The sequence below is a fragment of the Meleagris gallopavo genome, chromosome 25, assembly GCF_905368555.1.
Source record: "Meleagris gallopavo chromosome 25, MGAL_WU_HG_1.1, whole genome shotgun sequence".
NCBI classification, from domain to species: Eukaryota; Metazoa; Chordata; class Aves; order Galliformes; family Phasianidae; genus Meleagris; species Meleagris gallopavo.
In genome coordinates this window covers 3,704,545-3,843,782 of record NC_139428.1, presented here as the reverse complement: position 1 = coordinate 3,843,782, position 139,238 = coordinate 3,704,545, and the positions used below count along the sequence as shown (strand labels likewise).

Below are 139,238 nucleotides of genomic sequence, written 5' to 3'. Positions count from 1 at the left end.
CCCCTTGAAATATATATATATTTCCAGGCTTCTAGTTTGTGCTCTCCTCTCTCTTGCCCTCCTCATCCTCCTAACCATGAGCAGGAGGGGGATGGTTCACACTGAGGACAGCGCTGTTGGGGCATCATCACATTCCAGCCATCCTCTTGACACAGGAGAAGCAGAGAAGCCCTTGAGTGTGGCTGGAGGAGCATGGGGCTGCATGGGGCCGATCCCAGCTCCCTGCCAGCTCCACTGCACACTACTCAGCAGCAAAAGGCAAGCAGGAGATGAATGAGAAGGATGCACGACTTGGAAAGAAGATGAAATCATCTTTAATGAAGCACTTCAAAAATAGCTTTGTCACTTTTACCCGCCAAGGAGGTTATTGTGATGAAATGGCATTATCATCTCGTGCTGGTTTTTAAAACCAAGCTGCACCTCCTGAGGGGAATGCAGCTCTCAAAAGATCTTCGTTTTATCAAGGAGAAGAAAAAAAAAAAAAGGCAGGGAGATGTGTGTGCTCAGTCAATGGGTCTCATAACTCATGGATCAGAGGAGTTTGGAACCAGCATCAAGCTGAAGGCATTAATAGCCTCTGCTTTCAAGTCAATGGGATTGATCAGCAAATTCGGTTCATTTCTGAGTGATTATTGTAGAAAAGTGGAAAGCAAACCAATATTTAAAGATGTCCCCGCGAGCAATAATACATGATTGCAGGCTTTGGCAAGCTGGGCAGCAGCAAAAGGGCCGAATGACATAACAGATCATTCATAATTGTCACCAAATTGCATAGCTGGTATCGAGCTTAAAAAACAAAAACACAAGAAGCATTTCTTATTGATTTCTGTTTCGTTACAGACAATACGAGGCTGCCTTAAAGAGCTGGGAGCGGGCTGCGATTGATTCTCTTTTCCTTTTGAGTTAATTCCAGTAGAATTGGAGATTTGATTTGAATTTTGAATTTTATGAATGCTTTTTCCTTTCCCCTACACTTCTGTTATCACAGAAGAGGCAGGAGAGCATAAACATGGGAAAGTTTATGACAAAGGTCATGAACTCCCTCAGTACAGGATGCTCCCCATCTTCTCTGGAGTGTAACACCTAAGTATACAAGTTCAGAGCTCAATAGGAATGGCAGAGGTTGGGTACCACTCGCTTGGGTCTCCCAACCCCACTCATTTCTGCTCCTCCCACTCACTGCCCCTGCTCTGTGCCTCTTGCTGTGAGCAGAGCCTGGGGACTGAACTCTGTGCTCATCCCTCACCCCATCCCCATGCTCAGTAATCACATCTCCTCCTTCCCAGCTCTCTGATGCCATCAGAAAGTCCCATGCCATCTCCTAAGCTGCCCCATTGGCTCCCTGCCCCTCCGTCACACAGCCCCTCAGCCATGAAGGAGATGTGCCCGTTCTCCCACCCCAAAGCTGTAAGACCTGCTGTTATTTAAGGCCCTCCTTACACGGGAAGGAGACGTAATCACCCTTCACGGGTGAGATATTCCGTGGGGATTTGTTTCACATTACTCGACATTAAAGCGGTTCACTTCATATTTTAGTGCTTCACTTAAAAGCAGGGCAGTGCTCACGGAGTGCTGTGATCCCTCCCTTCTGTCTGGAGGTGTTCCTTTGGGAAAGCGAAGCCTGCAGCAGTTTTGCAGCCTGAGGTTAACCCATCGCTGGTGCAGTCTGTGTGTGGGACGGATGGTTGGAGCAGGGCCGGGGGTCTGCATGCACTGGGAGCTCTGCATGGGTGCAGCCCCCACGTTGTTCGGCGCTGCTGCTTTATGCTGTGTTAGCAGAGCTGCAGCATAACTGCGGGATCACCTTGCAAATATTGCAGGGCCCAAAGCTGGATAGGTCTGCATACATCACAGGGCTGAGTAGCTGAGCTCCTGCCCAAACAACCCCTGATGTTCCACAGCCCTGACATTCCTGCATGGGGTACATTCTTGCATGTTTTGCCCTTGGCTTGTGCTACACTGCTGTATTTCACAAGAAGCTTTTGCTGAAACGTTCTCCTTTCAGCACCATAACTTTAACACATGCATTTTATAGGGCGTTCTTCTGTGTGTCAATAAAAGGCAGCGCTGGTGTCACACGAGGCTGTGAGACGCAGAGTGACAGCAGCTGCCATGGGCTGCGCAGAGCAGAACCGCACTCTTCAGCCCTGCTGCTCTTCAGTGGGGAGATGCTGACATGTCAAGAAGAAAAATACGTTTTTTCCCATTGTCTATGCCATGCTGGGCTGCGGGAAGGACACGTGGCACAGCCTGGGTGCATGTTGGGTTGCAGCCATAGCACAGCAGTGCTCGGTCCACGTGCACATCTGCGTGCACTGCTGCTCTGCAGCCGTTGCTGAGGTGGAGCTGGAGATGGGCACAAAGCATGAGCACAGAAATCTATTAGCATAAATTACTGATGGAGTCACCCAAAAAGCTGCGTTCCAACCCCACGCTTAAAAACAGTAACAGCACTTCAAAGGGGCAATAGGCCTGATCTGTTCTCAAGATAATGTGGATAACTTCAAGCACCAACCCATCTTGCTTGCGCTCCCTCTCTTGGTGTTCTGCATAATCTGCTGTGTCCAGCTAAGATTAGATAAAAGCAGAAGCAGTTTGTTTTTCACTTTCCAGCATTAACCATTTGCTTCTCCTTCCCCAGAGGCGAGGGCTCAGAGCTCAGTGCTCCCATGGCTCTGGGCTTCACCCAGACTCGGTCTGGGATGTGGCGCAGTGTGATGGTTCATCTGCTTATCTGTTTGCTCTTTCCCTCTCTTTTTAGAGGATCTTTTCGGGATTTTGAGGATCTTTTTAGATCCAACCTTTAGCTTAAACCCTTACATACAGCAGCTGGGGGGATGCTCTCAGCCAAGTCTGAGCATCCCCGTCACTTACCACGTGCAGTGCCACGCATTGCTGTGTGGGGAGGCTCGATGCTGTGCACCAAACAAAGCCTCTGCACCACTGCTGCGCTATCGACAGCTCTGCTGCTGCTCCGTGGCTGTGCTTCGTTTGTGGAAAGTGCTGTAATTATCCCCTGGTAGTCATTTTGGGGAACGGCATACAACTCCTGAAAAGAAATCCAAATGGGTACACCTGATTGCAAAGAAAAAGCTTTAAATATTGAACAGTTTTTCTTAAGGTCTGAGTTCTCTGTTTGCCTCAGCACTTAGCTTTTGTGCAGCCATTTTTTTCCGCCTCCAACAATGGCTGGTTTACGCCCAGATCCCTTTTTTTTTTTTTTTTTTTGCTGTTTTGCACTTCTCCTTCCAATGAAACCCTTAAAGCTGTCTCTTCCCCCACTACCCATGCAGACTTCCCCACTCAACTGTCAGGCTGTTCAAGCCAACTGCACGCTTGATCTGGTTCCTTGGATGAGCTTTTTGTGTTCAGCAACTGAACGAACCAGTCTCCTGTTTACAACATTTACATCAAAATAAAGTTTCTGGAGAGAAAATGCAGCTTAGAGTGCAAAGTCGCTGGAGAACTAATTCTTATGCATTTCAGCAATAACAATATTGAAGGAGCCAAAGCCAGGCTGGCTTGGCGATGCAGAGGTGCAGTAGGAATGTGGTACTCTCCATTATCCAGGATTATTGATGCACTGGGCTCACAGCATGCTGGCAATGGGAAGGGAGAGCCATGCACTGCTCCCCAGCTCCCACAGCTCTGTGGCCCATGGGTCTCCATGCGGTCCCATGATTGGGAACATGGAACCATCCTGCTCCACTCCCTGCCTTCCTCACTGCCCGCCTGCTTGGTACACACGCCCTGACTCATTGAGAAAAAGCAATTTAGGAGCTGACAAAAACTGAAGGAAACTGCTACAGTTAATTAATAGCCCACCACCTCGTGCGGTTGGTTCCAGTGGAAGGCTCCAGCATCGTCACTAATTGGGAAGTCAGGAAGTCAGAACGTGCTCGTGTTGATGATCAGTGATCTCCGTACTCGGGGGCAGTTATTTATTTCATTTGCAGTAGTTTGTTTTGATGGATGAGTTAAGTATTCTTGAAGTATCAAAACAATCTTTGTAGCTGTGTAACAGGAGTGGGAGGATGTCATTAAAAATGAACCCAGCTCGATCTGGATGCTTGGCAAAACAACTTCAAACGTACCCCGGTTATTTTGGGGGAGAGGAGCTGTGTTCTCCCAGGATGAAAGAATCCAATTGAGAATAGTTTAAAGGAAGGGTTGGTGGCAGGAGCAGGAAGGCTACCTGGGGATCCTCCTGAAAACAAACAGATGAAAATCCATCTGCAGGTGTTACAGAGCTGCACAGAGCTTCTGGGTGCAGCCCCTGAGCTCACCCAACCCTGAGCCTGCTTTGAGAAAGGAAAGCAGTGAGCAGTGATACTTAATGCAGGGCTCTCCCAGTGCAGAGTTGAATGCATTGACCTCTTGCAGAGGCATCGTTGGGCGGCTGCTGTGGCACAAAGGGAGATGGCTGTGCATGGAGCTCTGCTGCAGAGCTGGGATGCAGGGGTGGCACACAGCAGTGCTGGGGCTCTGGTCTAGCTCTGTGTTTGTTCTGTCCTTAAGTAAAGTCGCACAATTTACGCTAATTATTAGATAAGGGATTCCAGTTGGGAGCGCTGCATCACACCCAGGTGGGATCTACATTGCATCATCCAAGCCCAGGCTCCTGGTCTGGAGGTTGGTGACCCTGCACATAGCAGGGGGTTTGAAATTAAATGATCATTATGGTCTTTTTCAACCCAGGCCATTCTGTGATTCCATGATTCTATGATTATTTGGGCTTGAAAGAGCAACAGCCTCACAGCATTGCAGCTCAGCCCCATCAGCTGTACAGACAGCCCCTATTGCCAATGTCAGAGCAGCAGAGCAGGCTGGGATGGGGGTTTTTTAGCTGAACACTGCCCACACTGAAGAAGATTTGAAGTCCTGTGGGTCTGAATAAAGCAGTGCAGAATATTTGCTTCCCACCTGGTTTTTTTTTCTTGCCACTGATAATCCATTTGCATCAGTGCTGCACAGTGGTGCAGTTTTCCGAGAAAGTTGCTGTGCAGTGAACGTGCCAGCTGCACAATTTGTGCATATCTTTAAGCAAAAAAAAAAAAAAAGAAGAAGAAAAGGTGATATTTTCCTCTTTGCATGCAGTTTTTAAGAAGCAGAGAGCAAAGAGCCATAAAATCTCCCTTTATAGAGGTAGCAAGCAGCAGCAGAGTGTGCTAAAGTGAGCGAGGAAAACCCAAGGTGACATTTAATTTTAGCGATAATAAGCTATGGCAAAAGTCCTCTTATTAAAGACCTGAGGCAAAAGTGTTCAGCTGGAGGAAGATGGAGCAGAGACACCATGGGCAGATGTGGGCTGAGATGCATCAAACACAACTCGGAGCCCGGCGTTAATTTTAGGGAGGGAGAATGGAAGCATTGGGTTCCTTCTGCTCTCTGTCTGTTCTGGGTTGGGTAGAGGGGAGGGGAGACCTGCTGGGAAATGGTGTCAGGGGAAAGGGCTTGGGAAGTGTCCAGTGTATGGGGATGTGCTGATGTGACCCGCATGGTGAGCGTGGGATGTGGGGGGAGGTGTGGGTGCTGCCTTGGGATGTGTCATGGGATGCACCCAGTCGTGGCAGCTCTCTCCATAGTGAGCTCTGTCCTAACAGAGACCAACCAGCTGGATGTGTGTTGGGACATGCTGTGCTCAGCTCCCAGCTGCTGTGCAGTGTCACCTGGAGGGGGATGCAGCATTGTGACCCACCCCTGGGTGCACACTTTGTCCGGCAGAGTACCCAGCCAGGTCTTTGTGGAAGGGCTGAGAACAGCACAGAAGGCAGCAATAGGAAGCAGGCTGACCGGCAACTTGTCAATTCATTGCTGCCTGAAGAGCCAGACCTCTGTGCCTGCATGCATGTGGGTATAAATAGATGCTCAGAGCCACAGCAATGAGCGGGTTGTGCGACGGCCCTCAGAGCTCACAGCAGCCAAAAATACCCTCAGAACAGCGGGCAGTCAGAGTGACGTTTGCAGAATGCTGCTAATGGCACAAACCCACAGCGGGTGAGTCAGCGTTGGGCCGCTCTGCCTGCTGCTCCTGGTGGCACTGGGTTGTGTGGGGTGGGAGCAATGCAGGGCCGTGCCCCAGCCCATGGCTTAGCCCTGGGGTGGGCTTTATTTTCCTCTTCCATTTTGCAGAATGACAGGAGAAGCGATCGTGTTCACCTTGGCAAGAAAGCAGATCCTTCTATTGTCGGGGGATAATAAGGAACAATAATTCTTGAAGAGATAGCAAGAGGCAGAGCTTCTGTGAAACGCTCCCGTTCTGTGTATAAACCTATCTCTATTTTTCAGTCCTAAATGGGCCGTGCATTGAAAGCCCGGTATGTGAACTGTCTCCATTCATTGTGAAAGCTGCAAAGAAATAGAAACTGTCCGGAATTGCTCAGCCCCCGGGGAGAGGCAATGCTTTCCCTGTGGATGTCTTGTTGCAATGCTGTGATGATTCTATGGCTTTGTGATCGGGTGAAGGATGTTGAGGCTGATCACTGGCCCCGTGTATTTGGCTGGGCTGTGGCACATGGAGCATCACGACAAGGTGTTTGGTGCACACCTGGTGAGCTGCTGGGGTGTAGCATGGGGTGGTCTGGGGGTGCCATGCAGGGAAAGGCTCTCTCATTTGGGAAGTATAGGGGGCTGAAGGGATTGGCTGCATTCCCAAACGTTGGGCTCTCAGCTGCCCCAGTGACCACAGAGCAGGGGTGTCTGAGCACTGTGCTCATACTGTTGCCTTTCTGATTATCCCGGCGTGCTCTGAGCTAAGGGCTGGAAATCAATCACACTGTATTTGAGCAGAATGAGCAGCACTAGGGACGTGGTCAAGATGTGCTTTTGCAATTTCCATTGTCTGCAGCGTCTGGGGATGTGGATGTTTCATCAGAATGATGGGGAACAAATTACTTTACGCTCATCCCATCAGAATGGCGTAAATCCTCTTCAACTGGGATGTGTGTTGTGTTGGAGGGGAAGGATAAGGATGGTGGTGCTGATCACAGCAGCTGGCATTGGGCTAAAAGAGATTTCCAGACATCTCCATTGTTTGCTGGCTGTATGTTCTCCAAAAGCTGTACAGAAGTCCATCTTGCAGGGTGGCTGTGCCTCCAGAGACGCAGTGCTGCCCTGTGGTGGGGATGCTCACAGAGCAGTGGATCCACTCTCCATTTCAGGCTCCTCACAGCAGGACACGGCAAGGTTTCCCTGCTGCCTCCAAGGCTGGGCTGCACTACACATACATCAGCTCTTGCGTGACTCAATTGTATTAATTGTTGCACTAAATTATATGGTATTATTCAAGAAGAATGTTAATTTAATTTCCCTACAACTGTGTTCAGCTTAATTTTTAATCAAATCTGACAGCAGAAATTTAATTCAGGTGCTGCATCGTGGCTGTAAGAGGACCAAGTCTATAACAAATGTTCTAAACTCGGCGAGACAGTTTGCAACATTAATACACGTTAAAAAGAGGCGAGCTGCTGAGCTGTGGGCTTTAATTATTCATCCTCTGCCACCAAGCTGAGCGCCATGGGAAGAACTGAGCTGAGCTGTGCGGGATGGAGGTGCTGGGGCTGCTCCTGGTCCTAACGAGTGCCACCAATGAAGCAGGCAGAAAGCAAAGCTGGGTTAGAACACAGGGCTCAATCTTTGCAATTTAGCTGGTAATGCAGGGAGAGGACCAAAGGCAGTTTGCAGAGGCAGAGTGAGCAAGTAGCTGCATCTTAAGCTGGGAGCAAGCAGGAACATTTTCCAGGTGACTGCGATGTTTCTGAATTTCACCAAATGAAAGAGCATCTCCCACAGTAGGGCAGGGATGGATCTGCACTCAGGAGAGCAGGTCATGGAGATAAAGGGCTGTTCATTAGCTAATTAAAGACAAACTAAAGCACTAACCCTGCAACAAGCTGCTGGTCTCTTACCCTCAGTGATGCCATGAGCTCACTCTGGGGAGCCCTGGCAGTTCCCAAAAATCCTGGTGGAAACATTGCACTTTGTTGCAAGCATAGCATCTGCAGTGCCTCCATGCAGCGGTATTGCTGTGTGTCCCTGCCAGGAAATACAGGGGCTGCACACATCCACAACAGTCACAGTGATCATTCTGCTCTATGAGAAGCTGCAATTAATAAGGGGTGTCAGAAACAATGAGTTTTATTGTAGTGATATTCATTGCATGCGATACAAAGAGAGAAAGCACGGTGCAGCCAACGCGGGGAGTTCTGCGTGTTGCAAGGAGTGGGGCCAAGTGGAAATAAATGAAGCATGATGTGGTTTAGGACGTTCTGTATTCTGTAGCAGTAGTTTAAAAAAATAAAAAATAAAAAAATAAAAAATAAGCTGTTCAAAAACGTTGATAAAGAAAAGACTTCCAAGGTGCAAACAGCTGAAAACACAGAAAATGGGAAATACATTGAATTCTGTGCTCGAACACATTGCTGTACGGGTAGGGGAGGGCTGCAGAAAGCAAATACTCCTTCTGTTCTGGAAATCTGCAGCACTGGGATAATTGCTACCTGTGGTTGCTGTGGGAACCATAACTTTTCAATTCCAGATTTTGAGCGCTTAAATTCCCAGCCAAAATGCGCCACATTAATGTGACTTGTGTCATATTATGGGAAATCAGCCAATTTGTGGTTAATATAAACAGGGTGGGGAGGGGGGAGTTTGGGGCGAGTAGGGGATGAGTTCTTCTCCATGGTCACAGGAGTCTGCAGGAGGGATCCTGGCAAAGGAGGAAAAGGGGAGAGGAAAAACAGGGGAAATGAAAAGCTTGGCAGGTGAATAAGGAGGACCCCAAAGGAGGACCCCATAGAGGTGAGATTCCCCCCCCCAGGAGCGTGTTGGATCCCACTGTGCTGTGAGCATCCCACCCTCATTTCCACCCCTCGGGGAGCACTGCTGTGCCCTGCACTTGGCTGAACGACCTTTAAGGTCCAGGAGCTTTATAGGGCCATTATTTCATTAGCTTAATAAAAGGTAACTGTCCTACCCAAATTTACTGCTGCTGTGCAAAGGGCTGGGAATGGTTGGGGGCTGGGGGTGGGCTTTGCACATCCATGCCCTGCTGGAAGGGGCGGGCAATGCGTTGGTTTTGCACTCTCTGTTGAAGGAAGGGGAAACTCAAGTTCCTGCTGGTGCTTCGTGCTGGATCTGATTTTTTTTCTGGTGATTGTTGCTGAGCTCGTATACCAGCTTCTGCCATGTGCTCTCAGGTGCCCGTGCTGCCCTGCTGCACCCCTGACCAACCCACAGGGCATTGCAGTGTGCACCCTCCCTCCTTCCCCAGTTTCACAGCAGGGACAGCAGCAGTGTGGCAGATGAGGGGCTGTGCCATCGTGTTTCCTCACTGGGGAGCACAGGGAGGTTTGGGCTGAGGATGGGATGGTAGGGAAGAGCGGGGTGATGCTGGCTGCATGACAGCCTTGGGCTCACATCAGCTGTGACGCACCTGAAGTGGGCCCGAGGCCAGAGAGCGTGTTATTTAGGATATTGCTGGCAGAAAGCAATAGGAATAAACTGGTCCATCACTCAGCCCTGGTGCCAGGTGTGTTTCCATGGCACATGGCTGGCTGACGCCCAGCAGAGCCCCCTGCAGTGGGCAGAGTGATGCAGCACAGGTTGGGGAGCCAGAAGCATCACCACAGCCAGAAAACCACAGCAGAGATACTGCTGAACCACAAAGCCAAGGCAAAGGGGCTGCAGCACAGGTACATCTGCAGTGATGTTTTATGGATGACGTGAGGCCTTTGAGCCCATAAAGAAGGATTTGGGTTTGTTCCAGTGGATGTCATTGTTTCCAGCTGCTGTGTTGCACAGCAAGGTCCTTCTGCTGCCTCTTCTGCGGCACTGAGAGGTGACAGCATGGGAATACGGGGCTGGGCATTGAAAGCAGGATGCTGGAGCTCTCTCCATACTTTCCAGGTCCTGGAGAAGACTCAGGTCACCACCCGGCTCCCAGCAGGGCACTCTCCTGAATCCCATTGCAGTTGGAGCCTTGCGTTCTGTTTGTTGCTTAACAAGGACTCTAATTAGTTCTCCGAGCTATTGTTTTAGAGTCTGGTTAGGAACTCAGTGCACACATGTAAGGCTCACGTTAGATCGAATGGGAGAGATTTCAAGCTTTGCAAGTTCATAAACAGATGATGCAGATTCCCAGCGTAGCAGCAGCATATCGCTGTTTGCATAAATAGCAGGAGCTGTTCCAGGAGAAAAAAAAACAGAATTCTTTCCTCAGCATCACTCTGGGCAGAGGGTGCTCTACCTACTTGGAATGAATGTCCTCATTTAAAAAGGAAATAAGTCGGTGAATTCTGTGACTGCTTATGAAAGATGTTTGCAGTGCAATTAAAATACCGGTTTCTACATGAGAAGCCATGCAATGTTTGTTAAAGAAAGGAAACGATGGTGCAGCCAGGTGCTCCTGAATGGGCATTCCCACCTCCAGGCTGCTGGGAGCAGCGCTGCCCTCCTTGAGCTGGAAGCAGAAATGTCGGTGTTCAGAACTGGGATGGAGGTTTCTGCTGGAACATTTGGGCTGGAGGTGTTGGATCCAAATGCCTTTTTCACTTGGAACATCTCTGCTCCAGAATTTTAAGGAGCTCCAACTTGATGTTTGATTTAACACTTTATTGAGTGTTTCTTCAGAAGGGGTTTGGGGCCGGCAAGCAGCTAGGGGTGGGGAATCTGGTTTGGGATTTAAACCTGTGATCATACAACTCTTTCCAAATTCCAATTAACTTGGCGTTTTTCATAGTGTTTTTTCCTCCATAAGCCTCTGTTCTCTATGCATTTTTAATTAGCTTTATCCTGGGAAAACATGAGAGCTCTAACTGCAAGTGAGGAGAATAAAGGCAGCTGCTGCACCGCTCGGAAAATCTGTTAAGTACGGGGAAGAGCGTAGTAAAAAGCAAAGCAATGAAGAAACGTTAGCTCTGCTCTAACACAAAACTGTGAATGGAGATAGGCAAAGGTTTTTGCACAAACCATGGCTGGTTGGAGCAGGATGCAGAGTTACAGCCCTGGTGAACCTGTGGCTGCGTGTTGCAGATTGGCAGCAGATCATCCCCATGTCCTTCTCTCCCTAATGGTTCTCTGCTGAGTTTTGGGGTTGGTTCCTCCTGGTGTAGGAGGGGAGCGTGTGCTGGAAAAACAGCAATAGCAAAAGCACGACAGCAAATAAACCTGGACCCTTATGGAGAATTTAGTCATGCAGATGATCTTTCCAGAATGCATATTTTTGTTGTTATACTTTAAGGAGTTCTGGCAGTGGAGAGGTGTCAGCTACCCCCATGGATAAGGCTTTGTGGGGTGCTGCCCTCATCCTGTGCTCTCCATGCCTGCCTCGTTGTGTTTGGGAATAGTCTAGAATACCATTTATGTGTTAAGTGTAACAAAACACACTTCTGGTTCAGGGCTGGGCAATGTTAACATCACGCTGCAGCCTGCAGAGCCGGAGTGAAGTGCTCAGTGTTGGCATCTGTCAGCACCGGCGGTTGCTTACCTGCACACACGAGCAGTGACACAATTCCAAAACCTTCCCACAAATTGCATCCATCAGTTTCCTACCGCTCCCCTTTGGGTTCTGCTCTTCCCCAGGACCCATTGCTGCAGCACGGTGCCACCTGGGGATGGGGGTGGGCTGCAGCCATCCCCTTCTCCGTCAGCATTGATCAGCATCACGGGAGCTAATGGGGAGCACAAAACCTATTTAAGAGCTACATTTACCACTTGGCTGATTCCATTACACGGTGTAATATCCAGGTGTCACATTTCCTCTCCCAGTGCCTGCCTTAACGCTTTCCCAGCCCTCTCTGCTGTGCTGGGTGCTGCTGTCCTCCTGCGCCCATCACCTTGGGATGTGCCTGAGGTGGGGAGGGTTGTGCTGGAACCACAGACCCGGTGCTGCTTGGGGCCATGCTGGGTGCCACCAGGTCCTTGCAGCTTTCCCAAAGGGTTTCTGCCTAAGGGCTCTCTGCTAGGAAGCAGCCACAAGGTCCCCTGCCCAGGGACACCAAGTGTCTGCAATCTCCAGGAACAACGAGCACCCTCCCTGCAGTAATTCTGGGTTTAGAGCAGTTATTTTTCAAGGATTCAGGCACTCTGTGCAAAGCAAACAGTGTAGAGCTCTGCCGTGAGCACAGCAGCACAGAATGCCCCGCGGGGCTGCTCCACGAAGGGCTCAGCCGTCACCACGTGCTGCTGAGAGCAACCCTAAGAACTCACTGGTACTAACGCTGTGCTGAGCATCCCCCGAACAAAAAAAGTCTTTTGTCAGCAGAAGACATGCTATACGCACAGCTCTTTGAGTCCCATCTTGTCCCCGTGCTTCTGAGGCTGCAGTTCCTCGTTGGGTTTTCCTTTCCTTTTGTCTTCCTTCTGTGGATCCGTGGCTGTGTCACTTAACGTACCCACAGCTGCAGGAAAGCCCATCTCCAGGCCTTGCTGCTGTTTGCTGTTCTTGGTACACAAGTGCCAGAAGACGTCTTGCAAGCGTGCACCTCGTGTTCAGCTGTCACAGAGGATCTGAAGTTTTCAGAAGTCCTGAAGTTCCTTTTGTAGGTGTCACAAATCCGACATCAAAGATCGCGTATCAGTTTTGCTCTTTTGTTTTGTGTTGATGCTATAGTATACATTGCCCGTGGTGGTTTTATCTGTAGCTACAGTTTTAGAGAACAAGATTAAGGATGTAATTGCTTCCTTTGATTCTTAACGAGATCAAACAGGACGACAGAACTATCAGTGGAAGGTTCCAGGAGATGCGTTTTGGAGCAGATGCGTGCGTCTGTTTCTTGCACTTAAAAGCAGTGTGGATTGCAGGGTGGTGCTCTGCAGGATCAGGCTGCACCTCCAGAACTGATGCTGATAAAGATACGTGGACAGAGGGGCTTATTTCTGAGCCTAATTGCATGGGGCTGTGTGAGGCAGCTTGGGCTGAGGGAGCAGTGGTTGTGTGCAGTGGGCTGAGTGCATCTCTGCAGTGTTACCCTGTGCTGCCTGCACACATGGAATGCTATCGTGCTGTTGTGTAGTGCAGCTCCATGGAGCTCTGTGCTGACCTGCAAGGCAGGAGGGGCTTGCAGGGAGCCTGGCTTGCAGGGCAGCCCTGCAGTGCAGCAATGGCATTGCTGTATCTTTCCCCTCCAGCCCAATGTTGTGCTCTCCACGGGGCAGCATGCAGAATGAGGTTTTTGCTGTGAGAGATGAAGTTCTCAGGCTCAGCATGGTCTGCTGGGCTGGTTGGCAAGAAAAGTAGGCAGGAACAGAACGGGTGAAAAAAGAAAAGCTGAAAAATGCCCCGAACTTAACATCCAGGTGCTGAAAAATAGCATTAAAATGCAACAAAGGTTTCTTATATGATACACCTTAAGCACAAAAAATTCCAATAAATAGAAAAGCTGAACAGGTACCGAAGGAGGCAGCTCTAAGTACAGGTGCAGAATGAACAGAAGGTGCAGAGTTTTGTTTTCCTCCCCTGAAATGCCCCCAGCTCCTCTGAGAACCCAATGCGATAAGTCTCTGAGAAAGGAAAACGTTCTTCTTCGTGACCTTATGGATTTAAGACCTATTTCTAAGCCAAATTTTCATAAAAAAACCTGCCACACACAATCTCCAGATTAAACCTCGTTTTATTTTCAGGCAGAGATGACCTTTCCCAGCTCTGGATATTAAATATCACAAAACCCGCTGCAATTTAAGCTGAGGATTTTACATTTGAATAAATGTAACTGAAAAGCAAAGCTAACTCCCCTGCAGAGCGCCTGGCGGGGGGGTGAGGGAGTCCCCACGTCCCTGCTGGGTCACAGCAGTGATGCTCACACACTGGTGTCACCCTGCAGGCAGTGTCCATTGGTGTCCATCAGTGCTGGACTCAGGAGGCAGAGTGTTGGCTCTTCCATCACCAAGCAGCTCGCACTGATGGAGGGCAGCTGTGCATGAGAGCAGAGCCTGGATGGACAGACAGACAGTGGCAATGGGTTTTGCAAAGGTAGGAGGGAAGTGATGGTGCCTGGTGTGGGGATGCTGGTTTCAATGTGCTCACATTCACAGCAGTGCACATCATGAGAGGTGGCATCTATCAGTCTCTGGGCTTCTCTCCATTGGGAAATGTGCACTCGGTTGTAAAGCAGTTTGTTAAATTTGTCAGAACTTTAAACTTGGGCAGGGTTTTTTCACCTTTTTCAGCTGGAAATGCCTTTTGGTTAACAAATGCTTTGCGACAACAAATCAATGTTCTTCTGTGTAACAGAATTAACTCAGCTTGCACTGCTGCAGACCTGCTCGGCACTTATTGTCGATAACGAATCTTTTCATGGGTGAAATGAAGGACCTCAGCTCATTAGCACGTGCGTTTCTGAGTGTAATTTGTCAATAGGAAGAAGTTAAAACTGTCAAAAGATGTAAAGGCAGTTTGGGTGAAGGAGAATGTTAAAGAAGAAAAGCATTGCTGGGCAAGGCCAGGACAAAGTGAATAGCTTGGTTGGAAGTGGAAGGGAAGCTCTGCATGGTATCCCAGTGCCAAGCAGGGGCTGGAGGTGAAGCCATGGCAATGGCAGAGGTGTGTCAGGGGTTGGTCCGGCTGCAGTGTGGGATGAGAGCAGTGAGTGAGATCTGAGAAGCGCAGCATCCATCAGGGCACTTCCACCCAAGTGTGTCTGCACGTGGCTGGTGCTGTGGGGCGAGGGAACCTGAATTCCTGACCTCCTCAATTCAGGCCACGGTGCAAGTTGCCATGGTGACTCACCGATGATGGAGGCTCGCTGCCAGAGGCATCTCTTCATCTGATTCCTATCAATTTTTAAAGAAGGTACAGCGGTGGTATCTCCTGCTCCTCTCTTGAAAAAGGCATTTACACTTTATGGACAGCACAGGCTTTGGTGACTTTGCAAATGAAGCTCAACAAAGAGGCAGCAGTGGATGCTGTGCTGAGCAGGGCAGTGTTCTGCATGGAGCACTGCTGCCTTTGAGTGTTGCCTCTGCTCCTGTGGGGTGCAGAACACAGATGGGCTCAGCATAATGGACCCAATGGGATCGTGCCTTGGTCCTCATGTTCACAGAATCACAGAATCACAGAATCACAGAATCACCAAGGTTGGAAAAGACCTTCAAGATCACCCAGTCCAACCATGCACTCATCACCAATAGCTCTCACTAAACCATGTCCCTCAACGCAAAATCCAACTGTTCCTTGAACCTCCAGGGTTGGTGACTCCACCACCTCCCTGGGCAGCCCATTCCAGTGCCTGACCACTCTTTCAGAAAAGTAGTATTTCCTAACGTCCAGCCTAAATGGCTTGAAGCCATTCCTTCTAGTTCAATCACTAGTTACACGAGAGAAGAGGCCAACCCCCATATCAAGGCATGAGAGGACACCCAATCAGAGGCACGTGGAGCATGCAGGAACACTTTGCAGCCTTTACACAACTATTGCAGGAGCACATAAACACAGATATCAGCAGCAGTGTTCTGAGGAAGAAGTGGTTATTGGTGGTTACTTCTTTATGTTTATTTAGCTAAGTGCCATACGGGTCTCAACAACGGGTCTCCACTTCTAAGTAGACAGAAGCACCTCTTTGTCTGAGTGAATCACAGCCGATTCCACTGAGGCAATTGTAAGTCACAATAAAAATGACAGACAGAGCCATGCAGGATGCCAGCCAGGAACAGAATGGGTGGAAAAAAAAAAAAAAAAAAAGGAAAATTATGGCCCTTATCGCTCACTCCTGAGAACAGCAGCCCCAAACACCTCGCTGCAATGGGTTGGAAGGGATAAGGTGCTGGTTCTGTTCCCACACCATAGCGGCTTTCAGCATCACGGTGATGCTTGAAGATATTTGTTAGGCTCTGATAAACAGTACAAACATGCACTGAACAGCTGGCCTCACTGGGAAGGCTGGTGTTGTGAGTGGTGCACCTGATGGCAGGAGGTGATAGGACTGGGGGGTGAGACCACAGTGAGGCCATCCCATCAGTGTTGGGTGGCACAGCGTTGTCTCCTGGCTGTGACCCCATACCACGCCAAGCCCAGTGCTACCCCATAGCAACCTCATAGCACAGGGGTGGTCCCAGGGTGACCCCAAGGCATCCCGGATCCACGGCCTGCTGCTGCACTCTGTGCTGCCAAAGCCCCGCAGAATTCACTCCTGGCACATGAAATGCAGAAATATGAGAGCTGTTTGCCGGAGTATTATCTAATCGTGGAGCTAAAGTGATGCGTGTGATGATATGGGCACATCTTTTACATGAGTAATCTGCGAGGAAGATGCTCTACATAAATGTCGCCTGATTTTGTTCCGATTTAATCCCCTTTATTTATTATGCTCTTGTACCTGTTTATTATTTCCAATTTTTCTTCCCTTCGCTGCACCTGCCACTTCCGATCCTGTCACACCCTCCTTATGAGGACGATGAGGCACACTCGTGTCGTTCCTTGCTTTCATATGGAAGTAAGAGAGAGAGCGAAAAGAAAATAGACACTGTGAAACCTGCACATGTCTTCTAAAAATAGTGCTGGAGATCATGGTGATGGATGGGCAGTGGTGGGATCCCCCAGATCCCCACGTCCCTATGACTGCAGCCCTGGGGACAAAGACCTGCTGCCACCACACTGTTTCTGTGTCCCTGGGATGTGCCAGAAGGGATTTCTGCACTGTGTTCTGCTCTGGGGCTGCTGGAGGTGATAGCGGTGGCATGGGGACATGGGATGAAGATGCTCCTCTGAGCCATGGAGGTGGCTGTGTTCTGAGCAATCAATCAGACGTAATTATGCCAATTAGCTATGTGACCTGGCGATGTATCCACTATGTGCAGAGGAGCACAGAGCTGTTCCTGTCCTTACTGCACACCAGTCAGGCTGGGGGATACGGTCACAACTTAGTGCATAACCCGGTAGTTTGGTGATAAATGCTTCATTTTGTTGCTGTTTTAGCCGCCCTGCTTTGCGGGACTGATATCAATCCTCATTCCAATCAAAGTCCTTCTCAAACATGCTCCAGTGAAGTGGAATTTTCTGCAAAATAAGGTGTTATTAACCCAGCTCTCCTCCTCCCAGCGAGAAACGAAACCATTCTTCACCAATGAACCCTGCTTAAATAGCGATTAGTGGCGTTCCAGCAGCAAGACAAATGCAAAACCTGTGACCTTCCATGCTCCGAGCTGCTGGGACTGTGGGAAGGAGGAGAAGCCCCCTTTTTCTCCACCAGGATTTCAGGCACGAGGTGATTTTTGCAGTGCATGCAGCCCTTCTGCTCCCTGTGCCGTCTGCTCAGTGCCCTCCCCTGCATGCGGCTGCTCTGGGGGTGCCCCATATGGGTGCAGATTGGGATGGCCCAACGTTGTGCAGCTCTGTGTGCAGAAGGAGCAGCTTGCTGCAGCTTGGCAGCGCTGGCAAACAGAAGTGTTACAGCATGGGGAAAACATTTGTAATTTAAAAATTGTCCCTGTTTCAGAGAGTTAAAAAAGAAACGGCGCCTTTATTTCAGGATTTGTCAGGATTTTGTTGATGACAATTTCCCTCTGTTGCCACAGCCTCACATGAAGTAAATAATTGCTTTCTCCTGCTCTGCAACGTCTAAATTTGAAGAGAGAAAAGAAGACGTGATGGGGAGCTCCTTTTTCTCTTTGTAGCGTTATTCATTGCAGTGTGTCCTTTCAACAGCAAAAGGAGGGGAAATGAGGGGAGAAAACACACATCCCAGATTATTTTTCTTCCCAAACTCCCAATGTGAAAGACAATGTGAATTTCTGCCCCAGCTCCCAGCTGTTGCTGCACAGAGGTTTGCTGTTGCTGTGCAGCTTTGCCCAGGGCAGGATGCTGCTCCCTATGGCTGTGCCATGAGCTCCCAGGCATCCCGAGCTGCTCTGACCCATGCTTTGCTCCTGGGTTGGGCAACAGGAGATGCTGCACTGCTTCCCAACCCACATCGCAGCCGTCAGCTCCAAGGATTGGTTCCTAAAATGATCAAATCTGAAAACGACTGAAAGGAAAAGAAACTTTCAGCTTCAAAGCAAAACTCTGCCTTGTGGATATCGGCGCAATCATCGGCGTTGTCATAAGCAAGGATGTGATAATTAGGGATTTTTTAAAGGGACAGAATTATTTTATTTGCTTCCCTGCCGGTTTTCACGAGGCCATCAGTCATTGCTTCACACAGATAAGATTTCTTATGAGCAGTGACAGGATAAATTATATGGTTCTCATCCAGCAAATCAACATTACAGTGCAACATTATCTCTTGCGGAGCGATGTCTGAACAAATCATAAATTCTATCCAGCTTTATTAGATCTGCCTTTAACTCAAATATTTATTTTATTACAAGCTGAGGTGTGTTTCTTTTTTGTTTGTTTGTTTGTTTTTCCCCTAATTGTTAATCATATTAATAGGATGGGAGACAGAAACTCTGTGGTGATGCTGGGTGCTGGTGGGCATTTTGTTGGAGGGTGCCATGCAGTCCAACCACGCAGCATTGGAGCTGTCAGCACCACGATGGGCTCAGGGATTTATTGAGATGTGACACATTAATTATTGGCTTCCACAGCCTCCCAGCGGATCTCCCTGACAGATCCCCAAAGATGGGCTTTGCTATGGAGGAGATGGGGAGCTTCTGTTTGCTGTTCCCTATGGACCCTTCGTTCCTTCATGGAGCAAAGCCATAAATCCTGGAGTTGGGTGTCCAGGACCACAGCAATAAGCGAGTATGTGGTGGAGAGGGCATGGCAGCATCTTTCATATGGCTCATATACGAGCCATTTGGGGTAATTCCACATCCCTTTATTCACTCAGGCTCATCCAGAGCTCCAAGAAATGAGGCTGGGTGTGTGGGATGGGCCGAGCAAGGCTGAGTTATTGTTGAAGTTATTGACTGAAGAGTGGGAGAAGTAGCATTAAAGCCTGGTTCTCTTTTGTTCTGCTAGAGAGAGGAAACATTTTCTTAAATTATGTGTCAATAAATAATTGTTGGTAGGGTTTTTTGCTGTTCTAATACTGGCATTAGGTAGCTCTGAGGCACATTTCAGAGAAGTGCAGCTTGCTTGGCCTGTGGGAGGTACAGAGCTTTTGGCATCAGCAGCATGCTTGGCTAAGGAAGGGAAGCTGGGATGGTTCTGAGGAAAGAAAATTGTTTCAAAAGCACTCAGGATGGAAGCAACAGGGCCTCTGCTATGTGGGTACCTGAGTTCTGGCTCAGCAGTGCTCTGCAGATGTCTGTGCAGAATCTGATTCCTTCCTTCCGTTGTGTTACACAGGCAGCAGGAGCAGTCTGCACCTGAGTTGGATGCTCACAGGTTTTTGCCTTTTACTGACGCTTGCAGTTGTAGAGCTGGGCTCTGGGTCTGGCAGTCCACACGCCGTGAGGCTTTTTTTCCCATCATTGCTTTCTGACATTTCTAAGGAAGTCGTGCTTCTGCCAGCGCATCTCATTTTGTAATTAGATTAAACTTCTTCTTTGTGCCCCAAATTTTGCTGTTCAAGAACAGAAGTCGGGTAAGAAGTGAATTCTCTTATTTCATCTGCTCCCAGAAAGTGAACAGTAGAGCCACTTACTGTGATTAAATTAATCACTGAGCAGAAATGTGCTTGTAATGATCTGCCACCAAACCGCCTCTGAGGATTTTGAACATTTTACCATCAGGGTCAGCAGCTTCTCACCCCTTTGGACTGCAATGAAAAGAGGGGCAGCTCCTCACAGCGATGTCGCTCTCATTAAATTAGAAGAGGGTATATTGGGCTGTCAGGGCTGAAACAGGTCAGAACATCTTAAAAGCAGGAGGGGGCCCAGGGGACCGTGCAGGATGCACACTGCAAAGGGGCTCTGCATGCTGCACAGAGCTGGCCATGCACTGTGCTGTGGGGCATCCCTGCTGCTGTGCATCCTTTGGTCCTGCAGACCCCTCAGCCCCAGCAGGATGTTCTGTTTGGCTCAGCAGCCGAAGCTGCTGCTCTTTGCTTTGTCACAGGAGCAGAGCTGTGGGACAGGAGCCACGCATGGCACTGCGTTGTGCTGGAAGGTGCTGCTCCAGGTGCTGCACCCTTTGTCAGGGAGAGATGTTCTCCTGCTGCTTCTTGTTGGCGTGGTCAGAGATAAAACTGTTTCCCAGAAACAGGCACGAGATCTGAACTGACGTGCCATGAGAAAATGAATTCGGCAGCTAATTTCCCCATGCACAGGTGGAGCTGAATGGGAAATGAATGAGCACTGCTGGCTGGAGCAGCGCCCAGCTCCTCTCCCAGCCCCAGCACCAGTTGCTGCCACCACCAATTCCTTGGTGGGGAAGGAGGGCGAGAGACTGCAAATGCAGCCCATGCACAGTGCAACACATCTGTGCATCTTCTGCCTCGTGAAGGTCATTGCATGAAGCACAGGAATAGAAAGTCTCATGTTGTGTTGTTCCCCAGGCTTTGTTTACATCGTGATTACCTGCAGTGTATTCTGTTGTTGCCAAAGCCTAATCTCTTGATGCTTCATTATTTTGCTAGATTTGTAAGAGCGATGATAAAAACAATTATTTTAAAGTAAGTAGCCAATCATCAAACCTCTGGATGCTGATACTGAAGAATTAGCTCAGCATTAATGCGAATGCAATAAGCCATTAATGTGGGCACAAAAGTGCACGGTGCAAGTCACTAAATAAGGAATGAGGGATTAGTGGGGAGGATTTACATAGCACTAACAGCTCCATATTAGCACATCTTACATATGGCAATACTTCATTAACAACTGAACTCTGTGTGAAGAACAGAGGCACTTGCCACAGCCCCAGCACCAATGTGATGCTGTTTCCAGCACATTCCAGCACATTCTGGATGATCATAGAGGTGTTTTCCAACTTTAATGATTCTATGGTTCTCCAGGGATGTGGTTCAGTGGGCATGATGGGGAGGTGTCGGTGATTGGACTTGATGGTCTTGGAGTTCTCTTCCAACCAAAGCAATGCAATGATCTCATGATTCCCCCTGCAGAACCTTCCTGTCCTGGCTGGACCCGGGGTTGGTGTGAAAGGGAGCAGCACAGAGCAGATCCTGATGCAACTGTTCTGTGGCAAAGCCCCACTCCTGCCTATAAATGCACGATAGGCTATGGCTTAAGGGAGGAGATGGCTTCTGTGAACTGCCTTCTGGTTTCTGCGAGGAAACGCTGTGTTCCCACCCCATAATTCTCTGCCTGCTGCAGTCCCTCCACCAGCACGTACTCCTCGTTGTGCTGGTGCACAATCCCTCTCTGAAAGGGCTCAGATGAAGCTGATCGAAGATGGATGGGGAGTGTTTTTCTCCCTTGACAATAGGCGTTGTTAAGGCTTTTGTGTGCAGCTCCTCAGCTTCTGAGAAATGAGCATGTAATCTCCATTCTAACATGCAAAGGAAATCGAAAATCCATACAGGCCACTTTAAAACCTATAGATTTCAAAAGCTTTGTTCCCTGGGGTGCTGAGCACAATGCTGGGCACCTGCTGCAAGCAGGGCTTGGGGGCTGCCTGCAGTGGGGACATCACTGTGCTGTGCTCTCAGCTGATGGAGTTGCCCTTCCTCTGGAGCAATATAGTGACCCAGACCCATCACAGAACATCTAATTTTACAGTCTCCCAAGCTAGTAAAAACCAGTCCAGAATCCTTTGAAATGGTCCTTTCAGGGACCTTTCTCTTGGCACAGCATTAAGCCTGCAGAGGTGACGTATCAGCCTGTCTGCTTTCTCTCCCATTCATATTTGCGTTGGCCATTTGTATTTGTTTGTTTGAAGACTGCGAGGACGTTTCATCACTTGAAGTTCAGGGCACTTTATAGACTGCTTCAGCTAAATCAATGAGGTCCCACTGCTCCAACGCTGCCCCTGACTTCATGGCATGCTGCAAAATCACAGAATCATTGAGGTTGGAAAAGTCCTCTCAGATCTTCAACTCCAAACCCAACCCACCCCCAGTGCCCACTGACCACGTCCCCAAGTGCCACATGCCCACCACTCCTTGGGCAGCCTGTGTCAATGCATCATCACTCTTTTGGAGAAGAAATTCCTTCTAATATCCAACCTGAACCTCCTCTGGTGCAACTTAAGGCCTCTTTTCCTGTGCTACATAACATATTGTGGGATGGGATGGGATGGGATGGGATGGGATGGGTTGGGATGGAATGGTATAGGATGGGATGGGGTGGGACGGGAGCTTTCTTCTTACCTCCAGAGTCTATCAGAAGCTCCACATGCATGTTCTTGTTGGATTTCAGTTTTGGAATAAGCTGCTAAGCGGCGTGCTTCACTGGCCTGTTTAGGCAATGGGTACATTGAATGGAATTTAGGTCTCTATTTGAATAAAACTCTAGCAAAATATTCAAAACTAAGCAAAAATAAGAAAATGTTCAGCATTTCGGTCATGATGATGGTAGGTGCTTAATAACAATTGGAAAATAAAGTACAAGGATCGATTCTGACGACTTGGAAATGCTTTAGATAAGTAACACGGAGTTTTCTTTCCTTTCTGCTTATATTTAGATCAACCTCACGCACAGAGGTAAAATCATTTGGGTTAATTTTAGAACCCCCATAATTTCTTCATTACTGTACTGCATTTCCAACCAGCTCCGGGGCCTTCAAGCCCAAGACAGTTGATTAAAGACAAATTAGAGTTTGTGCTTCCTTTGTCTGCTTTAATGAGTGGCTGCCATTACCTTTGAGATGCGCCCAGGACTGTGAGCTCTTAAATGCCTGTTTCCAATAAGAAAGATATAATTTCAGTTCTTAATGTTTGAAGATTAATTACATAGCAGCCCCTCTGCAGCTCCTCAGCTTCCTTCCCCTTCTTTGTACGTGGGTGAGGGGTCTGAATGCGGGGGCAGCTCGGGGTGCTGCAAGGCTGCGCTTGGGGTTCACATTCCCTTCTCTGGCCGTTCCTTTTCCTGCAGAGCAGAGCTGGGATGGTGATGCCCATCTGCGTGCAGTGAGGACGAAGTTTGCACATCAATTTTCAGAGGTGATTTTCAGACCCGAGTGCTCAGTGTTCTCCTTCCCTGCTTCTGCACTCAGCCCAACTGCACGAAGAACCACTGCAGTGTGAGAGTGAGGTTGTATGGCTTTCAGAAGGCAAACACCCCATAACAAAAAATGGCCGTGGAAGCAATTGTAATGCTTAAAGTGGTGCATTTTTTTTAATGCTTCTTTTAAAAATAATAATGCTTTGCATTTGGCAGCCTTTAAGCTTCTCCTGGATACACACATTTGCCACTGGTTGATTGCTTTCAGCAATTCTGCTATTACAGCAGAACTGGGACGTTCGTGGTCATATATTCCTTGCTTGTTTGTCTCATGAAAAAAACAACAACAACAGCAACAATTTGGATGAAAATTATTTTTTAAGTGTTCCTTCATGACCAGCTGCCGAGAAATGTTTTATATCAAAATCGTGAGGTTCTGTATGTGGGTTTGGTAAGCAGCAGTCAGGCATTCCCTGTGGCCGTGCTCTCTCCACTTGTCAGCACTCAGAGCACCTCTCCTCCTGCATTCACCTCTGAATTCACTCCCAGACAGGTGTGAGGACGTGGGCTCCAGCCTGGCCTGGGGAGCAGCAGAGCTCTGTTGCTTCTCTGAATGAAAACACTCTGTGCAGTGCAGGAGGCTGAAAATAGGCCAAGTTTCCCCATCTGCACCATTTGCATTAAGCACAGAGGAAGAAACGAAGCATGACAGAGCTGGGAGTGGGACAAGGAGGAGAAGGGGAGAAGAAGCCCCAGGTCTGGCCTAAGGAATGGGGACAGTGGGGGCTGGGGCTGGTCCTTGTACTCGTGTGGGATGATGTGTTCTGAGGGCATCATCCCAGTGCCACAACCTCAACATCTCAAGGACCTGTGTCTCTTGCAGTGCCTCCTATTTCCATGTTCCCCTGAAGTCCTCTGTGGAGGTGAGGCTCCAAGAAGTGCTGAAGGAGCTGGGCATGAAGGAGGGCAATGGATGGGATTGATTTTGTGAATGATAGGCAGGAGCCCTCATTTCCATGGGTGGAACTCTGTGGTCATGCACTAGAACAGGTTGCTCAAGGAGGCTGTGGATGCCCCATCCCTGGGGGCATTCAAGGTCAGGCTGGATGTGGCTCTGGGCAGCCTGGGCTGCTGGTTGGTGACCCTGCACACAGCAGGGGGTTGAAACTGGATGATCACTGTGATCCTTTTCAACCCAGGCCATTCTATGATTCTGTGATTCTACGTGCCAATTCCTGGCAAATAAATCTACATTTTGTATACAACTTGATTTCAACTTCCTAGCTCCGATGTATGTTTACTCCAGGGAGCAAGCACTGTTTGTAGTTTCCAGTACAGTACAGCTCATAATTTTTTCACACCTCTCAGAGCAGGTGACAGCTCACTCACAAAGCCCCATTTATTTTCACACTGTGCACAAAGCGGTGCTTTTAATGTATGCACAAATAACATCAGAATGAGCCCGCAGACAGAACGCTGTCCCCATCCCATGGCAGTGATGAGCACCAAGCCCTGCACCATCCTGATGCCAGCAGGAAGCAAGACTTCTCTCTATAATTTCCTCTTGGACAGAGCTCTTTTGTACTTAATTGCAGGAAGGATTGTTATGCTAATTGCTATTTTGCAGCGAGTTAATCCCGTGGTGTTGGACATCTAAATTAAGCTGTGTGCCAAAGCAGGCACTGCTCCCATCCATGTGTCACCCCACGGCCCCACCGTGTTCTGTGCAGTCATTGTGCTTCGTTAAGTTATGGGTGTGTTGTGTTGGCACTCACCATTAATAACAACGCGGCGGCTGCTTAAGAGATGATTCATCATCAGTGGGAGCAGAAAGTCCGGGGGCAAAGTTTTATTTCTGACGTGCAGTGATTTCTCCCAGGAGGGTGTTCTGTCTTTTCCCTCTCAGGTGGGTGTTGGTTACGTCCCATCCACAAACAGCAGCAATGGGAATCAGCCATGCCCCGTTCTGCACATCCCTGTCTGCATTCCCTGCGTTGGTTTGTGCTCACCGTTAACAATGAATGCCTTCTGATCGGGTTGCAGCTCGTGCATTACTTCTGCACAATGCAAGGTGTGTTAAAATGTACCATACTTCTAAAAATTAGATTTAATTTTGGGATAAGCCATTCAGCTGTAAATGCATTTCAGTCACACTGAGAAGATGAAAGAGCCAGAGCCGCTGTATTACTTTAAGTAATCAGGCTCAGGGCTCCGGGCAGCCTTCCTCCCAGCTGACAAATAGAAGGGATAAATAACCTGGACACTAAAAGTTGCATTAGGCAAATAAAGATATCCCCAGGAATCATGTGTGACGTCCGATGGGAGGCAAATAAACCCTGACTTATGGACGGCCATCCAACCTCCTGGAGAATTGAATAACAGGAATCATTACGGCGCATCTGACGCCGCTGTTAATGCCTGTCTGTCCTTGCAAGCCACTGCTGTAAATACAACTTTGTGTGGCACAGAGCTGCCTGCAGCTGGCACCTGGCTCACAGTGTGGGGAGGAGCTCTGCTCTGTGTGAAATGAAGGGCCGTGAGGAGGCATGGTGGGATGGGTTGGGCTGGGACGTGGTGACATTAGGGGTGTTTTCTGACCTCAGCGTGTCTATCATTTGATGAAGTGCCTTTTGGAGATGGGAGGGCCACCTCCTCCCTGCTGCTCTCTGTGTCCCTGTGTTTTGGGGTGGATGTGTTTGCAGGATGCATGCTGGGAGACAGTGATGCTGGGCAGTGAAACCAGTGCAGAGGGTGCTCTGATGCTCCCAGCCATTTCCTTCCCTGCTGCATGACACTAACATCAAACCTCTTCAATCTTTGCAGTTTTAATGCATCTTTAAGAGCTGATTGCCATCTGAAGGCACTTGATCTTTTTGGAAGAGCAGGAGAAGGTGAAGGATGCAGGGGAACTGGGGTCAGGTGGCTTTGGTGTGCACTGGAAGGTGGAGCAGTGATGCTGTACCCAATGGCACAGCTGCAGTCAGACCCTGCAGCCCCCCGACTCATCGCTCCCATCTCTTTGCTTCGCAATAAAACATCACGTTTCTTAATTCCAGTGATAAGAATGTGATGAAATAACTTAAAGATGATGGCAACATCCCACTAAGTGAGCCCCCCCAGGAGGGCAGGCATGGCACAAAGTCACGTTAATGTTCGGTTTTAGCCACAAACATTACGGTTTTCAATTTAGCAGATGATGCTTCTGGTTAGCTATGTATCATATGTGCTGTACCTCTCTCTCTGGGTGGTTTCTCTCATCAACAGCAGTAGTATTTTGCCAGTTATAAAAAGGCCATTTTTCTCTGAGAGCACTTTCTATTTACTGATCCACTGAAGCAGCGTTGGGATCAAAATCATGCTCTGAAAAGTAATTGATATAATCAGCTGCACGAAGCTTGCTGCTCATGATAAGTTTTCTCTGGCAAGCTGTAGGATGCAGCAAAGTGGCGTTGGGTTAACTGGTGCCATCAGCACCATGCTGCCATTCTGAAACCCTCTGCAGTAGGATGCCCTGCAAATCTGCCAGATCAGGATGCTCAGATGGAGGCAGAGCTAACTTTGCTGGTGCAAAACCCAAGCAGAAAATGAGGGCAGCCCCAGGCTGTGCAGCAGAAATTCCCACTGTGTGCAGCATCCCCAGTGGCACGCCGCATCCCCATCGTGTGCAGCATCCCCATGGTACCCAGTGCCCAGGGAGGTGGGACCAAGGGGTTCTGGCAGTGAGGATGGAGCAGTGTGCTTGTTGGAAACGTTATGAGAGGAGATACAAAGGAGCAATTTTTCCTGGAAAGTGCTGCGGAGAGATAACACAGGCTCCAGCTGTGACCTTCGCACTCGCCTCTCATCTGGCTGAGTTGTGCCTGCAAGGAAAGAGCCATCGCTCTCCAAAACACGCTCGTGAAAGGGCAAAGGCTGCAGTGAGCGTATTGCAAATGCTCTCTGTTTGGAGCTGCTGCACGGAGCGAGGGGGGTTGGAGCAGAGCTGCAGAGCAGAGAAGCGGCTGCTTCTCCATGCTGTCCCCATGCTCCATTGGTTGCACCTCTGCTTGTCCCCTGGGCTGAGGATGTGGGCCAGCAGCTGCTGGCTGCTCGTGATCCTCACACATGGAGCACCACAAAGCTCCGCTCCGGAGATCGCCTTAAATTAATCAATTAGGAAAAATGAGCTGTGCACTGCGAAACGTCCTTGCTCCATAGAAGTCTTTTGAACTATTAGTTCTCTCGAGGAGATTAATTACGAGCGCGCAGCGCTAATGCCCTTTTAATGGAATCAGTTATTCAATTTTAAGGAGTCCCCAGTACTGGCTGCGCCAGCATTAGGTATTCACTGTGAGTTCCAGATCAAACAAGAGAGGATAACGCTGATCGGGGCCGGGCTCTTTATTCTCCAGGATCTCCTGCTTTCGTTGTCTGCTCTCTGTGTAATTCCACAAACTAGCTTTTAACCTGCAGTAAAAAGGTTGTTTACAAAGTGCATACATTTGCATCTCAGCTCTCTCCTCAGCTTAATGAAAGTGGAGATGTGTGCATGGCTTCTCAGTGCCGCTGGGTTGAAGGCAGACCCCCCTGCATCCTTGCTTTGGTTTCTCTTCCTTTGCCCATCTTTAGTGCCCATGTTTTTGGGTGCCCATCCTCAGGCCTGAGGTCAGGCAGCTCCCGTCAGCTTCGTTAGCAATTGGGGTAATTAAGGATGTGATGCGCAGATGTTCCAGCTCTGAGCACCACGAACAAATGCACTTTTTCAGCAGCAGATTGCAAATGGGAAGTTGAAGGAAACGATCCCTGAAATAATTATGATAGGAACCTGATTAAAATGCAACCTTTATCGAATGGATTTAACCCAGAAAGCCAGCTTGCATCCTGGCCCCAAACACGAGCTCCACATCATACCTTGCTTGTAGGGCAGGCTACTTGGGTCCACCTGTAACAGAGGGAACTGCTGGCACAGCCTTTCCTCCATGCACACAGATCTGCCTCCAGTGTTACTCTTTTCCCATGGTGGAAACAAAACATTTGCTAAACTGAAGAACATTCATTAGCACGCTATGGAAATGACCCAGTATTTTGGTTTCCCACTTGCCTAATTAGTTTTTGTAGATTAGCAAGTAGAACAGCTGAACAATCAATTGGACATATTAATCAGGCCTATTTTGGAAGCTTGAGATAGAGAATATGTTTCGTCTCTTCTTTCATTTAGGATATAATGGCTCATAAATGGACGCATACAACATAAATTACATCCTTTAACAAGATGAGAAGAGAAAATGGTGAGGTCTAAATAAGGAAGGCTGAAGTACTTATCAGAAATTCATTGGGCTTCAGCTTGGCTCTGCATGGTGTCGCCTGACTGGATGCCCTGTGCCCCACCTGGGAGCTTCATCTCCATCTCAGGGGACACATGGAGTGGGGGGGATGAGGCCCTGCAGAGCACCAGGGTTCCTGTTGGGGTGGGGGGAGGTGTGGGTGTCTCACCATCAGCACATCCTCGTGGAAACATCCAGGTCTCTGCTGTTAGCACAAAGGGTCTCGAGCTCTGCAGCACTTTCTGTGGGGCTGTTCCCAGCTCGAGCTGCTTCCAGTTGCTTTCCTGGAACCTGGGGAGCACGGCTTGTGTTTCACTCACACCTTTTTGAGGAAAGCAGGTAGTATCCTAGTCAGCATCACTGACAGCTGCAGATGGAAAAAGATCTGGATCCTTTGTTCTGCATGTGGCCGTGACACCAGCAAAACCTTTTTTAGATGGCAGAACTGATGGGCAGGACTGCCTGGTGCTCACAGAGCCAAAGTTACACTTCAGAGCGAGATCCCTGGCTCAGGAAGGAGGGAATGTACTGTGAGCCTGTACTGCCAGCACCAGCAATCAGAGCAGCAAGGTCAGATGGGAGAGAGCTTTTGTAGCTGAAAACCTCCCCTAGCTCCTCCCGAACACTGCAGCTTCCTAATATCTGAGCAGTGATGCTGTGTGTAGGTGTAAGGCAGACATATATGTACGTTTGATACATTATTCCTATTTGCAAAGGTTCAATAAAAAATGTGTGGGTTGTTGCAAATTATTTCTACCATCCTTCTTGCAATGAAGTTAACAGCTGACTGCGTTCAAATACATCAGTTGTATAAATTCATAGGGCATTTTCATGTTTCAATCTAGTTATGCATTTCTAGTTGACCAAACATGCTCGAATTACCATTAACTGCAATCCTATCACTTGGTTCACTGAGCAGAAAGGCAATATCTGTGTTTTAACCATTGAAGACCTGAAACTGGAGGCAGCAGGAGGAGGGGGGCAGAGATGGTGTGGGTTCTGCACTCATCCTGGTCCAGGCCCGGTCCTGGTCTTGATCCTGTTCTGATGGTGGTGCTGATCCTGCCCTGGTCCTGGTCCTGCCCTGGTACTCGTTCTGCTCCTGGTCAGGCTTCTGTCCTGTCCTCTCCTGGTCCTGCTTTGGTCCTTGTCCTGGTCTTGCCTTGGTTCTGATCCTGCCCTGGTCCTGGTCTGATCCTGGCCCTGTGCTGGTCCTGTCCTTGTCCTTTTCCTTCTCTGGTCCTGGTCCTGTCCTGGTGCTAATCCTGCCCTGGCTCTGATCTGATCCTATCCTGATGCTGGTCCTGGTCCTGTCCTATCCTGATCCTGGTCTTACCCTCGTTCTGTCCTGCCCTGATCCTGTCCTGGTGCTGTCCCTGCCCTTTTTTTGCCCTGGTCCCACTGTGTCACAGCCATCACAGGAGCTGCTCACAGTGCCAGCAGCCTCTCAGATCACATTGGTACAGGCACAGGCGCTGCTGGCAGCCCTCCTTTGCCACGATGCTGAGCCATCCCACAGCCAGAGCCCCATGCTTCACGCTCTGCTTTTTCTCTCCCCTTTCTCAGCCAGAAGACTCGCTGTGCTCCGTATGCACCACATTTTCTCCCCACGCCTGCGATGCTCTCAACAGATCCCACTCTGCCAAATGCTGCTTGGGTGTAAACGTGCACTTGAGCAAGAAAGCAACTTTCCTGAAGAGATGAACGGAATTAGGAATGAACCCAAAAAGCCAACAAAAAGGAGAACACAGCTCTGGAAGCCTACCCCAGTGATGTGTCCACCCTCTGCCGTTCCATTGCTCTGCATTCCTCATCACTATTACGAAACTTTTATTGACACTGAATGTTTCATTCACTTGTACAGAGGTACCCTCTCATCAACACTGCAAATAAGGTTGCTGCTCACTGGTAGCCCTTTGCTGGTGTGAGGCTTTCTAGCACCACAGGATAAAAGGTGTTCATCAGGATAATTCACCTTCATCACATTCTCTTGTATCCTTGCAGGCAGTGGGCTGAGATGTGCCGTTACAGTCATTTTGGGAGGGTTTGATGTGGGTTTTTCTCCCACCCAATGCAGGCAATGTGCTCCTTCCCAGGAGACCACAGCACAGGGACCGTCAGTCCTTCATGTATTAGTAATTACCTGGGAAGAAGCTATAAATATAATGAAATGCCAATGTTTCCTAAAGGCACCGGTAGTTCTTTTCAGGGAGATTCATTATCTGTGAAAATCAGATCAAATAAATAATGTTCTCCTGCAATACGAGGACATAACTCATAATTTCAAAGAGTTTAGGGAGGACCATCAGCTCATCAGCTCATCAGCTCTCGCCTCATTTATAACACAGCCATCAAACCTCACCTCTTGCACAGTGCCTGAAGCAGAACTGGGGCTCCTCCTGCACTGAGAGCTGTCACCCCATGGCTGTGTGCCCATGCAGTGCAGGAACACCATCTGCCTTTTCCCCTCTCCTGCCCTTCCCGTGCTCTGTGTTGTTGCCTGGTTCTCCCCTTTTGAGGAAGGTTTTCTTTTAATTAGTGCCTGGTCTCTGTTGCAACTTGACGTCTTCATTTAATTTTGTTTGCAATATACACGTAGTGAGGAATGATAATGTAATATAGTAATGATCATTCCTGAGACAGTCACTTATTCAAAATATTACTCCTGTTTAATCAGTGCAGACGAGTGATTTATTGGCTTGCATACCCAATCTCCAGTGCTCCACCGTAATTAAAACAACCACATTTCCAGAGTCTGTCCATGTGCAATAAATAGCAGAACCCCACATCAGGATGGTATTTTGGTGCTGATGGGTGCACATGATGGCCAGATTTGCAGCAAGATGAGTCTGCAGCCTCAGTGCAGTGGTGGCAATGTGTGATGGATGCGGTCCGTGGTCCAGGGGTGAGCCCTAGGGTACCCGAGCCATGGCATTGCTGGGGGAAAATCCTCCCCTTGTGTCAGATTTCAACCAGCAAACTCCAAAAGTGCTCCTAAAAAAGAGAAGGGGAAAAAAAAACCAAAAAAAACCAAAAAAAAACAACACAAAACTTAGTGGGAGATGTCAGCTTGTCGCCGAGAAAAGAACAACTGTCAAAACCCAAAGGTTTTCTGCCAAAACCCACTGAAAAATGTTGGCTGGAAGCTGCAGTGAGCGAGAAGTGAGTCCAAGAGACTGCATTTGGGAGTTGTCAGCCTTTTTTTTTGTTTTTTGGACAAAGATTTTAAATATTTCAAAGGAAGGGGACGGTCCTGGGATGGTGGGTGCAGAAGCTCCATCCACAGTGTGCTCTGTCCCCATGCCTGGCCCCGCTCTGAGCACAGGGATGGCTGTGGGATGCTCCTCTTTGGGAACTCTCAGCAGATGTTCCTTTCAGTCTAATATTTGCCTTAGCAGCTGCCTCCAGCATGCAGGGGTGCAGGAGTTTGCTTTCCCCATCAGGTTGTTCTCTGAGATAAGGGAGTGGGGTGGAGAACTTTGGCCGTCCACTGTGCCAGGTTTGGAGGGAGGGGTTATATTTCTCATGTGAGTGTGGGAATGGGATGGGAACCAGGACACAGAGCTTCTCTCCTGGCCAATTAAGGGGTCCCTATGGGCAGATGTCTTTATGGGACGTCCCTGTGTGGATGGGTGCTGCAGGTAATGCTGCCAGCAGCATCCCCTAGGCACAGTCCTTGGAGCTGCTGCAAAATGGTTGCACACATGGAGTGCTCGGCATGCAGCAGTGATTTGTAATTCCTAGAGCTGATTTTCCTCACTGCTGCCATCACAGCAGGGGGACAGGACCCCATGCGACCACCAGCCCAAACGTCACAGCGTTTGCTTTTTGAAACAGAGCTTTGGCTGAGGAGCAGTGCTGCAGCAAGGAGCCTGGAGGGAGATAAGTGGTGTCAGTGCTGGGGTCACAAAGAGCTTTTGCAGAGGGACAGAGCAGAGTGCCTCTAAAAGCCTTCTGCCAGCTCCACATGTCTCGCAGTGTGGGCACAGCAATGTCACCGTGCCCCAGCCACGGCTGCAGCAGTGGGGTGGCAGCAGGACAGCAGGACTCAGCACTCCCAGCTGTGTTAGCAGGACTTGTTGGTTGGTCTGTGCCGTGCAGCCTGGCTCCAGCACCAGCACAGCCTCACTCTTTTGCACTTTCCTTTTGTTTTAATGCCTTTGTTCCCCTCAGTCATAGTGTGCCTGATAAATAACACCACGGTTCACCTCTGAGTACCTCTGTGTTTTCTCTGTGTTTTATTTGTTTGCAAGAGAGCAGCGTTTGCTGGGGAGATGTTTGGGTTTGCAAATATTTGTCAGAGAGCTGCATGGCAGATGCTGGCACAGAAACACCTCACAGGCATTGCTGCCTCTCGGTTCTCCTATTTTCAGTGCCGTGACCGTCATCTAACCATGGTGCAGGATTGGTGGTGACCCACATTTTGGCAATGCTTGTGTCTGGGGAGAGTGGCACCAGGAAAGCAATGTCTGGAGGGGATCAGCACAGCGTGGTATGAGCCTGGTTCAGGTTTTGCAGCAGTCCTGGGCTGGGAGAAAGGCTTCTGGGTGCAACACCCAGCCTGAAAAGGCTGCAGGAGGGAAGGGATCCCAGTGGGGATCTGTTCTCTGCACACTGCCCTGGGGCACTGCGTGGTCACAGCTGCTCCACACGGTGCTATTGCCACCTACAGACCCTGCGGCTGCATTTCGCCACTGCTGCAGGTGCCTGGAGCTGTGAGCTGTGTGCATGCCTGCAGCTGTGTGTGTGCCTGCAGCTGTGTGCCTGCAGCTGTGTGTGTGCCTGTGCCTGCAGCTGTGTGTGTGCCTGCAGCTGTGTGCCTGCAGCTGTGTCCGTGCCTGCAGCTGTGTGTGTGCCTGCAGCTGTGTGCCTGCAGCTGTGTCTGTGCCTGCAGCTGTGTGCTGGGCCACTGCAGGAGATGGAGCTGTGGACTGCAGCAGTGCTGGAGGCACTGGTCTGCCCAAGGATGCACTTGCTGCCTGGAACTGGGATGGGGTCAGATGGGATCTGATAGGGTCAGGTAGGTTTGAGGAGGATGGAGTGGGATAGGATGCAGTAGGAAGGAATGAATCAGTGAATCCTGCAGAAGCAAGATGAGCCTTGGGTTCCCAGCCTAGGGAAATATCAGGGTTGGTAGGAGAGAGGAGCCAGAGTGCCTGTGCCACATCCATCTGCAGGACTCTGGGGCGCAGACACCCACTGGGACCCAGAGGTGCTGCGTCCTCACTGCTGCTTATTCTGCACATTGACTTGTGCTGCTGCAGCCCTCGTTGCTCCTCTGGTGCTGGTGGTTAAAGTAGGAATGACTCGTGTGACCCAGATTGTGTCTGGATACTGCAAGTTTGCAGACAGAGCCCCGTGGCAGCCTATGGTGGGATGGAGCACCCACAGCTGGGGGGGAAATCAGGAGAATCAGAGACAATTGGGTTAACGTGCCCTGACTCTGAGTTCACAAATATTCCAAAGTATTTGGGGCACACATCAGCAGAAAAATTCTGATTCAGGTCATAAAAAGGAACAACAAATGAAAGCTGTGCTGGAGTGGAAATTACTTTCATCGTAAGGGAAAAGAGTTTATGTGGATCTCTATTGCTCCAAAGTGTTTACATTACCTTCAACCCCGCAGTCAGGCCCTTGGCACACTTTAGAGTTAGGCTTAATTGCTGTTTAATCATTCATTATATGCTGTAAAGGAAACGGAGACCCACGCGCTGAGTGCTGTGCATGCGGCTGTGCAGTGCAGTGGGAGCAGAACTGCACGCAGTGTTTGCAGCCCCACTTCTCCCCCTGTTTGTGCTGCCTGGAAACACAGCTCCTGGGCAGCCCCGTCCCCATCTGTGATTGCAAATTAGCAGCCTAATCCAACCAATCTTTTTTTTTTTTTTTTTCTCCTGGAGATGCTTGTCTCAACCTGATTTGTAATCTGTTTTTACCAGCTGCTCCTGCTGCTGCCTCTTGCAATTTCTTTTGCACGTGACTTATACTGGATTAAAAAAATATCTATCTGATTTTCCCTGGTGCCAAACATCCCTTCTGCTGGAGGCCACGTTGTGTGCGTTGCGCAATATGATGGGAGCTCCATCAGCACAGCAGTCTCTTCTTATCCATGGGATTTGTTGAGTACAGTGAGGTCTCAGCTTAACCTTCTTTCACACCATGTCCTTTCCTTACAGCCCTAAGCTCGTTGAGGCTCTGGATCGTCCAACAGCAGAGATCTGCTGCCTCATGCCCTGCTCCATCCAACTCGAGTGGCAGCACTGCACGTCCAAATCAGCGCTGTTCTATGCCCTGAATAGGCTTCGTGGAACAGAACCTCCTCCTGAAAGGCAGAAATCCTTCCAAAAGGGATTTTCAGTATTTCAGATAAACCTTACTAATGGTAAATCCGGCTATTCACTCCCTGCACTTCATACATAGGATTTGACCCTTTATTATGTTAATGCCTGTGTTCAGAGGATGCTGCTGGCAGTGCTCTCCATTTCTTCTCATTGTCTGCCATGAGCACCTGATGATGCTCCTGCTGCCTGCTCTTTCCTCACTTTGGGGGGGGATGGGGGGGTGGCCAGACCTGAGATTGTCCCTCCATCTCCACAATGAGGGCAAATCACTCTGGTCCAGGTGTTCCTGAATCAGAGAATAGAATCATAGAATGGCTCAGGTTGGAAGGGAACTCGAGCATCATCGAGTTCCAGCCCTCCTGCCACAGTCAGGGTTGCCAGCTGCTAGATCAAGTGTTCAATCAGGCAGCCCAGTGCTCCATCCAGCCTGGCCTTAAACCCCTTTGGGTGATGTTTGCACCAGCTCTGCCCTGCCCACAGCTATGACCCAGGGATGCAAACCAGGAGATGGGTAAAAAACTACACCAGGGACTTGTGAAAGAAAGAAAAGCAAGCACATAAGAAGCCTCGGAAAACATTCTGGAGGAATGTATGTTTTGGCATTCCTGGCTCCTGCCTGTCTGGGGCTTGTCAGCAGCTGACAAGAAGTAAATGGAACGGGGCGGGTGTCCTCAGCTGCTGGCAGGAGCACCAGGCCCTGTTCCTGGCATCACTCAGCCCTGCCAGCACTGATGGGGCTGCAGAGCAGATCCCAGAACCGCTCCCATCCCTCCTCCCGGATGGCCCTGAGAGCTCTGAGCACAGGCATAGCTGGGAGCTGAGCGTCTTCATCAGAGTCATCCCCAGCTGTTCAGGGGGCTCCAGAACTGCCTGATGTTGGTGAAGCCCCGCATAGAAGCACATTCATGGGCTGAAGCACAGTGATGCTGCAGCGGTGGGAGCAGATCCTACCTCCAGGTGTGCTCCTGCAGTGGTCCCCAGGGTGGGACCCCACACCCCTGGCTGCCAGCAGTGCACCCCCTGATGGCTCATCTCTCTATTCCTGCCATCCCACCCCATAGAATCAGGGGAAATGAAATTACAGCTCTATCCCCTCTTTTTATACAGCTGATGCGCTGATTACCTGTCAGTCAAGGAACTGCATTAGCATCTGACAGTGTGTGCATAACAATTACCCCCATCAAATTAAGGACACCTTTCACACTCGGAGACAGAGAGAAGGAGGAAATTCAATCAAGATAATTAGTTCAATCAGAAAAGAACTTCTTTTCATCAAGAAGGGGAATAGCTCGCAGCAGAAGCAGGATGGGAAGGGGTTCCTTCATGGGGTGGAGGGCTGCTTTCCCTCCAGCTCCCAGGTTCCAGAGTTTGTCCCTCAAATAGCAGATGGAGATGGGTGCAAGGGTAACTCTCCCAAATTCCAGCCCCTGCATTGCTCAGGGGTTTATTCTATGTGGGCTCTCTGGGCTGTCCTGCTCTTGGAAGAAGACTCCAGTGTTGGAGGTGAGGTTAAAGCAGAGGCGGGTTACTTTTCTTTTCCCCAAAATATGATCTGGAGAGAAACAAGCAAGGAAATAAAGCAGTCCTCTCTCAGCAGCCTCCCTGCCATCTGCTCACCACTACCAGCTGGCACCCACCCAGCAGTTTATATCTCCCCTTCGTTCCAGAGGATCTGAAGCATCCTGCAAACTTTGGTTAACAGCTTGGCTCTCCTTTACACCTGTGTGTATGCATCCAGAATAACTCAGAGCTGACTCTGGCCCTCCGCAAGCTGTCACTGGGGCTTTCAGCTGCCTGCAGACATCTCATGCAGCTGCCTGGGGGCTGATGGAGAGCAGGGATAACTTTGGGAAGCCCTTTCCCTGGCACCTCAAAGCCCCAGGCTGTGCCATCATGGTGGGGTTTGTGGATGTGGGGTGGGAAGAGAGGCAAATCCTGCTGATGTACCCCAAAGGGAGCCTCTGTATTTTCCTGGAAGAAGAAAGATCAAAACATATTTTTTGTCATTAGCACGCTTTTATATAGCTTCTAATGAGTGAGTCAGCGAGGAAATGCCGGGGGAGGGTGCTGAGCGTGTCATTCAGCACATGAAAGGCTGAAGGATCTCTTTGTCTGACTTACAAATTAAAGCACAAAGATGAAAGATCACTACTGGCTGCGGATCACAACGCAGCAACCCCAGACCTGGAGTGGTGCTGGGATGCACCTGAAGCTGTGCTGCTCATCTTTTCCTTCTGAGCACAGCATCCCAGGGCACGAGCAGAGGGAACATGGAAACCACCCTTGTGTGAGGCAGATCCTCCTCATCTCCCTCAGTCAGCAAGATGTTCTCCTGCACATTCTTTCCCTGTGCAGGAATTGGGGCAGTGAATGGGATGAATGGGATAAGTCCATCTAAGACCCAGCAGCAGGCACTGCAACCCAGTGGTTGAGCATTCACAATACAGGTAGCTTTAAGCCCTTTAAGAAACAAAAGGTTGTGCTCCTGCTCTGCTCAATCGCCACTCAGGTGGGCCTAAAATGCTCCCTATAAATGATTCCAAAGAGAGAAAATCACATGTGAGGGTCCCAGCTGAATGGTTGCATCCCATGCTGCATCCCACAGCAGAATGGGCTTTATTAATGCTCGAAAGATCCCTGCAACGCTGCAGCCCTGCAATGTCCCTAGGAGCAGCTCAGGGTGAGCCGTGTGTAACCCACACTGTGCTAAAAACATGGGATTTTTCTAGGAAATACTTCACATAAGTGAGATCATTGATCTCCAAGAGTGTTTCTTTTTAAAGGTATCTCTCAGGGAAATCAAGCTCTCGCTTGATTCATCCCCACTTGACAATCAAGCAGACACACATAGGCACAGATATTCTGCATATATATGTGCACACATAGACACAGACAGCTCAGAATTGGGAAGCAATCATTGCTGAGATTTATTTAACACCGCATTGCACAAGTTTGATAGCCGGGTTGGTTAATTGCTGCACTAATAACACCCTTCATCAAAGAGATTCACAGGCAAAAATAAAATAACAAGGAAAAAAACAACCAACCAACCAACCACAACCCATAAGAAATGGCAATAAAGATGAAAACAGTGTGTTTCCAAGGCAGAATAGTGGGGTCTGGGGGCTGGAATGTGAGCACAGCAATACGAGGGGGGCCTGCAGCCCTACCCCAGCTAATGGGGTGATTAATTAAAGCCTCCTCATCACAGCCCGCGGTGAAGTCGCTCCCATCCGCTGTGGACCTGTGACCACAATTCACGGCTGCTGCCCAGAGCACGGGCGGAACTCATCAGAACAGCAGTAATTTGATTAGAAATTAATTGGGCGACATCGGAGCCTGAAAAATCTAACAGATTTGCTGCTGATAAAATTAAAATGAAGAGTGGAATTGATTAGCCCGTGCCAGAGAAGGAACCAAAATGTCAAAGGCACCAGCTGTACATTTGCATTCGGTACTTAACAAAGTTCTTACCAAAGTGAGTGAGAGATGTTTGACATTTCCACGATTTCTGCATTTCTAATGTTATCTTCTATTGATATTAATTAAAAAATGCAAGGGAGCAGTGAGGTGTGCAGTGCTGCTCCCTCCCCCTGTGCTGGCTGTGATCCCCAAGGGGGAGGGTGGCCTCATCAGCGGGTATTTCTGATTTATTTGCCATGCGTCTCTATGTGCCCTGCAAGGAAGGAGTGTCAGAAAGGGAAGAGTCGCATGCACAGTTGGCACATGGTGCAGATAAAGCCTTCTCCTGTAGCTGCAGTAGTGACTGCTTGCTGGTGTGCACACGTTTGTGCATCCCTGTGTGTGCAAGGATGGAGCACGTGTTGGTGCTACCACATGCATGGCTCTGCTTGCAGCTGCTTGCACACACCTGCATGCGTGGATCTCTCAGCCCACTGGTGCACAGGTGGGATTGCAAACAAAAGATGCACGTGCCCAGGCCCGTGTCCCCGTGTTGTAGAAAGGCAAGGTGAATACCTCGCTTGATTTACTGCACTGTTCTCATTGGCTGCCCCCGTGTCATTTTTATGCTCGTTGCATTGGAAAAAAAAAAGAAAAAAAAAAAAAAAGAAGCTGAACTGAAAACCTTGGGTGAAGTTTTAATTGGGAACCGTTATTTTGAAACATTTCCTTCTGTAATTTGTTTTACTTGGGGACTTATTACTGTGGGCAAACCCTATCAGGTTTATGCAAAGGTTTCTGCCATAGTCTGTTGGGATATTTTAATTTCAGCTCCACAATGAGGCGTTCAGAAATACAGTGAATAAATAATTGTGAAGTTTCCACGTTAGAGCAATGGGACGTTATTAAAATCTGCACCAGAGGTAGCCGAGGTAGGTTAATGAATGAAGGATGAGGCTTCAAGTGGGGCTGTTCCGAGCAGAGCAGAAAAAGATTTCAGCTTTTAACAATGCTCTGAGCATCACCTCTCCCATCTCCAAGCCTGGGGGTATTTGCATTCAGCCCATGCAGGTGGTTGCAGCAAAATCTGGGGCAGAAATGCATGGATTCCAGTGGTTCAAGTTCTGTTGGGGGAATGGAGTGACATTGCCACTGGCACCCCAACTGGTCGATCCCTACAGGCTGGCGTTATAAATAAATCAGCTGAAAAGCAAAGTTCTCTCCAAGCAGAGCTGAAGGAGAGCCCATAAATTTTGCAGCCCGTGTCTGAAAATGCGAAGGACAACTTAAAATTCCCTTAAAAAAAAAAAAAAAAAATCCCTCCTGGTTTATAAATATTAACTGAGTATGTGGTGACGGGAGAGACGCGGCGCCTCTGGCTCTTATCTGGGATTGTTTGACTAATATTAGCAACAGCTTAAATGAGACAGTCATTATTTGATATGACGCTAAATTAGAAAGCTCGCTCCTCATTTTAGAGATCTTAGTGAGGGCAAGGGAAATGCAGTTCTGTGAGTCGAAGAATCATTCCCTGTTGGTTCCGTTAAGCATTGCTACCACCCTCATTCCCCATCCTGGCCCTGCGATGTCCCTTGGGAGGAGCTTTGTGCCCCCGGCGAGGAACGGAGCAGCAATGGAACAACCAAACTCCAGAGATGTGAAGGAATAAATGGAATATTTCCTCATTTCGGGATTGTTTCACTGTGAGCCACTGGGCTGTGGGGAAGCCTCTCGCAGCAGGCATCGTTACGATCCAAGCAGAGCTGGATGTCATCCTACAGTACATTAATTGGATATCACTATTACACAGTTGTATTACACGCGTTGGGAAATAGGAGGCATTAGTTCTTTTTAATGCAAATCAGTAAATCAGCTCCCGGCTCCTTGGGTGCTGGTGGCTCCCTGCGGGGCTCAGCGAGAGCAAAGCAGTGCCAGTCTGCATGGCAGCAGGGATGGGTCACCAACAGCCAGGAAAATTCTGCCCCACGGCCTCCTGCTGCAACCCAGCTGCAATTAAAGCTGAGAGCAAACGACCCCATTCAGCAGTGTGAAGCCTGTGCTGTAATGCTTCTAAAATGGCCAACTCTCACCGCACGTAGGAAATAGCCATTATCAGATGCTACTTTTATTACCATGGAAACGAAAAGATAACACAGACAGGTCCAGCCACATCTCCCCTCCGAAGGAGGAAGGTATGCATTATGGATGGGCCATGTTTATGGATGAGCAACGGGAGTGCTGCTGGCCCTGGGTGAAGCTGCAGGCAGGTGAGGAAAGCCCATGTGTCCGTCCATCCATCCATGGACACGTGGGTCTTTATCAGCAGCTCCTTGTCTTCACTTTTGACTTACTGGTGGTTAATTATTTCTTCCAAATCTTTCTTTGTAGATCCTTTTCCATGGCTATCTGTCTCGCTCCGGGTCAAGATGCCCCTAACTCTGTTCTTTAATCAGTTCTCCCTTTAGCTATTAATTCCCAATTGACTTATAACATTCATTGAGCTACTACGATTTCCTCACTTTTAGATCTGAACATTTCCTGTTTCTTCCAAGTCTCTCTACTCACTCACCCTTTGTTTCATAATCTGAGTACAGCATGGTACAGAGCAGTGAATCAATACATTGTATTGCATCATATGTATCATATATAGGCAGAGAATTGAAATGAATACAATACCTTATAGAAATATAGAATTATAGAAATATAGAAATATAGAAATGAATACAAACCTTGCGTTTTTCCTAAACTAATTACCTAGGTCCGGAACCCCTGAGGTTAGGAGGAGTCCTGGGTATTTATTGGCTGAAAGTGGTTGTGGTTGTCGGCCCTGCATATAGCAGGGGTGTTGAAACTAGATGATCACTGTGGTCCTTTTTCAACCCAGGCCATTCTATGATTCTGTGATTCTATGAAAGCTGTGTCAGGGATGGATCAGGTTGGGTACTGGGAAAAGGTTCTGCACCAGAGGGTGGTGGGCATGGAACAGGCTCCCCAGGGCAGTGGTCACAGCACCAAGATGCTGGAGCTCAAAGAGCATCTGAACACTGCTCTCGAGTACAGGATTTGATTTTAGGTGGTCCTGTGTGTAGGAAGGAGTTGGACTCGATGATCCCTATGTGTTCCTTCCAACTTAGGATACTCTAAGATTCTTTAAGTCTATGATTCTACGTGTATGAATTCACATGGAAACCCCAGCACAGAAAGGGTGGTGGCAGGGCCTGGGCAGTGCCATGTCCTCTGCACCCCAAGCACAGCCCACAGCTGGCACCTGAGTGCCAGATATGGCTCGTGTTCCTGTGCATGCTCCCCATCAATCTTGCACTCTGACAGATGCTCTCACTGTAGCCAGTTGTTCTTTTTTGCTCGATATTAAATCTTCATCTCATCAGCACTTGACTGAATTTGTAGAAACAACAGAGAAGAGGGGAAGTCAGGCATGAATTAGCAGTTTAAGATTAGAAAACAGCCCATGTAAATCCCTGATCCACCCATCCATCAAAAGGCAATTACACCAAACCCCCGGGGTGACCCATGGCCCGCTGACTGCTCGCAGTTCAACCCAAGGCTGTTCTACAGCACCTCTCTGCACTGCAGCATGCTCTTGTGAAACAAAGGACAAAGAAAATGCTCTTTTCCTTCTGGCTCCAAAGCTTAGGATTTGGGGAATTAAATGCTGTCAACTGTTCTCTCATTATCTTTTCCCTTATTTCCAAGTAGTACTGGGAATTTATGGCCTTGAGAGCAGCTCCTGGTACCAGCAGAGCTGAGCAGTGGGCATCTCTCCATTGCTGCAGGTATGTCGGTGCTTTAAGCACCCAGAAATCTCCACTGTGTCTGACAGCACCCAGAAATCCCCGCTGGGTCCAATAGCACCCAGAAATCCCCCATATCCAACAGCAGCCGTGAGTGGGCAGTGGGAAGGGCTGCCAGGGGACAGCTCTGGTGATAAACCCAGGCTGCAGGGTGTGCCAGGTAGGAATCCTGACTGACACACTTCCTATGGTATTTACATGGGGTGCTAAAAAAAAATAAAAGGGCAGCCAGGCGTAGGCTTGCGTTAAGCGGTCCTGGCCTTAAAATATCCATTAAGCTTTCACAGGGTTGAAATAGGAGCAATAAATAACAACTGAGCTTTAAAGAAATCAGAAATAAAGCAGAAGTAAGGAAATATGGCAGTGGTTGATTTGTACCCCCAGAATATACAGGGCTTTATAGCACAGAGTTATTTCCAGGCGGTTCGGAGCGCTTTGGCGACGTTAAGTATTACAGTGATGAGAAATCCTTGTAGGCACTCCTTGCTTGTGTGATTCCCTTTGTAAGCGAGTGGATGTCTGCAAATGCAGCTCAGTGTCATCATTTTGTTGCTGGGGAAGCCCCCCAACCCCAATTCCCTTTGCAGCAGGGTAGGGTGAGGGACGGACATGGATCGTTCAGGGAAAGACAAAGGAGAAAAAGCAGCTCCGTTGCTTCACAGCAATGATGGCAGCCAGAAATAATTAAAAGATAATTTGGGGGTAGTGTGAAATGAAAGCTTTCAGTGCTCTTTCCATTCAGGATTTCTTTCTTTGGTAAACAGCAGAAATAAAATCCCCAATCATTTCATTTCCAAATGAAAAATGGCACTGCTCCCTTTAGAAAATTTTGATATCTTTAACATTTAACAAAATTATATTCTTTTTTTTTTTTTTTTTGCCTGAAAATGTTTTCTGAATTTGTCATACAATAATGAATAATCTCAATCATCCTGAAGCTGCATTTTACTGAGTACTTTATTCATCAGATAAATACCACCCAGCTCTCTGCAGGCATCTTGCTTTGCATGAGCAGTTGGAGGAAAGCCCTACAGCAGCAGCACACAACGTGATTCCCCTCCTGCCCTACCCCAGGGGGCAGGGTTGGCTTCTGAAGCTCCCTGGTTGAATTAACACAGAGACATGATGATGAGGAATGCTTGATGGGATTTAGGACGGACAAACGTGGACCTTGTTTTTCAAGTCTGCGTGTCAAAAAGGACACTGTTTGGTCCAAAGGCTTGGAGCATACCCAGTGTGATGGAGGAGGAAAGGCTGGATCATCAAAATAGGGGAAAAGGAAGAAGAAAGGAGAAAGGATGGACAAGGAAGAGCCCTTGCTTTTTATTGCTATTGCGTACCTGGAAGTAGGGCTGTGCTGACGATGTCATGCTCTGAGCAGGGACACTGCCAGTGCCCTTCTTCACAGAGAAGGCTGATGGAAGAGATGCTGCCCACTACTGAGCAGAGCTCCCACATCAGCATTTTCCAGATGCTGACAGAACTCTGCATACTTTGGAAAAAATGAAAAACAAACAAACAAACAAACAAAAAAAAGCGAGCAATCCCCTATAGGGTGCAGAAGCTAAGTTAGGATAAAGTTTTATTCTTTATTCCAGAGTGCTTTGCAGCTGCATGTGTCGCTGGCTGGAGGAGATCAGCAGCTGCCTCCTCCCAGACAGAACATCAGGGAGGATGCATGTTGTATTTGCTATTGAACACACAACTCTTAAAGCTGAAACAGAGCCAGTGCACCCTCACTAATTGTTTTATGGCTAGGACATCAGCCAGCACTGAGCAATGCCACCAGCAAGAGTTATTGCCAGCAGAGCAGAGCTGGTGTCCCGCTGCCCGCGCAGCACCAGGTGCTGTTACACACATACTGCAGTGCCTGCAAAGCAAAAAAGGAATGAAATTTTAATCAGAGCTTCTACCAAGTGTGCGGAGTTGGAAAGGAGTGTGCTCCTGCACCTGTACCTTCATCCTCCTCTTCATCATCTCAGGTGCTGTTGCTTTCCATTTCCAAATCCTTTCCTTAGGATTTCAAGGCACCCAAATTCTGTCTTTTGGAGCAAGAGCCCAGCTCCATCTCTAATTTATATCTTTTAATCAGGGCACCAAAGTGTGGGAGAGCTCAAGGGACCCATGTCCCTTTTTACTACAAAGTTATTGCTTTAATAAACATGGGAAAGAGGCACTAATGGACTTGGGAGCTTCCCTTGCTTAAAAATTTAGTAATCAAGCCAGCTCTTAATGAAACTGCAGATTAGTCCTAGGGAACAGCAGTTCTCTTCTTGGAGATGCGGACGTGGGGAAATGCAGACAGCACAGCCCACCAGCATGGAGGCTCTGCATGGACTGGGGGTGCTGGGGCTGCCCTGTCCCAGTGATCCCAACTCCCTGTGGTCATGGGCAGCCCTCGCACTGGGTTGTGCACTGAACTCACCTTTACCATGAGGTTGATGCACAGGGAGGGCATGGGGAGCTGCTCAGAGCACATTGTCATCATTAACCAATTAATTAGCCATTATGCAAAGCGTAACCGAAAGCTCCATGATTAGGCCAGCACCCCAAGCTGCTCTTTCTGTGCTTCCTCCCTGCTTCTGGGCTGTGCCACCACTGCTCTGCAGCCCTAATTCTGGCAGCAGTTTGGTAATGGCTGGCAAAGACAGTTGGCCATCCCCACCCCAAAGGCAGGCTGCAGCCCTGCAGCAGCAGCAGTGGTCCCCATTCCTCCTTCTTTCTCTCCAGCAAAAGTCTATTCATTAATAATGAAGGAGTGAGACAACAATCAGCAATAAAAGTCTGAGCAGTGGTGTTGAACTCAGGTGGGATTTCCCCAATGGGTGACAGCAGGTGTTGTCCCTGGGCAGGAGGGCACACAGTGCTGCCAGGGGCACATTGAAGAACCCTGAGCACTGCCTTTGCACCCAGAGCTGCTAACAAAGCCCTGCAGTCCCTGCATCCAGAGCTTTGTAACAGCAGATGTGTGACAGAGCACAGCAATTTGCTTAATAACAATGTGAAGTTACGACCCAAAGCCTCTTCTTGAAAGTAATAGAGGCATTTGGCTAATCCTGTTCCACCCAGTGTAATTTAATTTGGAAGCAACTTGAAAGCTTTATCCCCTCTGTGTTTGCCTTCGGTCTGTGCTTCCTTGCGGGGAAGAGCGTGGAGTGGAGCCCACATGGGGGGCTCTGTGCCTATGGAGCCTCGGCAGTTGAGGAGCTCAAACAGCAGCTGGAGCTCCACGGCAAAGCGCCATAGGGGGAGGAAGGCTTTTTGCAGGGCAGAGCCACGCAAAGGCATCCGTTCAAGTAATAACATCCCTGTTAGAAACAACAACCCTCGTTAGACACAACCCTAGATAGAAATAAATAGTAAATCAGTGACCTTCCTGACCATTTCCCCTCCCAGCCTTGTGGATAATGGAGCTGTTGGCACAATAATGAGAGGGTTGGTGCCAGCCCACGGTGTGCAGCTGTGGCTCTGACACCCCCCTGTATGCACACACAGCTCTTAATTTGAATTTAGGCCAGCTTTTCATGAAGGTAACACGTTATCCATGATGGGCTGCCGCGGTGCTGCAGCTGCTCACCTGTGGGAATTCACCTTGGGCTGGAGGATGCAGGAGGATACAGGATGAAGGATGCAGAGGGATGCAGGAGGGTGCAGGGGGATGCAGAAGGAAGGATGCAGAAGGATAAAGAAAGATGCAGGAGGATACAGAAGGATGCAGAAGGACACAGGAGGCAGCAGAAGGGCTGCACTGGGCATCCTGCAGCACAGTGACCCCATTCTGCCTTTGGGGCCAATTCTGGGGCTGTGCTGCAATGCACAGAAGGGACCTCGTGTTGTCCCTACCGTGTGTCCCCAGCTTTGTGAGTTTGGGCATCGGTGATGTGGAGCATCCCACAGTACCACGTGTTTGCTGCTGTGATGTTCTGCTGTAGTGCTTTTGCACAATATATGTATTAGTCCTGCTTTGAGCAGTTTAATGAATCTGGGCCTTTAGGGAGAATTAACAGTGTATTAACACTGCATCTGAAAAATTAAAGGAATAGTCGAGCAAATTCCTTTTTATTGACTTTTAGTGAGCCATTTAATCCAAACATCTCGTTAACTGCAATATAACTATACTATATAATGGGTTTTGCAATAAGAACAATTAGCTTTGCAATTAGCATAAGAGTGAGCTCTCTGCAACCGCCTGCGATTGGCAACGGGCCTATTAACGAGGTGTCCTGCAGAGAAAAAATAATAGCATTTCAGAGGGGTGGACTGGAACCATTTGACTTTAAGCACCAATAATATTTCTCCTATCGATTGGGTGTCCCAAATGATGTAGGGGTGGGGAGGGAAGGTCGGCTGCTCGCGGCGAACTCATTTCTCCTCTGTCATTGACATGGAGTCCATCAGGGTGATTTGTGGGTGAGCTGTGGAGCCCTGCAGTAATTAGCCCATTTTGTTAATCCTTGTGCTGCTCGATCAGCTGCAATGGGGAGTGGGGGAGACGCGTGGTCCTGGGGGGCTGCACATCCAATGGCACAGTCATTGCTGTTGGGATTTCCCCTGCTGGAGGTCTGAGTGTCCCCATACACCTCTGCAGCCCTTTCCCAGCAGAGGATATGCCCATGAACTGAAGCACACGGTGAAATTGTGATCCATCTCCCGCGCAGCGATGACCTCCTCTTGCATAGCGAGCTGAAGACAACAAGGTTTGACATCTCAGGCTGTTGAATAAATAATAACCATCAAGGATGTCAGCATGCAGGCTTTATTCAAATCTCCGAGCCAACAACACTAACTTAAACTTTATGATGCACTGTTACAGCCTCTCAGAGCACTGCCTGCCAAACAATATGTTCCGTGAAAACTGATATCATCTGCTTGTTATCTCCAGCGTAGCCCTGTAGTGCTGCTTTATTGATTTGCTGCACAATCACAGCAAAAAGTTGTCTTTTTTTTTTTTTTTTTTTTTTCTCTTTTGGTATCTTTTTATGATTCCAGAGGATTTGTTTCCGCTCCTCTGTCATTTTTCACCCACTCATATTTTGGCTGTTTGGTAATGGTAAAAAAGGAAAAAAAAAAAAGAAAAAAGAAAAGATCAACCCCACAATGCGCTGCTGATTGGTTCAACCACAATAACAAAGAGAAAGTGGGGGAGTGGGGATGGTGAGCACTGCTGGGAGGAGATAGGTGGATGGATGGACAGATGGACAGGCCTACAGGTAGACAATGGATGGACAAACCTACAAGCAGGCAGACCTACAGGTGGACAGACCTACAGATGGACAGATTTTCAGGTGGACAAACCTACAGACAGACAGACAGACCTACAGATGGACAAACCTACAGGCAGACAGACCTACAGGCAGACAGACCTACAGGCAGACGGATGGACAGAAACGAGTCAGAAAAACTCGAACATTTTCCCGGTTATCAGGGACCACAAGAAGTGTTTCCCAACAGTTCTTTGAAGGCTACTGATGGATGCACTTTTTTTGCTTCTGCTCTTCCCCCGCATGTGGCACACCCCTATATTAACTATTACATCCTGGATGGCAGTTAATAGCGTTGTTATTTTCAGGAGTGAAAATCCAAGAACAGAAACTAGTTCTGACATTTTTAACTGCCAGTGTAATTACAAACAAAGCGCTCTCACTGATGGGATAAATAATTGCTGCCTGGCATCTGCTGAAGTCAGAGCAACGCAGGGGCGTGCGAGTTTTGGAGCATCATTGCTCAGGGATGCAGGTTTTGGGGGCTCAGCACAGCTGGGTGTACACATCTGGGGCAGCACGCCTTGCTGCACCCCAATTCCTGAGCCTGGCTGTTGCAGAGCTGTTCCCAAAACCTGGGGAGCAGCTACAGCCAAAGGAAGACAGAAGCACTGATGGCATCACAGAGCCCGGAGTGAGCATCCTTCACAGTATCTCCATGGCAATCAGCTGCTACCTGCGCTGCTGCTCCTCGGAGGCACGGGCAGTTCTGCAGTGGCCATGGGCATGAGACTCAGAAATCAGTGTGAAACATCAGGGAAAGTCAGCGGGAAGGAAAACCCAGCAGCAAAGTGGCCACATCAGCATGCAAAGCGTTGGCACGGTGATGCTGCGTGCTCCCGCGGGGTACACGGAGTGCACAGCCGGGTCTCAGCACAGCGCCCGCTCTTCCCTGCAACTTCATTTCAACTTTGCTTTAAAAAGAAGACAGGGATACAGAGGGGAAAAGTCTCTCTGCTTTTCTGATGCTGCGTTTCCCTTCATCACCGCTAACCGCGAGAGTGAGCTCTCACAAAGTATCAACGTGCACCAAACCCCTCATAAATCTCTGAAGCTACAGATGAGAGATGGCAGAACGGGAGATTATGAGTTTTAAGTTCCATTCATTATTTCTAATTAGCATCAAACCGCGCGGTCCCGTAGCAGAGCTCACAGAACTGCCACCGCCTGCACCAACTGCTGCCCGGATCTGAGCGGTGTTGGGCGGAGCTGGGAGGAGATGCCCATGTTGGGTCACTTTCAGAAGAGTCCCTTTTCACCCACTGGGATCTATCGCTGCTTTATTAGGCAGAATAGATTTGAGCAGTGATTTATCACCCTCTCTGGAAAGGCGTTTTGCTCTGGCGCTCCATTTAGCCTGACTCCTGGAACAGCGGCAACGTCAGAAATAATTCCTGAAACCGACTGTGAAATTTCAATTCTGTCCCTGGGGGCACTGAGATGGATCGGGTCAGAGTGGGGCCAGCAGGGAAGCGGGGCTGAGCCACCACCACAGCTGCAGGAGGGGCTGCATGGGGTGGGGTGAGGAAGGGGATGCAGACCCTGGAAAGGAGTTAATTGTGAAGGATTTAATGGCCTTAAGTTGCACCAGAGGAGGATATTAGGAGAAATTTCTTCTCCAAAGAGCGGTGATGCACTGACACAGACTGTGCAGGGAGTGGTGGGGTCACCACTGGAGGTGTTCAGGACTGTAGGGATGTGGCACTGAGGGATGTGGGCAGCGCACAGGGAGGGATGTGGCTGTGCTGCCAGGATCTGTCCTTCACACTAACGCTGCTCACTCCATTGTAACTCCGTTTCATGACCTTCTCAGGGACTTTCAGGTTTTTCACAAGTGCTGTGGAGGGAAGGATGTAAGAATAAAAGAAACAGCTCTCGGGTTTCCATTCAGTGCAGAATGACTTGGGCAGAAAAGGAAAACTCCTGAGTTACGAGAAACAGCTGAGACCTTTGCAGCACGCAGCGATGCTCAGTGCTGGGCTTTGTGTTTGCTTGATCAGGGTCACCTGCACTGCCCATATAGGGCAGTGGGCTCTGCTGAACCCAGTGCTGATGGCTGGGGATTGCCTGGCCCCTCCTCAATGCCTTCCATCAAGTCAAGCTCCAGTGAGCCAGGAACCGAGCTGGAAAAGCCATTACATCTCAGCACAGCGATACACACTGCTCTTAGCTCAGTGCTGTCTACCAGCACACAGATACACAGCTTCCCCTCTCAATCTCATTGTAATCCATTTTTCATCGCCCTGACAATGCTGGGCTCTTTTTGTAGCAGGCACTGTTTGCAGCAGGCCTTATTGCAGCAGGCTCTGGCTCTGTGCAGGGCAAGTGGATGCAGGACCAGACCTCAGCCCCCACCGCTGCCCGCCTGCATTCCCTACAGCAGCAGCACACTACCAACTCATTAATTATGCTGTGTAATTAGATAACGCATATTCATATTTCAGTAATCACTGTGCAGTTCATTCCGCACTTCGCTCCTCGTGCTGCAGTGATGCAGCCTTTACCCGTTTGCTCACTCATAATGAACAACCACTTCGAATTTTAAAAAGTGGAGGATATCTTTCTGAGTTAATTAGCTCGAAATTAGCTTAATCACAGCTCATTTAAACTTATCTAAACAACAGCACGAGGAACTTACTCAGCTTTACCCCAAAGATGCCGCTGCTGAGGATGCTCAGGTGGAGCAGGGGGATCATATTTGCAGCGTTTGTGGTGGTGAGGAGCTTGAGGTTGGGCTGTAAAACACAATCTCCACTCATAGCAGCACCCTCTGTAAGGTGCACATGGCGAGCAGCACCACAGCCCCGTGTTGCACTGACTGTATGCAACCTGTTGGCTTCAGCCCCGGTGGGAGCTGCCCTGCAATTACTGTCAGGAGTAATGAATTAATCCTGAGTTTGATCCTACATGGAGAAACATCGAGCAGGAACGAGTTTGTGTGCTTTTCAGAGCTGTTGAACTCGGTGTTAGGTTGTAATCAGTGGGATGTCTGGGCTTCCTGGAGGTGAGTGGGAGCATGCAGTACACACATTGATATTTGGAGATCAGAGATGGCTGTGAGCCCTGGAAAAATCCCAATAGCAGAGGGGTGAGAGGGAGCAGAAGGCATCAGAGCTGATGTCTGAGTCCTGCCTTGTGCTGTCCAGGCAGAGTTTGGCTGGAGGGGACACACAGCCAGACCCTTGGTGCCATAGGGGAGACATGGAATCGGGCTGGTGGTGGCTGGAGAGCTCTGAGGGCACTGCCCATGTCAGCAGCACCTGCCAGGTCCCAGGGATGGGAAGCTGGATGTCCTCGAGAGATGCCTGGGGATGCTGCTGGCACATGGGTGTCCCCTGGCTGTGCCCACTGGGATGTGCCACAGCTCCTCACCCCCTCTCTGCACCAGGGAGGGAGGCAGCAGCCCACAGTTAGGAGCCATCTCCTTTGGTTCACTGTCAGAAAGATACAAGGAAGCAGCATTCCAGGTCCCAGGAGCCACATGCTGCAGGTTTGGAGTTTGCTGGTGGGGGAGGTGGGTTCCAGTTGGCCCCCATTTGCAGCCTCACTGCGCAGGGCTGAGCTCATTCTGCAGAATGCTCAGGCAGGTATAGCTCCCTAATTGCAGGTTTGCTGCATGAACAAATTATTTCCGCCATGCCAGCACTTAACAGAAGCAGCTCCCTTCGGGGACACTCTTATTTCCCATATCATGAAAAATGTAAGTACTGTTTAGGGCCTGTTTTACCACTCCTGTGTTTGTGCAGCTCTCATTAGGAATGGTGGGAAGCGTTGTGCTGCGCTGAGGGGCAGTGACTCCAGTGCTTTGCATCAGCACAGCAATACCTCAGGGCTCCTTCAGAGGAGAAACGAGCTCAGCTTCCACCACTGCAATGAGCTCCCCAGTCCCTCCGGCTCCGTCATTTAGTCTGCAGTTAGCAACAAGGTGAATGTTAATTCCAGACCATCTTTTTCTCAGTCTTGCTGCTGTTTGTTTGTCGGCACGCTCCTTTTTCTGACAACAATGCACCATATGGTGCCTCCAGCGCTGGGACTGCAGCCATGGGGGTAACAGATGCAAAGTGGCCCCAGACAATAGATGTTGAAGTCTGTCACTTTTGGAGGAGTGAGAAAAGCCACCAAACACGACATGAAATATTCAGCAAACGAAGCACAGCTGGGGCAGATAAAGGCTATGAGCTCCTCTGGGCACCCCTTGCAGGACAGCTGGAAGGCACAGCTCCAAGAAGCAGCTCTGCAGGGCACTGGGCTGGTGGAATGTGGGAAGTGTTCTCCAGGTCTGGGAGCTCTAAGAGGGCTCCGTTGCCTGATTTGCACGGAGCTCATGCTGCTTATTAGGGAAAGCATTAAGACACGACTTACAAATGACTGCAGAGTTCCACAAATGTCACTTCAATCGAACCGTTATTAGCTTATTGATTTGTATTAAGCAAGTAGATAAATACTTAACGGCAACAGCACTCTCATCATAAAGTGAATTAGTGCTTAAAGTGTGTCTGGCTCATTAGCAGACTTAGTGCACCTTGTCACCGCTCCCAGGACTGGCAGCCAAACCTCTTAATTACTCACTCATATCAAAAGGGATCAGCTGAGCTGCCCCAACTGCAGAGCTGGGCAGAGAACAGACAAGAAATGACCATTAGTTGGTAGAGGATGTTATAATTTTGTCCCATGGGCTGTTTTGTGTGCTTCATCAGTGCCTGTAGGAAAACATCTCTGGAAGCAGAGTGGGAGCTGCAGCCACTGAGGCTCACTGTCCCCCTCTGACCACTCACCATTCATACATCAGGACAGTCAGCTCCTATTCAGCCCTAGGTTTTCAGTTTCTATCCTAGTGGATTTATTTAAAAAAGATCCCCGAGGTCATGGAGTTCTTCCAACGTTCTCCCTTCAGGAGAGAAAATCTCTTTCCAGTGTTTTCAAACGCTGTGAAATTCAAATCGATAGCTTGGAAATGAAATTGCCCTCGAGCAGATTATAAACAAAGATTACCCCAACCAGGCAGACCCACTGCAGTGGGACTGGGGCAACACAGCCCCACACTGAGTCAGGGATTCACTGTACTGAAGTGGGAGATGCTGATGGGAGGAGGTACCTGCTGGAGTACCCTCCTCAGTCTGCTCCATTGTGCAGCTTCTCCCATCCAGGATTTGGGTTTGTGGTTCTCCACTGAAGTGGACACCTCTGCTGGGGACATCCCTGCATGATGGGGCTGGCAGGCAGGCTGTGAGTGGGTTAGAAATGTAATTAAAACTTGAGACACCTTTCTTCTTGCAGGTGGGAACTCATACTGATAGTGCTCTTTCTTGGCTATTTCCCTCAGAAAAGAGACTGAACGGAATATTAAAGAAATCCATTCTCATCACCCCCTGCACTTTCCCAGGACACCTCACTCCCCCCTTCCCCTATCAGCAGCACTTGTGCCCTAATCACATCGGACAGGGCTGAGCTGGGACGGATGGGCACACACTCACCCACAGCTCCGCATCCCTGCGTGGTGCTGGGAGCAGTCTGGGCTGATTTCCCTTAGATTTGAGCAGGGAGTAAATTGGAAGACATGAATCATCTTGACGCAGATGCTGCTGAGATGGATTACCTGGCTTGGCAGCTCTCTCCTCTCTTCCCACAGCCCCGCTGGCTCGGTTCCTTTCGGTGCAAACTTCCAGCTCCCAGAGGCAGGAGGGCTCCTGCTCCCTCTGCTGCTCTGTGCTCATGTCCCCAAACAGGGACTGCAGTGATCTGCCATGCTCCCCCTTCACCCAGCACTGCCAGACCACACTGAAGCTCCAGGCTGCAGTACAACATTGCATACAGCAGGTGCAGGAGGCTCTCTGTGCCCAGACTGTGGGCAGCTCACTAAGCAGCCCAGCATTTTCTGAGTTCTTTTTCCCAGAAGCTGCCTCTTTCAGGACACAGAGCTGTGATGTGCATGAAGGAGCCTTATGCTCAGCTGCACTGCCCTCATTAACACCTGGCTTTTGCCACTGCTGTTAGTTGCCCTGTGACACCTGGGGCTGGAGGCACTGTAAATAATGCTTCTCTCTGTTTTATGAACTGTGAGCATCGATTTCTGCTGCTCTGACCAAGGGAGGGGATAAATGCATGACTTGCACACCGGTGTGGTTCTGCAAAGCAGGAAGCATAGCGTCCACTCTGAGCTGTATCGCCGGTTACATATGTCCTAAAACCTCCCCACCTTAACGAATTCAGCACTTCCCCCACAAATTATGTGTAAAATGGCCAAATAATCCCATCCCTGTTGCACGGTGATTGCAGCAATCAGAGGCCAAGGCTGGCTCGTGCCCAGGGACTGTAAATCTGGAGCTCTGCAGGCGCAGCCACAGGCTGATAGCAAGTGATTGCCCTTAATTCCAGCTCTTCCCCTGCTCCAGGAGGGTTCATCCGGAGCCCCCTGGTGCTGCTCAGCACCGCTAATCACAGCCCCGTGCATTGCCAGCTGCTAGCTGCCATCTCCATTTCCTTTCTGCCTCCACCTCTGCCGGCACTGATGTTATTGGGAGGGGGATTTTGAAGCAGGGGAAATGCAGGGCAGAGAGCAGTGCCTTGCACCGGGCTGGAAGCAGTGCAGAGTGCTGGGGCAGGTGCCAGCCTCTCCCTGCACTCACAGCTTCACTCTTCCCCATCAGTCCTCTGAAGCTGCCATTCTCACCACCATCACCTTCCCACTCCTCAGTGCTCCCACTGCAGCGGTGGGGCTCTGAAACCCAATGGGGGAAAATGAGGATGTGGATTTGTTTGCATTGTTTGTTGGAGAGGCAGTGAATTTTGAGGAGCTCCCTTGCCTTCCTTTGCCTTCCCTTGCCTTCCCTTGCCTTCCCTTGCCTTCCCTTGCCTTCCCTTGCCTTCCCTTGCCTTCCCTTGCCTTTCCTTGCCTTCCCTTCCCTTCCCTTCCCTTCCCTTCCCTTCCCTTCCCTTCCCTTCCCTTCCCTTCCCTTCCCTTCCCTTCCCTTCCCTTCCCTTCCCTTCCCTTCCCTTCCCTTCCCTTCCCTTCCCTTCCCTTCCCTTCCCTTCCCTTCCCTTCCCTTCCCTCCCTCCCCTCCCCTCCCCTCCCTCCCTCGCCTCCCCTCCTCTCCTCCTCTCCTCTCCTCTCTTCTCCTCCATCTCCCTTTGAACAAATCACTCCTTTTGCACAGCCCCGTTGTCTAATTTTGCCGAGCTCTGAGTCTCAACCTCCCGTTAATTGGTTTTGCCCATCTTTGTGCATTCCCTTCAATGCGAAAATACCGCACATAAAATTTTAATTTTGAAAGCCGCCTTGTTTGTTTTATATTGAAATCACCCACGCCGCTCCGGCCTCCAGAAACAGACGCTTTCTCATTTCATTAAAAACTCTTTGTTATGATAAAAAGCGGCAGAAAAGAGATAAAAAGTGGTGTTTCCTTCAAGGCACATGAAAGCAGCGGAGATAAATCCCATGCATTGTAGGGATCAAACCCGCGTGGGGCTGCAGCGTGGTGATACCGGGAGAAGGATGGGAGGAGGAGGCATGGAGCAGATCCATGCCTCAGCCCCACAGCCCACTGTGCTCACAGTGGGGGGCTGCGTGTCCCCAGAGCTGCCTTGTCCCCTACTGCTGTCCCCTTCTGATGTATGGGATCCTCAGGAGCTGTGCTGGGGGTGGCACTGTGAGCCTGGTGACTTCAGGTTGGGTGTGAGGCTGCGTGGGCATCGCTTGGGTCAGAGGGATGCGATGTCCAAAGCCACACTGAGGATTACTCCCTGGTTTTTCATTGCTCCCAACAAACAGGACCTGAAAATCAATGCAAATGGAGAAAAGAAAATTCCGGCTTTGCACTTGATTGCTTCACTTCTTTTTTTTTTTTTTCTTTTTTTTTTTCCCCATCCCTGAACATCAAAGTGTCTTTCTTTTTCTTCTTGATTTTCCGTATTCTTTAGCGTTGCTGAATTGCTATTCAGCTTTACTGATTTTTTTCCACCCACTGCCATTGTAAAGGTCATTTAATTATTATTACAAAGAATTACAGAAAGATAGAGAGTTGTCTAAATGCCTTAAGCTGCAACAGGTTATTATCATGGACTTTTTTTATGGCCGTGTTAAATGGATTACTGTTTGCAGCATTGCACTAAGGATAGCCCAGAAGTGTCAGGACAACACTGGGTGCGATGGGCAGCCCTGCAGGCAGCCCTGTAGCAGGAGGAGATGCTCCTCTGTGCATTCATAGACACCCAAAGGGATTCTGTGGACAATTTCAGAGCTGGTTTCCCAGACCCGTGCTGCTGGCTGTCAGAAACCAGAGATAAGCCATCCCAATGAGCACCGTGGTTGTTGTTTCTGAGTAAGGCTCTAAAAGATGATGTTAGATGCTGGCAAAATAAGAGGTCTTTTATTTTTCTTGAAGATGTAACTTTGCTAATAGAAGAGCTAGTGATGTACGAAGGGTGTCTGGCTTGTAACGCTGGGGAAGATGAGAAACGAATTGTTAGCTGGGTGGGGAGGAACGAGCACTGAAAAAAACATTAGCACTTAACTGTAAAATGTCAGAATGCAAAGAGTACAGGTGAATACCAGCCCCATGGATGGCTGTCAACCCCATGGCCATGTGTCTGCCCCATGGCTGTGTGCCTCAAGGATGGGTCTTAGCCCCATGGCCATGTGTCTGCCCATGGCTATCTGTCCCATGGGTGGCTCTCAGCCCCTCGGAAGGGCTCTGTCACCCACTGATGCTCTTTCCCAGCACACAGCTGAGCTGTGTCTTGTCAGAAGCTGCAGTGGCAGTGGAGGAGTGCAGCACCCAGCACAGCCCTCTAGGTGGGAGACTGCAAACACAAATCCACTGCTTGTGGCCTTCCCCAAAGGCTCGGACAAGGGGTGACCTTCTCCTCTGCTCCCCTCAAAGTGCCCCTGGGTCCTTCTGGGGAGTGCTGGGCTCTGTGGGTGCAGCCCGTGTGGGTGCTGGGTTTGGGGCAGCAGTCTCAGCTTGGAGCTCAGGGACCGGAGGTACCCATGCAAGAAGTTAGGGCCAACCACCATCAGGTTAATGCTGCTGATGTTTCTTAAGGAGCTGTTGCACACACCGGTTTTTCCTTCATTTCAGCAGCACATCATCATGCAGTGTCACTGCAGGGTGGCAAAGAAAGACTTGGAAAAAGCGCACGAGACTTATGCTAGCTCTAAACATCGGAAGTCGGGGGAAATTACTGTGCAGCGAGTTCAAGACTATAAATTGAAGCAAATGTTTCTATTTCTGCTCATAAGATTCAGTCAGACTAGCCCCAAAATGTTATGTGCCACTGCTCAGATGGCACGAGCTGAGCATTAGCCCATCAATAATGCACTGTCTCTTATACAGTGCATTTGCAGCCCCAGTTTTCATTGCACTTCATAACTGGGACAAAGAAGCAGAGGGTTTGGACAAACGTGTAAATGCTTCTTCAATCCTCTAGGTGGAAGACTGAGAAAAATCTGATCAGGGAGGTAACTTGTCCCAGCAAGCAAAACCACAAGTGCAGTCACTGCTTGGCCTTCTTTGTTCCATGTCAGCTGTGAATCAGGCATGTGGGCTGGGAGGATGGTGTGGGTCTGCGAGGTCTGAAATAGTCTGACAAACAGACCTCGGAGCCCACAGATGGATGTTGTGTCTCTTGACTCCTCTATTCCATATGCTGTTTTGCAATAAACACATCACTTCTTCTGTACATTGTTGTGCAAAAGTGGAAAGACAGGCTGAGCCCCAGCAGTGTGTGCTCCCACTCCTGTGCATCGGTTGGGCTGAGCAGTGTGGGGCTGGTGCAGGTCCAGCAGGGCTGTGCTGTGCCTCGCTGTAGCAACGCCGTGCTGCAGCAATACCCTCCTGCAGAAATACCCCACTACATAAATACCCCATGGCAGTGACACCCTGCTGTGGCAATACCCTGCTATAGTCACAACTGCAGCAGAAACAGCCCGCAGTGCAGGGCAGAGCCTGGCACAGCCCCACAGCACTACGGCACTCCTTGCGCCGGGGAAATCCCCAGCCAAAGGTAGCGAAAGCATAGTGTTGCCCCACGAGCCAGACTTCTTAATCCCCAGGTAAGTGGAGGGAGAGGCCAGCCTTGTTTGCACTTTTGCATAGCCCACATTGCACAACTGGGCTGCAAGCTGTGCAGAGCACTGAGCCTCTGCTCCCAAACCAGGTGGCTCGTGGCCGCCCGCCAAACATTGCTGACGAGCTTTGCCTTAGATAAGCAGGCCGATGAACTCCTTCCCTGCATGCAGCTGAAGCAGGTAGGGAAGCAGCTGCCAGACCCAAGGGCTGAGTCACATCAGGTCGGCAAGCAGAGCTCTCACTGCCACTGACATCAGAGAGCAGTGCAGCACATTCATCTCTGCCCCAGGTGACGCACATCCATCCGGTGAGAAGGCTCTGAGGCTCTGTCCCACATCGTGCTGGCAGGGTAGTCCCAGCACCATGCCTGTGCTCCTGGCCAGGATGAAGGAAATCAGAGCTTCCTGAGCCGTGCTGGATACCGCTCAAATGCTCCCAGGTACATCGGGGCACAGCAAATTATGTGCAGCTCTAACGGGAGCAGCAGGGCTGTGGTGTGAGATGCTGCTCATGTCCCCAGTGCTCACTGCAAGCCCAAAGCTCCCAAAGGAATTAACCTCTTGAGTTTTAGAAGGGCAGGACCAGGGGGTTCCTTCCCTGAGACCTGGATGCACGGAGTCCAGACGGGGGTCAGCATCATAGGCCATCCCATTCCTGCTCTCCCAGCTGCTGCCAGGTGATGTCCAGTTCTGGGGCCAGACCTGCAGCAGCAACCACGGAGCAGCATATGTGCCTTTTGCTCAGGAAGTATTGGAGATCTTTGCCACACATTTCAATCCTTCCAGAGACAAGCCCGTGGGTGACTGACAGCCCCAGCCCTAACCAGGGGAGCATGCTGGGGGCACATGGCAGTGGGTTGGCAGGATCCTGTGCCACGCTCGTGGTTTCTCAGTGCAAAACGTCCTGTTCCCAAATGGCTGTGACTCCTCCAGAAGTATTTACTCAGTGCTAGGCATAAATCCTCTGCTCTTCACTCCGCTGTGCGTGGGATCAAATCTTCCCCGACACTCTATTTAAACATCTTACGTTAATTCCACAAAATGTTTGTACAACATCCATTATTCTTTTAGCTGTGAAGTGGCAAACACTTCCAGGCACATCAGAACACAGCAAATCCACAGCTATGATGCTGCACCCAAACAATGCTCGGGCTGAGCAGGCGGGGGCGATTCTGGAGATGTTTTTGGGGAAGGGACTGCGGGTGTTTCCCAGCAGAGGAGCAGATCCTGGGAAGGGCTGAGCACACGGTCACTGGCTGCTGTCACTGCCATTGCGTAACCACCTGGGTTTCCCCACCATTGTTTGTTCTTCGTGTCTGTTGCTGTTCTCTCCTTTGGACTTCGCTGTGGTAAACATGAGGTTACCCTAATGGGGTTCAGAGCAGGGCTTCTGAAAGGAGAGTGAGTGGGAAAACTGTGGGTCTTTCCGCGGAAAACATTTGCTGGGACTCATTGCTGGCAGTTGGAAGGAATCGTCTGGATAATCAGTCACGGATGCATCCTGGGCAGGATTCGCAGTGGATATGTGGGTGAATCACTTTCTCAGGATCAGCCAAACCCTCTCCTTGCTGCCAGCACAGCCAGCAGTGGGTTTGGGAAACAGCACCACAGGGTTGTGCCAGTGCCTGGCTGTGAGCTGATTCCACCGAGCAGACCTTGAGACATGCTCAGTCTGGGGTTCCCAGTGGGGGCAAGGGGTTCATTCCGCAGCTCCTTTGCAGGATCCCTGTTTCAGCATCCCCAGATTAGACCCAGTAGTGCTGGGAGCCTCCAGGGCACCAGGGTGATATGAGGATTCTGTTGGCTCTGTCCCTTCAACTTCCAATAACAACGTGGGTTTACAGAGCCAAAAAGATCTCTGAAGGATAGCTCAGGAGAAATAAATAGCCAGGGTGTGCCCAAGCCAGCTGTCATTGAGGAAATGAGCCCATCCTCCTGGAGCTAACGCCAGCACCAGGACCAAAGGTGGGGATCAAGGCTGCTGCTCAGAGTGGCACCCAAGCCTGTGTCTATTGAACTGTGCAGGAGTCATGATGACAGCCACATAAATTCCTCCAGTGTGGTTCCTTCAGAGGGGTTTGCCCTCATCCTGAGCAGGGGAGCTCTGCAAGGAGCTGCGTGGGGAGTCAGCACCATGCAGAGAGCTCCTTAACAGCCAGGAAATCAGTTCAGGACAGAATATTTCAGAGAATGTTTTTCTGCAGCTGCAAAGGAATCCCACACTCTTGGATGAAGGCAGTTAGCAACACCATCAGTACTGTGGGCATACAGGCTCAAAACACAAGCAGTAACTTCTGCAAATCCTCGTTACGCTTCTCCATTTAGTACTCCCTCGTGCCGCTTTCCTTTTTTTGCAGAAGCCTCAAGCAACCTTTGCCCCTTTCGAGTCTCTCTGGCCAAGGCACAGAGCAGCAGGGCTGGAGCAGGGCTCTGCACCTCCACCAGTGCCCAGGCACAGCTCCAAGGGGAGCGATGCCGATCAACACTCGCTGACAGCCAGCAATGCTGCTGCCATCAGAGACGTCTTTATTGCAGCGAGTGAGAGGAGCAGATGGTCTCTCCGTCAGCATCTCCATAAATGTGAGTGCTTGTGGCTATAAAAGAAAACTGCCATAAAGAGATGTTTCTAAGCTTTCCTCTCAGTGTTATTGCTCAGCTTTCTTCATGAGCCATAGTGACCCTCTTCCAAAGAAAGAGCATAAATCATTGCTTGCTTTCCCCTTTGACTCCTGGATGTGCTGAGAACTATGTAATAAATCACACTGCTCACTTTTAGAGAAAAACCAGCTGCAGCTCTGCCAGCCTCTTGGATCTGTACATCACCAGTGATGGGAGAGCTCCATGGAACTACTGGTGATTGCTCTCACCACACAGGAACATGTGTTGATAAGCAGTGAGACCAGTGGCAGGTCACTGGTTTATTTGCAGTCCGACTCCTGGGCTCCAGCCATGGCAAGCTGGCACCTTTCTGTTCCAGGCTGAGCACCCTGGCACAGGGAGCCCATGGAATTCCATGCAGCCCATGGGCACTGAGCACATCTCCAAGTGAACAGTCAGACCTGGGGCTGCCTGCAGCTCCACGGCTTCAGGCAGAAGTTGTTTGCGTGGTCACACAGCGCAGCATTCGCTGCTGCCACTGCTGTCTGCCCTATTTCCTGCTCTGTGATAAATGGGATTTAGGACTGCGGAGCTGTCGGGAATGTACGACTTCTGGGGCAGCCCAGCTCAGCCCCATCCCTCCCAGCTGCTGTCGGATGAGCTCAGGCTCTGAGCAGATAGGGATGTGCCTTCCCCTAATTGCCCAGGGCTTGTCTACACAGGCTTTTTAAGAAAGTTAACATGAAGTAACAATCTAAAGTGGATTAAAGAGCATTAAAACTCTGCATAAAACTCTCATTCAGAATTAAAGTGGCCTTAATTTAGTTTAATTTAGTCCCAAAGACTGCTAAATAAGGCTACCTCAATTGTCCTTAATTAACATAAGTGTTCCCATATAGGCATTTGTAAATGAGGTTTAATTAGCCCATTTTAAGAAGACAGATCTGAGCGAGCTGCCTTTAGTTTCTGTAGGCAGGCAAGCCAGGTCGGCGGCCACTTTGCTGACGAGGCTCCCAGTTGAGGCCAACGAGGAGTAGCTTTGCAGTGCTGGCATCCCTTCACCAGGAACTGGCCCCAGGCTAGCTTCCTCCCCAGCAGCAGATTGTAAGATCCTCACATCCCACCTATTTTGACTGCATTAAGAATACAAGTGGGAGATGAAAGGCTTTGCCAGAAAATCGGCTCTTCCTTTAAAATTTGAGATACGGGAGTGGTAATCCCTAGAAAAATCCCTAGAAAAGTGTGATGTCAAGACTTTATGGGACATGTTTGTGAGCAAGAAACCAGACAGGAGAAGAGCAGTTCTTTGCATTGAGCCAGCAAGGAACTGGAAGGAGATGGAGCAGGAGCCCATCCCTGGGACAGGGCTACTTCAGGCTGCTTAGCCACCACTAGTGCTGTTGGCTGCTTTGGTTTCTTTTTGGCTTACTGAAAGCACCGATTCTGAAAGATAACGCTGCTGTCCACCCTGATAGCCAGGTTTGGTGGATGACGTGGTCTGGCATCATGCTCACCAGCCTTCTGCTTGACTGCTCACCAGTTCCTTATCAGGAAAGGCCACGTGCCTGTGTGCTCCGCAGAGGGGATTTCCGCACTGCTTTCCTGCAGGCGCACATCTCCAGTGACAGGGCTGAGACGTGAGCACCAGAAATAGCAGCCAGCAGTGCCAGAGGGGCTGCTCTCTGCCCTTTGACAGAAATGGGATGATGCAGTGCTCTGCCTTCTGCTCAACCCTCTGTCCTCTCCTCATTACCGTTCTGTGCTGCCGTACCAAAGCCTGCAGCCCTCCAGCTCAGACTCCTGCCCCTCTGGCACCAGCATTACCTGTCCCAGTGCCCCGTTCTGCTTCGCTAACCCGGCAGAAAGAACACTGAAATGATGTCAGACCAATGAGGATCTGACAGTGTGGGACAGACTGGCGCACAACTCAGCGTCTTTGCGGTGAGAGACCACTTCCCCAGCACAGCACGGTGCTTGTCAGCATCGAGACAAGGAAGCAGTGTGCAAGACAGAGTGCACTTCAGCAAAACTCTGTGGAAGTACTCAGGTGCCATCATGAAATCTATGCAATGGTATTAGAGTGTCTCTGATTGAGTTGATGCTATTTGGACTCCTCTGATCATGCCTTCCTTCTCCTAGACAAGTTCTCTGTTGTGCAACTCCTTCGGCATTCCCCAGCCCAGGACAAGTCACTGCTCAAAAAGTGATGTTTTGTGGGCTGCTGCTGTCAGTACCTCCTCCTCTATGCTGTGAAGCAGAGTGGGTCAGTATCTTTCCAGACCACGTCACTTAAATGAGAGGCGGATTCTATCGCGTTGGACGGGGTAGTGATGGGGGCTCTGTCCATCAGTGATCCAAGCAGTGGCTTTGTTCTGGATATCTTCATGTCCTCAGAAGCCACAGCCTCCACAAGAGTCTTTGCAATGCCAAACAGCTGCAGTAAACTTTCTCTTCAAAGCAATTTGCAAATGTGAAAAAAATCAAAAGTAACCACTGACAGTGCTGGGGTGTGGCCAGAGTCTGACCCCTTTTGACTTTTAGGGTGGAGAAGCCAACATCCCCTCTCTGCATCCAGGCTTCTTTTTCAATGAAAAAGGCAGCATATGATTGCTGTTACTGCTTTGCATAAATCAAAAGATCCAGCTTTATGGATCTTGCGTGGGGTATTTCCTATAAAAAGCACATCTGTGGCCATGCTTTTTAGTGCAATAGACTCGAGCCTGGAAGCAAAAGTACACAAACAAATGCTAAATTCAAGCTGACTGGAGAAGATTCCAAGGGAAAGAAGAGTTGGGAAAGCACCTACTTAAGTACTGACTAAGGATATTATCTCTGATCAGAATCTAGCCTCTGTGTGTGTGTGACTGTTGAGTATACAGTGCGGTTTCAGACATGGCCAGAGACAAGAAAAAATGATTGTTTCAGGGTAACCACAAGGAAGATGAATGCAAATGTATTCCTGTAACTGGGAGAGTTCCCTTGCTCCTAAGTCGGGCTCTGGTACATGGCCTCAGGGAAGCAAATTTGCAACTACCTACATTTAATTGTTTAGGAGTGATTAATCAGAAGTCAGAGTGGAACAATTTTTGTACATTGTGAAATGTTAGTTCAATTCCCGTAGTTACAAATGGTCCATCTAGTGGTTCTAACAAACAGTTGGTATCAGTCCTATTTGCTGCTGGGTGCTCTTATCTCCTTCAGAAGCCTGGTTTGATAAGCTTCTGCCGGCTGAGTCATGGCTACCTGCATCACAGCAGGGTCAAAGCAGCAGCTTGGCGCGACAAACCCATGCCAGGCAGCCCTATGTGCCTAATGTGGCATGCAGGTACTCTATGGGATGATCACCTCCAGCCAGGATGGGCCACTATGGCCAGCACCGCTGCTGCCAGCCCTGAGTAACCCTGCAGCACCTGTCCGTCAGGTGACTGCAGTGTCAACAGTGCTGTGCTCACGCCTCAGCTGCTGGAGGTGCAGCTCATAAAAAACATAAAAACACATGGAGCACCTTCGCTGATAGGCCTTGTGGCTGTACATTGTGGCTGTACAGTTTTGGGCCCTTCATTACGTGAAAGACATTGAGGCCCTGGAGCGTATCCAGAGAAGGGCAATAAAACTGTGATGAGTCTGGAGCACAGGGCTTAGGAGGAGTGGCTGAGAGAACTGGAGTGGTTCAATCTGGAGAAGAGGAGGCTCAAGGCCATCTCATCACTCCCTACAATGACCTGAAAGGAGGTTGTGGTGAGGGGGATCGGCCTCTGCTCCCAGGTAACAGCGGTAGGATGACAGGTGGTGGCCTCGAGTTGTGACTGGGGAAAAAGGTTGGATATTACAAAACATTTCTTCTCATAAGAGTGGTGATGCATTGGCACAGGCTGCCCAGGGAGTGGTGGGTCACTGTGCCTGGAGGTGTTCCAGAACTGCAGGGATGTGGCACTGAGGGATGTGGTTAGGGTGAGGATGGGTTGGGATTGGATTTGGTGATCTTAGAGGTCTTTTCCAACCCTAGTGATTCCATGATTCACACATTCCTTTTGCTTAAAGCGGGCTACAGCTTTACAACTCATCACTTTGTGCCCTCTATCCTGTTTCTTTCCCTTTCTAGTTTTGGGTTTTCTGTGAACTGAAGTGTGCTGAAGTGCTTCATGACAGTTCATAGGTCAAAGTCTGGTCTTTACTGTGCTGAGTGTCAGCAGGTGTAATGCCGTAGGTCAGGTGGGTGCTCCCTCAGCAACACCCAGCACAGGACCTGACATCTGCCTCTAACGCCACAGCTGCACCTCACCTGAGCTGGTGGGAGGAAGTAGAAAAAAAGCCAGGGCCGCAGTCATTCCGAATCACGTCTTTCAGTGGTTTTAACCTCAGAAGAGCAGCAGCCAAGAACAAGCTGGAAAGCCATCTGAAGAACCAGCAGCTCCACGCGTTTGCTGCGGGGCGTGCCGACGTGTGCTCACTCAGGGCTTGGCTCCAGGGCTCGGTGGGCCTCCTGCACCACGCACAGCCCAGCGTCAGATCACGAAATCGAGAGTAAAGGCGGCCTCTGCAGCAGAGCAGGAAGCAGATGGATGAATTTCCCTAACGAACGCACTTGTCAGGGCACATCTGCCTTTATTGCAACACGATTTGCATAAAAGCCAGGTGTTTGCAGAAGAGGACCTGTCTCTACACCCAGTGGGGTTATCCTGCGAGGAAGCACTCGGCGAGGGGGGGCTGGAAAGAGACCAAAGGGAACCGAAGGGGGCGGGGGACGCGGCGGGGGCAGGGGGCGCAGCAGGCCGCAGCGAGCCCCACGCGAGGCCGCGGGCCGGGCTGTGCGTTAGGCCGCGCGTTAGGCCGCACGTTAGGCCGCAGCAGGCCGCACCGCCTTCCCACCCCGCTCCGCCTCAGGGCTGCGGCCGGGCGTGGCACGGGGGGCGGACCGGGAAGCGGCCGCCGCTCCGCCCTCCCCCGCTCTGCCCTTCCGCGTTGGCGCAGCGCTGCCCCGGTATAAAGCGGGGCCGCCGCCCGGCCCGCTCCGGCCCCATGGAGATGCTGCGGTGGCTGCGCTGTGGGAGGCCGGTAAGGGCTGGGCTGGATTCGGGGTGGGGGTCGTGCGGCTCTGGGGAGGGCTGAAGGCCGGGGTCGGGGAGGGAGAGAGAGGCCCTAAGGGCTGTGCCATATCGCCCCTAACGCCGTCGTTTTGGCCCGCAGGTCTGGAGTGCGAGTGAAGGCCGAGAGACAGCTGAGGGCAGCCATGAGTGCGGGCAGTTTGTCCTCCCTACTGGGCTGCCCCGGCTGGCGTGAGGCATTCCCGGTGTTCAGACAGCAGTTCAGTCGGCTGGAGGAGAGGATGAGCTCCAGAGATCCATGTGAGAGTGGTTACCTCAGCCTGGGCCGGGCTCTGAGCTGTGAGGAGGGCGTTGGGCCCGCTGTGCTGGGCATGGAGCCGGTGGGGAGCCCCGCGCATGAGCCTCCTGACAGCCTTGAGATGCAGCTGAAGGTGGACTTCTTCCGCAAGCTGGGCTACTCCTCTGAGGAGATCTATGTTGTGCTCCAGAAGCTTGGCCTGAATGCTGATACCAACACTGTCCTCGGGGAGCTGGTGAAGCATGGCCCGGCTGAGCGAGAGCCCACAGAAACCCCTCAGGAGACCAAGGAGGCTCCTTTGGTCCCTCGAGGAGGAGCTGCCAACAAGACTCCTGCACCTGTGCCACCTTTGGAGGAGAAGGAGAGTGATAACCTGAAGCCTATTGTTATTGATGGAAGCAACGTGGCAATGAGGTGTGTCTGGGGTTTGAGAGTAGGTTCTTCTGGGGTAGTTTGTGCTTAATGTGACCCTTAAGTGCTCCTGTGAGGTGGTGACTTTCTCTACCTCTGTAGCTGTGAGGCATGCCATGATCTAACAGCCTGGGGTCTGAAAAACTCAGGGTTTTTCACAAAAAACTACAGCTGGATGTTCTGGTGGTGGCTGGTAATATTTTCCAATGTACATCACCAGTGTGTGTAGTTATTTCTTGAGAGTGATAGCCCAGATGGCTCCTTCTACCTGTGGTCTCTGCCAGTGCTTACTGTGGTCAGAGTACCTATTCTGACAGTAGCGGATGTGCTTCATGGGGAAACAAAGTTTCCTTCCCTCCTGTAGCTGCTGAGGAGGATAACTGAAGATACATTGTCCTCTTACCTAATAGTTTTATATAAGCTTCTGTAGCACTGAGTTGCTCAATACATAATTATGGGGTTAATTAGAAAAGGCTTTAATATGATCCCGTCTCTGGCGTTGGAGGCCAGTCTCCAGACTGGGAGTCAGGTATTTTTGGTTGCATTTTTGTGCATTGTGGGAGATGCTTGAGTTTGGAACGGGGCACTCTACTGAAGAGTGGCCAATTCTGCCACTTCTGACAGCTGTGATAGCAAGGCAGGGCTGCAGCTCATCTTCAGCATGTTGGATGTTCTGGTGTTGGTCGAGCAGGTTCTATCAGACACTACAGGAAGGCCACTGGAGTTGTCTGACAGTGATTTGGGATTATAGGAATCCTAATAGTCATGGGGCACTTAGTATCCTTGCACTGGATACTTTTCAGTTGAGTGTCCACACTGCTTCTCCTTTCATCTTTGCTTCTGGTCCCCTTATGGTGGGAATTACTTGCCACCACCCCAGCTCTAGATGTTGAATTTTCCTCAGCTGCACACAAATGGGTGCCATTAGCTTAATGCACCAGATTTTGAAGCTGGGCTCTGTGGTTAAGAAGCACTTCTTCACACTGTTCTAGTTTAATAGGTCTTGTAATGCATGTTTGTGTACACGTGCTTGCTTATTAAAAGAAGTGAGTGCACATAGCTGTTGTGTATGTCATTGTAGACTTCTTCCTAAGGTGAAAGTGCTGAATGGAGATTTGTTTGCAGGTGTGGTTTTCACTGAGCCATGGCTGGCAGTTCTAAGAATAGAAGTGAGAAAAGGTGGGGTACAATCTGCTGTGTGACCAGCTGACAGATCCTCCAAGTCCCCATGCAGATATGATTCTCCCTGACCCCACTTTGTTGTGTAGGTAGGCTTAAACAACAGCATTGGTTGCATTGATTGAATGAGGAACTTCTTACCCATAAGAGTTACCCCATAAAGTGCAGGAGAGATTACAGCAGATGTGACTCAGGCGGACCAGGCAGTAATAACAGTGGCAACAGGACAGAGTTTGACATGAGAAACACAGTCTGGCTTTTTTTTTTTTTTTAAGCAATTTGCTAGAAGGGGAATTCCATTCTGAAACTTCCTGTATTGATGGTGTGTGATGTTCCCTGCTGATTCATTTGCAGTGTGTACAGCGGCCTCCCTGAACAGCTCTTGACAAACATATGCAAATCATAGTGGAAATTAGCTCTTACTTCCTTCTAAGGGAATTTTTTCTTGGCTTCTGCCAAATCAGATCAGCCTGGCTAGCTACCTTCTGTAGACTCTAGGGTGGTAACGGGCTCATAAATGAGAAATGAGCAGAGGATGTTAACCTGTGTCTGTCTATAGTGAAAGCAATCTGATACTGGCAGAGTTCTAGATAATCTTTCCTGTGATTGTTAATGCTAACCTTTCTGTAACTTGGGATTCTTAATGAAGATAAGTGTCTCTTTAGGTGTTAGTTCTCTTGTTAAACGTGTAGTTCTTCTGGAATAGTTCTTCTGGTACAACTCTTCAGTTCTCTTAAGAGCTTCTGAGAAAGGTGGCTTGCTGGAACTAGAGCAAACAGGGTTGGCTGGGTTTGACTTTTCAAATCCTCTAGAAAACAGAAACTGTTGGATTTGGTTGCTATAGAGGTGGGTGGGGGGAAAAAACACTAACCTTATTCAGCTAGGAAGTGGCTTTTTACATATGCAAAACAAATCTGGGTTATACTTAAGAAGCCTGGTGGACTTGCTTTGATATAGTACAGCACAGTGTGATGACAGTTGGAAAATAATATTAGATTCATAATTGCTTTACAAAGACGCAGCAGTATTTACTCCTAGACCTGGGAAATCTTGAATGTTTTTAATCCATTAATAAGATAATAGGCTTATTTCTATCCAAATGCATGCAGCTTTTAGTTTTCATTCCTTTTAATATTGCTTTTAAGTATTTTCATGATGGCCTAAGAAGTTTGATGTTTCAGAAAGGGGGGAGAAGTTTAAATGTGTCAGCAAATTAGTACAGGTTAAACACTTAAGCTTGTGACTTTGAGGACTGGGCATGAGCTCAGCAATACTGCTATGTTGTATGAGGTGTTGGGGCATCTGGTTACCTTCCCTTGTCTTCTTTCCTTTCCTCTCTGGCATTGCATGAAGATGCTTCAGCCATTTCATATGACCTGTGCTTCAGCTTTGCTTGTACAGGTTTGATTTTTGGACTGTCTCACTTGTGCTCTTTAGGGATAAGTGTTCACCCACTGCCTCTCAAGTCTCCACATTTGGGGGCATCTTCCCTGGTTACAGAACACTTATCCTGCTGTAAGCTTGTGCACAACCTGCTCGACTCCATGTGCTACAGGAGGCTGCCTTGTACTACACAGTGCTTATATTCATCTTTCTCTTCCTCACTTGTGAGGCCCTGCATGCATTCAGACAACATCTAGCTGTAGTGTTTGCTCTGTGTTCTGTATAATGCACTGGGCAGTAAGTGTCTTGGAGTTGGTGTACCTCTGGAATAGACAGGATGTGTTTGATTAAGCATGCAGTTTTCAGTACTGACCCAGCTGTGCCATGGAGCTGTGGGCCTGTTTCTAAGGTGCCTTTGAATATAGAGCTTAATACAAATATCCAGAGGCACAGCAACACATCTGTGTCCTGTTCAAGTCTACACAAGACACTTTGCTTACAGAAGTGAAGATTTGCAAACATTTCTCACAGATACCCTTAATTTGCTGTTCAATCTTGTGGCCTGACACCACTTATCTGCAATATAATAAAACATGTATTGGTGTCACTACAAAATGCAGGCTTAGATCCCCAGAATGACAAATCAGGCTGCAACAGAGACATTGAAAGTCTGCCAGAACCATTATTAACAGAAAAGCTGATAACATTGTAAATAGTGGCACTGATAGAACAGGACTGGTAGTTTCCTCATAGAAGTTCTGCAAACTTACTGATATGGAGTAATGCATAATGAAGCAGCTTTTAATATTGGTAGGTGGTTTCTGACACTGTTGCTAAACTTTGTTTCCTAGCTGCCAAGTGCTCTTAGGACATCTAGCACCAATTAAGGAAAATGTTGATATTTCATGCAAATGTGCTATTTGCATGAAACATCAGCAACTGATTCTTTGGGCTGTAGTATAATGAAGAGGCATGCTGCCTCACTGCTGATGTCACTGGGGTAGGAGTGCACAAAATGGTGTGTTTTCCCTAAGTTATCAAAGTAACTTCGTAAGCAAATCACTTTGTGGAAGTGCAGTTTGCCCTGGCTGAGCCGTTGGCACATGCTAGCAGAAAAGGACAAAGGAAGTTCAAGATCACTTTGTACTCAGGGCTAAAAATAATGAGCTGAAGCAAAAGGCTCTGCTTCAAAGAAGCAGTTACAGCTGCTTTGTTCTTCCCACTGAGAAGAACTGTTTGTTGGTGTACTGAGGTGCTAAAAGCAATGGTAAAACTTGGTGCTCCTCCTTGAGATCAGCATTTAATACTGCTTCTTAATACTGATTCTTACTGCTCCAACACTAAAGGTTGTTTTAATTGCTGAATCTGTTTGCTTAATCTGTTGCCTCACTGATCTGTACATCACCTGAATACTGAAATCCTTTATTTTCTTCTTCACTGCAGCCATGGAAATAAAGAGGTGTTCTCCTGCAGAGGTATCCTTCTGGCTGTGCAGTGGTTTTGGGACAGGGGACACAAGGATATTACAGTGTTTGTGCCATCTTGGAGAAAGGAACAGCCACGACCAGATGTACTTATAACAGGTGTGGAAATATGAAAGCCAAGAGCAGCTTTTCAGGCTTACTGCTTTGTCGCTTAATGAGCTTGCAAAGTTCTGGGTAGTTAGTAATTAACTTATGAATGGAAGATCTGAGTAGTAGGAGATCCAATAAGCTGTGCTGACCAGTGAGATTTAAAGTCATTAAATTCTCCCTTAAGCAAGTTCTTGCCTGGATCAGTTGGAATAATTCAGAGAACAAAGAATGTAATACTACTCTGCTTAACTTGTCTTTCATCATTTGAATTCTCCTCTCAGGGAAACACCTTTATGCTATATTTGGCTAACGTTTGACACTAGAAAGTACAGAGTTTCTATGTGCTAAAAGTAAAACCTCAATAGGAGTACAGTCAGATTTCTTCAAATACAGGGAAGCTTGCTCTCAGCTCATGAGGAGCTGAGATTTCTAAGTAAATCTACTCAAAAGAAACTTATGCACGTAGTGTTAACTACAAAAGATGGCAATCTTAAATGCAAATCTGTACCTTGTATGCAAGATGTGGATGGGACACCCTGTGTTTCAATAGCCTCGTGTTCCTGAGTGTTCCCAGGTGGGAATCCACCTCTGATAAACTCAAAAGGTAGTATGAAAAAAGAGGTGAGGGTTGCAGAGAAACGAGTTTGCATGCATTTTGTTATTTATAATGTTACTTTATCGGTGAGAAGACCTTTGGGCTGTGCACATTTGTGTATGTGTGTTGACAGTTGTGTTTGTTCTAGATCAGTACATTCTCCGTGACCTGGAAAAGAAGAAGATTTTGGTCTTCACTCCTTCCAGACGGGTTGGGGGCAAACGTGTTGTCTGCTACGATGATCGATTCATTGTGAAACTGGCACATGAGTCTGATGGCATTGTGGTTTCTAATGATACTTATCGGGACCTGCAGAATGAACGTCCTGAGTGGAAGAAATTCATTGAGGAGCGTCTACTGATGTATTCCTTTGTTAATGACAAGTATGTTCCCAATGTTCCTTTGCTTCAAAAGTGGCTTGTGTGAGCATGCAGTCTTTTTTTAACGAAGCAAGAGCGAGCGAGGCATGAAAAAGGGAAAAGGGTGGTGGAGAATGGAAGAAAACAATCCCGTAGATACTTCCGTAGAAGGAAGAGAGAAAGGAGGAATTCCTCCCTGATTGGAGTAAGGCATGAAGAATTGGAGTCAGTAGCTGCACGTGGTTTGCAGGTAGGAGCTCTGCTCTGGAGGAGTTCTTGAGAAAGCTCTAGGGCTTGATTTCCTAACAACACTGTGATTAGTAGGCCCAGCAGCAAGTACTGCTTTTAGTCAGCAGCACAGCACAAAACCTCTTCTGTGCCTGAAGAGAAGCACTTCGTGCCAGTTTGTGCCAGGTGATGAGCTGTCTCTGCAGTGAAATGGGAAAATTTTTTTAGGGCTCGTAACTTTTAATGCTTGGTGAAATGGGAGACTTCTACAAGAAGTGAAACCCTGACCCCAGAAAGTGAGCTGTTCCTGATTAAGATTTCAATTTTTGTATTATTTATTTGTTTGGTTTAGGTTTATGCCTCCAGATGATCCATTGGGGCGGCACGGCCCGAGCCTGGATAACTTTCTGAGAAAGAAACCTGTGGTGCCAGAACACAAGAAGCAGCAGTGTCCTTATGGTAAGATTTGCCTTCTGAACATCAAAACTTCAGTTCCTATATAAGTGTAACTCATGCATTTGGTAAAATTCAGCTGTCATTCATTGCTGTCTATGCTTTTTCCTTGCAGGGAAGAAATGTACTTATGGAATTAAGTGTAAATTCTACCACCCTGAAAGGATCAATCAACCCCAGCGCTCATTAGCTGATGAACTCCGTGCCAATGCAAGATTGTCTCCTACCAGAAGTACCAGTGCTGTCAAGGAGGAAAAAAAGGGCAAAAGAGGTTCCCAGGCAGAGCTCTTGTGCTCTGGGCCTACAGAGAGTGATAAAAACTCTTTGCAGAAGATCTCTGCAGAGAGGAAAAGCTTGACACACAAAACAAAGCCCAATGATGTTCCGCTTCAGATCAAAGGCTGTGTGTCAGGCAGTGTTCCTGCTAACAGTGGGAGCCACAGGTCCTCTGAAAGGTACCAGCATCCTCATATGGACTCTCTGTCTTACATCTCTCAGGAGCATCTTGACTCAGGCATTGGGTCTCTGGAGAACCAAATGTCTGACATGTGGCCTTACAGATCTACCAGTCACTGTGATCACTCCCATGCTGAGCAGGTGACAGTCTGCTCCTGTGGTAGGCAGAGACCTGTCTACCCACACTCTCCCAGCTTAGAGCAAAACGGTCTGGTCTCTTACAAGCATGGTTCCCATAAATCTTCTGCCTCTGGTGCTAGCTTCTTGCAGTATAACCCTGAGATACCTCACTCAGGGCCACCTCACTCTTTCTCAGGCTATGGAGTACCTGTTCATCCAGCTAATGCTGGGCAGTACAGTCTCCCCAGTGAGTATAATGCCCCTTCTCTTCCTTCACTTCATTCTCGTGAGTACTGGTCTGAGCCCTACCAGATGCCTCCTCCCCAGGTGAGATCTACCAGCGTGCGAGATCCTCACTCAGTGCAGAGAGCCCCAGGGCCAACGTATGGTGATTCCTGCCAGTGGACTGTCTCGGATCAGTTTGCAGAGGAGAGGGCCAATGTTCATGTCAAGCTGTGTGGCATATTCCATCCCCATTTAGTTGATGCTGTGATGAGCCGTTTCCCTCAGCTTTTGGATCCCCAAAAGCTCGCTGCAGAGATATTAACCTACAAATCCCAGAACCCAGGTATATGAAGCAGATGCCAAGGGTAGCCAGATGCTAAGCTTGTGGGCAGTGTTTGCACTCTGTAGCTGCCATAGATGGTGTCTGCCTTTCGAGGGCTCCTCTTTGTTCCCTGCAAGTCCCAGGCTCCAGCTGGAGGCTGGATACCAGATGTGGCATGCTCACTGTGATGTCTGGTCATGACTGTGTCCCTCTTAAAGATGTGAGAGTAGGTTATGGTCCCTGTCATCCTCAAAGGATGCTGAAGAGAATCTAGGTGCAGGACAGGAGAAAAGGCTGCTGTTTCAGAGCAGATCTTTCCCATGGGATTTACATGGTGAGTTAGGCACACCCTAAATTCCTGCAGTTCAGAACTGTGTATGGCCTCATTCCTCCTGTTAGCTCAGACTTTGTTTTGGCTTGGTATGTTAGCAAGCATACGGAGGGAGGATTTTGTGGGGCTTGTGAAACAAAAACATGTATGTGAAACATACGATCTCTAGTTGTGTGAGGCTCATTTCTGAGGACTGAAATGTGTTGTCAAGGCTGTTCCTAGCTCTTCACTAAGTTATCAATCCAACATGAAGTTAGGTTTAGCTGTCTTAGATTTGACTTTATCGGTGCACTTGTTTAGTGATACCCCTCCCACTTCAGCTCACCTTCCTGAGGTGAGGCAATTCTATGATATATACCACAAGTGCTCAGCAAGCTGCTCAGCTCCTGGAAGTACTGGGAGCTAGGAATAGAATTCATCCTGAGAAAGGAAGACCTGACGCTGCTCCAAAGCTGCGCTGAGCTGTGTTTGCTGGAAAAGGCAGTTGTCAGGATGTGGATGGCCATGCTGTTGAGGCTTCTCTAAAGCATTGTCCTTGCCTGGTATCCTATCTTTGGCTATCTGTGTAACACTGACAAAGAGGATTTATGATACAGTGCCTTTTGTCTTCAGACAGCAATAGTTTTGAGCATTCAGTAAAACAGCTGCTGCCAATACTGTTCCTGAGGACTCCTTAATACTTCTCTCTGTAAAGCTGTTGCTTCGTCTTCCTTCTCACTAATACTTTCCTGTCCCCTTCAGCTTTGTCAGACTGTAACAGCATCCAAAAAATGTAGAATGACACTTACTTGGTAAGGCTGTTCCCCTTTCATTCCTTGTTCCTCTAAGAAGTTGTGTTTTTTTTTAAATTGTAGATACTGTAATAGATTTTAAATATGCAAAAAAACAATTGCTGTAGTAATTGGTTCTGGTCCTGGAATTTCACTGTGTTATGGTGCAGGGAAGCTTCCTGCACTGCAGGCCAGAAGCAGTTGATTTGTTGATGCACATTGTATCTGTGTTTTGTGTGTTGGGTTGTTTTTTTTTTTAAGTACGTCCATCTCGTGGTTAAACCAAGGCTGTCGAGTGGCAGATCATAAAGGGGGAGAGTGGAATACAGTGGAAAACTGAGGAATGGCTTTGTCTATTACCCATCTTCCCTCTGTCCAAGGAGTGACTTACCCAAACAGGCACCATGTGCCATAAAAACCACAGGGACACAGAAACCTGTATACCTGGTTAATGATGATACATTACAAATTAGTAATGTTTCATGTTAGTAAGCAAAATGCTTCTTAATTTTAAGTAACCTGATACTTCGCGTATTTGTAAATTACAGGAAAAAAAAGAAAAGGTTTTTAATGTTATTGTCCAACAACTTGATGCTTGATGCTGTTTTTCATTAGTGCTATCCTTGACTCAGCCATTGTGTTACTTGGCGTGGTGTGTTTTGTTTTCCTGGCAGAGTGCTGATATACTCCTGCAGTCAGAAGGCTAACAATTTCTGCTCCAAAGCTGACATGTTACTGAACTTTGTGTATCATTATGCAGTATATAGGTTATGTACTGAATGGAGGCAGCTGTGTGAAGCCATGGCGAAGTAAGAACTCGTGTTATATAAATAAATACTGCTGAGTTGAACTTTGGGCTCTGGTGGCTTTTTGGAAGAGATTACCCTGCCTCCTTGAGGTTCCTCTGATGCTCTCAGACCTCTTTATGGAACCTGACACCAGCAACAGTGGCTGGATGTTGTTAATTGTTAGAGGAAAGCCATCTCTTTCTCTTCCCAGTAGTGCTAGAGATAGGTGCAGAGGTAGTTAAACACCATCAAGGTTTTGCTTCCACTGTGCAGTGAAAGGAAGGGGAAGAGCCCTCCTTTGGAAGTCGGTGCAGCAGGACATCTTAACTTTCCCTTTCTTTGGAGTACTGAAGAGAAGAGGAGCACAGTGCTGTGGCAGAGGTTGGGGCAGAGCCTGCTGCATTCCCACCTTACCTCTGTGTGAAGTGCAGCCTGGTCCTGGGGGCTCTGCCTGCTGTGCCCCAGGCTCTCCTTGCTGAATTGGCCTGGGAGCTGCCCGGCTCTCTTCTGCAGGGGGATTTCCAGGATGTGGCTGGCTCAGCTCTAACATTTCAGTGCATCTTTTGTGGCAGGAATCTGACCTAAGCCTTCAGCCTGGTGCCATGGGAAAGGGGCTGCACCCTGGTGCGTGGTGCTCCTACTCATGTGGGGCAGGCTGTGCTATAAGGAAGCATTTCCAGCATGAAGGAAAGAGGGAGAAAGCAAGGCAGGAAGCAAGCAGAAGATGCCCCAGCTGCATAGAGCCTCCTGTTGTGAGATGGGAGAGAAGTGAAGTGTGGGCTGTGGGTGCTGCCTGCAGGCTCCTGCCAGTGCTCACCCTCTGGCCACGCTTCTTTACAGTGTTCCTCTGGGCCTTGTGCTCCTTAAGGCCAGGGTTTGCAAGTGACATCTTTTCCTTTAGGGAGTTGCATCAGAGTGGCAGAAAGTGCCCTGAGAGCAACATGGAGATCAGCCCTGTGGCAGCACAGAGGGGAGCAGCAGCCAGCATCATCCCACAGGGAAGCTGCAGAGCAGGAGCAAGAGGCTGCCCCTGGCTGCCTCCCCTGAAGGCCTGCATTGCACAAATGTTTTGGGGTAAACACAGTTCTGCTGAAGCAATAGGTCAGGAGGATTTGCATGGTGTAGTGGCCCCGGGGAAAGGTTTCTGCAGCCTGGGAGCAGCTCTGGCTCAGCCTGGGGGAGGAAGCAGAGGATAGCTCTGCTGTAGGGCTTCACCCATAGCTGGGGCAGGGGCACAGAGCAGGCAGTGGAGAAGGCTGTGCTGCACCCACACCTGCAGGTGCTGGCCTGGGGTGACCAAGCAGCAGTGTGTGTCTGCCCAAAGGCTGCTTAACTTGGATGCTGCTTCCTGCAGAAGTTGGCCAGTTTGTGGCTGGGTTTTGCTGCAGCAGTCCCAGGAGTGGGTAGTTCACAGGGCCCCGTTGCTTCTGGAGATCCTGAGAAGTTTGGGGCCGTCCCATCTCAAGCACGATGCAGGAGCCAGGTCAATGCAGGGTGAGTCAGGCTGCTGCTATTTGCATTGCATCAGTTCCCTGATGGTATGGGCACTGCATGGGCATGTCAAGAGGAGCAGTCCCTGCATGCTGTGCCCTGGGAAGCAGGGGCTGCAGTGGGGCACGGTGCAGGATGGGGTTGGTGGCAGCTGTTGCACAGTGACATAGGGTGAATTGACAAGCAGCAGCAAACAAGTCTGCCTGGTGCTGGCATGGAACTATGCCCACAGAAGCTGTGGGGCTGCAGGCCAGTTCTGACAAGCAGGGTCATACACACTTGGGCTGACCTTCAGCCACGTGCCAAGGCACAGTTCTGTGCTGATGCCAGGTACGAACTCCACCTCACAGCAAGCGGCAGCTGGAGAGGATGCAGAAGAAACATGGAGTTTTCTCCTGCCCTGTCCAGATAGTTGCATTCCCCTTTATCTGGCACCTGTTGGGAGCTGCTCAGAGCTGGGCATGCCTGGGTCCAGCATTGCCAAGCACAGAGGCAGCTGATAGTGGCCCTGGTGCTGTACCTACAAGGAAGGGCTGAGCATGGGGCTGGAGCTGCAGTGAGAGCAGCTGAGGAGCGGCTGGTTTGCATAGACTGCTCAGAAGGCAGGATTATCTGCAGGGCAGGAAATGCTGCTGCCACACGCTCCTTTGAGCAGCACGAGCCTATCTGCACATTCACAATAAACATTTCCGTAAGTGAATCACGGCTGCAGCACACATGCACCTGGTGCTCAGCACAGTGCTGGTTGCTGCCACATGTTGGGCTGCAGTGAGGGTCTGGGCACCAGGACCTGGTGCAGGCATCACGCTGAATAAATGAGACCTGTGGGAAGCAGCTTCCTTTATTTCGTATCAGCAGAAGAGAGGCTGAGGGCATGCAGCCCCCAGCCCCACTGTTTTGGGGGAGGTGGGTTGGTGTTGGCTGCTCCATGCTCATACTGGAACAAATCCCCACTTCCCATCCTGAGCTGTTCCCCATGATGCGTCCCTCCACCAGGGACCTGTCAGAGTTGCAACTCGTGTGGGAAGATGCTGATGGAGGGGATGTATTCATCCAAGAAGGAAGTAAATGGGGCAGCGCTTGGGTTTTGCAATCCCTCCGTTGCCACAGCTCTTCCAGCTTATGAAAGGTGATGGTGGGAACTTTCAGTGACCACAATCCTTGTTCCGGGACACTCCCGAAGCATTGCAACAGATGAGGAGGATGCTGGCTGGGTCCCCAGGGAGCAATGCTGTTGCTGTGGACACAGCAGTGACTTGCCCTGGGGCAGAGCAGGAGGCAGTGTGTGGCCTTGGGTGGTGCTTGGCTCCCAGGTTTCTGCGCTGATCATGAGGACGGCTTGTAGCACCATGTTGCAGCACAGCACTGGCTGCAGTAAGAGCAACGGCCAGGACCCCATCTCCAAGTGCATGGGGAGCTGGCTCACTGTCAGCTGCCTCCTGGCGGTTTTGTGTTTTTGGGAAATAGCTGCAGTTCTGCTAAGTGGGCTGGGCAGGGCCCGGCTGGCACCAAACGCTATGAGATGAGGCTGAGCTGGGCACATACAGGGACACGGGAACATGAGAGGACTGCACTGTCCCAGCTCTGGGCTGAGCAAGCCCCTGGTACCCAGCTCACAGTGGCACTTACTTACAGCTCCTGCCTGGCACAGAGCCCCAGGCTCCCAGAAGCTGCCTGGGCAAGGGGTGAGCTGACAGCACCGCTCTATCCAGTGGAGTCCTTTGGTAGTGTGCAGGGGCTGGCAGCCCCTTCCCCAAACACCAACTCCTTGCTCCCCTGCTGCAACTTCATGTCCCCAGCTCTACCTGCAGGATCCTCTCCCTCATTTCCATTCAGCTCCTCAGCTTCTCCCAGCAGCTCAAGGCTGTCTCTGCTGTCCCTCTGCAGGAGCTGGAACAGGTATGAGTGACTGTGCTGGGGGGGGGGGGGGGCAAGGGGAACCCTCCAGAGATCCTGAGGACCCTGCAGGGGTACCCACCCGTTGCCTCAGCTCTTGCTGCTCCCGCAGCAGCTCCAAGAACCGACTGCTCCACAGCAGTTTCTCAGCCCCCAGCTCGGTGCAGAGGAAGCGGACGTCATCCTCCAGTGCCTCCAACCTCCCCTGTGTGGCCTCGTTGGCATCACGCAGCCGCTGCAGCTCCAGCACTGCCAGGGCACCACAGCTCTGCTCCACTTGAGCTGGCACCAGAGCCTCACCTGCCCCTCATCACCCACCTGTCTGCTCAGGCTCCAGCACAGCAGCAGCGGTCCCATCTTCCTCGCCTTCCTCACTGTCACGATCCGCCCCCAGCAGCTGGAAGGCACCATGGACTGAACCCCATTGTGTGGTGCCCATGGGGACCCTTCTGCCACCCAGCACTGCGTCACCGTGAGTCCCCACTGCTGGAGAGCCCATGAGGGCACTGGGGGGGTGCGTGTGGTGGTGGGGGGCTTTACCTCTTCAGCAAACTGGAAGGCGATGTCCCAGCAGCTTGTGTAGCAGATCAGAAGGTACTGAAGGAGAGCACAGTGCAGTCAAACCCACTGAGGAGAACAGGGTTTGGAGGGGGAGCAAAGAGCCCACATCCCCAGGGCTCTTCACAACCACACAACCAACACCTCCTGCCCAATGAACCGGGTTGCAATCCCACAGCAGTGCGAAGCCCACACATGCATGCAGTGCCATAGTGAGGGAGCCCCGTAGTACCAACCCACAACAGCCTCCAGAGCCACTGCAGCCCCTGCAGAGCTGTCCTGGAAAGAGAAAGGAGCTGCCAGCACCCAGAACGCAGGAGCTGCCTCCACCACGGCCTCCCTGGGCTGTGCTGCTTCCTCATGGGGATCCTGCAGATGGGGAATGGAATGGAGATGTGCTGCAGATCCCAGGACATGCGGTGGCTGCAGGATGCACCCAGCCCTGCCAACAGGAGGGCGAGCAGCCCTCCTCCCCCACTGCTGTGCTCACTTACCTGGCAGTGCAGCCCAGCTCAACCCGGGCAGGAGGTGCAGGGAGAGCTGCTGGACAAGGCTCTGGAGGCTGCTGCTCCTCCTGCCTGCTGGTATGCCTTCAGCCCCTTGCTCAGGATTGCTAAATGCCTGCCTAATCCTCTTGCTGACGAGGCTGTGCCAGGGATTAGTGGTACTTCTGCTCTACCTTCAGTCACCATAAGGACAGTGGCTGCTGGGCCACCACCCTCTTTGCTCAGGATTCATCTTCTGCAAGCAAAGGACTTGAGGTTTATTCTATTTGGTTTTCATTGGCATTGAGGTAAAAGCCTGGGCAGCCAGGTGTAAGATCAGCTGTCCCAGCCTGGGGAGCTTTACTCCCTCCAGCTGTGTAGGAAGAGAAATAAAGGTCTCAGGAAATAAAGGGGAAGGTTCAGGCAATGCCAGCCTGGCCCCAGGCTCTGCCTCACACCCCTCGTGCAGGTGACAGTGCTGCTGTGCTCAAACTGAGCAGCTCTCCCATTACAACAGTACCTCGAGGAAGCTGATGCTGCAGCGCTGTCACTGCTGACAGCTCTTGCTCCGGGACCTGCAGTTCTGCTCCCTCTGCTGGAACAGACCCCAGTGGACACCGTGGTTTCTCAGTCTGAAAGCTGCAGCAGGACGGGGCGGTGGCTCCTTGAACAGCAAAGCATTTACCGTTGTGCTCTCTGCCCTGCTCGGCGTGCTGGGTTCCCACGGCTGCAGTGATGGGCAGCCATCTCCTCCATCAGAACAGACTGAGTCTGTTTGTCCCCTTCCCTCAGGGACAAACACTGCTGGGGAAGATTGCAGCACCCCCAGTCCATACTGCAGGGATGCAGGACACTTTGCCATAAAATCTCTGGCACGTGTGGGTCTCTGTGTGACATGAGCCCTTTGGCTGTTTCTCTGCAGGGAGACGTTCTGGCCCAAAAGGTCCAACGCTGTCCCTGAGGTCAGAGGTGCAGCATGGACCCCTTGAGGTCAGGCCTTTACTAACCTTGCTTTGGAACCAGGGAAAAAGAGCACCAGAGAAAAGCAGCTTTTGTACCAAGGTCAAGTGGTCAGAAACCATCAGCTAAGTCGTCTTTTTTTCCCACAGTTACAGCAAAGCAGGCCCTGTTAGGACTTTATGCTATTTCCTACATCTTCTATTCCTCTCTCTTTTACCTCTTAAGAGGAATAACTTTGAACACAAAAAAGTAGGGCAGCTTTGCTGTTCTCCCATTAAGTTACTCTGTCCCAGCAGCTCCCTGTGGCCGAGCAGCAGCAGCAGCACTCACTGCTGTGGGCTAAGGCAGGAGCACCAGGAGCAAACACAGAGCTGCCTCCATTCCCTAACGAGAAAAGAAGGGGGAATGGTGCTTCTACGTGTTCACCTCCACCTGCAGGTCCTGCATGATAGGGTTGCATAGGGGAGATGGTCACTGCTGCTGCCACAAGGAGCTGCAATGCAGGACCTCAGGAAAGGAGAAGTGCAGCAGAGCAGAATTCAGGCTCCACTGTAACAAGTGCACATGCAAGTACGTGGAAGGCTGTAAGGCAAGTGCTACAACTTTTTACATGGCACTGCGAACTGTTTAAGCAAACAAAAGCATTACAGCACAGGTAACTGGTTATATACCACCTTGAGAAAGGCACAGCTTATTTCAACACCGCTATCTTGACTCGGCCGCTGTGAAAAGCACCAAACATTTCATCCCTCTGTGTACTTCCCAGTGGCAATCCAAATTACTCATCCCTTATCTGCAGGCACGCCGCCAGCAGCACTGAGGACTGCCTGCTATCCAAACCCTACCTTGATGCAGGATTAGTTGAACATGGCTGGAGATTAATGCCTGGCAATCCTTTCAAGTACTCCATGTTATGTCTACCGCAGGAAAGCAAGCACAAATGATTCCTCCAAAGGGTCATGGGACGAAAGCAGCTGCTATGTGAAAGTGGAAGAAGTGCAGAAAGCTGATGGAGAATAAAAAGCACCAGGAGTCAATATTTTGACTGAGCAGAACACGGGAAGAGAGACGAATGTAACTTTTATTCTTTATGTACAAATGAGGGAAGTTTGTATTAAAAAGAGAATCTACCCAACGTCGAAGATAGCAGAGAGCAAGAAGGCTCTGAGCTCCAGCCTCCTCTGCATCTAAAAGCACTGTGCCAACTTCAGGGGATGGCATTTAAAAGAAAAGTCAGAGAAACTGGATAGCCACTTTGTTCTCTGCTTACCTACAAATCAAACCGAGCTGTTCCACAAAACCAAGAACTTTCCTCACTACAGGCATTAAAACAAACAAACCAAAAGCCCATTTATTAACGATGCACTTTGGTTTAAAAAAAAAACAAACAAACAAAGAAACAAACAAAACCACAAAGCTACGTCTCAGTAACAAAAGTAACCTAAGTCTTACAGCGTGGATGGGACACAGTGAATCACAGCCCTATTCCAGCAGAAAAGGAAATGCCTCCCCACGGTTTTACAGTGGCAGCAGTAACATCAGCCAATTGAAGGAAGTTCCTGACTGAGCTGGAAGCACAGAATAGCCAGGAATTGAGGACTACTACTACTACACCTTCATCTCCTGTCAGTCAGGTTATCTAAAAATGATGCAAAGACACGTCCAAGACTTTCTCCCCCTTGAGTTGTTTAGAGTGGATCGCTCCCTTCTGCACACACGTGGCCAGAGAGCTGCCATTGTGCTCGTTCAGATGACTGGAGTTATTCTTGGTGGGGATTCATGTAGGACCGGATCCCAGAATCTTCAGCACTGATGTGTCTAGTAGTCCTGCAGAGACAGAAGATGGGCACATTAAGACCTTTCTACTTCCACCTCTGCTGGCAGAGCTGGGATTCCTTGCCTTCTCTCATTCTACACGCCATTAGCTGAAGGCAAAAGAGAAAAGAGATTTGTTTTCAGCCCAAACCAGGAGCTTTTATTGGTGCACTTCATGACAGAACAGAAAGATGCAAAACAGCTTTTTTGTTCATAAGAAGTGCACACGGCTTAAGTGCAACCTTGCTCAGTAATGAGCCCACCTGGGCTTATTCACTATTAAATCTGGAAGACAATGCTTACACTCCATCCCTACACATTCCCCAAGCACAAAAACAACATCTTATATCACGGCAGAGGAGGCTTTCCAGGACGAGCAACAAAAACAACGACAGAGCACTGATACTTACAGCTCTCGGCTTTTTGTTTAACTTGAGATCAATCCTGTGGTTGGAAAGATAAGAGAAACGTCCATTTCAATACACGACACAAACAGTAGGTTGCAAAGAACCAGCTACTGAATATGGCACAGGCTACAACAAAGGCTATTCGGTTAATTCAATCCACATTCTCAATTGGGCTGAGCCAAATCACTGTCCCAACATTACAAGAGAACAGCAAAGAGAAGGAGAGTGGATTCTTTATTCTTTGCCACAATGCATATCCCGTTCCATTCAGAAAAAGAGTTAATAAAAATCACAGGGAAGTTATGCAGCATAAAGAAATACTGTTACATGTGCATGCTCTACGTTAATTGGTTAGATGTGTAACTATGCCATAGGGAATTATTCAGACATAGTGGCAAGGGTTATTTACTAGGAACAGAGATAGGAGCTTAAGATGGCAGGGATTACAGGAGACAAAGGTACGGAGTTGGTTATGGATGTCCAGAAGGAAACAACCAAATCTACACTGATCTCCTTCAGAAGCAAAGCCAGAAGAATCAGTTTTCAAACTACGTATTTAAGTTAAAGAGTTTATCTATTTAAAAAACGGAACAGAGAGGTAAAGGAGAGTGAAGTTAATTTAATTTTGCCGAAGTTATTAAATAAAATGTTACCTCCATCACGCTTTTCTGTTTTTTAAAAAAACTTCCCAGCCTAACCTAATATACATACCTACAATTAAACAGATAAACTATGGGTTAGAAAGGTCTCAAAAGGCACATTGGTGTCTACACACTAACAACACAGCACAAGTACTAATTCAAGTCAAACTTACTCAAAGTCATAATCAAACATGCCAGACGGGCTGAGGGGCAGCATTTGAAAGGAAGAAAGCAATAGAAATTAATACACTAACGAATTAAATAAATTAGTCGATTAGCCACCCTAGCGAGAATACTAAAAATAAACAAGTAAATAAATAAATAAAAGCCAGTGTTCAAACGCCATCAAGTTCTGAAAGGTAACTTTAAGGTTCTTTAACCGGAACGGGGCACAAAAAAAAGCACTGCGGATCTGACAGAGTCCCATTCCCAGGTGGATCTCGGGGATGGGGAGGTGTTAGGAGCGGTGTTACGCAGGGAATGCTGTGTGCTGAGGAGCTCACGGGCAGATCAAAAAACGGATTTGCTCACAAAACCCAACGGGTGGTCAGAAAGCAGCGGCTTTGGCTAGATTATTAAGCAAAGCAAAGCTTGTTCAGGCAGAGGTGGAGACAACCATGAAGCCACGTGGCCACGTACGCACTCGATGTTCCCAAAATGCACACACCACACGCCCTTACACCCACAGCCCTTTGGGAGCTCTGAAGTAATGGTGCCAAGGCTGAGTCCAACCATGGCTTGCTGCGTTCCCACCCCACCTCTCAGCACTCACACTGATGGCACTGCGCTCTGCCCCAAAGCTCACTGCTCTACTTGGCGCTTCTCAGCACTGGGTCTCTAAGAGGAAGGAGGACTGTTTTCCCCTGAAACACTTTTTAGCCATGAGAATCATCAGCTGGGCCCTTCTGCGGTCTGAGGGAACAGAGGATGGCTTCAGTAAAACACTGCCACGTGATCTCCTGCGTGAATTGTTAGAAATTAAACCAGCTATTTTCACACAAGCTCTGCTCAATCTGAATCCAACTCTCCTCATTGCCACTGGTGGCACAAGAGTGAGAAAAACTGGTGCTATGTGGAGTCAGTGCACCTTCAGAGAGTCCATTCCCAGCACCTCCCAGTCCTTCAGGAACAGGTGAGCAGAACTCAAACGTATGCTGGAAATGAAAGAGCTTCTGAATGAGCTGCACCATTAAAAAGATTGGGACTGGCTTTTGTTTGGTTCAAACCTAGATATACCTAAAGATCGTTTGGGCTCTTCTGCTGAAATTTAGGGGACAATCGTTAGCAGCAATCACAACTTCTAACAGTTTGCATTACAGACAAATTGAATTACTTTCCGCTACCTGGCCATGTTAAGCATTACACAACAACTGCAAAATCCTTTCTGTACTTTAGATGCATCTCTTAGGATGATAAGAATTGCCATACCAGATCAGACTGGGCTCCTCATGTCCAATATTCTGTCTCCAACAGTAGCCTGTACCAGCTGCTTCACAGGAAGGAATGCAGAAGAAAGCCCAAAGCAACACAAGCTTTCAGTAGGGCAGTTTCTTTCTAACTCTTGTCACTACAGTTGGGGTCATGTAATGGAGCAAAAGAGTTTATATTATTTATGGCATTTGCACCGGACCCCACTGTACTGCAGCAGATTGCTTTGTGCTCCATGTAAGTGTTCAGCAGTGCTTTGTAATCTGTTTCAAATAGCAATGTTCTTAGGCTGTACTTCAGCTGTACAGATTGTTTCTCTGAAGTGGTTTAGAGATGTGCTCTGTTACTTCTGGCCTTCCTCCCAATTATCTGCGGGCTAAAAAACACTTCTGAGCTGCTTCTGGTTCCTAGCTCAGGAAGAACCAAAAAGGACACCCAATATTTTGGGATGTGTGCCTGATTAAGGCTGCTGTGGGAAGAAAATCCTGACCTAACAATTAAAAATGCTAATGACAGAAAACCTAACTAATAAGAAGTAGTAGTTAATTAGTTTTCAGGCACTGTACCTACCTCGGTGTCTCTCAGACCGACCGTTTCCCAGCAGTCTCTGTGACATCTATCACTATTATTTAAAACATTTGCAATTGTCTGGGAAGGCTCCTCAAAGAGGAATATCCACCTGTACCCAAAGCCAAAGGGCTCAGTAACAATAACCTAATGTGCAGGTTACACTGACCCAGAGAAAGCAGCTCTGGAATTCAATGATTCCCAATTTCTGAGCCGTCAGCCCACTGTGCTGCATCGTGCCTTGAAGGCACGCCTTAAGGGGTAGAAGTGGTCACCTAAATTCAATCACAAAGAGTTCAGGAGAGCTGTTTCACATGAATTTCAGGCCAGTTTAATAATAAAAACTAGTGGTTTGTGTGATAAAGCAACTTGTATGTGCTGTAATCAAAAGACTCTGGGACATGACAACAGAAAAGGTTTGGAGTAGAAAATGTAGTAAAGATACTGAGAGTCAGCAGCCCCAAAACACTCTAAGTTGTTCTCCATCCTCCTTCTCCAGAGAAAGCAGTGACATTCCTATCTTCCTTGGCTCTGTAGAAACCAAGGAACAATCACAGGAGGCCAGGACTGTAATCTTCCTCTACTGCAGGGAAGACAGCTTTATTCTGCTTGAAAGAGAAAAGAACCGACAAGGGCTGGTCAAAAACACCACTGTCTCTGAGCTGTGAGTACCCTGTGCTGGCTGCCTGTTGAGCTGCCTCAGCATGCCTTCCCCTCCCTGACACAATGAGCGCAGCAGGAGCACAGGCCGCACACAACTTCAAAGCAAGTGATACAACCAAATGAGCTGACCAGTTTGTTATGCTCACAACTTATTAGCTCCCTTCACATAATTAAGTCCGTTCAGCAAGAACTAACCATTCCCAGTGCACTACTAGAAGGCTGCTGGTGCCACTAACCTGTGCCGATTTTTGTTCTTCCGTTTTTTGTGGCTGCTGTGGTGGCTCCCAGAAGTGGAGGAAGCGGCTTTTTGGGGTTTCACCCCCTGCACAGATCCATCCAGCTCCTCAGCATCCTCCTGGCTGGGTTCGTTCTCCTGATTGTGGAAGTCTGGAGAAGTGTCGCTTTCCGTCCCACTGCCCGGCTCACCTGGAATGGGATGAGAAGCAGAACAGCCAAATGGTTACGTCCCCACAGTTCACATCTCAGGCTGCTCCTGCAAAGCATCAGGGAGAAGAACTACACAAACTATAGAAACTGAAGTTTTTAGTGCCAAGAACTGGAAACACCAGGCAGCACCTGATCAGCACACGGCGGACCCAGAGTTATAGAATCATAGAATCACCAAGGTTGGAAAAGACCCACAGCATCACCCAGCCCAACCATGCACCATCACCAACAGTTCTCACTAAACCATGTCTCTCAACACAACGTCCAAACGTTCCTTGAACACCTCCAGGGTCGGTGACTCCACCACCCCTGGGCAGCCCATTCCAGTGCCTGATCACTCTTTCAGAAGTTATGGTGTCAGCAGAAGGAAAGGTCTAAAAGCTGAGCGCCCACAACAGACTGCAGCCTCCAGAAGTGGAGCTCTCATCTTCTCCCATAGCCACGTGCAACTGATGGAGAGACACAGGCACCGAAACGCACCACTTCAGTCCTGGTTTCTCCACTCAGAGCAGACAGCAGAGAGCCCAGCGAAGCAAAGATGGGGCCGAGCTGTGAGGAGAAGTTTAATTCTTCCCAATTCTGCCAATGGGGGGAGAAAGGAAAAGGTGACTTACGCTTCTCAATGAGCTGATCCTGAACTCCAGCTAACGCACTGACAGCCTGGAAAGACGAAATGGGCAGTTAACGACAGCAGGGACATTGCTTAACAGACGTCTGTGGGAACTCAGCCCCGTGGGGGTGTCACAGAATCACAGAACGGTTGAAAAGGAGCACAATGAGCAGCGGGTTGGAAATCGATGATACGTGCAGGGTCACCGGGGAGGGTGTGGGGGTGTCCCTGCAGCACTCACCGCAGCAGAAGTGACCGAGGATTTGCTGAAGAGCCGCTCAGCCTCCTTAAACTTGCGGTTCCTGCGGTCGTTTTTGCTGTTGGAGTTCCTGCAAAGGAGAGAGGAGGATGGAGGAGGACCGGGGGTGGGGGGGCGGTTGGGGAAGGAAGGAAAGAAGGAAGGAAGGAAGGGGGGTTGGTCCGTACTTCTGGTTGGTGAGGTAACGGTCCCATCCGCGGATGATGTTGCCGTACATCTGCGTGTCCTCCAGGTAGCTGCCTTCGAACGCGTAGATCTGCCGCTCCAGGTTGGCCAGCGTCTCCTGCCGGGCAAAGCGCTGAGCGGGCCGGGCCCCGCCGCACGGCGACGGCCGCAACCGCCGTTCACCGCCATTCACCGCCATTCACCGCCCGTCCGCCCCTCGCCGCCTCCCCTCCCCGCCCCGCGCCCAGCTCACCGCCAGCTCCTGTTTGCGCTTCACCAGCTCGGCCAGCTCCCGCCGGGTATCGGGGATCTGCGGAGGTCCGCCGGCCTTGGCGTGCAGCGCGGCCATGGCGGCTGCGGCCTGCGCTGAGCGGGCGGGGCTGCGGGGAGGAGCCGGCGGGGGGCAGCGCTGAGCTCCGCACCGCCCCGATAGGAGACGGGAACAGCGAGCGGAGCCGGAGGCCTGCGAGGTTCACAGAATGGCCCGGGTTGGAAGGGACCTGAAGGATGATGAAGTTCCAACCCCCTGCCGCACGCAGGGCCACCAACCTCCACATTTAATAGAAAGACCCATCCAACCTGGCCTTGAACACCTCCAGGGATGGACGGGGCATCCACAGCCTCTCTGGGCAGCTGTTCCAGCACCTCACCGCTCTCTCTGTAAAGAACTTCCCCCTGATGTCCAACCTCAATCTCCCCTCCCTCAATTTCAAACCATTTCCCCTCGTCCTGCTGTTATTTATCCTTTCAAAGAGTTGATTCCCCTCCTGTCTGTAGGCTCCCTTTAGGTACTGAAGGCTGCACTGAGGTCACCCCGCAGCTTCTCTTCTCCATGCTGAACAAGCCCAGCTCCCTCAGCCTGTCTTCATAGGGGAGGTGCTCCAGTCCCCTGATCATCTTGGTGGCTCCTCTGGATCCTCTCCAACATCTCCCTGCCTTTCTTGTACTGGGGGCTCCAGACCTGGACGCAGTGCTGCAGGTGGGGCCTCACAAAGCAGAGCAGAGGAGGACAATCACCTCCTTGTCCCTGCTGGCCACCCCTCTTCTCATGGAACCCAGGATCCCATTTCCTTTCTGAGCTGCAGGAGCACACTGCTGGCTCGTGTTCAGTTTTTCATCCATCAGGACCCCCAGGTCCTTCTCTGCAGGGCTGCTCTCAAGGACCGCTCCTTCCAGTCTCTATAGATGCCTGCAATTCCTCCGGCCCAGGTGCCAAACCTGGCACTTTGCTGTGTTGAACCTCATTTGGTTCACTCAGGCCCACCTTTCAAGCCTGTTGAGGTCCCTCTGAATGGCACCCCTTCCTTCCACTGTGTCAACCACACCACTCAGCTTGGTGTCATCAGCAAACTTGCTGAGGGTGCACTCGATTTGGGGCTGTGCTTGAAGCAGCGCTCGGATGGAGGCTGCAGCACGAACCAGTAGGCACAGCAAACAACAAGGCCAACCCCAAACCCAACGCTGAACCCCTCTGCCCAATCAGCAGCCCAAAGGCAGAGCTCTCAGTGCTCCTCGCTGCTCCAGAGAACCCATCCAGTTTCAGAACCTGAATAAGGAAAACTCACACAAGTGAAGGCAGTCAATGTTGAGACCTGAGATCAGATGCTGCACCGCTCCCAGGTAGAGGGTTATGTAGGTTTTGTCACCACTCAGTGCAGTGCAGTCCCACCATCAGTCTGTGCTCCCCTCCCAGGCAAATCATCAGCAGTGATACAGCAAAACAAGAGCGTGGTTGTGCTGCTATACCGCACAGTAACCCCCAGCATTCCCCCAGAGCTGAGGATTGCTGGGGTCACTTTGGTGTTTCCTTCACAGAGACACACACAGCCCAAGTTGGAAGAAATGCACTCACAGCACTGCAGTGTGTGCAGCGAGGCAGCTGCAGCCATACCACCACACCAGGTGTCACTGCATTCATCCAGTCCTGCTGCTGCTGAAGAATAAATACTCCAGTAACAAACATCTGCATGAGTTACAATGATTTGTGAGTTCTACAACAACTGTTAAACTTCTAACAGCTGCAACATATACCCTCACGGTCAGCATCTCTCCCACCTTTTCTTTTCAAATCAAACGAGTGCATCTATTTCAGATAATACAAAGGGGGAAAACAGAACATTAGAAAAACAACTGAAAGTAAATAGGGCTAAATTTACAAATTCTTTATTTAAAAACCTCTAGAGTGTGTATATATAAAGGAGATCCTTCTAGTCAAGATCCATTCTGCTTACTATTTGAAAACCTACATCAGCACCCCATATTTACACCATAAATGTTCCAGTGTGTATACAGTATGTCACGTTTGTATACACAGTGTATGTACACAGCATGTATGAACAGTGTGTGTGGTCACAGAACAAACATCCAGGCTAAGCAGTCAACAGTGTAGAAAGTCTTACGTTTCTTTTATCAACAATAGGAAGAAGACGTCCACAAATAGGCAAGATGCATTTTCTTTCAGTAAGTGGAATTGGTTTTTTACCTCTTCCTGAAGCGTTGTTTTCTTTTCCAGTGGGGGAGAATGTTATAAACCAATGATAGTTTCATTTTTTTCTTTTTTCTTTTTTTTTTTTAATATATAAAGAAAACTTAAATAGTGCAAACCGGTAAAAACATGCCACCACATAACGAGTACAATTACAAACAAAAACATTAAGTTACTCATGGAGCTGACAGAAACAAAGGCCCAAGCTTTAGGAGGAGATACTCAACATCCAGTAACAGTTGCAGCATTCTTTGCTGCAGTGCATACTGGACATGCACTGATGTAGACCTCAGCCCTCCCAAACCATATTATTGCAGCCTAAAACCCCAGGAAGCAGCTCCTTTTATTTTGACTTACCTTGGAACAGCACATCCTGGTGAAATGCCCATTGCTCAGAGTGCTCACAGTGCAAACCAACTACCCAGGACACACAAATAGCTGGGGGGCTTTGCAATACTTCTCTTTAGGTAAATTCTCCTGTCTAGAACTCCTAAATGGCCAAGGAATTTGGCAAACTCTACCAAACAAGACATGTTACAAAAAAAATGCATCAGGTTACATTTTAACTAAGATCTCAGTTCAGTAGCATTTTCAAAGGGTTAAGACAAAACAGTTAATAAAAATATTTTTAAATACGCTTGCTGCGTTCTACATCATTTTTTCCAGAAGAAGAAAGTCTTTGAACATTTAATGAATGTTTCCAGCATCAGAACATTCACATCCAGGTGCTCTTTTTGCGTGTCAGGGTGGGAAAAATAAGTTGGATTTCCTGATATGCAGGCTTACCAGAGACAAATACTCAGTGGAGTCCCCTGAAATAAACCATGAGAACCATTCAGCAACAGAAGAAGGACTTTAAGGCAGTAAGAAGCACCAGTGCTTTGATGCTCCAACGTTTACATCCCAATGCATGTTTTATTGAAAAAGATTTCTCTCCCCTGCTCCCCGTCCCCAATTTCCTTCTCATCTGTTAACTGTCAGACTCTTCCTCCTTCTCCTCCTCTTCGTCATCGTCCTTTGCGTTGGCCTCAGATTTATCTGAAGATTCGTGGAGAAGAACATACTCCCTGCTGCTGAATCCAAATTTCAGTACATCCTTTTCTTTCAGTTCGTAGTAACGCTGAGGCTCAATCCTCTGGTTGTTTAGAAAAGTACCATTGCCAGAGCCAAGATCAATTATATACGGCTTTACTCTGCGGCCAACTGTGCCGTCGGCACGAGTGTGCTCCACAAGCCTGGCAAAACAAAAAAAACCCACATCGTTCTGATCATAACACATAGATTTTTCAACACGTCAGCCTCTCTGCAGTGAATACTTAACCGTACTTCAAAGATCTGAGCAAGTACAATGAGGGTAATGACAGACGGGACACAGAAAACCTCAGATTCTGATAGACTGCTTCACCCCTAAAATTTATTATGATATAACACAGTAATTCCTGAAACAGAACAGATGGCTGCTCCTTAAGAGAGCAACTCTGCCTCCAGAAGCACACAACCCCTGCTGTTTCCAAAGGAGATAGCAGTCTTTGTTGTCAAAGACCAAATGAAAAGCTCTCCTTGAAATGCTTTTTTACTGCCAATTCCACCTGCTAATTACTCCAATTCAGATATACATGCAGTTCTGTATTTAATCCTGCTGTGTCTTACTAAAGACTATTTGTCTTACTAAAAGGCTGCTTATGGTTAAACGAAAGGAATTACAGATATTTTTGATTATTGCTATGCTAATACGTTATAGTCATACCTCAATTTCATTTATCTAAAAAACTCTGAGCAAACATGCACTTTCTAATCTGTGCACATCCAGTTTATTTGATTTTTTTTTGCACACAAGTGACCAAATAACCCCAATCTACCAGATGGGTACAGAGCAATACTGACCGGTACTGGAACACGGCGTGCTGCTTGGAGCAGGAGGGATGGTCGATGGGGATATCTGCTATCCTGCGGTGCCTGCCCAGGAGATAAGCACTCTGCCTGTGAATGTACATGACTGGCAGGAACTCATCATTTTTGAAAGGATAGAGGCGCCATCGTTTCTTTGGAATCCGAGCTTCTGGAGGCTCGCTGTACTTGATCACAACGCCTCGGAAAGTGTTGGTATCCTCCAGAAGGGCACCAGACAGTTCAAAGCTCGGTTTTTCTTTGTTTACAGCTTTATCTTTTGGTTTATTATCAGATTGCCTGTGTTCTGGATTCTGGCCGAGACCGCTTCCCTCATTATTCTGTCGATGCTCCCGTCTTTTCTCATTATAGAACTCCCTCTCTGCTTGCTGCTCACGGATGTTCTGAACATCTCTCTCTCGATCGTGGCCTCGACCTCCAGGCCTTTCACTTGGATTTTTCCTCCTGTCCGAGTGATCTCTGTGCCTGTCTCTGTCACCACTTCTGTCTCTCCTGTGTTCCTGCTCTGATGTGTGTCTCTGCTTTCGCTCCTCGTTTCCTCTACGAGGATGGTCATCTCGTTCCTGAGAAAAAAAAAATAAAGAACTTATAGCAATGGAACTAGAATAAGAATGAAAGAACAACAAATTCAGTTTCAAAAGAAATCACAGATCAACACGTGAAAAACACAGACTGGAATACGTGACACGTATATCTAGATAAAGTCATTTCCTTGCACACTGAATTCCCACAACTTGGGCTGAATAATGCAAGACTGAGGGAAAGCAATGCATCATCAACATCAGGAAAAAGGAAGCCTCAGGGTCAGCCTGCAGAAGTGACAGAGGCTGAACTCACTAAAAGGTACAAATACTCAGTTCTTTACGGCACTACATGAAGCAGGGAGCAACGAGATATTACACTACGAGACTCTCTTCCCAAAGAGGTGTTCTATAAGGATCAGAGGGCTTCCAGACCAGAAGCAAGTTCTGTACCTCCGCACACATCTCACGGCCGCAGCAGGTCGCACCCCGGGCCCCGTTGCCACTCCGTGTGCAGAGCCGAGCGGCGGGCAGCTCACAGAGCCGGGCCTCGCCGCTCCCAACTCCATTTACCTGCTTTACCCTCACAGCGCCGTGATGCGGGCTCCGGCTCCGCCTGCCGCGCGGCGATTTGCTCCTCCGGCCGGATTTGCTCTTCCTTTTGGGCGATCTTTAAGACAAGGACAGTAAGAGTGAGCGGGGCCTGCGGGCTGCTGGCCGCGGCGCGGGGCCGCCAGGAGGCCTCCTACCTGCTGCTCCTGCCGCGGCTGCCCCGCCGCTCCTCGGCCGGCGGCGATTGGCTGCCACGCGCCGAACGGGAACCGGAACGCCGCGGGCTCCGCTTCTCGGCCTTCACCGTCACCTCTCGTCGCCGCCGCTCCCGTCGCCGCTCGGCTGCGGCCTCCATGGTGCCGCGAGCCGCCACGAACGGAAGTACGCGCCGCTTCCGGCCCGCGCGCAGCCACCCGGAAGTACTTCCCCCAGAGCCGTTGCGCAACGCGCCCGCTCAGACACGCCCCCTTCCGCTCCGCGCAGGCGCCTTACGAAAAACCGAGCGGCGCGGTTGCCATAGCGACGGCCGCCGCCATGATCCCGCCGCCGGACTCGCTGCTGCGCTACAACCCGCCGATGCTCGTCAGCCGCCGCACCGAGAAGCGCTCCCCGGAGGTGAGTGGGGCGGGGAGGAGCGACCTATGCCGAGCCCGGCCCGCGCCCACCGCTCTCTCCCCTCAGGCCCTCCCGCTGAAGGCCATCCCGCAGCCCTCCCCGCCGCCGGGCCCCGTCCCGCCGTCCCGACCTCGCACGGCCGCCGCCGCCGCGTCAGCGAAGGAACCGCAGGAGATCCTGAACGCCATCCTACCGCCGCGGTGAGCCGGCTGGGGATCCGCTGAGCCGTTCCTCGGGGCTGCCCCGCTGAGCCCGCTGCTTTTCTGTGCAGGACGTGGGAGGAGGACAACCGGCTGTGGGTGCAGGAGGTTTCCAGCGCTCCCAGCACCCGGCTGGACGTCGTGCAGCTGCAGGAGCAGCTGGACCTGAAGCTGCAGCAGCGGCAGGCGAGAGAAACCGGCATCTGCCCCGTGCGAAGGGAGCTGTACTCACAGTGCTTTGGTCAGTGCTCCTGGCATCCACACAGCTGCCTGAAAAGAACAGCCTGGAACGGGCATTGTACACGTATATAAAAGATACAGGGGCTTAGCATTGTGTTAGTTACACATAATTGCAGTAGTTAAGTTAAAACCCTTTGCCATTCTTACACCGATGATATTGCTGGTCTTCTGCCTGCAAGAGATGGGTGTTTGGTTAAGCAGAGCTCTGCTGGAGTGCTGAAAGTTGCATAAAACCATTACAGGTTTGAAGGGCTTTGCTGTTATGTGTTCTTACCTGTTCTTGTACCATCCCTCTACTTCATGCCTGTGGTTTTGTTAGGTAGCACTTGGTGCTACGGCTGTAATACAATAAACAAAATCATGACCGTCTCCAGTTAAAGCAATGCTGCTTTTGTGGTGCAGAGAACAGGTAAAAGACAACTAGCCCTGGACATTGTGCACACCCAGCATTCCCAACTCAATGTAACTCTGTCACTGTACCTTTTTTTTAAAGATGAGCTGATCCGTGAAACCACAATTAACTGTGCAGAGCGAGGACTGCTGCTGCTTCGAGTCAGGGATGAGATCCAAATGACAATCGCTGCTTACCAGACGTTGTATGAGAGCAGCATTGCATTTGGCATGCGGAAGGCACTACAAGCAGAGCAAGGCAAATCTGACATGGAAAAAAGAGTAAGCTGGTCTGTTAACCTCATGCTGTATCGCATGAAGAAAGCTATGTTATGGGCTTATTAGTTTTGGATCAAAATCAATTATTTCTGCTTCCACTGGATGGCAGTAAAGTGTATTCAAATACTTGCCTTAAAGGCTGAAATGCATTTCATAAATGATCTGCTACTATTCCTGTGGCATTTTAAAGTCCGTACAACATAGCATTGTCTCACCATAAGAGAAAATTGATTAATACCAAACAAAACGTGAGAGATCTGTGTTATTTTCCGAGATTGAAGAGCTAGAAGAGGAGAAGCGGGAGCTGGAAAGACTGGTGAGTGAAGAGAAAGCAAAATGCGAAGCTATTGAGAAACGTGAGAGTGAAAGGCGACAGATAGAGGAAAAGAAACACACTGACGAGGTCCAATTCCTGAAGAGAACCAATCAACAGCTGAAGGTTAGTAAAGAAATGCAGTTCTAATTAGTGATGGTAAAGCCAAGCATTTTGCAATTAAAGACGTGAAAGGAACTAATTTTATCCTTTCAGTTCAATAGTAGTTACATTTACGATGCATCTGTATTAATGAAACACTTTCTTTAAGTTCTTAATGAAGAGGGAAGATAGCACAAGTTTTATGCTTTCTTAATACAATTATTTAGCAGCAGACTTGTAGTACAGTGGGAATGCCATCCCGTGTTCCTGGAACTTCCCATTTCTATCTAAAATAATAGAATTATGGACAACAGCAAAACCTAGGAAGGGGGAGCACATGTCACTGACATCTGTAGCCTCCAGAAATCTGTTACATCACATTTTAAGTGTAACTAATGTAGGTAGAAGCATTCTTCCTATTCACTTGTTGCTTGCTAAGACGGTCTCATGGAAAACACTTTTTGTCCCATGGTAATCTTGACTGGATTACTGAAATTGTTTTGAATCTGAAAGGAGTAATTCTGTGTATGCTACTTTAATGAAAACAGAGCTTCTGTCAATTACTTTGCTTTCAGAAGGGGAAAAAAAAAAAATGTAATCATAACCATAAATGTTTCTGGCTAAAGCTGAAATATTTCCTTTACACTAAGCTGCCCTCCTGATCTTTAGTATTGCTACATTTTTCCTTTCTAAACCATTAACATCCTCAGGCCATCTTGAAATGTTTTAGGGTACAAAACACAGTAACTGTTGGAGCAAATATGTGCAAGGCTGAACCCAGGTTTCCTCTTGAAGTATTTTAACAGCTGTGCATATATCACTGTGGTAGTTTATTTTTATGGCAGCTTTAGGGAGAGAGCAATCTGAAAGTCCTGGAAGCCCCCCACACTACATGCTGCTTAAGCTCTCTGATCAATCTCTTCACTGGGCGTCAAGTTGTCTCAGGAACTGAAAAACTTGCTGTTCCCAGCTACTTCTGTCCTCGAGTCAGTTTGTGTTCCAAACCCTAGAGAGCCAAATATTTAATTTAGCTAACATAGTCCAGCCTGAAATCAGAGAATTCAGACCACTGTTTCAACAGCTTTTATTTAATTTCCTCCTCAATGCTTTACATTATAAAATGAATCTTTCATTGTATGGAGCCAAGGCCAGCTCTTTTCTTCTCAGAAAGCAACAAGTGTGTATGCCAAGAATGAAAAGCTAATTTATAAAACATGTAGTGAGGAATGGAGTAGCCAGGGAAAAACCCCTGCTCTGTTCCTCTTGAAGTACCCACAGTATCGCTCGGCTCTTCTCTTTGGATATCTAACAGACAATTTATCACTTTTCAGCCACACAGCTTTTAGTTTCTAGATTAAATCTAATTTGACTTACTCTCCCATTTGCTTTTCAGGCTCAACTTGAAAGCATCATTGCACCAAATAAGTAAATTTTTTGTTGGCTTCGGGGCCAGAAGAGCTGTCAGAGCACAAAGTTTGCAATTAATGACAAGGATTTGTCTTCATAAAACAATACTGAATTTTCACTTACCAGTAACTGAGAGCAGTCTAATTGCATTATTTCTCCCTTTTTCCTCATTAAGAATTGAAATTTAAAACCTAACAACTGTGCCTTCTTCCTGTGCCATCACAGCATTCACCTCCTTGATATGTGAACATATCTGGGACTTGCTAGTTGGCAATATGCTAGATCTTCAAAGCAATAAACTAATAAATGCTTTTACATGCAAGCATCTCTAAAATTTTTTACTCTGAAAATGTAAAAAATTCAGAAGCAATTTATCAAGTGTCTACACTCACTGTGTGTCACATTAAGTTTTAGGTAGTTCTTGGACACAAGGCAGTTAGAGTACTTCCTGAGGGTGTGCAAGTGGGTGTTATTTGTGTACCAAAATCCTTTTTGGGAACCAGTAGCAGTCACCTAAGATGAGCAATACCAAAGCTCTCTATGTGCCTATTTCTAATGAGACAAAGATGTATGATACCATTCCAAGCAGTACTTCTCAGTGAAAGCAAACAGAAGTTTCAGCTGAGATATCTGCATAACTAACTAGTTATAAATAGCAAACAGGAATAGGAAGAATAAATAACTCCCTGTTCTCACTGAAGCAACTCCATAAAGCTAATTTCCAGAAGAACAACTTCTGAAGAACATTTCAGGAAGTGTTTTTGCAAATGCAGTGTTTACTGGCCTTAGATGGTGATGTGGAAATACCATGATCCAGTTACATAAAGAACTTTCAGATGATGCAGAAAAAGAACGAGATGTTACTCCTGGGAACAAGACAGACAAGTCAAACTCAGCTTTGACTGGGAACTACAAGTTTTATATTAAAAAAAAGCCACGGCATACTAGAGCTGTTTTATGTAAAATTTAATAGGATAAACAGTTATTGCTTATGTTTATATTTCTTGTGCTTTGATCTCTGTGCCTCCGAGCCACTTTTTTTCTTGTTCTTATTCTTATTTTTCACGTTGTGAGTTTCATAATACCGGACTCCAACTTTCTTGGAGCGCTGCTGCCTCTCAGCTCGTCTCCTCTGTAATGCACACAAAATGTGTTAGCACGCCCACAGTACCCACTGCCTGAATTTGCCTGCATTCTTTCAGTGTTCACTTTCCATTCCACATACCTTACGTGAAATAAATCATTTCATATAAACCATTACTGATGTGAATATACAAACATCTATAAAGAATCCACCCACTCAAGCTCTTAAAACGTCACATAAAAGGATACACTTTAATCTCTATTTAATCTCTACAAAGGTGGAGGAGAATTACAAGAAAACTGATGAGCAGAAACTGTGACCAAACATGCATGAATAGAATTCAGTCTTCCCCTGTCAGTCTTCCTTTGACAGTCCTAATAGTCCATATATATTAATACCACCCCCCCCCAAAAAAAAAAAAACCAAGAAAAAACCCCAAATCCTTGTACAGGATTTGCTTACACATCACTTTAACGTGCTACAAATACCAAGTGAGACAGTCTGTCTAGACTCAACAAACACAAATTGGACTAGATGATCTTATAGGTCCTTTCCAACCTTGTGATTCTATGATAAGAAATAGGAGCAGCAGCTCTTGCTGTAGACAGAATGGAACAGCCACTGACTTTTGCCCATCTAGATCCAAGTTTTCTCATCTGTCAGATTTAGATTCCTGATCTCTTACCAGCATCACTAGGTAAGCAGAACAGTTATCTACAAAGGATTTCCCTTTCATTTCCCTTTCAACACTGTCATTGTTACCTGCTGGTTCCTCTAATGGCTGTATGGCCAGCTGGAACATACTGCTGTCACATTAGATAGCTACTAATATCAGGTCTCAAACCTCTCAAATAATAATGGGCAATCCATGCAGGAAAAAGCCAGCTCAATTACTCTGTTCATCTATTATACAACAGGAGATCACACTTACTTCTTTGGATGTAAGCTTCTTGCAAGGCTGTTGACCCAAATGGTCTTCATCATCCTCCTCTTCTATATTCCTTTTTCTTTTCTTTACTGTGCCACCTGCAAACAGCAAAGATCGTGTACTCCAGCATCTTCCACAACACCCATGTGCCCACAGAATTAAGACTGGGGGTCACTGTCCCATCCATTTCAGCAAAGCAATCCTTTGGTGGTATTTTAAGAGCTTTTACCAAAACAATACGTCCATCCCTTACCAGAAAACCACTTCTGGTAAGCAGATTGCTTAAAGCCTTACATAAGTCTAGAAAAATATCAATCTTGTCAGTATAGGATTCTTTCACATTATTTTGCCTTTAATCAAATTTGCTTTGGAAACTGAAGACACAGACCCTCAAAAGTGACCACAGTAAAATCTATAGCCTGAAGTAGCTCTATGCTTTTTTAATGTCACAAAACACTTCCACCCCCTGCTGTGTAATACTATACCATGTGGAACGGATGTTGCTGAGACTGCAAACCGCCCACAGCACCATTCTGCTGAAAGCACATTTGTTTTATCTTCACTCAGTAGTCAAGGGCATGTTTTACCCTACAGAACTGTACAGTCTGTATAAAGGCCACAGCAAGGTCATGAAGCAGCCCTTGGATTCAGGCTCACTAAGCAGAGGTTTAAGTAACAGCTCTGGAGAAAGAAGAACTTGCAGTCAGGAGCTAATGAAAACTTAGTTTCTCTCTTACTGGATTTCCAAACATAGTTCAGGAACTACTAATTTTGTTTTACCTTTCTCTTCATTTTCTTTGCTCTCTTCAGCCTTCTGCATGGATTTTGCAAACACTTTTTCACTCAGCTGCTTAGGGATTCTACAAAAGGTAAAACAGGCAATAAAAGAATGCCATAACACAAAATGCAGCCATCTCTAAGAAGTGATCCATCTCCAATAGGTCCCAGCAGCCTGTCATCAGCAAAGCCGCAGACTTTGCATGGAAGAAATATTCCAGTAATCTTTGTCTCTAGAGTTTCTGGACTTGTGCATTGCACAAAGGGCAAAATTTAACACTTAACCTTGACATCAGACCTCATGAACCTGGGGGATTTACTCTGTTAAAATTGGGCCTGTTACACAAGCTGGGATACTCTTGTAAATGCACAGACTCATATACAGAGAGGACACTGCCCTCTGTATTACTCAAGAAAGGTCAAAATCAGGGAAAAATACAAGGAAGAAATACTGCTACCCACAGGTTTCTAAATCATAGCTGAAAAGGCAGCTTTCCAAAAGTGAGAAAACTTTGTTATTACGGCCAACAGGAATTCTTAGAACATTCTCTCAAAAACAAACTGCTGCTTAGCCAAAGCTCAAGCATTTATGGCTAAACTAGCGAAGCCATGGCAATGGGACATAAATGGAGTGAAACTACAACAGAAACTTATCATCTCGTTCCTATGCTCCCCCAGGAAAACGCTTGAGTCACTGAACAGATTCAGATACCTTATTGCTGAAAATCTCTTGGCTTTGGCCTTCTCCAGAAATTTTTTGCATTTTGCAATCTTCTCCTCCAAAGCCTGAAGAACTGCCTTCGAGCTCTCCCTGGCACTCTGTACAGTTGGCTGTGATCCTGCCTCTACTGAACCTTGATGTTGCTCATTTTCCTCTTCCTCTTCTTCCTGTTCCTCCTCTTCAGGACAATCGCTGTCTGTTTCATCAAAGCCTGGCACATCTACAGGAATTAGGTCTTCTTCTGAGAACTGAGGTGCTACATTAATCCTCCCAAAGTTTTGCCGAACGTTTGCCATGAGTTGCTTCATTTCAGTGCCTGTGTTATTCTTCTCTTCTGTTGCTTCCATACTTGATGCAACAGACTCAGAAATTTCCTTCTCATTATTAGATTGGCTTGATGTCATTGCTCCTTCCAATGCAGGTGGCTAGGAGAAAGGCCATAATGGATACATTATCCACAGCCTGCCCAAACATCCCTTTGGACAAAGCCTAAAATAACTAACAACATGGTCATTACTGACATTTCTACTAATCAGATGATTGCAAAACAGCTCAAATGTTTCTGTGGAAGAATTCTTTGCTACCTGTTCCTCTCCATGTAACTAACAATTTTAAATGACTATCATCTGAATCACATCAGGAAAAGCCCAAGTTACATGGTGCTCAAGCAAAAGCACCAATGAGTATCATTACCAAAAATGGAAAAATATACAAGAAGAGACACGAGCTTCACCTCAGAACCTCAGATCCTCACCTCAGAACCTCAGATCCTCACCTCAGAACCTCAGATCCTCACCTCAGAACCTCAGATCCTCACCTCAGAACCTCAGATCCTCACCTCAGAACCTCAGATCCTCACCTCAGAACCTGCTTCTGCATTTGGTGGCTTCACAAAGAATGGAATTCTGCCCCTCTGCCAGTCGTTGAGAACCATCTTGCTGACAGTTTGCACATCAGGCTCACCACCCTGAAAGAATTCAGTAACAGTTTCTGTCCTTGTTTGCACGGCATATCATCTTTATATTATCTCTTTGCAACTGAAACATATTTCCCATGCTCAGTGCAGAAACAGACCCCGTGCTCTTCCAACCCGTAAATGGAGGATGCTCTCAAACCTTTAATAGTTTTCCAGTCCTAGAAGCAAGCTTCTCGAGGAAATCATCTTTATCTTCCCAGAAATCAATTTTGTATGTCTTTCTGATGTACTCTGGTTTGGCTCTTTCCAGCACCGCACTAATGTGGTCTTCAGGGCTCTTAATCTTTTCAACTTGAACCTAAAAATGAATGGTGAAGTATCAACCCTTTGGAAAGTGAACTCACCACACTGAAAACATCAAGAATTCTCCCTGCACACAGCATAAATACATACCACTCCCTTCAGAACAATGTCTGTTTCTGAGTCTCCAGATGGATACACCACCCCTGGGCAGTCAATGAGAAAAATCCTCCTCATCAAAGTGATGTACTGCCACACCTGAAAGATATCAGTGGTCCCCGTGTTATCTCCTCTCATGCACAACTGTTAGTTCAGCTTTTAAACACACAGATTTAATATACAGACGTCATCTTAGAAACTTGGCATTAGCACACACTGAGTCAGGGCAGTTGAGTGTTCAGATCACACAGTGCTGCAGAACAGGCAGAGTGGCAGGCACAGAAACTCAGAAATGCTTCTGTGCAGCAGCACTCCAGAACAATGCCTGACTCATCAGCCACCCCTCAAACTCAGGATCATGCAGCTTGTGTAATTTCAGTGACTTGAAAATGTTAACGAGCTAATTTTACATATATTCTGATTCTGACCATGCAATGACATTTTTAATATTATTTTTTTAATTTTCAAGACAGCAGTGTCTTCTTACCTTAGTTTCACCTGCAATGGGAGCCACATTGCAGACCTTCTTAGACCGCAATGTGTTGATCACTGAGCTTTTGCCAACGTTTGGGTATCCAATAAAACCCACACTGATCTGTTTCTTGTCAGAGTGTAACTGTTAAGAAATGACACATCATTTTAATACCTCATAGAAAATGACAGAGTTACTTCTGCAGTTTTAGCAGCTTTTGGTCTTGTATAACAAAGCTCCAAGTCTACCAGATTAAAGAAAACTGAGAGCAGCTCTTTTCTATCAGGAGAAATGTACAAGGGTAGAATCTAAGAACTCCAACCATGAAAGAGAATGTTTGCTACTTCAGAAGGAAGATGTGAACCCAATGTGTTTCTTGCTGCTTTAAACTTACTTGTAAATGCCTGAAATTAGAAACCTTTTAGACTGAAAAACAAAGCAAATACAAACAGCAGCAGGGGACAACAGACAGTTGTGGTCTGGAGACCACAATTTTCTCTTGTCTTGAGATTAGTTAAATGAATGGGAAAATGAAGATACTTCCTGGGAAAGTGAAGGTACTTAAAAGGAGAACACCCTAACACAACATGCATATATGCAGGACATTAACAGGCCTGAAATATATTCTCTTCCTCTATACATTCACATCAGACCTAAGAGTACCAACTGAATACTCTGTCAGGGGTAGTATTTCCCATTTCCACAGAATGAAGCTTGTGTGCTGACAGAATGGCCAAAAGAAAGTATACTGTACCCCACACATTAAAACAGAAAAATCCCATACTAACCCCACCCTCCTTCCAACCCCAAACGACACAAAGCCCCACAGTTGTTCTGTACCTTTCCAAACTGCCTTAGAAGCTGTATGAAAGCACCTTTGCCAAAAGGGTTTGTGAGGCTGGCGTGAAAAGCAAGTGTTGGGTATTCCTGGGAAAGGACAGCAACCCAGCGCTTCTAAAGAGGAAAACACTGCTCAGTTATGAATGCTGTGCTGCAAAGGTGGTGAAACAATTTGATTATGAGAAGAACACAGCACTTTCACTTGAGTCACATACACAACTGTCTATAAAAATTGCCATGTAAGAATCTTTGAAGCATTTTATCAACCCAGTAGCTAAAAGCACTGGCTATTGTTTTCATAAAAAGACAATTTTCCCCAAACGCCTTCATTGCTAGCTAATTAGTTTAACAATATAAAACAGACCAGCTGTGGTGGATATGGATCTTAAACGTACTAACATTTAGCATACTCTGGAGACATCAGCTGAACAGTTAAATCCAGACAGAGGAAATAGGGAATTTGTGGTGACTGTTGCTCTACTGAGCCAAACTTGGACTGATTTAAATGGTAATTGTTACTTTTATAGTGAGCAAGCAGAGAGTTCCCACTGACCCAGTTACATTATGCCCTTAAGAAACTAGAACAAGGACTGGCAACAGGATTAGAGGCTATGAAAGGAACAAAAAAAACACTCGAGGGACAAGGCTGTGCTTACAGTAGCCCAGGTAGGAACAAGATCACATTTGTTCAGGACAAAAATGAGATGTTTCCAGTGTTTCTCTTTTTTCAGATAAGATTCCACATGAGGGGAGCGAGTGCCCATAGGATCTCTGGCATCAAGAACTTGAACAACAACATCTGATGAATCTATCACCTGGAGGAAAACAAAAAATTATATATATATATATATATATATATCTGATATACATATCACTCAGAAGGAAAGTCATATAATTTCCAAAATATAAATTAGTCATTTCCTAAATTCTTATCCTTATAGGATAAAAACTTATATCCTTTAGGAACAACTGTTACTTTCCTGTAACCATCTCAGACTCTACTCTCTCTTCCCTATTCCCCTCCAAATTTAGGCTGGACAGCTGTGAGCAGCTTTTATGCACTACAGCTTCTAGGAGCACTTGGGAAGGGAAACACTACAACCAAACAATGAAATTATTTGCTTTAGCAGACAAAAACAATAATCTCCATCCATCCATAAAGGATGTTTGCTGGATCAGTATGAAACACAACCAAGTAGGGACCTACTGTTAGTCCACTAAGCATCTACAGCAGGGAGCTGTCATTTCATGACTTGCTTCAAGCCAAGTGAATTTGTTTCACAGCTATTTCCTGCATTTTTGGCAGAATCCTATTGAAATCTGTTTTGCTCTACCATTCCCAGCATTTTTAGGCCTAAATGAGAAAGTTCTAAGCTACATTCAGAAATTCAGAACAAGAGGTCAAGCAGCTTAACAACTAACAGTCACTGAAAGCAAACGAACTGCACTTACCAAACTAATTCATTCTCACACTCCATTCCTCTAGCAGAGGTGGTAACTCTGGAGAACTGGAGGTCAAAGCCCTCCAAAGAAGACCTTATTAACATGACATGTCCTTAAAGAAACTTAAGGGCATCTAGCTGGTTTATTTGTGGTAAAGCCCCAGGAACTGTTCATTCTGCCAGCTCATCTTTCAATCGTATCTTTTAAGGATGTTTGTTCCACTGGAACAAGAGCTCAAGAATCATTTTTCAAATCTCTGCCTGACTGAGCTTGAATCTCCCTTCTACTCTACAGCTGGTTTTTTTCCTGTTCTAGTTGATGGTCTGATTCAACACCAGTCCAGTGTTAGAAAAGAGTGTATGGCTTTACATCAGTCAGTTCAATTAAACTGACAGGAAAACAAGCAAGAGAATTATACACTCAAGATGCCCCTGCACAAACAGACACTTTTGTTCTAAGAAACTATACAGCAAATTCAGCAGATCAAAACTTTCCTAAGGTGGCAAGATCTATAACTACTATTTTCAGAGCTTTTCAGAGTACTGCCACACAAGATTTCCAAGCTGTGCTGCAGCACTGGACTTCATAAAGGCTAAAAGACAGACAAACACCTGCTGCAAATTATAAGTGTCGCTTACCTTGTACAGCTCACCCCAAATTCTTTTTGACTGTCCTTTCTTAAATATTTCCTCTTGTGCTTCATCCCTGGAAGCAGATCACCAGAGACATCAAACAACCACAATAACAGGGCTGTAGTGCTGTCTTCTCTAAAGCCAGTTAGCCATTTACAGAGAAAAGAGGAGATCAGACCCAGTCCCTTATTTAACCCAATAACTGAGTTCATAAATTTTCAGATATGCAACAAGCAATGAATTATCAGCGAAAACAGAAAGGTCACATGGAAGCAGCAGTTCAGTTAAATATAGTGGGACAAAACAGCTTAAAATCCAGCCAAATTCAGCTTATTTCTCATTGCATACTCATCAAGCAGACAGTGGAAGCATTCATGGAGGTACTAGATGTACTTTTTCTTTTTTAAATGAATGAAGCTGATGTTTCAGAAATATAAATAGAGAATAATTCCTCCTTCCTATCTACCTTACACCAGTGTCTTCTGTGACAAGGTCTCTGTCTTTGCCCTGATCATAACATTCTGATGAGGCTTCAGCATTCTCCAGCAGAGACTGCACATCAGTTGCAGCAAGGTTTGGCCTTTTCCTCTGTGCTTTGGGGCCAAACGTTGTTTCAAATGTTTCTGTGTCAAGAATGTGAACTCTGGAGGCCTACGGAAAGAGGGGTTGTTAAAAACAAAACAGAACAAAAAAAAAAAGAAGAAGAAACACACCCACAATCTCCAGTTTTCCATCTCTGGTGACACGCAGCCTACAAGGTCTCAGTGCAGTGCAACTCTGTAACCTCTAACAAGAGTTATAGGCACTTTCCTAACAGTGTTTGAGTTCTGCAGCTTAATCTTGAGAAGCATAAACATGGATATTTAACAAGCACCAAAACAGGCTGCACTTGCCAAAGAATTATGCTTCAGTTCTTTCTGCATAAATGCTGTCAAAAGTAATTAAGGCTACAATGATGAAAATTCAGCTGCTATCTTTGATCATTTCTTATTTTTCTAACAAGTGCATAAATCTCGCCAAATTCACAGATTTTTGTCAGGGATAATTACAGTCAAAACTGTAGAATTTGAAGCCTGTAACGAATGCCAACTTTTCTTGGAACGGCATGCCATTCATAGCTGAAAGAAATAATTTGTTTTTGGAACACTTCTTTTAGTTTACAGTAACTTTTCCCTTCATTTAGGTAACATTTTTATGACACAAACCTGGCAACTTTCCACGTGAAAAAGTATCTCACAATAATCCAAAATAATATTTCAGACATTATGAAATCAGTCTGGTAATAACTAAAGGTTTACGTGCTTGAAACTCAATTCTCCTTGAAATGAAGGCAGCGTGCAGGACTTCTGATTCAAGATGAAAAGCACACACTTGAGTTCAGACAGATCCACTGCATGAGGGGGCACATGCTAGCAGAACGATGCTTCCTCAGAAGAGGTCTGTTTGTCACATCAACCATTAGAAGCATTAGAACATAAGGTGGCAAGCTAAGACAGTCTTTTTCAATGCCATATTCTAACCTAGAGTGCTTTGAAGTAGATTTCCTGTGAGAAAACGTGAATTCCATAACACAGACCTCACAAACCAGGGGGAAATAACACAATACTTCTTTGCCTTCACCATCTGCAGCGTTGTGTCCTCAAAAATATCCCACTCCAAGACATCTGCCCCAATTCCTCCTCCAATGCTTCTACAAATGCAGCAAATTTCCCACTGATAAATAATATTCCTGATACCTCTGTGCACATAACACAGCCTTAAACCAGTGCAGATGAATGACACTCACGTGAGGTTTAATCCGATCGTGGAAAAGAGACATTGGTAACTTGCTTTGCTTCATGACCACTCTGTATGGGTCTTTCATGACAGTTTCCATTTCTTCTTGAAATTTCTGTAGGGATGATTGCTTGATCACACGAGTATTCCCTGCAAATGCAAATAAATACTGCATCTACACCATTCCCCATCTTTAACTGCTTCAGAGAACCAGAGTATATTATGAAAATATAAATACTTCAACTGGAATAAAAAAATAGTAAGAAATTGAAGATCTCATTTAAAAAAAAAAAATTCAAGATTGGCATGTACAAACCACCCCCTTTCCATCACTTAAAGAAAGTTTTTAAAGTTCCCATAGAACACTTAGGATATGTAGGTTACAACATGTACTTAACAGCAGCACATAGAAAGCAAATATCCAAGGTATAGGAACGTGCAAAGTGGAAGCCAATGAGCTTGCCTACTGTGAGGGGTATTTCACCTTCATTTCCAGGTCTGTCCCACACAACACTGAAAACACAGTTCTGAAATAAGCACACACAAAATTCAACCAATTCCAAGCCTGCTGAATTGAGAGCCTGAAAGCTGAGAAAACTCACCAAACCATTTAATATTCGGTTCCACTCTTGCAACTGTGCCTGGTGCCACTGTTGACTGATACTGCAGAGGTTTAATCACTTTGCCATGTTTGTTTCTAAGCGAAAAATGAGAATGCATGTAAATACACAGTGAAGCCATATGTCTCTGTAGCATTTTTGTTCACCAAAGCCACCTTTCAATCCCTCAGTACCAATTCAAGTCTATGCTTGCACTAAGACTATAGAGTCCTAGAATGGCCTGGATTGAAAAGGACCACACTGACCATTTAGTTCCACCGCCTGCTATGTGCAGGGTTGCCAACCAGCAGACCAGGCTGCCCAGAGCCACATCCAGCCTGGCCTTGAATGCCTCCAGGGATGGAGCATCCACAACCTCCTTTGGCAACCCGTTCCAGTGCCTCACTACCCTCTGGGTGAAAAACTTCCTCCTAATATCCAACCTAACCCTCCCCTGTCTTAGTTTAAATCCATTCCCTCTTGTCCTATCACTATCCACCCTCATAAACAGCAGCACAGCACTGGTAGTTGGATGAGCTATCACACCTGCTGGCATATGCTGCCCCACGATGATCCTAGGCTGATATTTTTTCTGTTTGCTGTGTCAAATCACAGAGAAATGTCTCTGAAAAACACCTCACTGAGCACCTTTGTGTTTTGAACTCTATTTATTTATAAGAAGTGGCTGGGGACAAGCTAAGTACTTCAAAATAACTGATAAAAGTTAGCATGCAACATACACACACACTACAGTACTTTTCCTGCAGCACACTCCAAAACTCTCAATTCTCACTCCAGCTTGACTGAACTCTTCAAGACTGCAGATGAATGTCTTATTGGGGTGCAAGGCATACTTAAGCATGATTTCCAACCATTTTTCTCTTCTCTTTCACATGCTCACATGGAACTTCCACAATCAGTTCTACCCATCAGCCTATGCTGAACACTAGCCAGAAGAGACACTTCCACCTTGAGACCTGGATTCAACTTAGTAATTTTTCACAACCTATCCCCCAGTCATACCTCAAAACAAATCAACAGCTGGCAAAACAAAACTGCTATGACACGTGCCTAACCAGCAACCTCAGAACCCCCACAGCACCTACATCATAGCAGAGGTGCATATTTATAAGGTAGGAACTGTGCCACAGCTGTAGGTTCTCACTTGAGTCTTTCAGTAATAGCCTTACAGATGTCAGGCTCTTCAGACATCCTGAGGTGCACTTTGGTTGGACATGAAAGAATTCTGAGCATTTTGGGATTTGTGACATCCCAACAGGGATCATCAATTCTTTGAAAGAGTAGATAGGGGAAATGGTTTGAAGTTGAGGGAGGGAAGATTTAGGTGGGATGTCAGGGGGAATTTCTTTACAGAGATTGGCAAGGTGCTGGAACAGCTGCCTAGAGAGGCTGTGGATGCCCCGTCCATCCCTGGAAGCGTTCAAGGCCAGGCTGGATGGGGCCCTGGGCAGCCTGGGCTGGTGTGAAATGTGGAGGTTGGTGGCCCTGCATGTAGCAAGTGGTTGGAGATTCATCATCCTTGAGGTCCCTTCCAACCCCGGCCATTCTGTGACTGTGTGAATGGGATTACATCAGCTGTTCTGTATCACAGCTTTTCAGCTACATTCCCTGACACACATCGATTAGAGCTCAGGATCAAGTTTCCCAGCTCACACCATTCCACAAATCAGCCCAGAAACAAGACACTGCCACCACACGAAGGCCGAGCAGCGGCCCCACGCGTGGCTCCCGACCACAGCACACAGTGGACAGGGGCACTGCACTACACAGCACCGGGCACGGCCGCGCTCACCTCCGCTCCTTCTGCCGGTACATGTTAAGGCGGCGGATGGTGGCTCGGTCCCGCATGTTGTTCCCGCCCGCGCCAGCCACGCGATCTGAGGAAAGAAAGCACTGTTAGACCCGGCCGGCACAATTCGGTCCGGCCCGTTACGATGCGATAAGGACATGTTTAAGATCGCAACGCCCAACGTACCGGGATTGGTGCTGGCGCGGGACGGGTTGATGGTGCTGCGGCCTTTATAGCGTGGCTTCACCATGGTGCCGCCGGGACCGGACCAAACGGAGACACCACTCCACCGCACGCGCGGTCTCGAGCCGGAAGCAGCGGAACGTGTACTTCCGGCGTGAGGGCAGCGTGATGACGCACTTCCGGCAGCTCTATTTCCCGGCTGCGCACGCGCCCCCAGGTTGCTATGGCAACCGCTAGGCACCGCCTCTCACGGCCGGTTGCCATGGCAACGCGTGGGCCTCGCCGCCCCAAGACCTGGCCCTATCACCGCTACCCATCGTTACCCACCTCTCCCCACCGTTACACATCCCGCGGGCGAGGCCAAGCGATGCTGGTTCCCAAAGGGGCTGTGCCCGCACCCACCGCCTGGCCTTGCCCGCCTGGTGCCCGCCGGCTCCCGCTGTGTGCCCGGGGGCGCGGCCTCCGGTCCTCCACAAGTTTTCCTCTGACTCTTGCTCAGTCCCCGGCTGTCCACCCTGGACAGTGAGCAGACTGCAGGCGTTTCAAAGGGCTGTAACAACGAGAGTGCTGGCACGGGAGCCCTCATTGTTTTTGAAATGCCGTTTGTTCACAGAAACATAATAAGAATCATTTGGGAGCTTAGCATTAGGACTTATTTCCATTTGCAGATGAATGCATGCAGTCAGCAAAGCGGTCTGCTGATGCGGGAAAGCTGGGGGGAGTGCTGGGGAGCGAGCTGCAGGCAGCGGGGTGCACCAGGGTGTTTACAGGCACAAAGTTGTTTGTCCCGGGCTCCTGGCACCGACTGGTCAAAATCACAAATGACAACACACTCATTTACATGCACGTAAAGAATTGCACAGACCTTGCAACAGTCTAAATTGCATTTTAGGCTAATTATAATCCTGAAGACTATGCTACGTTCAGCCAGATTTCACTAGAAATTGGAAAGATCCACACCTAGGAGGAATTACCCAAACCCTGCTGAAATGGTGTTAATTCAGCGCAGAGGTTGGGCTGGGAGCAGGCAGCTCTGCACTCTGGGGAGTCGTTTGCCAAAGTAAAGGTCTGTCCCAGCGTCCCTAAATAGTTATTAGTGGCAGAGAATTCACGGCTAGTTCAATTTCCTTGCAGTTCTGCTAATGTTCTGCTAAATCCAGAACAATAACAGAGCTTCCGAGATAGTGTTCTTTTAATGATTTTCAGCATTTTGCTTTTAGGTAGCGCACGGTCCCTTCTGTACAAAGTATTCCTAATTAGTAAGATTTGTGAGCTGCTTTGTGAGATGGCAGTCTCGAATTTTCAGTCTGTTTTGTTTAAGCCTTTTTTTCTCTTAATGGAATTATCTGTGCCTCGGGCCTGTAAAAAAAACAGTGATGTGGGCATAAAAAAATTAGTTCCAAATTGTAGATAATTGTTTAAACTATCAGACTCGAGGCTTATGTAGAAGAGTTTTCTCGGGACAAGTGTGTTTTCTATTAAAGTTGATATTAATCTGTCAGAAAATCCTTTTGATTTTCAAATTTTTAGACTAAATAGTTGAGTAATACTTGCCCTGTTCTTCCCCGCTCTTTCTTCCTTCTCCTTAAGAAAACACTCCTTTTATTGTTTGCAAAATGTCTTGGAATGCATCCAGAAAATTGCTGTTTCTTTCTTTAAAAGAACAGTAATAGCGTTAGACATTAGGTTATGTCATGGAGGACTTTTATTGGTAATGCATCTGAGTTAATCAGAAAATTTCCACTTTGAAAGCTTTGGCACAAGCAGCTTTTTCTCCAGCCTCGCTCATGGTGAGCCCTGTCATCCAAGCCAGAGTGGGCCCCATGTTTTCTGTCATAAGGAAACACGATGCTGATAACATATGGGAATTGTATTCAAATTGGAAGAAATTCATTTTTTCAGCTGAACCCACCTCTCTCTCAAGTTTTTCCAGGCTAAACTTACATTACTGAGGCTAACTGCTAGCGTTTAACTGCAGCATCTCTGGAGCTGTGGTTGCTGGACTTGCTTATCAGCTAACATATGGGTCAGATTAGTTTATTTTACAACTAATTTTACATTGCTGTGTGATTCACCAGCTTTTCATTTACCATTGATGCGTACTCTCATTTCAACTTTTTAACTTTTTTTTTCTTCTTTTTGAGTTACTGACAGTGAGTTGTTGTCCATACCACATACTGGCTGGGACAGGGGGCTCAGCAATGTGCACCAGGCCCAGTGGATCTGCCAAACACCCTCATTTCCATTGACAAGACCAGCCTGACCGCTGCTGAATTGAAAGCATTTGGAATTTTCTGTGGCCTCTTCCTTGTCAAAATCCCAGTGAATGTGGTTATGTGATGCCATCAGAATGACTCATTGCCATAATTGCATATGTTCTAAGGGGTTATTCCCATAGTATTATTAAAAACTAGTGATGTTTGATTTTTGGCAGGGACTGTCTTCCTTGTATGATCTACAGATTTTGTCAATTAAATGAAGGAAAATGAGATTTCCAAGACTTCAGTACAAGACTGGACTTGTACTCAGAGCACTTTTTCAATGTGGTATTGAGCTACTTTGCTCTATTTAATCAGTTAAAAGCAACATCAGCCATCTTACTCTCCTTGTTGCAGTGACTCCCTGCAGAGAACAAGGAGAGAAGTGAGCTTCATAGCTAGCCTTCAAATGATCCAAAGCACTGCCAAAAGGTACCTTAGGTTATTTATCACACAGTCATTTTCTCGGCGTCTCACAAGTTCTTTTTCAGTGATATAACTTAGAGTGGGAGGCAGTGCTCCTTGGCAAAGGGCTCCAGGTTTGATAGCTCCCTAACTGAAAAAAAAACAACCAAGAGCGATCCCAGATATCGTTGCCTTGGATTTTGAGTTCCTAAAATGGCAACTACAAGCAATAGGGGAAAGCTAGAAGGAGGAGATAGGAGAAAAAGGAACAAAAGCAAAAAGGTGAAAAGGGACTTTGAGAAGCCAGGCTGCTCCGTGCCCCCAGAACCCATCCCTCATAGCAAAAGTTGTGCTCAATCCTGTGCAGTTCTCATAGACTTACAGAGCCTTCTGCATTGCTCTCTGCACTTAGGCTGGTGCTGCAGATCTCTCTCACAGGAATTGTTTACTAACAAGAAATTTAAAGCACTTGCATCTAAAGATCTTACATTTGTGATTTGATTTTGATAGTCTGCAAAAAAATTACTTCCTTTCTGGAAAGCTGCACATGCTGTATCACACATCTTAGCCTTGTGTATCCCTAGATTTCACATGGCCTTCAGCAGGCTAAGTCAAAGGGATGGCAAATGAAGTTCTAATCAGCTGATTTTGCTTGTGCTGTAAATAGCCATATCATCTACCTGATTGTCTCTTTTTTTTTTTTTCACTTAGAAAGATGCTACTGCTCTTCTAAAATTCTGGCAAGCAGCTCCATCTGTGCCACGGTTTGGCATTCAGTTGGGTATGATATATTATTATCCTTATAAATGCCAGCGAAGTGATTTATTTGTGGTGACTGATTATACAGAGATGGTATTTCTGTAATTTACTTAGAGTTTTTTTTTTTTCTTAATGTTATCCCTAACATCTCACCCTATGAAAACTATTGACATAATAAAACGTGCGAGTAAATATGTGTAAAATATTTCTTCTAATGTTTTCAGACAGCGTTTCAACATCCTACTATATTTCCTTTCATCAAAGCTAAGATTTCTTCTGAGTGAGAAACGGTTTTAACATAAACACGAACTAAGAAGTGTATACACTGCCTCCACCTCCACAGGAGTGGAAAAGTAGTAAATCGTTGTTTGAGGAGTAGGTGTGCATACATGTAACTTGACTGTAGCTGATGAAAAATCCTGCTTTATACAGAGAGGATAAGACTGTAATACAGCCAACCTGTGTTAGGTGCAATTTGTCTGCCACAGCTCCTAAATCTTGGCTAACAAGATGGAAATGAAACAATTCCAAAAGTGTGACTGCAAGCTGTTAATGCACTGCCCCTACTCTTCATTCCCTGTTGTTCAGGGAGAATGATCCCAAAGCTCAGTAAACTGCCTAGCAACTCTCCTGCAGTTTTTGAGTAGGTCCGTCCAATGGTTCAAGAGCATGAATGAAGATCTTTACTATGCAAAGGCATTTCTGAAAAAGGAGCAGTCTGTCTGTCTGTACACCTAGCAGCTATTTCTCCAGTACTACAAGTGTCTAAGTGTGGAACATGGATATATGTGGAATCCAGAGCAACACTTCTGTGCCGTGACCCATAGGGGTACATTTGGCTCCTGGATGGAGGTGGGTGGGCAGATTACTTCAGGAGAGACCTTCTCACTCCTGATTTCTAGCTAATTTCAATCATTAGGGATTTGACCCCAGTTGGGGTGAATAAAGCAAACAGAGCTTGTTCAGCAAACCCATTTATTTATTAATGTGTTTAAAGAAGCGTTTTACAGTGATGCCACGGAGAGAACACCACAACAGGTATTATTTGGTGGACTGAAAGAGAGCAGTCGTGTGGGTGTGAGTCGAGATGACATCAACCTAAGGCAATCTCTGGTTTGGACTGTTGAACTCAGCGTGCAAACCACGTTGGTCAAAGGCAAAATGTTTCTAAGTTCTTCAATGAACCAGCTCTCTGAGAGTGGGAAAAAGCACTATTTTTAAGCTGATTAAAAAATAAAAAACAAGAAATTTGACTTTTCTTTTTCATATTTTCCTTCTAAGTTTTCTAAATTTCATCTTCAACCATCCATAGTGAAAAATCCTGATTTTCCTAATACACGTTTTAAACTTTCCTTTGCCTTTCTCCCTCTTTCCTCCCATTTTGCTATGAAAAAAAGAAAAAGGAAGAAAAAAGGGAAAAGGGTGCAACAGAAAGAAGTTCTTCAGTTTTTCTAAGAAACTCTAAAAATTTCTACAAGATATGCTGTGTTGATTTATTATATGCAGTTGAGTTTTGAAATATTTGTGCAAGTATTGCCATGAGTTACTGTAGGGAATGCAGTTAGTTAACAGAGCCTTAGTGTCTAAAACCTTACTAATGCACTCTCTCTTCTCTTTAATCCTTGTTGAGAACTGGATTGAGATACTGAAGCAGGAGGGAAGGAAGAGGAGTTCCTGAATTAGCAAGCTGAGGTTTGTGAAAAGGTTACTGACTATTGCTGCTGAAAAGCGGAAGGGAAAAATGAGTTTGCTTACATGCAGTGCCAGGTTGCAAACAAAATACTTATTTCACAGGCTAGCTGAGGCTAGAGAGCAAAATGAGATCTGATCTTTCAGCTGGGAGGCCTTCGGGAATCGTCTGAACAAGATCCATAAACAACTGAAAGGATGACTTTAAGAACCTCTCTCTCTCCGCTTGGTATGCTGCTCGTTTATCATTGTGCTGAAATGGAATCCCCTTTAAAAGATATAACGGCTCCTTGTTTACTTAAACACAAAGTGGATGATGGGCTGAAAGGTTTTGCTGCCAGTGGAGCAGTCATGGAGAGCTTGGTACAGCCCTGGAGCTGGAACAACTATGCAGCTCCCACGTTCTGAGCTAAGCCAAAACACCGGGACCTGGTGGGGAGGCATCCACCTCCACACGAGGCCGAGGTGGTGCAAAACAAGGGCAGCAGGACTTGGCTTTGTCAGGTTTAGCTCTGGAGTGAGTTTTTCCCATCCCCTTTCCCTTCCTGGGGAGCCAGGAGCTCTGGCACATCGCTGGGGACCGTGGCACCTCCCTGGCTCCATCCCTTGGAACAAAAGGAATTTTGCTGAACTCTAGAGGAATTAAGGGTCAATATTTATATTGAGGAAGCATGTTTTAAAATATAAGGGAAATGGAGCAATGTGCCATGTGACATGTCAAGGCAAGGCTCCCCATGCAGAGAAGGGAAGTGAGAAGCGTGCGCCCACTGCAGCCTCGCCAGGTCCACACCGAGCACCATCCTCCTGGTTCCTCTGCCTGCTGCCAATTCTTGCAGAGCAGAAGTGTTTGTGCTGAGTCCAGGATCTTCCCATTGGTGGCATGGAGACCGGTGGTTCCTATCAAACTTAAACACTTGCTTTGCAGAGCCTGAGCTGTGCCTTCCCCCTCCCACCTTCATTCCCTCCTGCTGTGCGTTTGGGCGGTGGCGGGACAAATGGACAAGTCTGTCCCTGGCCAGGAGCAGAGCCTGGGAGCTGTGACAACGAACAAAATCACAGCATTTTGCAGCCTGCAGCTTGCTATTAGCCCTCATTGTCTCAAGCCAGGTCCTTGAATGGCGATTTCCTCAGGGAGCAGTGCAATCCTGTGTGGGCAACAGACTGAGCTCTGGCTGCAGCGCAGCCGGCAGCATTAAGTGGGATTTTCTTAAAGCTTTTGTCAGTTTCCCTTCCACAAGTGAGTCTCTGTCCTGTGGGACACCAGCCTCCATAGGGGCCAAGGCATGAACCACACACTCAGGAAGCCAGTTGTCATCTTGGTTGGTTTTTCATTTGTTTGTTTGTTTGTTGTTTTTTTTTTTTCCTCTTTTTTTTTTTTTTTTTTTGTTTGGTTTGGTTTTGTTTTGCTTTTAATTCAGAATAACTCTTTGAAGCAGATTCAGGGCAGATACCACTGACCTCTTACCACAAACGTTTAACATGTATTATTCTCAATGATAAAGTCATACAGCTTAAAACACAAAATAAAGGGTTGGGGGGTAGAGAAAGAGGACACTGCCTTTGTGTGAATCCAGTTCCCCAGTTTGGAAGAGCAGAAATCCAGTCCCCGTGGCTGGCTGGGCACGAGGCAAGTGTCCCGAGGCCCCATGTCCCCATCCTTGGTTCATCCTCACCTCTGGTCCCGCAATGTCCCACTGCCCCAGTGGATGCCATCCGTGGTGCTGGGGGTACCGCCTCCTTAAGTGTTGTGGATGTGGCTTCTGTCGAGTCTAGTCTAGGAGTATAGGTCTGTCTTTCTGACGTGTAATGTTGTGTAGCAGTGCTCTGGTTCAATAAAGCTTTCATATACATAGCAGCAATGAAGTCTTGCCATCAGGTGACATAAAGGGGCAGCTATTGGGCAGGGCTGGCGGATGTGGTGGGGGCTACAGCCCCTCTCTGTTTGCTCTTCCTTTTCTTGGTGCCAGACTTTGCATCTTTGGTGTCTTTCCGATTTCTGTTCCCATTTGTATTATCTTGCTTTCCTTGCTCATCCTTTTTCTTCCTTTTCCCTGCAACAAAGCAAAGGGCAGCAAAGGAGGATCAGGCCTGGATCTGTCTTTGCAGTTTCCAGCAGGACTCCTGATGCATGCATTTCCCCGCTGCTGCCTGAGGCCTTTTGCTGTCACACTGCTGCCTGCATTGCTCGCAGCCAGGTGGGGCTCAACCCTTCCTGCTCTTACTCACTGCTCAGAACCGGTTCCCCTCCAAGCAGCCAACCCAGCCACAATCCTGTGCACCCCATAAGAGGATGACCAAGCCACCATTCATCCTATTGACACTGCATTTCCAGGGAAAAGCACAGACCTCAGCACTCCCATGAAGGAGATGACAACTCCCATTGCTGCAGCACACAGAGATTGCTCAGCTGCCTCGTTTGCTAAAGTACCCTCATCCTGCAGGGCAGGCAGCAAGCCATAGGGCCAAGGGGCTGCCCAGATGCTCCATCCCATTGGGGTCCCTCCGGGAGCTCTGCTCCCCAACACAAATCACCCGTGCCATACAGAGATGGTGGGATGTCCATTTACAGTGCTGATCTGTTAGGCTGAACACTGACACATAAAGAGGTGCTGGGGAAAATTAGGCAATGCTCCACGCTCACCTTCGGGGCATTGGCTCTTCTGCACAGTGCATCTGCGCACCTCCGTGGTGGCGGGGCACAGGGACACGTCCCCAGAGGGAGCCTGCAGGATCCGCCGCGTTCGGTCCTCGTTCCCCTTCTTGAAGCCACACAGCTTTCTCTTCTTGGAGCAGGGCCCCCAGGGCCCCCACTCACTCATTTCACATTGTGCTGCCAGATAACAAGACAGGTATCTCTCATTTCTCTCTGCTGCACCTCTGGGAGCCCTTCCACCACTCTCCCAATGGAGCCAGAGCAGTGTATGCATTTCCCCAGCAGTTCCCAGGTTTTCTGGCACCCCCTTTCCTACCACACCATGAGCTCTGAACACTCCAAAAGCAATTTGCATGAATATTGCAGTGCCCATCCATGCTCTGCCCAGCCAAGGGCTGGGTACAAGGCTGCCTGAAGCATTTCCCATTAGGCACCAACACAGCATCCCTGAGGGGTTGGTTTGATCACCTAAACCAATGTGTAGCAATAGATGCATTGAAAGCTCATTGTTGCTTACCAGGACTGCTGCACTCCATGGTGCCGTTGGCAGCAGAGTAGCCTTCAGGGCATGTGACGTAACATCTCCCTTTGTGCAAATACAAACCTTCCTTACATTTTGTGCAAAAGTTTCGGCTGAAGCAGGACTCACAGTTCTCGATTTTGCATTCTGGAGGAAAAAAAAAAAACCCACAAAGTCGTCATGAAGCCTGACGTGAACACAACTGCTGGCAGCCCTGGTGAGCAGAGCAGCACACAGGAGCTGTGATTCACACTGTGTGTGTGTGCCCGGGCTGAGGCTGCAGCCATGCAAGGGGTTGAGTGGACAAGGAGCAGGTGTGGGCAGAGGCATAACTGAGCACCAAAGGCTCACGGAGCTCCAGACAGTTCCCCACAGTTTGTTCCTGGCTCCAGTGAGAGTCTCTGTGTGCCCTGCCAGCCCTGCTCATGCAGACTGCTCGGATGCTGGTTTCCTCTGAGCTGCTCCCTGCTGCAGGACAGAGCCACTATGCTGCAGCAGCTGCCAGGTGGACGTCAGGCAGGGTGGAAAAGCTTTGGGCTCGTGTTCAGCTCGAGCATCAGTCTGCCAAAGTGGGAAAGTGCAAAGAATAAAGCCTGGTGTCAGCTGCTCCAGCTGCAGCTCCAGCATGTGCAGCAAAGAAAGCGAGCTGGATGGAAACCTGGCTGTGAGGTGGTGTGCATAGAACTGCCAGGGAAGTGATTGCATTTTTCCACACCAAGCTTCTTTCTGGTGCTCTGGCTGAATGAGGCAGAGCTGGGCTGAGGATCCCGTTCAGGGAGATGGTTTGTTATTCAAATGGGCAGAGAGAAGAGCAGGTACTTGTGCCAGCACTGCTCCTCCTGCTCCCTCCCAAAGAGGAGGGGTGTCAGCATCCCTCTCTTCCAGGATCCCACGTCACTGCACCCGCGTGGGGCAGAGTGCACTGTGGTAGAGCAGTGCAGCCCTGCACACTCTTCTGGTGACATACTTTGCTTTCATGGATGATCCATTCACTGCTACCCCTGCCCACAGCATGGACAGGGACCTGTGGAGGATCTCAGAGCCGATACTCACTGATGCACTTGTTCATGTCTGTATTGCGAAGGCCGAAGTATCCCAGTGGACAGGATGGGAGGCAGATCCCAATTTGCCGGATATCATTCCTCTCCAGAAGGATGAAGAGCTTGGGGGAACATCTCAGGCACCCGTTGAACTCAGAGCACAGGTCGCAGCCCCTGGCACAGCCCTGGCTCAGCTCAGTGCTAACTGCAAGAGCAGGAGAGAGGCAGTGGTGAGATGGGCATCGCTGCTGTGCAAGAGCCTCTTTGGAGGGCAGCCAGCAGCTTCCTGGAGACAAATCCCCTTCTGAGGAAAGCTGCCATAAATATTTGATGCAAAGTATGAGTTCACGTCCTGACACAATTGCTGCCCAGAGAGAACAAATCAAACCCAGCTCAATAATTCATCAACCTTGTCCCTCTGCATGGCTTTGCCTGGGGGATGCCTTGGTCACCCTGCTCTGCCTGCAGCTCCAGCACCACCAGGACCAGGGCTCAAAAGCAGCCACAAGCTGCAAGCAGCATTCAAGCAGGACATCACCATACCAGAGGCCAGACATCAGTACCACCCCAGGCACCTTTGGGACAAGCAAGGGACAGAGCCACACAGAGCCAGAGGGAAACCATCTTCATAGAAGCCTGCCTCGTATTCCTTGCCAGGCTGAGTCCCAGCTGTGTCTCACCATGACCCCTCTGACGCTCACTCTATCTGGCAGTGCAGGAGATTTCTCTGCCCCCAAAATAGAGATGTGTTCTCAGCTCCTAAGTTTAGTCCAAGAAAAATTCTCAATCCCCTGTCTTGAGAGTTTTCTGCTTTTAATTATCATATAAAATGCTGCTTGTTTTGAAACCCATAGCATTCTTTGCAGGCTAGAATGCAGGTTCTTTTTATTAGTTTATTATGCAAGCAGTGTCCTTGTTTATAGAAAGACTGTGTATGTTAAAATGTATTCTTTTAAATGCTGTGTTTACTACACTTCAAAAGCAGGAGTGGAGCACCAGAGCGTTCCCATACTAAGTGGTCAGGCTAAGTGGTAGGAGGGCTTTCCTTTCCCTCCTGCAGACCCAGGGTCCTGCACGCTCCCTGCTGCCTGTCCTTACCCTATAACTGGTCCCAGCTCACCTGCAGGGTGCAGAGGCAGCTGCAGCCTCAGAAGAGGAAGCAGAAAGTAGAGGCACCCCTCGCCTGGGGTCCTGCAGTGCCCCGATCCCAGGAGGCTGCTCCATGGCTGGGCTGTGACCTCCATGCTGTGTCTGGGGCTGCAGGCCCATGGGGGTCTGGCCCTATCCCTCCCCATGGAGCTGAGGTCTGCCTCTGTGGCAAATGTATGAGCCGAGACTCGCTAGGAGCCATGCTTAATAACATTAGCCATGACATCCAGCTTTCCCTGTTCTCACGGAGCTCCAGCAGTCAGTTTTAACATAAAATCATTTTTATATAATTCAATTTAAATCAGTTTTAATGTAAACCAGTTCTAAAACGAGCTTGCATAAAGGAGGAGAAATCCATGGGGCTGCTCTTGTGCCTTAGGAGCCAGTCGAGTCCCTGCGTGGGGCTGCCCAAACCCTGCCCTGGTAATTAAAACCCGCACTTCCCATGCACCTCGGGTTGCAGCTGGGGACAACCAGGGGAAAAGGGACTGCAGTGGGCAGCAGCCTGGGACAAAGTGAGGACCCAGACCTCACCAGGCTGTCCACATATCAGCACATATTCCTGTTCTAATCAGGCAAACATTCCCATTCTGCACAGGCAAACAGTCACTATTTGCATGGACAAGCATTCCCAGTCTGCATAGCATCAGGAGAAGGAGAGAAGAGAAATGTTTCATACATACTTCGCCTTTGCCTCTTGCCCTTCACCACTTTGCTGCCGCCTGTTAGATCCATCGAGCTTAGAAAAACCACCACCACAAACAGTCCAAGCTGCATAGTAACTCTCCAGCGCCGCAGCCCTGTAGCGCAGGGTGATCGGAGTCCGTGGCCACTAAAACCTCCTGGGCTGGCTCAGAGCTGAGAGTCTGTGTGCGACGCCTGGTGCAGGACCATATCCACCAGCTACCACTGCAGCAGCAGAGACCTTAGGTAGCAGGTAACATGGTTCTACCTTCATCCCCATATGGAGCGCAGGAGCTCGGGTCCAGTCCCATCGGGGGGTTGGGCAGTCAGCGTTAGCTGCTCGGAGTTTCCACGTGCAGGTGCAGGAACTGGAAAGAAAGAAGAGAAGGGATTCACTCCACTGGATGACAAATACTGGTCTCCATCGCTCTCACACCAAGTGGATTGGGTTGGCATTGCAGTGAGTCACGGAGCAGAACTGGGGGAGCAGTGCATGGGGGGAATCCCTCTCCAAGCCCACCTGCAAGTCATTGCTTGGCATAATAACAGCACATGGCTTTCCCAGGGAAATGCCTGATGTGGTCATGCCATCTGCTGATGCTGCACATGGTTGTAGCTCTAACATGTTTATTGTAGTGCCAGTGCTCTTCAGCAGATGGTTGCTGCGGGCTGCCAGGAGCACAGGATGTTTCCCATCGGGTGGGCACCTCTGGGAACTGGGAGTACAGTTGGACGTGGAGTGACCCTGAAGAGCTTGGGGACTTGTCCCCGAGTTTGGGGATGGGCCAGAGTTGTCCTGGACCTGCTGAAATGTTGCAGTTCTGCTCTTAGAGTGATTGCAAACTCCTGAGCTTCCCTTGGAGCAGCACTGACACAGCTGTATGCTCTGGATCAGCCAACAAACATGCTCAGAGCAATGAGATGTGCAATTCCAGGAGGACAGGTGACATGTTCCTCTGCTTAAAATCTGGGAGAAGAAAGAAAAGCCCAATGCAGAGGGCTGTGGGATGCTGAGCTGTTGCTGTTGCAGTGATGCCAGACCCAACCCATGGTGTGCAGGGATGCTTGCAGTTCTGCTGCAGGAGCAGCTCTGTGCTCTGCTCTGGGGAAAGGCCACGAGGGTGGCTTTGTGTGCACTGGGAGTGGAGGAAGTGTGACTTCCAGGCTGAACAGAAAGCCCTGACCCAGCACAACGGGGCTGTGCTCCTCTCTACCCAGCTGGCAAACCACAGCCCCACCAACTGCTGCCATTGTGTGGGAATAAAGGTGACAACATTCACTCTGTGAGGTCAGTAGAATTAGAAAATGGTTTTAATCCCCTTATAATAATTGTGCAATCACCAGTGCCCCGAATGGGCAGTGGTGATGGGGCTGGAACAATGCCCGGCTGCAGCTTGCAGCATTGGGAAGGGGTGCAGGACCCGATGCTCAGCCATGCTGAGGGGTCACCCTCCATCCCACAGCACACATGGACCCCATGGCTGGAGAAACCATGAGAGCCATCCAGCTGGAAGCAAAACCTGTGCCCAGAAGGATGCTTCCTGCACCCCAGCATCAACACTGAAAGCCCACGAGCAATCACACAAATGATAGAAAAGCTCTTCAATGCCTCTCACAGCAGCAGTAGAAGGGAAGCTGCTGGAGGAAGCGGCCCTTGCAGCAGTGCAGCTTGGTGCTGAGATGAGTGGGAGTTTTGGGGCAGTGCTGATTCCAGCACACCAACACTGCTGGGAGGGCAGCACAGGGCACTGCTGGCATCCGCCTGCCCGACAGCTTTGAACTTTTCACTGTATTTGTCCTGCAGATCCCCTGAGAGCTGCTGGGGTAAGAGCACAGCGCTGCCCATGTGCTTGTTGTTACAGCCCACGGCATCATCCAGGGGATTTTCAAATAAATAATTAAGCGCTTGTGTAAACACCAACTTGTTCTGCACTTCCCAGCCTGTTTGCTGCAAGCTGCTTTATAAACACTGTCAAGTGCTTAAGCTGGGCTGTTTGGGAGTGTTTACCGGAGAAGAGATCTGTGCAGAGATCGCACCGTTGAGCTGCTGCAGCCCCTCTATGTGCAGCATTCATGGGTATGTGAGTGGGACAGCTTGCACAGAGCGGTGAGCCAGCGTGGATCCTTTGGGGAGCACAGCATGGCACAGCATGGCATGGCATAGCACAGCCCAACGTGGCATGGCACAGCGTGGCATGGCATGGCACAACACGACACACATGGCACAGCATGGCACAGCACAGCATGGAGCACGGCGTGGCACAGGATGGAACAGAATAGCACAGAATGGCATGGCATGGCAAGGTACAGAATGGTACAGCATGGCATGTTGTAGAACAGCATAGCATGGCACGGTGTGGCACAGCACAGCACACCAGGAGGAGCCCAGGGATGCTCACCAGCATGAGCAGTGCTGTGCCAGTGCAGCAGCACAAAACAAACTCTTCCCAAATTAGTGCTGAAAGCTGCACCAGCAGAGCACTGCCACCACTGCTCCGACTGCACTGCTGCTATTCCCTGCAGTGAGGGTGACGCGTGTCCCAGGAAGTACACGCTGAACCAGCTCTGTGTCCTTTGCTGTTTACACAACAGTCACAGTACAGACAAACCTCTCCCGGTGCGGGGACAGCAGCAGGGATGCTCTCAGGGAGCAAACACTGCCCCGTGTGCCAAGAGCCAGCATGAGGCTGTGCCTCAGCTGCACAAGCGCAGGGGCAGGGAGTGCCATGGGAAACCCAGAGCTCTGAACATGAGTATTTTCTCCTCCTCATCTCCTTCCAGTTGTGCACTTTCCACGTTCATCCTCCTCAGCAAACTCCATGTGCCCATGGTGTGCCCAGTGGGAGAGGAGCTGAGATCCCAGCACTTCCCACCCTCAGGACACAAATTATGATTCTTTACACTATTGTAGCCATCAGTCAAGCTCAGGTTGCTGCAAACAATTCCCAGTCTAAACATTAGCAGGATTTATGCCATTATCCCATCGACAGGAAGAATTTAGGGTAACCCGAATTACTCTGAATTCATTTATGGAGAGACCTGGCCCCTGCATCTGTGATGACAGTAAGCCTTGTTTGCAATTCAATCAGGATAAATTGGTCCTTGGGAGATCCGATACAAACCAGAGAATGTAAACCATCCAGATAATTTACCATTAGTCCTCCTACACACAAGGTGAGAAAGACCAACATTATATCCCAGGATATTCGAGACCTAATCCGCAATAACTAAATTGCTGATGTATTGCCTCTCGCTGGATGTATCAGGCTATCAGTAATGTAAACGGACTCTCCAAAGGTTTACTGAAGTGGGAAGAGAAGGACCAGATGTTGGTTGAGGGCTGGAGTCAGGACAGCAGCCGGGAGCTGCCCGTGGGATGCTGGACAAAGGAATTTGAGTTTCCACATCTTTGAGGTGGGCAGATAATTTGGATTTCACCTTGGCAGCCTCTTTGAGGGGCGTAGAGATACCAGGAGACCAGATTGCATCCATTTATTCTGCCTTCCCGATGATGCTGTTCCCAATTTCTGCTGTAGCAGGGCTAGATCCCACCAGGTGGGACATCACCAGCTGGAAAGCAGGCATCTTTTAAACAAGCAGAAGCCCACACATCTGTTTATCTCACCACATGCCTTACCCTCCCTTGGCAAAAGCCACACTGAGGTATCTGAATCTCATGGGCTGAGGTGGGGATGGGGCCTGGCTGCAGCCCTTGGGGGTCAGAATTCAGTACACCACACAGGCACAGGGACCAAGGTTCCATCCAGCACCTGCAGAACTCATTGCATCAGAGCTGAGCACAGGCAGGAGCAGGACAGAGGGCTGAGCACCAGAGAGCAGCTCAGCATCAACTCCCTGCACCAGGACTCTGCAAATGCAGAACTGCACCATGCAGAAGGCAGGGGCAATGGGTGAGGGTTGCAAGATGCAATAGCAGCAGCAACATCAAACGCTCCACCCATCTCAGAGCTTCTGAACAGCTCTCTCCCATCACCAGTGAGGGCCTGAAGTGCAGAACTGGCACTGCAAAGACCATTTTTACCAAGAGCACATCATGCTCATTGGTGGGAACTCTCTTGCTGTCTTTCCAAGGGCAGTTTTCTCTGCAGCAAGGCAGAGAACAGCAACATGCTGCACGAGAAGTGCTTTTGGAGCATCCCTTGCATGCACGGCTTGGGCATTGTGCTCAGCCCGCGAGCGGCCCTGCGCAGTGCATGTAGAGCCACTTTGTTCTGCCTAATCCCTGAAGCAATAAAAGAAGGCTGCATTAAGTCAAATTTCCGAACCAGAAGGTCTTCATTTGATATTATATCCGAGTGCCAAGTTCTGCAAAATCCCTAACCCATAAACTCCACTGAAAAAATAAAATAATAAAAAACAATCTGGCAGCGGCGTTCTCCACAGCATTGTTGAGGTCTGACTCCTTCCACCAGCTTCTGCACTGCATTCCCCCGTATCTCAGAGCCGTGCTGTGACCCCACGAGTGAGGAACATGGAGAGCAGTTTCCTGCCTGCGGGTGCCCCTCTTCCAGGTGCTACCACATATCCCCAGGACCCGCTCTGCTCTGCTCTGCTTGGGCACCTTGCACAGTGCCCAGCACAGCAGCAGCTGTGAGTACAACAGCAATTACTGGTGCCACAGCCTTCACTCCGGGATTGCTTGTGCTCAGCATTGTAAAACACCAGGAAATGTTTTGCTGGGGGATTTCCACTGCCCTTCCCATTAGCGCAGGCAGACGCGGTGGGCTGTAGGCTGTGCCATGTGGCTGCTCACCCTCCAGAGCAGCTGGCAATGCATTGAGGCCATCCCAACGTCATTGCAGAGCTGGAGCCTGCCTGGGGGCTTAGATGGGGTCACCGAAAAACCCAGTGTGGTTGATTTAACTTCACAACAGAAATCCAACCTCCCCCAGGTGACAAGCAGGGACATGGTGCACTACAACAGGAGCAACCAAAGCAAAATTCAGAGCAGGAGTTGCAAAGCAGACCGTTTCAGACCATAACAGGCCAGGTGGGTTCTGAAAACCAGAGATTTCCACCAAAAGAGCTCCTCAACAAACAGCCCCGGGAGCTGCATTGCTGCACAGCGGGGAGCTGAGTTACACTGTCAGCGTGGCCAAGCGAGGGCTGACAGCGATGTCATACAATTGACTCTAAATATATGTTTTTTAAAAGCTAACTTCCAGGGCTTACAGGAGCCCAATGAGTCACAAGCTACTGTGTAAGCAGCTTCTCCAGGAGAAGGCAGAGAGCAAACCCAAGGCAAAGGCATGGAGCAGCACCAAGGGCTTTCTGCTCAGCCATAGGCAGTGGAAGCATCACTAGGCTCCCTGCAAGGACCTCCCCACGCTGCCTCTCCTACTGACATGGCACCACCTGGGAAACCTCAGCCTCACACGTTACAGGAGCAGAACAAAAAACACAGCTGGGAGAAAACAGTCAGCAGCCTCAGCATGGGGCATTGCTGCTGTGCTGGCAGGAGGCAGCAAGCAAGGCAGCCCCAGCTTTCTGCTACTGCTGCAAATGCATTTGAGCTCTGTGTCTGAGGGGCTCACAGCATCTCATGCCCTGAGGCAGTGGGACCAGCACTGAGCTCCACAGGGCCTGGCATAGCACAGGGGTGGTTTGCAGTGAAGACTTTCTGCAGTCACAGGGGGTCATCCCCATGGACAGGTCATTGCGGGCATGGCTGCAGAGTTGCCTCTAGCAGGGGCTGCAGGCAACATGGGCACCTCTATGCTATGGGAAAGTGACAGGTGACCCTGCTCTCCCACTTCTCTGCTGTCTCCCCGTGGCATGCTGTATATTATATCCCCTCTACCTTTTGCTTTATCAGCAGCCCCATAGCTCAGGCACAAAAGTGCTGGTTCAGCTCAGGTCCAGCTCAGGTGAGGGGAACACGGAGTTTGTTCTGTGCCCTGCAGCCACCTGTGCATGCTGCATTATTTGGGGTGTGTTGGTGGGGTGGCAGCCCCATCTCTGCAGAGCACTGCTCGCTCCCTGCTGCGTCCCTCAGGGTGGTGCTGCTGCTCTCACAGTGGGGCTGGGTGCACATCCAGCTGCAGGGAGCCTCGTCCCCAAGGGGGCTTCCAGGCATGGCTCAGTGCCTGCATCCCACACAGCCATCACGTCCTGGCCCTGGGTGGGCAGGTGGAGGTGAGCTGGCAGGGAGGAGCACGGGGTCACAGGTGGTCTTCAGGCAAAATAATTCAAGCTGGATAGTGCTGCAGGAAGAAGTTTTGCAGCAAATATTGGGTCCTCGTGGGTCTCAGCAAAAGCCTGGCCACCAAACAACACTGTTGAACACCGCCTCAAGATCCCAGATCTTCAACTTGCATGGTTATCTGCACCAATGCCCAGCGACCTGTGCACAGGAGATCAAAGGCTCCATCCTGCCACACTGTGCAACATTGCTTCCACCAGCACTGCCCTACTGTAGTGCCTTTTTCTGTAAAGCATTCCTTTAAGCCCAAACCTGAACAACTCCTTGCCCATCTCAAGGGGAACACACGTCTGAGCCTATAGAAACCATAGAAGCCCAAAGATAAAAACATCCCAGTGTCAGCAACACACCATTCCCTTGCTCCATAGGCGTGCAGGACCACAAGGACGGGTCAGACCTGGCCATGACCTGGCTTGGTGCTGGGGACACCCAAGAATGGAGCCGTGTCCCTTCCTGCCCATGGGACAGAGCCTAACCCGTGGCTTACCCACCAGCACCCAGACACAGCAGCACTTCCCGTGCACAGCGGCACGGGGTGTTAACGCTGATGTCCAATTATTCTCATGATCGCTGTTAACCATTTTCTTACCAATCCCCCACCCCAAAACCCAAGGAGCACACACTTACCCCGCACTGCTCGGCTGCCTGCTGCGTCCCCATGGGTCCCGTCCTCTGGAGCAGGCAGTTTTGCATGCAGCAGGACAGTATCGAGGCAGTAATTACTTAATGGGTCAGTTCCCTCATTGCACGGGCACGCTCCTCTCCACCAGCCACTGGGACAGCAGCAGCACACCGAGCAGCTGTGGGACCACAAAGCCAGCCCTGAACCCGGCACCAGCAGCACACAGAGCTGCACATCCAACAGCACACCGAGCTGCACACCAAGCAGCACACCGAGCTGCACGGCTCGCCCCTCCGTTGGGGCGCTTTGCAGCGGCACGGGGCAGAGCAGCAGCCCGGCTCCTTTGCGCAGCCCCTCTCACCTTGGGGGTGGGGGATCCCGACAGATCGGGCTGTGATTTCTCACAGCTTTCATTGTCTGAACTCATTATCCGCGTTGCACAAGGCAAACCCGCAAGTCGGATGCTGACAAGGCTCGCGTTCCTCATTAGCAGCCCACATTGCAAAAGCTTCATCTAAACAAACATGCATTCTGAAACCCTTACCTCTGACTTGTCACTCCCTCATCACTGCTGCAAAGGCTCTACTGGTTTTAAACCACTACCAGACCAACTACAAAAATCCTCAGTTCCTCCAGCGAAAGTTACTTGCGCGTTTCTGTCAAAAAAAATACAAAATACTTTCATGGCGAGTTCATGGAGCAGGCTGGTGCTCTTGGGTCTGGGGGCTCTGTTCACGTGTCTGTAAGCAGGTTCCTAACAGCATCCCAGGCTTTGCGCAGAGAAACAAACCCTTCTGTGATGTGCAGGATTTCAGCTCGTAAAGATCGCCCAGGCTAGTTCATACTCCATCAGCCCACGCTGCTCCCTGTGTATGCAAAGCAGAAAGTATGTGATCATATCAGAGCAATTTGCACATTAATAAATCCAGGTCTCAATGCCGTAGACTCCATCCCCATCCACCGGCTAGGGTTTTTTTATTATTATTATTACCAGAGTATCCAGCTTTGTAAAGGCATCTAGTGCAAACTCCTGCATGAGGGAATTCCACCCCACTAGTACCACCTCCTAAGACAATATCCAGCCAAAATATTGTGACTGTTGCAAAACCCGGACTGGAGCTCCACAAAGGACCTTCCAGCATTGCATCCAGAGCCAACGGGGTCTCAGTAAATTACTGCAGAGTGACACAACATCTCGTTTTCTTTGTAGTCTTTTTTATTTATGACAGTTAATTCCGAGTTATTACTAACATTTCAGTGGTAACTGGCATATGAAGTCATCAGCTGTCACAACTGCATCTGTTAATAAACATGTCAGATATTAAAAGCAGCTTATTATGCTCCGGAGGGGGGGGAGGCACCGAGCTGATGAGCTTTACAGCCTGGTTATTTTTCCATCCCTGTAGCTGTGCAACAGGAGGAAACGCTCACACGTGGGAAAGCACCATCCTCGCCATGGGACCGTGCTGCTCCTTGCCCCGAGCCCTGTCCCCTCTCCTCCTCGCTGTGTCCCTGCTCTCTTTCATGTCCCTAACACAGGAGTGACATGGGACCAACTGCTCTGCATGGGGCATGTGTGCAGGGGAAGGGTGGCACATCCCCAGTGTCCCCAGGAGCCACCATAACCGGTGGGCTGGTCAGGATGCAGCTGGGCAGCACCCAGCACCCTCCCTGCCTGCACCCTGCCGTGCCTGCTGCAAAGGAGGACCAGGAGAGGATGGGCAGCAGTTGTCCCCAGTGTCAGCAACTCTCACCCTCGCTTCTGGGGGGCAGACATGGTGCCAACCACCCTGGGTTCATCCCCCAGCTCTGCTCCATTGCCATCTAGAGCCAGAAATCGGGGTCTCTAGCCCACTCCCAGCCATGGGTAGCTTCAGGGGGACACTCAGGTGTTATACATGGGATAGCAATGGCCATGCCAATGTCTCCTTTCCCATTCAACTCCACCATCCTCAGCACATGAGGAAGCAGCATGTCTTCTTCCTGCCTGGCTCCATGGCCCTGCCTAAGGCTTTCCTCATCATAATGCCTCTGCCTGTCTCTGTCCGGAGGTAATTTGCATGTTGCGGTCTTTTAGGGGTGATGTCAGCAGTGACACCATCCAAACTTTCTGTGGGTAGGTTAGTTGGAATCACCCAGCGAAGCAGTTCCTCACAGCCCAAACGTGTGACTGCAGTGAGCAGCAGCCCGTGGAGCTGAAGAAGGCATTGCACCAAATGCTTCATCTTTGCTTTCCCCCTTCTGGCCACCATTCCTCCTCCTGCCATCACTTCTGTGCTACAGTATTGATCTGAGCCAGGAGACAGCAGATGATCCCCAGAAACCACTCTTAGTGGCTGGATGAGAGATGGATGTGACGCTTGCTCTAATTGCAGCGCTGTTAATGAGGTCGAGAAGCAAAGTCTCTCCTGGGTTGGGATGAGGCGGGCAGGAGGATCCCTTAGCAGGCATTCCCTGCTCCTGCAGCCACCACTGCCCCAATGGCAGCTGTGGCCGTGTGGCTCCAGACGGCCCCGATCCCCCGGGAAATGGGTCAGCATCCCTCCCATCTGAGCACATGGCCGCCTTCATTGTAGGTGTGAGATCCGCTGGAGCGTATGCCATCGTCCTTCTGTAATGAGTAAAATTCTGTCTTTGCCTCCAGATTATCACAGGGACGCTACAGGAGAGCAGGCTGTGCCATGCAGGGTGTCTAAAACGGCAGAAGTCTCGAAGAAACGAGGAGCTGTGCTGTCTTCACTTCATCACTGGGATCTGCGTCCCTCAGGTGGGAAAACAAAGATAGGAAACAGCCCAAAACACACAATGAGGAAAATTCAGCATATGCTGAACTGGAAGTTTGATTTGTCCTGAATTTTCTTTGGCACTTTGTTCAGTATCCCTGCTTTCCTACTCATAACCAGCACCTTCTGAGCTCACTGCTGTCCCACAGGAGCATTACTGAATGTGGTTTGAGCACTGCACAGATGCAAAGTGGGCAGTGCCATTGGCCTCCGTATCAAAGAGCTGTTCTACTTCCGAATGGAGATTTCTGCTCTCTATCCTAGAAGTCTTGAAGTGATACCCAACGTTGCTGAGACAAAATCCCATAATGGAACCTAAGAGCGAGCAGCCTGATGGATAGAAACTCTGCACATTATGCTCATGTGGGATAACCAAACCTTTCCCTTCCCAGCCTCTCTCAGACCAGCTGACAGCCATAGATCGAGTTTCAGTGCGGAGCAAATGTTTATAACTGAGCAATAAACCCCTGAAGACAGAGCTTTATGGACAAATCCGGCGGTGGGAATGGGGCTACTGGGCACACCGGTAATTAGCGAGCAGTGCCGTGTCTGACTGAAGGCAGGAGAGGGGCTTGCCAGCTACCTGGTGTTAGGAGGTATCATTGCAGAGGATGGTAAATCACACTAAATCCTGCCTTAACACCCTGCACAATAAATCCAGCACCGAGTCCCACATTTCTCCCCCTTCTGACAGGCAGCTAATTTACCGCTTTGTTTTTCTTTCGCTAATGGCTGTTGAGGCTGATCCTAAATTAATCCTGAACAAGCTGTTTCTCTCTTATACAAAAGAACATGAAATTCCACATTTTCACGGGGTAAAAAAGCCAAGCTGCTCCCGATTGGAAGCAGAGCTGCTGTCTCGGAGGTTCCCATCTCAGCAGGTGCTGCGGCAGCAGCAGCACAGGGGCTTCAGGAGGTCCCACTCCTCTTGCTCAGCCACCCCAGGGCTTCATTCCCAGCACCACCTCTTCTTGCTTACAAGCAGCCCAATGCAATCACGGAGAGGATCATCAGATTTACTCCTCCAACAGCAAAAGCATCAGCCTCAGCAGGGCACCACGCTGCTACCTTTAGGAGCATTGGACGGATTGATGGCCAGTTTGCCACCTTACTAATATTTGCTTTCATTATTAACGTGACACAAAAAGCCTCTGCTCTGAATCCTGAGGACCTGGTTTTCCCATCCAAACCCATAGATGGGAAAGGCATGGGAAACCTCACTGAGTGCCAGGTGCTCCTTTGTTTGGGGCTTCCCTGGGATCCTCCCCTGGAAGCACTGATGCCTTTCTGCACTTGAACTCAGCAAGTTTTGTTGTGTTAGGTAGCAAAGTGAGCTGCAGGTCTAATGCTCAGCCACCAGAGCCCCCCAGCCTAGGTGATGCTGCCTGGCTGGTCTCCAGCCATCCCCTTGCAGAGCTTCTTGTCTCACTCCTCACAAAGCAGCGCTGCTCCCACTCCGAAGAGGAGACTCCTCCAGTTTGTGCAGAGAAAACAGCAGCTCCCACAGTCCCAAGCTCACAGCTGGGACACCCGGCTTCCCTTCCCATTAAAACGCTGCTCTTATCCTGACCGAGCTCCCCCAGCCACATCTCCTGCCCTACACCCCCTGTATCCCCAGCTGCTAGGTGACAACACCCCCGAGCAGAGTCCCCACCCCTCCTGGGGGACACCCAGGTTGGCACCATCTCTGCACCTTCTCACTGTGCATGGCACATCCCCACCCTGCAGCTCCAGTGCTGAGCACCACAGCTTGGGGCAGACCGTGCTCTGCTCCGCCTGACATTAACCCTGTCTGCAGATACCAGTGCCTACAAGTCCTCAGCTGGCACACAGGATGCATTACTCATGCCCCATGCCTCATCAGCCTTTTGATAATATCTCAGCATAAGCAGAAAGCAGAGAAGACGCTCACAGAGGCACCAGGAGGAAAGAGAGAACTTGCTGAAATCAACTCTGAAGTGCTGCAGCTCCAGACCTTCCCTGCTCTGCTTCTCCGCACCCTTCTTTGACAAAAAGGTTTGCTTTGCAGAAGGCTTATCTAGCGCAGGATGATTGATAGCCTGGGCAATTGTTTTTAATAATATCTGAACACCTGCAGTCCTCAGTTCCCGGTAATACAGTTATCCCAAGTGCCTAACTTATTGCATAAACAACTGCTCTGGTTGCAAAGACAACTATCAAGTTCCCAACGCAGCCGCACTTGGGGGTCACGCACAGGGGCACGCAGGATCATTCCTCCCACACGGCCATGGGGAGCTGCTCTGCTCTGGGATCGCTGCAACGTGCTGCTTTTCTCCGTGGTACAACACCACGGGCTCCTTGCTCACCAGGCATGAGTGGGCAGGTGGTGACTGCATGTGCCAGCAGCACACGTGCATGCGACCAGCAAGCAGTCCTGCTCTGCAGCATCTCCTCTCTGCCTGGCATCACGTGCATGCTGGGAAATGCTCCTTTTCTCGCTCGCTTCGAAGGGCCTTTTCCCCTGTTGTTTGAGGAATGCTGTTTGAATTAGCTCCACGGATTGCAAACAGACCCCGTTGTTTTCTTTTCCCGATGCAGGGAGGCTTCTGTTCTCTTTGGCCTGCTGGATTAACCAGGGGGCCTCACACGCTGACCCCTCTGCAGCTCAGGGAAGCTAATTTAATCCCAATATTGTTACAGATCACAGCAGGACAGATCTCGCAGATTCCTTGAGGCAAAGCAGCTCTCTGGCAGGGACAGGAGCGTTCTGTTTGTGGAGGCAGGAACCTCTGCAGTTTTTTTCTGTAAAATTTCCTCTACAAAACACAGGAGGCCAGGGAGCAGGCAGCAGCAGGGGGGGTTTGCAGGGGCAGCTTTGGGCAGACAGTGGTCATGCAGGGAGCTGCTCCTCCTGCATTGCACAGCATCCACAGAGCTGCTCCCCCTGCGTCCTGCAGCATCCCTTGGGAGGGTGGGGGCCATAAGCAAAGGTGATGCAGCCGAGCATCAACTCGCTATTTCTTTTCCTTGATATTTTTCCCCATGGCACGTGCACAAGCCCAAGAACTATCCTATGGATCATCCACTCTGCTGCCCCATGTGCTGCCCCATGCGTTACCCCTGCATCACCCCATGCATTGCCCTCTGCTGACTCTGAGTTTATCACTCTTCTCCAGCTCAGCTCGTTCTGCAAATGGGACATAGCTGGGAGATCCTTCTCCCCACTGCCCTTTCTGCCCTGCAGTGTGCAGGTGCTCGGTGCTGCAGGCTCTGGGCAGACTGATCGTTTCCACCCAAAGTGGTTTGCTTCAGGAAAAGGCATCTTTGTAACAGGACAATCATCTAAACCTCACTTGTGCTTTAGTGTGTGCCTTCACTCCTCTTCTTTCCCTTTGCACAACGTTTCAGCTCTTCTTTGTGTTGATCTTGCCAATCTATGATGCTCCAGGATTAAAGGCGAATTATTTAACAAACCCACAGGAACCCTAATCTTCATACGTCAGTGTATTTCCAAAGTGCATCACCTGGGATGAAGCACAGGCTGTTCCGTGGGGAGCACTGCCCCTGGATCTTCCAGCCCTGCTATGGGATGGGCTGTGCAGGGCAGCCCTGCCTCTCTCAGCATCATTTGAGGGGTTTTGATATTTGGGAAAAGTAAATTGCTTTGAGACACTATTAAAGTCAAGCTAAAATGATGACAGCCACAGGGCTGGAACTTGCAGCACATCCCATAGCTCTGCCCAGAGCTGGAATGGGGAGAAGATCAGGCAGGAGGACACAAAACACAGTGCTTTGAGTTGAAGGCTGCTCTGTGAGCAGCTTCTCCCTCCCTGGGTTCCTGGGGCACCCAAAGAGCCACCAGAGCCCATCCTTCTCTCAGCCACCAGCGGCTCTGGGGAACATTCCTGCTGGCTGACATTTCCCAGGGCAGTGAGGGAAGAGGAAAAAAAGGCACTTTTCCCAATATTAATTCTTGCAACATAAAAAACAAGCAAACAAACAAAAAAACCCTACCACTCCCCAAAATAACCGCAATAGCTGTAAAGCCTGACACGGCCAGGGGGAGAACGGCTACAGCTTGGCTGGAAAACAGCACTGCCACCCCCTCCAAGCGGTCATATCCCAGATGTGAGACATCATGTGTGACAAAACCCAGAGGAAGGACACGCAGGAGGCTTGTAATTGCTGCAGACTCCCATCTCAGCATGGGGACACGGGTGGGTGACCTCGGGAGTCCCCAGCACCAGTGATGGCTGCAGATGTGGCCCTGTCCTCATGTACCCATGTGCAGCAGGAGCCTGGGGAGGAAGGCACGAGGAAAGGAGGGAGGAAGGCACGAGGCAGTGAGGAATATCACTCTATGGAAATCAGGGTGAATAAGTAATTTGTAACCGTATCACAAAAGCTGTCAGTGTGCGCTTGCTCTCTGAGACATTTGCAGTACATCTGTAATGATTTTAATCATAATTAAAGATGCTATCCTGTGAGCACGCGGAAGCAGCACGGCTCGGGCTGTGCATACGGCCTTAATTCTGCTGCACTGCGGCTTTGGAGAGATTTCCAGCAGAGCCATCAGCTTTGCTGGTGCAGAGGGGATGTGCATTGTGTTTTAAACTATATAATTAATTGAGTGCCATGCTCTGTAAGGAGTGAATTCTGTCCAGGGATTTGGGTAATTCTATAAACATGGAGAAGGAGCAACGCCCAGCGCTGGGCAGGGAGGGGATGGCAGTGTTGGGACCGGGTGCTGCAGAAAGCTGGGGAGAGGGAAAGGCTGAGAGGGGGAGAATGATGGGGGGAGGAGATGTGAAAGTGGAGGGCAGGGTGCAGGGTGCAGCCAGTGCTGCCTTGCAGCCCCGGTCCAGACCCATTACTTCATGCTGCACATGCACTCCACTTCGAGCTCCGTGTCTGCACGGAAGGAGTCTGTCCATAGTTTAAATATCTTCAATATGACAGTGCGGAGAAGAGAATGGACTGTTCAGGGCTCAAAAAAGGATGGCAGAGCAGAAAACAATGGTCTGAGGCAAAGGAAAGAATGCTTCAGGAGCCCTCAGCCAGAGCCGCGCAGGGCGGCGGAGCAGATGTAGCGACGTCTGCTGCAGGGCTCAGCGGCTGGAGACAGTCAGTGCAAGTTCAGATGAGCCATTCTCTGGGAAAATGCAGTGATGCCTCCAGGGAACGGCTGAGCGTCTCTTCTCATCTGCATGAAATATGTCCCAGAGCTCAGCCACCACCCTCCCTGCAGGGACACCCATTCAGGGCAGCCCCGCACCCTGCAATGCTCTGAGGGCACTGAGCCACGAGGTTCAGAAAAGGTGGGTTGTAACAAAAAATCACTGAAATAACCAAGGGGTCTGCAGTAAAGCTGTGCCAAATATGGGTGTGTGGAGGCTTTGGGCAATGGGTAGCTCCGCTCCTCCTGGACAAAGGTTTGCAGTGGGTGTTTGCCCACTTCCCTGCATGGGAAGGTTTTGGTGATGGGGAGAGATGCGGCAGGCACACAGCACAGAAGGCAGTCACTCCCAAAGGGACAAAGGCACAGGGCCATCGCAGAGCCCTGGACATGTCCTGCTTCCATTCCATGTGTGGAAGAGCAGCCACAGCCTGGGACAGGCAGAAGAGAAGGTCGGAGCCCCACCAGCAGTTAAAGTTAATCAGAAATGAGTATCTGTTTCCTTACTGTGCCCTTTCCAGTCTCCTCCAGTACTTCCAGGTGCGTGCAGAGGGATCAGTGCATGAGCAACTCATTGCTGCAGGCAGGAGGTCCCATGGCCAGCAAACAGGAGAGAAGCTGCTTCCTGGAGCTGCCCTTCCGTTTACCAGGAGGGGGGAGAAACAATGCAGTACTTGCAGTGTCAGCAACAGAGCTACCATAGACCTGACAGCCCCTCGTGCAGCCTTTGCCCTGGAAGCTTCGGGGTTTCATTTCCAATTAAGTTTTTCATATGGTAACATTCAGAACTTTGATGCTACTTTTGCCTAAGAGAGAACATACTTTCACTGTTGTGCCCAGCCCAGGAATGACTTCTCCACTATTAAAATGTAATTTAATTTATCTCCATGGATTTTGTGATGACTGGGATTTGTCTAAGGAGACCTTTAAAGGAGAACTTTTGCATTATTAAATGTATGTGCAAGGAAGCTGAGTTCTGGCATTCTCTGATAACCAAATTTCTTTTCTAGCCTCCACTATATCCATCATGATAAAAGCCCCTGCCAAAGCCCTAACTCAAGCCATGCTTCAGGCATATTGTGAAACGCATCGGGGGGAGAAGGAAAGAAACCCACAAGATGCTCCAGTGCGGTATTTTTTTTAATCAAAGTTTCAAGGATATTGATGGTTTACCTCATAAGGTAAACATTTGTAGCCCAGTTGCTTTTCCCAGGGCTAAACCAGAAACAAGTGGCTCTCAGAAACTGCAACGAATTTGCTCTGACAGACTCCAGTCTGCTTCAAAATGAGTTTTCTTAAAATTCTCAGCCTTCCTTCCACACATGGGGCAGCAACGGGAGGGCTTCCTGGGGGCTGCAGGGTGGCTGTGTTTTTGAGGGATGAGCCCATTCCACCTGCACAGCACAGTGCTCGTCCCCGATGTCACTGTCCCCCTGCTCCCTGGCACCCCTAGGCTCACCCAAAAGGTGACAGAGGAGCAGCTTTTGTGCTGTCACTTGGGGTGACACAAGTCCCCTCTGCCCAGTGCAGGCACTGTGTCCTGCAGCCTCCCCAGCAGCACTGCTCCTGCAGCCCTCCTGTGCTGGTTAACCCCATACTGAGCTGCAGTGGCACTATCTGGAATAAGGGAGCAGGAGAGGGGTGGGGGCTGTGGGTGCCAGTGCCTGTTTGGGCAGCCTGTGGGATCCTGCTGCTCTGCCTCCTGCATGCTGCACGCACAGCCCGGGTGCAGCACGACTCTCAGGGCTGCATTTGTTGTGCACAGACAGCTGGCTGCAGGTGTCACCCTGACAGCCATCCTCCTTGGCAGAGCTGGCATCGGTGCACACCAGCTCCAGTTCCATGATCACTACATGCTAGAAGGTGGGAAGGATCCTGCGGCTGATGTCTGCCAGCACACACCTATATGCCAAGAAAACCTCAGCAGCCTGAGCTCCAGGTCCTCTCTGCTCTCCCAAACCTCCCTCGAGAGTCACCATGTGTGTGTCCCTATTCCTAACTCTCCCCAGCGCTCACCCAGCCACAGCTCAGCAAACCCACATCCCACGGTAGGGAACAGCACAAGTGATCTTCAGTTCAAGACTCACTGTGCTACCGTGCTCACTATTAAAAGCTCCACACAGAGCATGAGATTTCCTGCACACAGAGAGGAAGGTATCTGTTTTTAGAGCCTAATTTTATTGCTTCATGGACCAGAGCCATGGCAAACCGTGCTGTGAAAAGTGCTCTTTTCCCTAAGAGTGTCTCCAGGGCATAACAACAGCTCTGGAGCTGGGGCAGAGCCAAGATACTTTCACCACCAAAGCTGGCATCGCCCCGGGACTGTGTGCATGGCACAGCACCATGCTGGCAGCACCTGGCATGGGAGGACGACGTGCCTGTGCAGCCCTGGCCTCCGACCGCACAGAGCTGCTGCTCTGCCTTGTGTATAAGTCAAAACCTGCACACCGCTTGTTACAGAGATGCTCGCTATTTTAACAGGCTGAAGTGGGAGAAGGGAAAGAGCTGCCAGCTCCCAGCTGGACTCTGCTGTGGGAGCTAATGGAGGATTAGCCCAGTAGCGTGTCTTTACAAATCGTTGGTTCCCAGAGTACACAAAGCAGAGCTCTGAGCGCCTCAGCGCAGAGGCAGAGACAATTATTTTGGGAAAACGACTGTGTTTTCCAGCAGGGCGTGCACAGATGGGACCCTGAGCACAGTCCTCCCGCTGCTGCTGCCAGCTGAGCCCCACTGTCCCCACACTTGTGCATCCCAAAGCAGAGCGGGTTTGCAGAGCAGGGCTGCTCCAGATACCTGCTGGCATGACCTGGCGCAAGGAAACCTATCCAGGAGAGGGGAGGCTGATAGGGATGGCTGCTCTGCTCAGCACAGCCTCTCTTCAAGGCAACTCACAGGCTTGGGATGGGCTGCAGAGTACCCATAGAGGCCCCAGTGTGCACTGACCAAGGACACAACGCAACTCTTCAGCCCTCCCAGTGCAGCATTGCACCCTTCTCCAGACAAGGAGGGAAATCCAGGGCTGCCCCCACTGCATGGGCTCATGCTGGTGCTGCCCATCCCCACGCCCTGAGCTGACTGCTGTCACCACATCCCACTGCCACCGCATCCCACTGCTACCATGTCCCCCTGCCACCGCATCCCACTACCACTACATCCTGCTGCCACCACATCCCACTGTCACCACATCCCATTGCCACATCCCACTGCCACCGTATCCCTCTGTCAGTCCCACGCTGGACGTTTCAGCACACAACAGAGCTGCAGTACCAAATGCCAACCCATCCCGCTCCCCACACCCGCAATTGCCCATTGACACAGGGACGTGTTGGATGCCCTCCCCATGCCCTTCCATCAGCTGTCCCCCCTTACCAACCCTACACTGAGTGCACAATCGCTGCTGGGAGATGAACATGTATTGGGCTGCAGAGGGCACAGGGTGAGGAGTGTTGCCCACAGGGCCAGGGCTGCCCCTATACTGAGCTGGAAGCACTCACTACTTATTTCACAGCAACTTCCGACATTTCAGAAATTGTTTTCACTCTGGCTTGGAATGAAGACAAATATTTCAGAAATTTCCTGGATAACATAAAGTTTAAAATATCCTCCGAACTAAAATAGAACGGATAGGCTATCTCAGCACTTGTGTTATGTCACATTGTGCCAGCTCATGGTACGCTGCGTAGGATCACGGATGGCGTACCGATATAAACAAAAACACAAAGAATGCCAATGAAGAGAAGAGAAACAAAATGCCGAAATGAGAAATTCTCTAAAATGATTTTTTTGTTGTTGTTTTTCTTCTGCCTTGTGCAAATTAATTCTCCGAGGGGAAGCACTGGGATTTTCTCAAAGAGCACGATCTGGTTTGGAGGAGGAGGAGGAGGAGGAGGAGGAGGAGGACCGCCCCAGAGCGCTCCCAGCAGCACAGCGTGGAGCGGGGCTGCCTGCAGGCTACCCCTGGTGCCCTTCCTGCCCCCTCCTCCCTCCAGCTCTTATCTTGTTTATGGAAAGCCAAAGTGAGCCCCGCTCCGCGCTGTCGGACGGCGGAGATAAAGCCAAGATGGATCAGCCCAGCGCAGAGGTTCACCGCGGAGAGCAGCAGTGCAGAGCGAATGGGGCACCCCGTGCCCATGCAGAGGGGCCGGGTGGGATCTTACCTGGAGTTGGCTCCTGCTGTCCCCGCACATCTCCCACCCAGATGGCTGCTCAGTGCCGGCACCGCTGTCCCTCACTGGGGCTTTGCAGCAGGCTGACCGCCGGGCGCCCGCTGGCACCCATCCCCTGTCCCGTGCCTCTCCAGAAAGGCTCTGCTGGGAAGCAGCGCCGAACCTCATGTCTCCAGCGCTGTATCCACCCCTTCCCACCCTCTTGGGGTTCAGTCCTGCCAGTTCCACTTGTGGGCTGTCCTCACCACTTTGGGCCTTTCTACCGCTCCCCTTCTTGTGGCTCTGGATGTCACCACAGACACGCTTTTATGAGAGTGGGCTTGTGCAAGGCTTGTATAAAGTGTTCTCAGAAATACGAGGTCCTGTCATTTGTAAAACTAATAAAAACGTCCAATAATTTTTACAAGGGGAAAAATGAGTCATTGGATGGCACATTTCTCATTACTGGCATTTTACAATTAAAATGAGTATCTATTGAATCAATCCAAAGTTCTTATTGTTAGCAGACACTAATAACTTCCTGAGCTATTGAAGATACTTTTTTTTTTTTCTGAAGAAACATGACCCCTGACCATTGCATTTCTCGTCGAGAGTGGTATCCAGCTGAGACCAGCTCTGCTCAGCTCCTGCTGGAGTGGTTTCAAACACATCCTGATGAGACTGGTGGCTATAACTGGGTGGGAAATTGTTTTTGAGCCCTCAAAAATGTTCAAGATTTCAAAATTTTTCCCGTTCCACATGGGGATGAATCCAGAATTGTTCAGCTTTTTTTTTTTTTTTTTTTTAATTTTAATGACAAAAAGTTAAAAAATCATGGAAACCATCTCCGGAATAGCCAATAGCCATCGGTC

At 48.9% G+C, this 139,238-nt stretch overlaps 7 protein-coding genes across 15 annotated transcripts; 2 read left to right on the top strand and 5 right to left on the bottom strand.

Annotated features, from left to right (window-relative positions):
• The first annotated feature begins 64,616 nt into the window (after positions 1-64,616).
• On the top strand, positions 64,617-74,317 carry ZC3H12A (zinc finger CCCH-type containing 12A). Its single transcript, XM_003212563.4, has 6 exons — positions 64,617-64,773; positions 64,906-65,475; positions 69,478-69,617; positions 70,352-70,586; positions 71,143-71,249; positions 71,359-74,317. Exons 2-6 carry the CDS (start codon positions 64,949-64,951, stop codon positions 72,393-72,395), a joined length of 2,046 nt encoding a protein of 681 aa, XP_003212611.3. The 5' UTR covers positions 64,617-64,773; positions 64,906-64,948; the 3' UTR covers positions 72,396-74,317.
• A 2,257-nt stretch (positions 74,318-76,574) lies between these two features.
• LOC146542805 (uncharacterized) lies at positions 76,575-80,562 on the bottom strand. The gene is made up of 6 exons (XM_085208709.1): positions 78,695-80,562; positions 78,437-78,569; positions 78,183-78,239; positions 77,961-78,039; positions 77,725-77,891; positions 76,575-77,636 (listed from the first exon to the last, which is right to left on the bottom strand). Exons 2-6 carry the CDS (start codon positions 78,560-78,562, stop codon positions 77,451-77,453), a joined length of 615 nt encoding a protein of 204 aa, XP_085064835.1. The 5' UTR covers positions 78,563-78,569; positions 78,695-80,562; the 3' UTR covers positions 76,575-77,450.
• Positions 80,563-80,708: 146 nt separating this feature from the next.
• Positions 80,709-87,060, bottom strand: MEAF6 (MYST/Esa1 associated factor 6). 5 transcript variants are annotated; one of them, XR_014879607.1, is made up of 9 exons: positions 86,901-87,060; positions 86,650-86,765; positions 86,465-86,552; positions 86,228-86,273; positions 85,403-85,592; positions 82,682-82,711; positions 82,521-82,578; positions 81,871-81,904; positions 80,709-81,472 (listed from the first exon to the last, which is right to left on the bottom strand). XR_014879607.1 is itself a non-coding variant. In XM_085208711.1 (7 exons), exons 1-7 carry the CDS (start codon positions 86,994-86,996, stop codon positions 81,464-81,466), a joined length of 579 nt encoding a protein of 192 aa, XP_085064837.1. In that variant the 5' UTR covers positions 86,997-87,060; the 3' UTR covers positions 80,709-81,463. The 5 variants fall into 5 exon arrangements, 3 of the variants coding, with proteins under 3 accessions (XP_085064837.1, XP_085064836.1, XP_085064838.1); XR_014879608.1 differs by lacking the exon at positions 82,682-82,711; XM_085208711.1 differs by lacking the exons at positions 82,521-82,578; positions 82,682-82,711.
• A 1,734-nt stretch (positions 87,061-88,794) lies between these two features.
• On the bottom strand, positions 88,795-92,546 carry SNIP1 (Smad nuclear interacting protein 1). Its single transcript, XM_019622736.2, has 4 exons — positions 92,311-92,546; positions 92,135-92,231; positions 91,017-91,603; positions 88,795-90,367 (listed from the first exon to the last, which is right to left on the bottom strand). The coding sequence occupies exons 1-4, from the start codon at positions 92,466-92,468 to the stop codon at positions 90,103-90,105; spliced, it is 1,107 nt and encodes a 368-aa protein (XP_019478281.2). The 5' UTR covers positions 92,469-92,546; the 3' UTR covers positions 88,795-90,102.
• A 24-nt stretch (positions 92,547-92,570) lies between these two features.
• DNALI1 (dynein axonemal light intermediate chain 1) lies at positions 92,571-95,981 on the top strand. Its single transcript, XM_085208656.1, has 6 exons — positions 92,571-92,728; positions 92,795-92,928; positions 93,000-93,169; positions 93,662-93,840; positions 94,112-94,276; positions 95,646-95,981. Exons 1-6 carry the CDS (start codon positions 92,648-92,650, stop codon positions 95,679-95,681), a joined length of 765 nt encoding a protein of 254 aa, XP_085064782.1. The 5' UTR covers positions 92,571-92,647; the 3' UTR covers positions 95,682-95,981.
• Positions 95,982-96,610: 629 nt separating this feature from the next.
• Positions 96,611-108,470, bottom strand: GNL2 (G protein nucleolar 2). The gene is made up of 16 exons (XM_085208655.1): positions 108,303-108,470; positions 108,120-108,204; positions 106,310-106,404; positions 105,718-105,857; positions 104,398-104,582; positions 103,938-104,004; positions 102,513-102,671; positions 101,857-101,970; positions 101,032-101,160; positions 100,539-100,643; positions 100,285-100,443; positions 100,029-100,136; positions 99,161-99,594; positions 98,452-98,531; positions 97,675-97,769; positions 96,611-96,791 (listed from the first exon to the last, which is right to left on the bottom strand). The coding sequence occupies exons 1-16, from the start codon at positions 108,364-108,366 to the stop codon at positions 96,642-96,644; spliced, it is 2,169 nt and encodes a 722-aa protein (XP_085064781.1). The 5' UTR covers positions 108,367-108,470; the 3' UTR covers positions 96,611-96,641.
• Positions 108,471-112,679: 4,209 nt separating this feature from the next.
• On the bottom strand, positions 112,680-138,658 carry RSPO1 (R-spondin 1). Of its 5 annotated transcripts, none has more exons than XM_085208775.1 (8): positions 138,379-138,658; positions 127,092-127,167; positions 126,846-126,957; positions 119,456-119,824; positions 117,637-117,828; positions 116,581-116,730; positions 116,052-116,240; positions 112,680-115,461 (listed from the first exon to the last, which is right to left on the bottom strand). In XM_085208775.1, the coding sequence occupies exons 4-8, from the start codon at positions 119,547-119,549 to the stop codon at positions 115,304-115,306; spliced, it is 783 nt and encodes a 260-aa protein (XP_085064901.1). In that variant the 5' UTR covers positions 119,550-119,824; positions 126,846-126,957; positions 127,092-127,167; positions 138,379-138,658; the 3' UTR covers positions 112,680-115,303. The 5 variants fall into 5 exon arrangements, with proteins under 5 accessions (XP_085064901.1, XP_010721657.1, XP_010721658.1 ...); XM_010723355.3 differs by lacking the exon at positions 138,379-138,658 and adding exons at positions 126,307-126,479; positions 127,293-127,387 and having other exon boundaries at positions 126,846-127,167; XM_010723356.3 differs by lacking the exon at positions 138,379-138,658 and adding an exon at positions 127,293-127,387.
• Between the last annotated feature and the right edge of the window lie 580 nt (positions 138,659-139,238).

Bases quoted from the DNA above. Each gene is read 5' to 3' on its own strand.
- ZC3H12A (XM_003212563.4), top strand. From the start codon at position 64,949: ATGAGTGCGGGCAGTTTGTCCTCCCTACTGGGCTGCCCCGGCTGGCGT. The intron at 65,476-69,477 runs GTGTGTCTGGGG...TCTTCACTGCAG, and splicing joins GGAAGCAACGTGGCAATGAG to CCATGGAAATAAAGAGGTGT. The intron at 70,587-71,142 runs GTATGTTCCCAA...TGTTTGGTTTAG, and splicing joins TATTCCTTTGTTAATGACAA to GTTTATGCCTCCAGATGATC.
- LOC146542805 (XM_085208709.1), bottom strand. From the start codon at position 78,562: ATGAGGAAGCAGCACAGCCCAGGGAGGCCGTGGTGGAGGCAGCTCCTG. The intron at 78,240-78,436 runs GTTGGTACTACG...GCTCTCCTTCAG, and splicing joins GGCTCTGGAGGCTGTTGTGG to TACCTTCTGATCTGCTACAC. The intron at 77,892-77,960 runs GTGGGTGATGAG...GTGCCCTGGCAG, and splicing joins GCTGGAGCCTGAGCAGACAG to TGCTGGAGCTGCAGCGGCTG.
- MEAF6 (XM_085208710.1), bottom strand. From the start codon at position 86,996: ATGGCCGCGCTGCACGCCAAGGCCGGCGGACCTCCGCAGATCCCCGAT. The intron at 86,766-86,900 runs GTGAGCTGGGCG...TTTGCCCGGCAG, and splicing joins AGCGCAAACAGGAGCTGGCG to GAGACGCTGGCCAACCTGGA. The intron at 86,274-86,464 runs GTGAGTGCTGCA...TCGTCTTTCCAG, and splicing joins CCTCGGTCACTTCTGCTGCG to GCTGTCAGTGCGTTAGCTGG.
- SNIP1 (XM_019622736.2), bottom strand. From the start codon at position 92,468: ATGGAGGCCGCAGCCGAGCGGCGACGGGAGCGGCGGCGACGAGAGGTG. The intron at 92,232-92,310 runs GTAGGAGGCCTC...CTTGTCTTAAAG, and splicing joins AGCCGCGGCAGGAGCAGCAG to ATCGCCCAAAAGGAAGAGCA. The intron at 90,368-91,016 runs GTCAGTATTGCT...TTGTTTTGCCAG, and splicing joins CACGCCGTGTTCCAGTACCG to GCTTGTGGAGCACACTCGTG.
- DNALI1 (XM_085208656.1), top strand. From the start codon at position 92,648: ATGATCCCGCCGCCGGACTCGCTGCTGCGCTACAACCCGCCGATGCTC. The intron at 93,170-93,661 runs GTCAGTGCTCCT...TTTTTTTTAAAG, and splicing joins GCTGTACTCACAGTGCTTTG to ATGAGCTGATCCGTGAAACC. The intron at 94,277-95,645 runs GTTAGTAAAGAA...TTTGCTTTTCAG, and splicing joins GAACCAATCAACAGCTGAAG to GCTCAACTTGAAAGCATCAT.
- GNL2 (XM_085208655.1), bottom strand. From the start codon at position 108,366: ATGGTGAAGCCACGCTATAAAGGCCGCAGCACCATCAACCCGTCCCGC. The intron at 99,595-100,028 runs GTGAGGATCTGA...CCTTTCTCCTAG, and splicing joins ATGCAGAAGCAGGTTCTGAG to CCACCTGCATTGGAAGGAGC. The intron at 96,792-97,674 runs GTAAGTGTGATC...TGTGCATTACAG, and splicing joins AGAAGCTTACATCCAAAGAA to AGGAGACGAGCTGAGAGGCA.
- RSPO1 (XM_085208775.1), bottom strand. From the start codon at position 119,549: ATGCAGCTTGGACTGTTTGTGGTGGTGGTTTTTCTAAGCTCGATGGAT. The intron at 117,829-119,455 runs GTATGTATGAAA...CTGCTCTTGCAG, and splicing joins GGGCAAGAGGCAAAGGCGAA to TTAGCACTGAGCTGAGCCAG. The intron at 116,241-116,580 runs GTAAGCAACAAT...GTTATCTGGCAG, and splicing joins CATGGAGTGCAGCAGTCCTG to CACAATGTGAAATGAGTGAG.